Source organism: Euprymna scolopes, chromosome 29 (genome assembly GCF_053919585.1).
Source record: "Euprymna scolopes isolate OS-2025 chromosome 29, ASM5391958v1, whole genome shotgun sequence".
NCBI classification, from domain to species: Eukaryota; Metazoa; Mollusca; class Cephalopoda; order Sepiida; family Sepiolidae; genus Euprymna; species Euprymna scolopes.
The window spans coordinates 44817967-44962145 of NC_136510.1; the positions used below are offsets into that span (position 1 = coordinate 44817967).

The 144179-nt window shown below is 33.7% G+C and overlaps 2 protein-coding genes across 8 annotated transcripts in view; one reads left to right on the forward strand and one right to left on the reverse strand.

Annotated features, from left to right (window-relative positions):
- The first annotated feature begins 11738 nt into the window (after positions 1-11738).
- Positions 11739-109597, forward strand: LOC145252633 (protein HID1-like). 2 transcript variants are annotated; one of them, XM_080112357.1, is made up of 20 exons: positions 11755-11961; positions 47440-47653; positions 58535-58638; positions 61510-61554; positions 65627-65680; positions 67539-67707; positions 70774-70831; positions 74001-74229; positions 77398-77454; positions 80195-80335; positions 82004-82094; positions 83922-84073; positions 85422-85500; positions 87199-87260; positions 88423-88525; positions 90728-90952; positions 95922-96133; positions 102218-102256; positions 104385-104749; positions 109474-109597. In XM_080112357.1, the coding sequence occupies exons 1-20, from the start codon at positions 11896-11898 to the stop codon at positions 109535-109537; spliced, it is 2529 nt and encodes an 842-aa protein (XP_079968483.1). In that variant the 5' UTR covers positions 11755-11895; the 3' UTR covers positions 109538-109597. The 2 variants fall into 2 exon arrangements, with proteins under 2 accessions (XP_079968484.1, XP_079968483.1); XM_080112358.1 differs by lacking the exon at positions 102218-102256 and having other exon boundaries at positions 11739-11961.
- A 32067-nt stretch (positions 109598-141664) lies between these two features.
- LOC145252634 (ras-related protein Rab-37-like) overlaps positions 141665-144179 on the reverse strand; it is a 233562-nt gene continuing 231047 nt past the window's right edge. For 4 of the 6 annotated variants that reach the window (XM_080112360.1, XM_080112366.1, XM_080112365.1 and 1 more), the window contains one exon: positions 141795-143078. In XM_080112360.1, the coding sequence (XP_079968486.1) occupies positions 142976-143078 (103 nt within the window). In that variant the 3' untranslated portion in view covers positions 141795-142975. Of the gene's footprint in view, positions 143079-144179 lie in introns of all 6 variants that reach the window. The other 2 variants (XM_080112362.1, XM_080112363.1) reach the window with 1 other exon arrangement.

A 144179-nucleotide genomic window follows, 5' to 3' on the forward strand; every position in this document is an offset into this window, starting at 1 on the left:
CCAAACACCCGGGCAACGCCGGGCACCCAGGCTAGTATCAAATAAGAGAAAGGATCATCATCTTCCAAGGACAACTCCAACATCTTTAGTAAACTGTAAATCAATTTTATTCAAAGGGAACACTGAAATATAAAGAGAGTTGTTTGGGAGACTGACCTTTGTTGAAAGCAGAATATAGTATCCTTGAGATCCATTTTGTCTTGCCACTTCTGTTGAAGGATGGATACAGGTTATGACGTCTTGTTGTCATGACATCTTATCCGGAACTGTATCATCTTTGACATTAAGGTTTTTGAATGACTATTTTAAAGTTGAGTCCACACAGAAGTTTTCTTTCGCTAATGCAATTACAATGTGGAATTGAAAGACAAAATCTCATTGTAACATCTAAAACAACTTTATTGAATTGTCTTCGTTAACATGTAAATAAAAAGGAGAATGAAAGAGAAGGGCGTTATCATAGTAAATGAATACGTTCATGACTATGAATGAAGGCAAACAGTTAAAAAGTCCATGTGGTGTTAAATAAATAGGAAAAAAGAAAGAAGTCTATATATGAAGGGTAGGATTATTGTCCGTTTTGTAAAGAAAGGAAAATATTCCATACATGAGAATGTTTGTAACGTACACAGGTGTGGAATATATATGTGTGTAGGCATCTGTGTGTGCGTGTGTTAGATTATTTAGTGTGTTGGCCGTAGGCATGTTGGGATCTTGAGTCTTCTTGTCCAAGTTGAACCCATAAATCAAACGGCCCGAGAGGAGAGGAGGGAAGGGGTTGTTTGTGTCTCAAGAGAAAAGATTTTGTGGTCAGTCCAAGTGATGTGGATAAGTGGTTGATAGTGCCTCTCATGGCTAAGAAAGAAGAAGTGAACACTGTGTGATCCCTTTTATAATCTCTGGTTGTGTACCCAGCTTGCTTGAGAGATGACTTTTGATTGGACAATCCAGAAAGGAAGTTGAACCTGTAATTTAAATAAGTAAAAAAAAAAGAAAAGAAATTGACAGTGTTATATTTATGACATTTTATACTAGTTGTTGTATTTGTGTGTTATAAGGTATTGTAGCTCAATACTCGATAACGACTGTTGCAATAACAAAAATATAGCATATGGTAGCAAGGAAGACATACAGGTTATTAAATTAAACATTTATTGAAGAAACAAAATGAAAAAATCCTCTTGTTGATAAGAAAGTTTCAGAAAAGAAGAAATAGCAAAGTCTTGGACATCAAGGTCAGTTAGAATTAAATTAATTAGAATTGTCTCTTGTTGATAGAAAGTTTCCAAGAAGAAGAAACACCAAAGTTTAATCATCAAGGTTAGTTAGAATGAAATTAATTAAAATTTGTCTCTTGTTGATAAAAAAATTCCGAGAGGAAGAAAGAGCAAAGTTTTGTCATTAAGACGTTTTGTTGCCAACATTGAGTGAACTGCTTTTGCTGCTATGAGAAAGAGAGGGCGAAGACTTTCATGTTAGCTGTTGCTGCCACTGTCAGAGAAAGAAAGGGCGAAGACATTCATGTTAATTGCTGCTGTTGTTAAGAAAGAGAGTGTAATCCATGCGAGACGTTCAGACGACCTCTACCACCAACTGCTGGTGACAGCTGATGATGGAAACCTTTATATATCGTGCGCATGAACGTAGTTGAGAACTGAAGTTTGCACTACGATCAGAGGAGACATCTTGTCATCATTGTGTTTTAATGTCTCGATTATCCTTGTTGTCAGGGGATGCTCGCTTCTTCCGAGTCTGCATTTGTTTATTCCATTTAACTTGGTGTGACTTTAAATGAAGTTTAGTTTAAGTTTGTCACTTGTAGACTTTTTATATATATTTTATCATATATTTCCGTATCAGATCTTTCAATTTTTTTCTGACCTTCTCTTTCTTAGTGTAGCTATTTCCTTGGATAATGTGTTTTGCCCGATAATTCTTTGCTATAATGTATATGATAGTGGAATGATGGGTAAATAAGCATAGTTTCTGACAACTTAGCAGTCGATTGAATGTCAAAGTAAAACACAAGTCGGTGCCATTTTTACTTATATGTCACCGATGTGATATCAGTGGCTACTCTTGGTGTTTGGGTGTTTTTGCTCCTGCTGATGCAAATTGTGTTTTGTTTACATGTTGTTATAGGCTCGATGGAGATCTTGTATTTCATAATATAACAACGGCACTCTCAGGACACTCGCATTATTAGCACAATTTCTTCACTTCGATGTGTTCTCTTTGCTAAACACTTAATTCATTTTCGTTCATAATTTGTCCCTCTTATTACAGCCATTCCTCTCATATGTGTTGAATTGGTATGTGGGTGTGGGTGTGTTGGTGCTTGAATTATAACAGAGACGTTTACATGAACAAATTGATTTATTAATACATATATACATAAGGAAAAGATATACACATGTTGACTAACCCATGTCCGAGCGGGAAGTGAGAACCTCGTATATATTCATATGCCAGAGGCCACGACTCTTGCACGTATGAAAGTAGTTCTATGATATCACTACATCCCCCTTATCAGATAGATAAAAAAAGAACATTGTTCAAATGTTTATTATATACACCAGTACATATGTTAGTTATATCTTTTTGGTCTATGCATTCCACGGCCACATTTTGTGTTATATGTTGATTGTTTTGGTGCTAGTTGGTGTAAGCTATTGTTTGTGTTAGTGTGTTCACTTTGTGATGATGTGATGTGATCGTTGAAATGAACCTGTTCATGGGTAAATGTTCCAGTCGCCCCTTATTTGGACTCTGTTTCGTCTTTTTGAAGATCCATCTGGGAGTTGAAGGATGTATGATCTGGGTTCTTCACGTTTACTTAAAACTGTTGCTAGTTTCCATTTCCCTGTTTGATTATCTAGCATTCGAACATTTTGTCCAGGGACAAGTGCTGGTAAATCATGAGCTATTCTGTCATGATACATTTTCTGCATATCCTGTCTATGTTCTAGTTGTTCATGGATATGGTCAGGGTTGGGAAATCTGGGATTTGGAATTTTCGCAATTATGCATAATGCGGTTGTTTAAAAGTTCACCAGGGCTTGGTAACTTGTGACTGATTGGTGTTGTTCGTAGGCATAGCATTGCTAAATTAGGGTCTCTGCCTGCTTGCTTTGCCTTGATTAGTGTTCTTTTAAGTGTTTGGATTTGACAACAAAACCATTAGATTTGGGGAAATTTGGGGATGACGTTATGTGGTCAAATTGCCATTGTTGGGCAAATTCTCTGAATGCTTCACTGGAATATTGTGGTCCGTTGTCACTAATGACTCTGGTGGGAATACCATGCTCAGAGAAAATCTGTTTCATTGCTGAGATGACCATGTTGCTTGTAGTTAGGCTAGTCATTTTCCTTATAATTGGAAATTTGCTGTAGTAATCAGCAATTATTAGATATTCTTGATCATTACAGTGAAACAAGTCAGTTCCAACAACTTCCCATGCTCTGCTGGGGATGTCATGTGGTTGTAGAGTTTCCTTTGGTTGTGTTGGAAGATTTTCTTGACATATTGAACATTTCTTGATCAATGTTTTCGATATCAGAATTAATCTTCTCCCAGTATACAGCATCCCTGGCTTGAAGACGTGTCTTTTCAATACCTTGATGGCTGTAATGAAGCTGGTCTAAAATGATTTTCTGTTGGGTTTCTGGGATAATAATCCTTGACCCCTTCATGATGATACTATTGTTTATCTCTATATGACCAGTATGACCGTATTGCTGGCAGCATTTCCTTTATTGAATCTGGCCATCCTGTTGTTATGATTTCTTGCAGCTGATCAAGTACTGGATCAGCCTTTGTTTCCTTTTTTATCTCGTTCAGGCGCTCACTCCTGAATCTCACCAAATCGAATCGCACGTCTAAGTCAATTGTGTCTGTGTTTTCAGTGCTAGGGAGACGGCTCAGAGTATCAGCTAGAGTCATTTCCCGTCCTGGTATGTACTCTATTTGCATCTGATATCCCTGTAACTTGATCAGCATTCGCTGCAGTCTAGGAGGTGCACTAGTCAGTGGCTTCTGTAAAATCATGATGAGTGGCTTATGATCGGTGAGTACCTTAAATTTACGGCCATATAAGTATATGTGGAATCTTTGGACCCCAAATACAATTGCAAGAAGCTCTCTTTCTATGCATGCGTAACGCTTTTCAGTGTCTGTTAACGACTTGGATGCATATGCAATAGGTTTTTTGTTTTTCATTAATGCAGCTCCAAATCCTTTTAAACTTGCATCCGTTTGTAGTGTTGGTATTTCAGTTGTGTTAAAATATGTTAACGCAGAATTTTGGCTAATTTCTGTTTGGAGTTTTTCAAAACATTCCTTGTAGTGTTCTTCCCAAAGAAAGGGTGCATCCTTCTTTAATAGTCCTCTTAAAGTATGTGTCTTGTCAGCAAGGTTAGGAATAAATGGTGACAAGTATGTGATAAAGCTTAAGAATTCTTGTAGCTCTTTCTTACAGGTTGGGTATGGCATGTTTTTTTAGATCTTTGAGCTTTTCTGGATCCGGACTGACACCATTTTCATTATAGATAATCCCAAAGAAGGATATGCTTTTTGATTTGATTTCACATTTTGTAGAATTGAACACGAGACCATTTTTAGCAGCTACTTGCATGAGCTTTTGTAGAATCTGGTTGTGTTCTTCATCCGTTTTACTATAGACAACAACATCGTCAGCGATTCCCACTGCACCATCAACTTGTTCAAGTATCTGGTCCATCTTCATTTGGAAAATATCTTGTGATACACTCAATCCAAATGGTAGTCTCTGAAAACAGTACCTACCATAAGGAGATTGGAATGTTGTTAATGGTTGAGACTCACTATGCAGGTGTATCGACCAATAACCAGCTTTAGTGTCCAGTTTAGAAAATAACTTGGCACCTGCAAAATGATGTGTTAGCTCTTCCACTGTAAAAATGGCATGATGTGGTCTTTTGAGTGCTGTATTTATAAACATATTCTCAGGCTCCCATCTTTTTTATGTGAGTATGCTAAACTCGAAACCCAGTCTGTTGGCTTTGTCACCTTTCTGATAATATTGTTTTCGACCATGTTATCAAGTTCCTGCTTTATCTTGTCTTTTAGAGCAATTGGTGTTTTTCTAGGTGCATCGATGTGCGGTGATATGCTTTTGTTGAGTGATAGTCGCACAGACCCTGGCATGGAACCAATTTTATCAAACTGCATCAGGTCTTTTATTGTATTGACTGGTGTTGCAGCAGGAGGCTGGTGTCCATCCTCTTTCCTGATTGTGCAGTGAAGGGTGACTAATTTGAGCTGTTCTAGTAAGGGTAGTCCTAGAACTGCTGGCCCTTGTACGTCTACAATGTAAAAAACACTGTTGTGCCAGTCTGTTCCATTGTATTTGCATGGAATATTGATGCTACCATAGCATTTTATTGGAGTACCATTATTTGCTATTAGTTTGTTTTTCCTTGTTTTGTTTTCTATGTTTGGGAAACCATAGGCATCCAATTTCTCCGGGAACATTCTACGATATGTAGAGACTGGTAATGTGTTACCTTGGGCTCCTGTATCAATTTTCACCCTTAACCCGTGGACTCTGTTTCTGTTGGGTAATTTAATATTTACATAAACAAAAGCTTTGTCTCTCTGGTTGATAGAGAACGTTTGGATGCTGTTAAAAGTAAGGCTTTCAAGTTTCTATTCCTTGAGTATTGCATATTGCATCAGCTTGGATGGGCCGTCTTTTCTTGGACTGGTCTCTCCGATATTGTGGCTGATACTCCGGCTTTGACCTTTTGTAGTCTCTGCTTCGTGACTTCGATCTTTGCCGTGGTTTTGTTTTGCTTGATAAACAAACTGCTGCCTAGTGGTTATCTTTACCACATGTTTTGCATTTTGATCCATATGCTGGGCAAGCTTCACGACGAAGTTCATGGCTTCTACCACAATTAAAACAGTTATTAAATTTCTTAGAACTTTTTGATGTTCTTATCGTCTGGATAGTGGTGCTACTATTTCCGTTGCTATTTGACATACCCCTGAGTTGTGTTAGAAGCTTCATACATTTTTCCGATGCTAATAGCTTCTTCTAATGTTAGGGTATTGTCTTTTTCCAACAACTCCTTTTGGAAATCTACAATTGGAATGCTGGCGATAATAAGTTCTATTATGCGTTGTTGTTGATCAGATTCGCATAACAAACATTTTTGTGTGAGTCGTCTACATCTATTTACGAAATCATTCAACGATTCATCTTGTTTTTGTCTGTAGGACATTAATTTTAATCGATTCACTCTAAAATTCTCTTTTGGCTCGAGCTGTTCTATGAATCGATTAAATATAAATTCAGGAGAGTTTTTTTCTTCTTCCAATAATGTCCAGGTATTAAATCTTCTAAGCCCCTCATCCCCGATTTGCAATAAAATATAACTTATTTGTTGTTCTGTTTTTATTTTATTAAGAATAAAATACAGTTGCATTCGTTGTTTGAAAAGTTGGAAGGTTTCGGCCAGGTTTTCTGTTTGGCAGTTCATTGAGGGGATATCGTTTCGAGACATCGTAATATAGACAGTAAAAAAACAAAAAGAGATAGTAGCAGTAGCAACAAGTTTTTTTTATAAAAAATGGCGCCAAAAAATACGAGAAGTTACATGGAGTGTTAAAAGAAAAAAGTGAATCCAAATACCTGATAAATACTTGTATTCTGTGAAAAATGTGTTTTTTTTTTTAGTTTTTTGTTTTTTTCGGATTCCAGACGAGATATTTTCAATTGTTTTCAAAAGAATGTTTGTTTTCCGTTGTTATTTTTTTTTCCGTCACGTCTTGCTTTTTTTTTTTTTTTTTTTTTTTTTTTTAAAGTAATTTTTCTTTTTAACATCCCACCGCTGCTGCCATCATGTTGAATTGGTATGTGGGTGTGGTGTGTTGGTGCTTGAATTATAGCAGAGACGTTTATATGAACAAATGATTTATTAATACATATATACATAAGGAAAAGATATACACATGTTGACTAGCCCATGTCCGAGCGGGAAGTGAGTGTAGTACTTACCAACAAAACAAACGCCCACGTGTTTGTGCCTTGTATAGGCATGCGCGACAACAAAACTTGGGTTTTTATAAGCGGAAGTCTCGAGGTTGTCAGGAATCTACAGGCGCATGCGCAAGAGGAGGGATTGAGATAGTGGTATAAAAGGCAGGTCAAGTGAGAAGGTTGTGGTGGTTGTTGTCATTGGATGTTACAGTGACGCGTGCGTTAGCAGGTGATTAAGAGGCTGTTTTTTTTTGTGTGTCAAGTCACGCACCTCGGTGAAGATCATATAAGTCGTGCACCTCGGTGAAGGTGAAGGTCATAAACTATTTCGGCTATTTCGTTTTGTCTCTTTTCCTGGACAACTATGGCTGGGGCAAAGTTTGATTTAAAACTGATACCTGAATTCGACGGATCCACTTCTGTTTCGACTGGGTTGAAAGGGTTGAGCTGACCTGCAACCTCTGTGAAGTAAAGGGGGTGCATACCGTGATTCCCCTGAGATTGGCTGGCGCCCTAAGTGTATATCAGCAACTTAGTGCCATGGAGAAGGCTGATGTTACTTGTATAAAAAATGCTTTATACAAGGCATTTGCCATGGATCCCTGCATGGCCTACGAAACATTTGCCTCTAGGAAGCTCATGCCAGGAGAAACCGTGGACGTCTTCTTCGCGGAGCTGAAGAAACTTGCAGTTCTATTTGGCAATGGAGTGTCAGAGCAAACACTGGCGTATGCGTTTGTGGCCGGCCTTCCCACCCATGTTAAGCAACTGTTGAGGGCTTCCACCAGCTTATCTGTAACGCCCATGGAACATTTGTTAGAACGCGCTCGAGCCATTATCAGAGATGAGGAAGACCTGAGGGAACCGGTTGTAATGATGGCGCAGGCAGCCAAGACTAATGCTGAAAAGAGTCCCAGTTTGAGAGCCATGACCAATGGGAAATGTTTCTGCTGCGGCCAGCGAGGCCATTTCACAAGAAGTTGTACTAACAAGGGGCGGGGGCACCCGCGCTGTTTCCAATGTGGTAGTTATGGACATTTATCCCAAAATTGTGCGGGAAATGCATCAGGGGGCAGGACGTCAGCGCCACCCTGTTCCCCGAACAAGATTTGATTGAGGCGCAACCGATAATAAATGTGTACGTGGACCAAGTGCCTTGTTCAGCTCTTCTCGACTCCAGGTGCTTACACACCATCATGAGTGCCAAGTTGTGTCGAAACTGGACAAAGCAGAACATCAAAGTAACCACAATAGGTGGCAATACGCAAGCTTGCTGTGGAGCCGGAACTGTCAAAGTCCACACAGACTCTGGTGTGGCCGCAGACATTAATGTGCTGGTGATGCAAGGGGATTTGCTGGGATTCGATGTACTGTTGGAATATGATGCTATTAAGGCACTGGGGGGAGTGGTTATCGGAAGAGATGGGACTGTGCGATTTTTGGAAACGCCAGTGTGTGCTGCAGTTCACATTAATCGGCCTGATTTTAAGGTGGACTACGACCCTCACCAAAAAGCATGGACTGCATCGTGGAAGTGGACAGAAGGAAGTGCGCCAACCGAACTCAAGAATAGCATTGCAGAGTACTCGATACCCGACAAGGCCCATAATGAATACGAGAAGGAACTAAGAGGCCAACCCCGGAGTGCACTCTATGTGATCATCAGATCAGGGGGGAGTGTAGTACTTACCAACAAAACAAACGCCCACGTGTTTGTGCCTTGTATAGGCATGTGCGACAACAAAACTTGGGTTTTTATAAGCGGAAGTCTCGAGGTTGTCAGGAATCTACAGGCGCATGTGCAAGAGGAGGGATTGAGATAGTGGTATAAAAGGCAGGTCAAGTGAGAAGGTTGTGGTGGTTGTTGTCATTGGACGTTACAGTGACGAGTGCGTTAGCAGGTGATTAAGAGGCTGTTTTTTTTTGTGTGTCAAGTCACGCACCTCAGTGAAGATCATATAAGTCGTGCACCTCGATGAAGGTGAAGGTCATAGTGAGAACCTCGTATATATTTATACATCAGGGGCAACAACTCTTGCGCGTATGAAAGTAGTTCTATGATATTACTACAATATGTAAATAACATTTTTAAACCACATGCTCCTATGACCTTGGAAGATCATTTCACATCATACAGAACTAGTGCTTCATGCACTGCCAGACTTAGCTAGACTTTACTACATAGCCAGACTAAACTAGCCTTTGATAAACAGCCAAACACAGCTAACCCTAGATACATGGCTAGAGATAACTAGTTCTTTATATTCTTGTTGACTTTTAAACACAGAAATAAAATAAAAACGTCTGACTCTTAATTCAATCTTCTTCATAACGCAACATCAATAATTTTCAAAACATCTGACGACTCTTGAATTATTATTTTACATTCTCCATAACACGATGATGACAATTTTAAAACAGTCTGACTCTTGAATTGTTGAAATGATTATGCAAAACATGCCGCCATCAACATAGATCCGACTCTCGTCTCTTAATCAAAACTTCTTCTTAATATGACGATTCTAACTCTCAAATACTTGTGTGAGCCTTTTCTAGTCTCACACGAAAACACGTGTTCACATTTCAAGCTCTATTACTTGTCACATACATATGCGCACACAAACATACGCGCGCACGTCCACACACGTGCATATATTCACGTTCGCATACATACACTCACATTCACGTGTATATACACGCACGCTAACGTACACACATGTACTCACACACGCGCACACGTACGCACACATGGGCAACGTCACTTCCCCTTTCAAAGGAAATCCACACATGCGCAAAAGACCAGTGGAAACACCTATAAAAGCAAGAGCAATAAGCAGCTTCTCCCTTTTAGGACCAGCTTTCGAGCTGTACGGTCTACGGACTGCCAGCGTGCCTTTTCGGCATGCGCACCCACGCGCGTGCCTCACACCACTTGCTACTATGTGGAACAAAAAGCCAACAAACAGTACGTACACTTTATACGCTTTCTCTCTCCATGAACTGGATTGACTTTCTCACTCTATCTCCCCTTCGTTTTGGTCCATCAAAACAGACATGTGCGTGACGCTCTACTGAGCTTAACCCTCTCTTTCTACAGGCCGGCTTGCCACTTCGCGTTTCTCTATTGCATTCCCCTTTCCTTCCACGCGCGTAGTCGTCAACGGCCAAATGAACATGTGTACACCCAAGACTTTCATTTCTCAACAGAAAATAAATGACATGTTTATTTTATTCCAGCATTTGAGTTCTTTGTTTCCTTCATTCAATTCGTTTCATTATTTTTTCTTGTAGCGAGTTAGGGTATTTATATCCTGGTCCACAACAGTATCATATTAAGAAGTGAACAATCACATACGGTTCAAGAAGACAGCACTCCTCCACCCTGTTGCATCAAAGTTAGAGCCAATCTTTGTTTTCTGGTGCACATCCACTGCCATTACCTATTAGTCTCTTTTTACAAGGGTTGTTAGGACAACCTGACATAAGAATATTTTACCCTACAAATGCTGGAATAAAATAAACGACATGTTTATTTTATTCCAGCATTTGAGTTCTTTGTTCCTCTACTCCATTTCCTTTTCTTGCCACGCGCAACATACTCCAACTCTCAACATGCTCGCAACAATTTTACTTTTCTATCCGAAATAGCTTGTAATCTAAATAAATAAATAAAACAAAAAGAAATTGACTGCACTCCCATGACATTCGCGTTATTAGTTCGCAATCTTAACTTCGACGTATTCTCTTTGCTGTTTAACACTCAACCCACTCTCCTTCTGCATAATCCGTCCCCCTTAGTGCAGCCGCTTCTCTCATATCCAAATTATATTCTGAAACCACAGAACTACAACTTCACTTAATGCAAGTTATTGCTTGTATATACAAACAAAACAAACCTCTCATGGAACTGTAACATAGTGCGAACGGCTATATGCTGAGCTGTGAGCGAAATGACGTTGTGATACGGAAAAAGAAAACTATAAAAGGAGAGAGCATGTTTGAGAAGACGGTCACGTGAGGGACATCGCAGCGGTAATGAGAGAATGAGAAAATAAATGTTGTTGTACAACGACAAAAAAAAAAAAAGCAAGTTGAAGTTCTTTCCTATTCTTTGCCTGCATTGCGACTGAGGCTACAACGTGTTGGGTAACGTTATAGAACTGCTACACATCCAAAATAAAAAAATGAACAAAATAAAATCAAAAGAAGATTAGTCCAAGCTCTCAAGAGTAAACTGCTAACTGTTTTCCGGCTTGTTTAGAACCGAAAACAATCAGATCAATCTCTAAGTGAGAGTGGGACTTAAGTGGAAGCAAACTAACTTTGCAGACTCCTGTCTTGGCTAATTTGCTAAGTATATTTACCTGCCCCCCCCCCATTACAGTAAAGTAAGATATGAGATCAGTTTATCGTGAGGAACCTAGCTCTACCCAAAAGAAAGCACTCTGTATGAGAGCAAAAGTTAACATTCCCCAAAAGAAGCGCTTTAGGTCAGCGCAATCAACTAATCCGCCATCCACAGGAGGTAAGGCCTGGGACGATGGCATCTTCGGCGTGTCAGGTAAGTTTAATTTGCCAAATAAATGGGATAAAACAGAAAATAATAACAGAAATAAAGAAAGGCACGGTATTTTTTTTATTCTTTCGCTTTACGGTACAGGTTTCAATTGTGACCAATCAAAAAGCGTTTTAAATCATGTAAAATGAAAGCTGCCATTTGATTGGTTATTCCGTGTTCAGTCCCACACACGGAAGAAGAGATAAGCGCTGGCATCGTGCAGCCAACACGCATTAGAAGTGTCGCGCAGAAATATTACTCAGGAAAAGAAAAAAAGGAAAGGAAATACATATATGTATATGTATATATGCCATTATGGGGAACTCAGATACAAAGTTAAATTTCAGGAAAGCTGTTATTCAATTGACTACGAAAACTCAGGTAATATTGGCACAAGTTTTCATAAACTTAAAATACTAGGGTATACCTGTTTTTATTTTTATTATTTAGAGGTAATATCTCTTAATGGTTTCTTCTTCCTTTTTTATTTTCCTGATACGTGGGCAGTAAATAAATATTTTTATTGTTTTTTTTTTTTTTTTTTTTTTTTTAATATACTTGTCACAGGTGAACTTGTAAAAGCTGATTAATTCATTTAATAGTTTTTTTGTTTTATGTGTTGCTTTTATAAATTAGAGATCGCTATCAATACCTTATTTTCAATTTTCGAATTAGAATTTTCAAAACCTCCGAACAGTTTTTTGTAACGATAAATAATTAAAAATAAAACCAATAGTTGATATGACGTAAAATCTGACAAAAAATAAATTGATATCTATAGTTTAAATACCTTTTTCGTGTCTTATTCTTTTTTTACTAAGGTGTCCCACCTTCTTTTATTTTCACAATCTGACATTGTTGATCTTTTTGCTGTGTCTATCGGCAACAAATAGTTGGTGCTTATACAGATCGATCCCCATGGCTGCGCTTATTGTCTTGCAAAATCTGTGAATGAATTACAACAGCCCACAGGAGGCAACCACACAATATGAAACTCTAGTTCCTGGAAAAAAAAAAAACAAAAAACATTGCATTTTATTTATTTTTTTCACTGATATATTTACATTGTTGCTTTATGTACATTTTATATTATTATTATTATTATTATTATTATTAAAAAAATAAAATAAAATGCAATCATTTTTGTTCCCAACTATTGAAAGGTAAATTCCAATACTGATTTTGTAGACTAAGACTAAAATTCTACAACAAATCACGCCGAAAACCAACAAAACTATTTGCGTGATAGAAGAGAGAAAAAACAAACAAAAACAACAAAAAAAACAAAACAATTACGCCTACCTCAAATGCAACAATCCACACGCGCGCACACACACAAGGTAAATAAAACACAATACAATAATATACCTATTTACTTACCTCCCTACAAGGGCAGTTTTAATGTAGCCCCCCCCCCTCTCAACAAAAGTAAAGCAAAAAGAAAACAGAAAACTGGGATTGGGACAAAAATAAAAATTGCCTCACTCTATAAGGATTTCTTTGAGTTTTTCACTGACTGAGGACAGAAAAAAACATGTTTAGTGCTTGTACAAAGAAAGGCGATAGATCAAACAAGGGAGGTAAAATTGTTAGGTGAAAGTACAGAGTAGTTACAAAACATCCTTCCCTCCTCGTGTTAAGAATGGCTTTCTAACGTTATTTCAGCGCGGTTACAATAAGTGCATAAATACCAATTTACTACAAACAGTAAAAACTACTTTTAATTAAATCAATTAAAATTTGAATAATTTCCAGTTCTGTTTTCATAAATTTATATAAAAAATAGTTTGTTTTATAATCCAAAGAGATCTGAAAAAATGCTCAAAAGACAAATATATAACAAATAAACGTTACCAAAGGCAAGAAAATTTACTCTTCTACTTTGCTAGATAGGTTTGTAGTGTTTTTACTTAATGTACAATGTTTATTTGGCTCGGAAAATAACTAATGCCAACCCGTACGCGAGCACAAGGAAAAATGTCCGCAATGTATTTGTTACGCGGCCATTTTTTTCCACTTGTGCTCGCGTATGGGTTGACAGTAGTTGGCTTTCGAGCCAAATAAACATTGGGTACTCATGCACTTATTGATCCGTGCTAAAATAATAACGTTATTATTTAGAAAGCCATTCTTAACATGGGGACGGGAGGGTGTTATGTACATATTCTGTACTTTCACCTAACAATTGAATAAAAACAGGTATCGTAAAACTTTAATTAAACTTTAAAATACTATTAAAAAAAATAGCGCGGATCAATAAGTGCGCTAGCACCAAACATTGTAAGTAAAAACACTACAAACCTATCTAGCAAGGTAGAAGAGTAAATTTTCTTGCCTTTGGTAACATTTATTTGTTTATATATTTGATTTTTTTTTTTTTTTTTTTTTTTTAACACTTTTTCGAATCTGGATTGTAGAACAAACCCCCAAAATATTATTTTTTTTAATGGAGAAATGATTTAATGAAATAACGAACTAAAAGCAAAAATTGAAAATAATTTAAAACATGCTTTCTAAAATAAGCAATCTGAGTTTTGTCCCCTGTTTTTGCAATCGATCTGTCGCTTTTCTTTGTACAGCAACAGCAACACACCACAAATCGAAACAAAATACAAACAAAACGAAAACCGAGAACACTTCCTAGCCAAAAAGCTAACAAAATTAGTGTTATTGTTTTCCGTTTCAGGAATAGGGGTTTCATTTTGTGTAGTCGTCTCTAAGCGGTTGTAGTAACTGTTTTACTAGATTTTTCACGAGACAATATGGACAGCCATGGGGGTCGATCTACATAAGCACTAAATAGTTTTCGCTCTTTAAAAAAAAAAAAAAAAATATTGTTGACAATGTTCTCATTTTATTTGGATCACATAATCTAAACGAAACCAGAACAGTAAAGGAGTTATTATTTTTTAAAAATAAATTTCTGTTTATTTGGAAAGGAAATTGAATTTATGACGATCTCTCTAAAACAAATACATACAAACTGTGACCAAAATAAATAAAGGAGTACAACGTGTAAACCTCTAAAGGTAGGGACAGTATATTGATTTATAAAAATAAATATATGTGTGTGTGACTGCATAATGAATGAGGAAACAAATGTCGACACATGGCAAGTAATGAACGAACCACACAGAAATGTTTGTTTCATTCCAGCTAAGGAATTCGCCACAATAGCTGCGAAATTTGAAATTCCTTTTCTGTTATAAATAAATTTGACACTTCTGCATTTTAGCATCCCCAGGGGGGGGGGAGAAGCAGAATGTTTTGAACACCTTTGCGTCTTACTTTTTATTATTTTATTTATTTATTTTGGTCAATTGTGCTCCGTTACGCCAATTGAAGACACCTCAACATTTTTCGATAAATCAACGATTTCGAGTATGCTGAAGACGAATATCGCAGGGAAAATTAGCGCAGACAAATAGTTTTCGAGATATAAATATCTGCATTTTGCAATGTAAATCACTAGCGGCCATGTTTGAACAGGCGGCAAACCTCTTTTTTTTTTCTTTTTTTTTTCAGCGCAATTTCGAAAGCCGTTCTTAATATGGGGAGATTGAGGGTGTTTATTCCGAAAGCCGTTCATAACATGGGGAGGTTGGGAGTGTTTATTCCGAAAGGCATTTTCTTATTTTCAACATTCCCATGTTAAGAATGACTTCCGGAATAAACAGGTTGGACAACCAGTGCACATTGACCGAATTTTCTTGAATTTGAATTCTTGAAAGTAATATTTTTGATTGAATTAGAAATGACGTTGCATAAACATTTGCATTTCGTGGAATTAACTTCATAGTTCGTTTGCGCATGCTCACTGAACCATTTCAGTGGAACAACAAAGATGGCGGCCAATTCAAACTACTAGAAATTACATTGCATAATACAGATGTTATTTGTTTTTGTTTTTGCGATACGTTTTGAATAAATTAAATTATTTACAAAAGTGCATTTTTACCTAAATGCGAGTGGGGAACAATTTTCCCTTTAACCAATTTGGTACCCCCCCCTATAGGGAGCGGCAATCGGCATTTATATTGTATTTATCTTGCTAGATTCAGCCCTTCTGATAAGTTGTAGACAACGAAACACATGTCAGTGGATAATTATAGTTTATACAATTGCATAATACAGGTATTTATATCCCGAAAACTATTTGGACTTTATTACATAGATTCGAAAAAGTTGTAAAAAAACAAACAAATATATAACAAATAAATCTTATCAAATGCAATATAAGTTACTTTTCTACCTAACTGGGTACTTTTTTTTAGTGTTTTTATTTAATGTAACATGTTTATTCAGCTCGAAAACATAGTGTTTACCCATGTATTGGGAAATTTTAAATGGCGCCCGACTCTTCTCTTGAACACGGTAAGGTTTGGGAAAATGAGTTAAAAATAATAAACTGTACAAAATACTGTTAGAAATTCGCACAGTATGTTACCATGACATAGGCTGACATATATTCCGTGGGTTTCTAACAGTATTTTGTATAGTTTCTTATTTTTAACTCATTTTCCCTAACTTACCGTGTTCAAGAGAGAGTCGGGCACTATTTTAAATTTTCCAATACATCAGTAAACACTATGTTTTTCGAGCTGAATAAATATGTTACATTAAATAAAAATACTAAAAAAGTATCCAGTTAAGTAGAAAAGTAAGTTATCTTGCCTTTGATAACATTTATTTGTTGTATGTTTGTTTTTTTTACAACTTTTTCGAATCTGTGTATAGTAATATAAACCCACTATTTGTCTGTTCTAATTTTACCGTCGATATTTGTTTTCAGCATACCCGAAAACCTATAAAAGCCATCATTTTATTGAAAAACTGCCAGGCGTCTTTAGTTGGCGTAACGGAGCAGATTGACCTTTTTTTTTTTTTTTTTTTTTTTTTTAAACTCGCGTTACCCCTAACAAGGCATATCGTCACTTGGACGTAAGGGGCTACTATTTGGGACGATGCCTAGGAAAGATTAACAAGATGTTGGTTTACGTTACATTTAAACTTCTGCATATCAGTACAGTCAATGAAGCAGGTAGCAGGAAGGGAATTCCAAAGTCTATCTATTGGAGGGGTGAAACTATTAGTATACCACGATCAGCCGGCCACCGAGGTGTGACCGACAGACGTGTTATAGTAAATGTCTTAAAGCGGTCTCATGAAGACATGAAGATGGGCCAGTCATTAGGGTCTGAGTAACAAGAAGAAAATCATACCTGAGATGTTGGATCTGGGTGTGGCTGCTTTCTTTTCTCAAGATGATCTCTTCACCCTGGTGGCATTCTGGTGGGAATCTTCATCTCCCTGTCCTCAGGGCCGCCTTTCGACTTAAGACATTTATGAAGGAATTCATGGCAGACACAAGAAAAACGACACGCGACACAATTGTAATATACAAAGGTATAACTAACTATTTTATTTTACATTAGAGATACAATATATATTACAAAAAAAACAATTTACAATTAATTTTTACAATAGGCTTTTCGAAGCTAACTAACCTACCCTAACTAGTGTTGAGGGAGGGGGTGGCCCCCCCCCCTCATTTACGGAGAGACAGTCTATGCGTCCTCACATCATGGTGGTCGTGCAGGAAAGAGACAGAAAAATAGCAAGGGGATTATGGGAAAGGGTTTCTTTGTATCTCTACGCTCATGGACAATTTACCACCCGTCCATGCTGCAGAGTGTGTTAGAAACAGTGGCACAAGGAAATAGTGCCACATCCCTCCCTATGCTATCCGAAATTTATGAGTATTCATAAATTTCAGAAGTCCCTAATTTTCCGTGAATGGTGCGTCAACCGGCCGTCAGCAATCGATGTCCCCATGCTCTACGTTCCATCAGGAACTCAGTGAAGCAAGTTATTTTTTTCCACCAGGCTCCTGGTAGACTGGTATACTGCTTCAAATACCAGAGAGGGTAATCATCCTCGCCCTCCATCGAGGCAATGACCTCATGATTTCAGTTACTGGATTTACACTTTCTTAAGCAACCAGTATAATATTTTTTAACAAAGCCGGATTTTACGTGAGTTCATCACGCCGACCTATACGTATTTGACTAAGCCGGATTGTACGCGAGTTTATCACGCCGACCTATACGTATTTCACTAAGCCGGATTCTACGTGAGTTTATCACGCCGACCTATACGTATTTCACTAAGCCGGATTCTACGTGAGTTTATCACGCCGACCTATACATATTTCACTAAGCCGGATTCTACGTGAGTTTATCACGCCGACCTATACGTATTTCACTAAGCCGGATTCTACGTGAGTTTATCACGCCGACCTATACGTATTTCACTAAGCCGGATTCTACGTGAGTTTATCACGCCGACCTATACGTATTTCACTAAGCCGGATTGTACGTGAGTTTATCACGCCGACCTATACGTATTTCACTAAGCCGGATTGTACGTGAGTTTATCACGCCGACCTATACGTATTTCACTAAGCCGGATTCTACGTGAGTTTATCACGCCGACCTATACGTTTTTTAATTTAGTCTGCATAACATTATTTCCGTAACTGGATTTACGCTCCCTTCAGCAACCAGTATAATGTATTTTAACCAAGTCGGAGTTACGTGACCTCATCACGCCGTCCTATATGTATTCCAAGTTATTACTTCAGTTACTGGACTTACGCTCTCTTCAGCAACCAGTATAATGTATTTTAGATAAGTCGGGGTTACGTGACCTCATCACGCCGACCTATATGGATTTTAGTAAAACCTCGGTCTTCAGAGGATCTAATCCAATTAATTCTGTTAGAGCAAGGAGTCTGCCGCCGAGCGACCAATAAAAACCATCCACCACGGAATATTTATTAATAATATAAAGAATTAATTAAGAAGGGCACTCATCCTTCATGAGTTAGAATACTCAATTAGGGGGAAAAAAATTCCAAAAATAAACAATTCAGAAACCTGGTATACATTAAATCAATGAAATAGGGTGTTAACAATTTTTTTTTTCTTAAAAAGAAAACACTTTTAAAAAATCATTTCAGAGCACCTCGGTCACAATTAGAATTTGTTTACACAATGCAAACGCATTTCAGTTATTACATTCATAATTAACTTTTTCCCAAATTTCAGGGTACATTTAAAAAGTATATGTATTTTTTCAAAACTTGATTTACAAAAGATCATTAAAATTTAATTCCAAAATTTAAAAATTATTTCAAGTATTTTGGTTCATCGTTAAAATCAATTTATGTTAATTAACTTCTTTCCAAAGTAATTCATTTATTATTATAAAAACCAATCTTCTCAAAAGGTCATAAACTTCGAATAGACCCATTTTTCGTAATACAATTCAAAAATTATTCCAAACATTTGGTTCATTATTAAAATTAATCTTCCGAAAAGATCATAGACAATTCATTTTGAATCAATTCACCCTTCACAATGAGATTCAGAAACATCCCAAATTTTTTCATTTCGTAATTATTATTTTTAAAATTCAGTGTACATTTAAAGTTATTTAATTGATTCTTAAAAATCATTTCTTCTTTTAGGTCATTATCAAGGTCATTTCGAATTCAGAAACATTTCACGTTAATTAACTTTATTTTCCAAAGTAATTATTTTATCATTTAAAAGCAATTCTTTTCCTAAACTCACTCACAAGGATTATTTCGAATTAATAAACTCCCGCCACACCTGGGAGTCACATTAGTTAACGACCAGTTCTGTATAGTTAACAGCTCGAAAAAATTAAAGTTTCAATTAAAGAGAGATCTTTCTAGACTGAGGAAATCTTTTTTTTTCTTAATAATTAATTCAATTTTACGTATATACTCCTCAGTCAATATTTCAGGGACCCCTATCATACGGTCCAATTTCAAATAAACCTTAAATTAAAGAATTTGCTCGAATAATTCTTCCTTAAAATCATCTAGAGTTCAGGAAAATCTCTTTCGTTAGTCAAACAATATTTCCTTAGAAATTATTAAAAATTCAGAGAATATTCGAAATGTAATAGCGTAATTTTTTCTTTAAGAACAACTATGAACATTTCAGAGAACTCTTAAAAAATTAACGTAATCATGTAACAGTTGGCTTTTCCAAACACTCGAAGACTTCAAAAAAGTACTTTAAGTGCTGTTTGAATAATCGTCTCAGTTTTTATTTTTAATAAAAACCAATTGAAGACATCATTTAATGTAATTTAACGAAGCATAAATAATTTTGTTCTTTAAACTTGGTAGAAAAATTTAAAAAACTCCAAGTTAATTCGTTATTATATGCCCTCCTGCAATCAGCCATGGGGGTTTAGCTATACAATCATTAAAACGCAAGAGTAGAGAAAGAGAATGAGGGGAAAAAGAAGGGGATAGAGGCAGAGCGATGCCATTACACACCCCACCACCCTCATAACACCATTACGTAATAACAAAAAAAAAATCTTCGACGATTTTAAAAGTCACTCTCTCGTCCTCACAGGTAAGGGAATGAGAGAGAGATAGAGAGAGAGAGAGAGAGGCAGATAGCATTGTTCTACCATCCATTCCTCAACACCCTCGCAAACACCATGACGAGGTCATCTTCGCTTATCTTTCCAATGTGCGGCCATTGTTTTAAAAAATGAGTGACAGGTAGACATTAAACATTTCTACGAGTTTAAAACAAATAACTAAATAGAAAAACAATCTTATTTTGAACAATTTTGTAAAATACATTCTAACACAAAACTTTCATATTATCTAACCCCCATTTTTTTTTACCAGTAACATTTTTTTTTCTTTTTAAACAGACAAACATCAATAAAAGAAACATTATCAATTCAAAAAAAATGTCCCCTTATGTTTCAGCTTTAATGAACATGAAAAATAAACACATCAACTGTTCATGGAATAAAATGTAATGTAAAAGTTCTATTTTTTCAAATCTGAATCTAACACTTGCAAAGTCAAAAGAATGTTTTTAAAAAGTCCTATATTTTTATAAACCTGAAATAAAGATCAGATAAAAAATGTTAGGTATCCTTTATTTTCTTTCCTTTTTTTTTTTAAATTTATTTTTCGAGCTTCGTGTTTGAAGGATTTTTTTCTTTTTTTTTTCATGTAATAACAAGATGCATAGATATACACACATATCGATATATATCCGGAGAGAGACAGAAAGAGAGAAAGCGTGAGAGAGAAAGAGACATTGCATATTCTAGAGACACTTTTTTCTCGTCTCTGTTTTTTTTTTGTGTGTGTGGGACACATTTCTTACTTTTTTTTCGAAGGGTTACTTTCAATACTCTTTTTTTTTAAATCGATCCTTTGTAAACTGTTTTTTTTTTTTTTGTAGGTGCAAGACAATTTTTTGTTCAGGTTCTGAATTTTCTTTTTTGAGTGCGTTTTTTTTTTTTTTTTTGTGCGCGTGTGTACTGGTCTGCCATTTTTTTTTTTTTAAATTTTGCCAGAAATAATAGTTTTTTTTCCGTTTTAAGACCGTGGACCATTTTTTTTTATTCGATTCGTCTAGTGGTCGTTATTTTTGGTTGTGCCGTGGGTTTAAGGGTCGAAATTATTTCCATGCTGGGAAACAATATGTTCTGGTCATAGTGCATCATTTATACTGCGACACAGATGCGACGAGATCCGTCTGGTAATTAACCAGGGTCAATCCTGCGTCTTAAGGCAACCATTTATACCACTATCAGCCGGCCACCGAGGTGTGACCGACAGACGTGTTATAGTAAATGTCTTAAAGCGGTCTCATGAAGACATGAAGATGGGCCAGTCATTAGGGTCTGAGTAACAAGAAGAAAATCATACCTGAGATGTTGGATCTGGGTGTGGCTGCTTTCTTTTCTCAAGATGATCTCTTCACCCTGGTGGCATTCTGGTGGGAATCTTCATCTCCCTGTCCTCAGGGCCGCCTTTCGACTTAAGACATTTATGAAGGAATTCATGGCAGACACAAGAAAAACGACACGCGACACAATTGTAATATACAAAGGTATAACTAACTATTTTATTTTACATTAGAGATACAATATATATTACAAAAAAAACAATTTACAATTAATTTTTACAATAGGCTTTTCGAAGCTAACTAACCTACCCTAACTAGTGTTGAGGGAGGGGGTGGCCCCCCCCCCCTCATTTACGGAGAGACAGTCTATGCGTCCTCACATCATGGTGGTCGTGCAGGAAAGAGACAGAAAAATAGCAAGGGGATTATGGGAAAGGGTTTCTTTGTATCTCTACGCTCATGGACAATTTACCACCCGTCCATGCTGCAGAGTGTGTTAGAAACAGTGGCACAAGGAAATAGTGCCACATTAGAATAGAAAGCTTTCTGGCATTTAGTGGCCTCAACAGTAATGAGATTTTGTTGCTAAGCGGGTTTGTCGGGATATGTACGTCGAAGGGACACAAGTGCAACGAGTTCATCAGAGCACATTTTATTAAAATATTTATAAAACGGGCATAGAGATGCAACATTGCGGCGAGGGGACAGGGGTTGGAGCTTAGTTGACAAGTTGAAGTTTAGTTATGGCTTTAATTTATTTCAAAAGTTTGATTTAATTGTAGATATTTCTGCGGTTTACGAGTCCTGCTGAATTAATGTTATTATTTAGAAACCCACTCTTGGGGATGATGGCGTTTTGCTGTGAATGCTAAAATGCAGATGTGCCGTAAAATTTTCAGCTCTCTTCCACTGAACGTTACGTTACTACTGGTATTTGCGAGACTAGCGGGTAGACCCGAGGTTGAATGATAATCAACGAATTGTAGTCTACATTGCACTGTAGAGAACATACTGTTTTTATAAAATTATTTTTATATATAGTCTTGAATTAAAGTTTAAAATGCAGACGTTAAGTATCATGGTTCAATTTTGCTTTAAACAGAAACATGCGCCCCTGTCATATCAAAGAACTTACTGTTGTTTTTATATACCGGGCCTTTCGGCTTGTGTGGTAATAAAACTTCTCAAATGCACTTGTGATGTTAGGCTGTGTAAGATGTTAACTTTGGGCCAGATCGTCTGTTCCTTCTTTCATCGAACGTTTCAGTATCGATACTTATCGAAGACATTTCGATAAAAACCTCTTTAAGAACACTGCCAGATGCATAAAGTACATTTGTGTGAAATTTCATAAAAATCGGCTCAACCGTTTCGAAATCCATAGAGAACGAACTCCCACACACAAAGTAGATATAATGTGTGTGCATGTTTAAAAATTCAATTTAATCTTTCAGACTCGTCTTTGTCGGTGGTTTGACGAAGTTAGGTCGTAGCTGAAACATGCACACAAATGTACCTATTTACTATGCCTCCCCACGGGATAGAGTTAGACACCAGTCGTTTTTTAACGTGGAGAAAAGGTACAAAAATAAAAATTGTCTCAGTCGTGAAGGATTTCTCCTCCACTGAAAGAGAACAAGAAATAGAAATTCAGCGTCTGAAGTACAGATACTACACTTTGATCTTGACCAAATCTTGAATGTACCTATTTACTATGCCTCCCCACGGGACAGAGTTAGACACCAGGGTCGTTTTTTAACGTGGAGAAAAGGTACAAAAATAAAAATTGTCTCAGTCGTGAAGGATTTCTCCTCCACTGAAAGAGAACAAGAAATAGAAGTGCAGCGTCTGAAGTACAGATACTACACTTTGATCTTGACCAAATCTTGAATGTACCTATTTACTATGCCTCCCCACGGGACAGAGTTAGACACCAGGGTCGTTTTTTAACGTGGAGAAAAGGTACAAAAATAAAAATTGTCTCAGTCGTGAAGGATTTCTCCTCCACCGAAAGAGAACAAGAAAATGAAGTGCAGCATCCGAAGAACAGATACTACACTTTGATCTAAATCCTTATACATATGGCGATCAAGTCAGAAAACAGCGTGATGATTTTATCGGAAAGGCGAGATGTAGTTCAAAAATTGTATTTTTTTTTTAAAAGGATTGTGTCAACGTTAAAATCAATTTAGTATGAAATAGAAAAAAAAACTTTAGTAATTAAGTCGACATACTGACATATTTTGGTTGCGTGTTTTTTTTTATTTTTTGCTACTAAATATGACTTGATCAAAGTCTTAGGCTATTTTAATATGTAGTTACTTTAATAACACAATATACATGTAAAAATACGCTATAGTTCTGCGATTGAGTTATGTTTTAAAAATAAATATGTTTTAATTGTTCTTATCAGCCCTAAGTTATGATTCATTGAATAACTCGCCAATTTCTGTCTTAGGTTGATTCAATCATTCTTAATAGTTTTTACTTAATATCTCTGTAAGCATTTAGAGAAAGACCTGATTCTCTTTTTGTAAGCGTCGCTATCTAATTTACGTATCGGTCTGTACATACCACAAAGACGTATGTAAACTAGATAGTAAAGTATTTTTTTTTTTTTTTACTTTAAGACTAATAAATAATGCTTCAATATAATAAGGACTATATAGAGTTAAGCGATTTAGTTTAATGATGCAAGACTACCTTAAAAGATGTCATAGTTTATGAATTTTTGAATGAAAAGTAGAATAAATTGTAGTGTTGGTTGTGGACCAACGGTCACAAGTACGTATCGTTTCTTGTGTGTGCATGTAGTTTCAGTAGTTGTAAAAAATAAATAAATAAAAATAAAAGAAAAATCAATGCGGGCCAGTCTAGAATTTTAGAGTAGTTAACTATATTTTATCATTAACCCCAAGTCAGAGTGACAATGCCTTAAAACCACATGAAAGCGCATAAAAATATCTCACCAATAAAAAGCGCACAGAATTTATTTCCTACAGCAAAAAAAAAAAAAAAAAAAAAAAAAATGGTTAACTGCTTTAAATCGCTAGTATGGCCTGAAAATTCGGGATCATTTTACAGTAAATTTATATTCGAAACTGACTCTTTTCTCACTCTAAATTCTAAAAATAATTATTCTTCTTATTTTTTTCGTTAAGTTTTTTGAAATGTGTTCACACGTAAACGTCTAAGGAAAAAAGTAAAAATCTCTTTTTTTTTCTTTCTTAATTTAGGGGTGGGATATGGATCTACAATGATACCATATGCATTTCTTAGCAGTTGGAACCGATTATTAATAACGTTTATTGCGTTTTGTTTATTGTCGTTTTTACGTCGCAATTAAATATTTTATTTTTCTATAAAACTATTAATATTCATATTTAGAAAAGCGTGACCACTTGTTTCTCGCATCAACGTAACTTTGATAATTATACAATTAGCTATTATTTACTATTAATCGAATATTTATTGAAATAAAAAATGCAGTAGCGTAAAATGAAAGCAAGTTTTTTTAAAACCTCATTAAAATATTTAATTACAAAATTAAATCCATCAGAATGCATTGCAAGTCGGCCATTTAAATCTTTTATTAATAGTTAAACACGCACACACACCCCGAACGAATGAATTACTTTGTCTTTCCCCCCTTCGAAATTGAAAGGAAATTTGAAGCCTTTAAAGTTTCGAATAGAAAGATTTCTTAAATTCTCACGAGTGAACAACGTTTTGAAAGCTATTCAATAATTTCCCAAATCGAGATTAAGACATGACCATAACAGAACTTATCGTTTTATGACAATTAGGTGTAATAATAAAAAAAAAAAATTAATGACCAGAGAATACTGTAATAATTAAATTTTGCTTTCAGAATCTCATCTCGAATAAAATAAATTGGTAAAAAAACTCCAAAACAAACCAAAAATAATGAAACTAATAATTAGCACAATTAAAGAAAAATGAAACGAAAATGAAAGTAAAGACACCTGCTAGGTATATATATATATATATATATATATATATATATATATATATATATATATATATATATATATATATATATATATATATACACTTATGAAATATTCGATAATTAATAAAATTCATTTCTTTAATTTTCCATATTTCTGAAAATATGCACTATTTTAATTTCGTTTTTCTTTATGAAGTTGTGTGTGTATTGGTTATATATATATATATATATATATATATATATATATATATATATATATATATATATCGCTCAAAACTAGACAATACAGTACACAAAATGTGTTTATCTGGTATCAAATCGTAAAGTTTGTCTTTAAATTTATCTTTTCTTTTTCTTCTAATCATAAAACATCTGTTCAGCCAGCGTAGATTTCATGACAAGATGTAGATTAAAAAGAAAACACTAAAGAAATTTTTGTCTTTTTTCTTTACCTAAAGAACTAAGTTAAAATTTATAATTTAAAAATTAAAAAGCTGCTAAAAACCACACACACACACACACACACACACAAGATTAAATAAAAAATATTTTTATCATAAAAAAAAACAGAAACAGCTGACAAAATTTCGTGTTTCTCGCATATACATAACTTTGAATCAAAAAAAAAATATTAATCGAATATTTCTTGAATTCAAAAATATTAATCGAAAATTAATTGAATAAAATAAACGAAAACTTAAAGGAAAAAATCGTAAATATTTAATAAATAAAAATGTCAATATGTATTTCTCACAGTTACGTACATGTGAGAAGAGAAATACGCATTTTATTTGTTTGAGTTGTATCGTTGAACATGACTTACAAAGAACGGTTGTTTATATTAATCGAACTATGAGACAAAATCTCGTCTGTGCCTCACATATAACTTCGATAAATACGCATTGAATTAATTCTTTTATTTAACCATTAATGGAATATTGAAATGAAAACTAAAACAAAACTTAACAATATTTGAATTCATTTTTCTCTTAGCCAATATGTCACCATTCCGGCAACATTAGGTGAAAATAACTATATACAGGGTGTTTGGGATACATTTGTACAGTTTTATCAGGAAAAAAGAAGGCGCTTCTTGATATCTAAAAAAAATTGATTTCAAAGAAATTCAATAGGCAAGGAAAGTATACTATTGTCGAAGAGTTTTACTCAAAATAACCGCCATCGGTATATATTGAAAGCCTCAAGCAGGTTTTACACTTTTCTTCGGAAGATTCTCAAAAACCACTTTAATTCTGTCGATTAGTTGGTCTTTTGTACTACTGGCATGGCAGTTGGTATATTTCTTGACAGCACTCTATACATAATAATCTATTAAATTAAGATCAAGGAAGTTTGGAGGCCAAACAGTGGGATTCGTGTAGTGTAAAAATTGGCTGACTATTTGATTTTTTTCTTCGGGGTGTGGCAGGGTTTTATTACCTACCCTTGTTATCCAGGGTGTAAGTACAGTGGTTAACAATTACACATAGGCACCTGAATTCAACCTGAAACTGTTTGAAAAAAAAAAAAAAAAAAAAAAAAAAGACGGAGACATCACGTCACCCTCTGAGGACACACATCTGAAAACCATGACAGTTTAAGGAAATTAGTCTGCATGACTCTAGGAGAGTCTTTCGGATTGTATGCAAGCCATCTGTTATTCTTCGTGTTGTGCTTTTCATCTTGGCAAACGTTTTTTTTTTTTTTTTTTTTTTTTTTTTAAAATCGGAAAAGAACCAGATTGCTTGTGGCTCCGTAGGATGTTTCACTTTGCTCAGAAGTTTCTTTGCCTTTATCAGACGATTTTTGCAGGCCTTTTCTGTTAAAAGTTAATCTTTGCCATGCTTGTATGAGTAGTAGAAAAGGTCTTTATTTAGTGCAAGTTTCATGTAGAAGGTAGAGAGTGAAACATTTAATACATGAGACAAAGCCCAAATCCTGATACCAGAGTCCTCTAGCACTTTTTCTGCAGATTTTCGAGTAATTCTGCAGTGCAAAAGCAATCAGATCTTTTGTTATGTTGCTTTCTTTTAGCCACAACCCCGTAGTTTCCATTGCAATTCTCTAGTTCATGCCAGATTGTTTTTACAGTGTTCAGGAAGTATTAAGCAGTGACCATAATCTCTTGATTTTGATGGTCAGCACAAATCATCATGATACAAGTTAATCTCTCCCACAATTCACGTGGCTTTTAATCATCCATTCTTGCTATCATCCTGCATATGAAAAGGAGGGTTCAAACTTTAAAATTAAGCCAAGTTGGTATGAATAAATTTTTAAAAACTGGAAAAAAAATCAAATTTATCCCAGATACCCTGTGTGTATGTATGTATATATATATATATATATATATATATATATATATATCTTAGAATATCAGAAAAAATCGATACCGTCGGTTTCAAATCAACATAATAGACTAGTCTCTGGTCGCCTATGTTGAACTTTCTTCAGCCTCTGTTTATCAGAAGCTGAAGAGTCCTGCCATGGTCGTCTATGTCTGGTTAATAAATAGAGGCTGAAGAGTGTTCGTAATAAGCAACAAGAGACGTGTCCCTTTTTATGTTGGATTTCAAACGATGGTACTAATGTTTTTTTGATCTTCTGTAACACAAATAAAAAAAAAATATTACGTTCTTATATTTATATTTTCTTTACAATCGAGCATTTGCTGGGATTCTACATATATATATGTGTCTGTTTGCGGTTTCTACCAAACTTCTCTCTCAATTTTTGGTCTACGGACTTAAAACTTGATATATAGAGAATTTGGACCTGTGGAACAAATTCGATTTAGTCTTCAGCCAGTAAAAATAGTTGCTAAGGCATCAAAATTGAAAAAAGAAAATGGCACTTTGCAGGCATAAATCAATTTAATGTGCTCTTCTATGCATGCACAAATATACATTTATACACAAGTTCATTTTTAACAATTTCGTATCCGTCTGACGATATCTCAAATGGTAATGACTAAGGCTGAAGCACTAAATGTTTTGGTTTCGATTCTAGCTGATGGTACCTAAGTCATATTTTTTATTTTTTTAACTTTTGAAATCCCTATTATATATATTGGGTATAATATATAATCATTAGAGAATTGGCTTTATAATAATAAATACAAAATCTGCATAAATTAAATTATAATATTTAAGTGTATTTTATGACAATTACTACTACTATATATATATATATATATATATATTTTTAAATATAATTATCCACTGACACGTGTTTCGCAGTCTACGACTCATCGGAGTGGCTGATTATAGCCCGATTTGAAATTGGGACCTCATTATAAGAAGCCTCAACTTTTACGACTGTTTGGATATATCGCGATTTACATAGATGTTATTTTATTTGTTTTTGTTTTTGCGATACGTTTTGAATGAATTCAATTATTTATACGAAAGTACATTTTTACCTAAATGCAAGTTAGGAATAAGTTTCCCTTTGACCAATTTGGTACCCCCATATATCCATACAGTTGTAAGAGTTTAGGCTTCTTACCATGAGGTCCCAATTTTGAATCTCGCTAGATTCAGCCACTCTGGTGAGTCGTAGACGACGAAACACATGTCAGTAGATAATTATATTTTAAAAATAATATATATGCCACTTCCCATTTTGGGGGGTACCAAATTGGTCGAAGGAAAAATTATTCCCAACTCGCATTTAGGTAAGAATGCACTTTCGTATAAATAATTGAATTCATTCACAACATATCACAAAAACAAATAAAATAACATATATATATATATATATATATATATATATATATATATATATATATATATATATATATATATAAAATCAATAACACAAAAACGATTTTAATGTCTGGAAAAAAATATTATATAATTAAATTTTTTACTTCGCTTGATTTCTTTTTGCATAAAAATTAGTTTAGAACTTAAATTTCAATTTCAAAATTCAAATATTTCATTTTGAGACACAGCTCCACATGACCAAGGATTGATTAAAAATAAAAGTACATATATGATAAATATTTTAATCACTTGTGAAAAAGATATTTGCGTGGAAGTCTGTTTTGTACATCTAGTTTAAAAGAACAAAAATAAAATGTTTTAAAGATTATATTGCTGCAGTATATTCAGAGTTGAACGATATTCAAATTAAGTCCCCTGCATTATTACTTGCCAAAGAGAGAATGAGCTTTTCAATTTTAAAGTACAAAAAACATTGCATGCTCATAATATGCGGTTCAAAATTGAGGCTTTACCTCTTTTTAGGCTTTGAGCTGGGTAGGCGTGTTTCACTTAGCTTTACATTATTATTTGTTTGTTTTTTTACACCGCTAACACTGTTTCATCGTTTCTCTTCTGAGCAGTTAAAACACTTGAACACACCTTACTTTTATCGGTTCACCTGGCCTTAATGCAAATTACCTTCCAGACTTTCATGCACAGCACAGGCAATTCTTTGACGTTTAAATGGGAGGGAGTGGGTCGATCTGTGGTAACTTTAGTAGAAGCCATCTTTGTATACAGCCAAGAACCACACCGATATTTAATATGAATTGGGGTAAAAATCCATTGTTTTACTGAAGGAAGAAAATGAATGGAAATATATATATATATATATATATCTTATTAACTATTTTTTATTCAAAAATTTAATATATTAAAATATATCAACAGAAGGCAATGTATATATATATATATATATATATATATATATATATATATATATATGAGCAAACAGTTAATAAAACATGTTAAAAAACACTTTGAAAAAGAGTTAAAAACATATTTAATCTGAAAAGGAGACACTTGATAACACTTATCAAGTGTTTCCTTTTCAGATTAAATATGTTTTTAACTCTTTTTCAAAGTGTTTTTTTAACATGTTTTATTAACTGTTTGCTTGTATTATAAGCTCTATCTCCTATTTGGTTTTATCGAGCTTTTACATCTGGCTGAGATAACTTTATAAATATTAATTCTTTAATATTTATATTATACTTGAATTTTACCATCTTGGATCATTTTGGTAAATTTAATTGTAATTTTTATTTTATATATATATATATATATATATATATATATATATATATATATATATAAGAATAAACGAATGGCAATAATAAAGGGGTGTAAGATAAATAAGCTCTTTGTACCCAAGTATTTCAAAGCCTAATGCTTGTCATCAGAAGAGGAGAGAAGATGCTAGGTAACATATTAAAGATGTGACGTCTAGCAATAACTACATTACAAGCAAAATAAAGGAGTGTCTCCTTTTTAAAAAAGATTTCTAATTCTTTTTGGCTCTCCTTTATATATATATATATATATATATATATAAACAAGCATACATAATAAAATGAAATATTGAAATAATAGTCACCAGGTAACAAGTGCTACCTAAAGCAGTTTTATGAATGAGAAATATGCAAGTTTATAACAGAACATTTTATATAGGAAATAAAAAGATAAGTTATTATAAAAAAAAAAGTTATTATAATTTCAGTAAATGTTTATAGTAAAAATTTTCATTGTGTGCATATGAGCATTTGGCAGTATGGCATTGTGTATCTGTGTGTTACCTTTGTTCTTGTAGTATACAGATGTGCTTGACGGATGAAACTTGTATATGAGTTATTGGGTTCTTTCCCCTTGCTATCCCTGACACAAAGGCCGGGATGGGGTGTTGAATTCCATTCAACCAGCTGTTGAAGTCTGAATAGTTTCAGCTGCCATGCCTTTCTCCTCGTTTTATGGGAGTTCCCAACTTCACACTGGCTTGTTAGTTTTGCATGTATGTGTTAGTTTTTTTTAGTTTAGAAATATTTCCATTGGTTGAAAATTATGTAATTAAACATTTTCATGTTAAATGTTGTTAGCTTTGGGAAGTGAGGCAGAAAACAAAATTAAGCAATCATAACCATTTGCATTTTAATGTTTGTACGAATCATTTTGTGATTAAGTCAACACATGTCCATTACAAGTTTACCAGAACACAAGCATGGAATTTATTCGCATGGACTTCTGAACAGGGAGACAGTAGTCTAAGTTCTATTCTTCGTCTGCATGGTTTTTGGTTTGTGCTGCTCATGTTTATTTACCTGTACTTGTTTTTTTTTTTGTTTTTTGTTTTTATATATTCTGTTAATTGAAATAAGAAAAGCCAACAATTGTAGGATGCTGACTGGGTCCTCGATGTTGGCTATCAGAAAAACTCCTGTTAATCATGATGCTCAAATCTTTTTTTTTTTTTTTTTTTTTGTGTGTGAGTTCCATGGCTTTTATATTTGTTTGGTGTCTTTATTTTTATGGTTTGGTTGGAGTATGTAGCAACACCCAGCCCAGGCTTATTTTACCATTGATCTTGTTATAATGATAGTGTTACCTTGGTCGAGTCATTTAGTCTGATACTAAGGTTGATGGTTATCGATTGTATTTCTCCTCCTGTGAATACACAGGCAACCATCTAGTGCTTTTCTTTTTCTTTTCTGTTGAATAAATCTCCCATGAAGGCCATTTAAAATGATTTAAACTTGCTCAAAATTTCGGAATTTCCACACTTGTCATTTAAATTTCATTTAAATGAATGCTATAAACATTTCTTGTTAAGAGTTTCCTACTACTTTTGCACACAGTGACAAAATTACAAATACATATACAGAATGTTTGAAAGATTGATGGCATAATATTAGGATTATGTTCTATATGTGTAGAGGCACTTCTTTGTGTATGGTTTACTTGGCAATCTATTACTGAAAAGACGGAACCAAAAATGTTCAGGACTATCTTCTAACTGAGCGTAGACACTCAATAAACATCGTTTTTTCCCAATTGTTTCAATTTCTTCCATCAACCAAAAATAAACCGTCATTGATAGTACCATTTCTCTTGCTGTCTGGTACGTTCTGTTTAACTTGATTTTTCCTTTGACACCAAAACCAAGAGTATAGGCCATTTTTTTTTTTTTTTTTTTTTGATGTTTTCTTACCTGTTGATTGAAGCTCTTGTGCAGTTTTAGGAGATCCATCCTCCCAGGCTTTGACTTCTCCCTTTGAGAAGGGTTTAGTTTACTGAGGAATGCTGACGGGATTGCCCAACCTTTTTTTGCAGGCCAGCGTGCACTTACTCTAGGATGCTGGCTTTTCAAATTCCACTTTCTGTCACATTATTCTACCGTGAGACGGAGATAAATAAGTTCTGTCTTGCACGTGAATACCTCTTGCTTTTATCAGTTATTTTGATCGTTATGCAAATTACCTTCCAAACTTTAATGCACAGCATAGGCAATTCTTTGATGCTTATCTTGGAGGAAGTGATGTAGATTGGCATTGTCCATTACAATAGTTTGACCAGATCATTGTTTCAGAGATGAGGAGCAAGTATATTAAATGGTACTGGCATGAAAAAATTTCATGGATCATATTTTAATTTTTAAAGGGGGTCGCCACTTATCATTGCCTGAAAGGTTAATGAGGATTACAGTATAGGTATAATTTGATTATTTAAGGGGGACGGCTCAACAGAAACTTGTTCACATTTAACTTGAAGATGACCATGTTGTAGTAATAGCCAAAACGTAGGCCAATGGAACAGTTCCACCGGTAGGTAATTCTTAGAAAGAAGCTTTGTTCATGGACTCTGCGTTTAGATTTAGGTACAGACAGAGAATGGGGGAAATTGTTGATCGTGGTTATAGCTAGATAGGTGTTTTTTTGTTTTTTTGAAAGTATGACAAGGAGGGGTCATGGATTAAAGCTCAGACGAGCACTTGCCATGAAAATAATGATAGAAGAATAAATATTGTTAACCATTTTTCACTCCTGTTGATGAGGAAATAATGAGAAACCTGCGTGATTCTTCTCTCATTTCTGAATGCCACTTAATTTTTTCTCAGAACGATTCCGTACAATTAATACTTTTTAGTAATGCTACACAACACATGTATCTCTACTACTATATAAAAGGACATTTTTGTGCATGTGTACGTGCGAGTTCTTTATGGACTCCAAAACGGTTGAGTCGATATTTAGGGAATTTCATGTAAATGTATTTTAAGTATCTGGCAATGTTCTTAAAGAGGTTTTATATCAGAATGTCTTTGATAAGTATCTATAATTGATAATCAAAAAATCTGATGAAAGAAGGAACAGATGATTTTTTTTTTTTTAACCAAAGTTAGCACCTTATACAGTCCAACATCACAAGTGCATTTAAGAAATTTTATTACCACACAAGCATGTCATATAAAATCAGCAGCATGTTCTTTGATATGACAAAGGTGCATTCGAAATGAATGTTTGTGTTTAGAGTACAATTGAACCATGATATTTAGCTTTTGCATTTTAAACCTTAATTCAAGCCGTTAAATATAAAATAACTTTATAACGTCAACAGTAGGTTCTCTATAGTGCAATGTAAACTACAATATATTGTGGACTGACACTGCTAGGACGCATATGAAGCTTCCTCCTCATGCACTGCAATGGGTACCCAATTAGAGCAGTCAATCAATTGATTTGATTGAAAAATGAATGAAAAATTTTACTGATTTTGATAATAAAAATATGGGAATGTGAAACATACGTTGATCATCATTCAAGCCTGGACAACGTCAGGTCTGCCTGCTAGTCCAACGTAAATGTACAGTATTCTAAAAAAAAAAAAAAAAACTTATGCAAAATTATTACCACCATTGTATTCTTCATAAAATTTTACTTTTGAAAAACTGTATTTGATCTTTGTATAAGACTGTGTGTTCCATTGTATCATCCGGTAAATGATAATAGGAATCGATAATCAAATATTAGTAACTCCAGATAAAATTCCGAGATTCCTTTAAAAATGTAAAAATTTATTTGAATTTTCTATTAACGTATCGATTTCTTTTTTTTTTTTCTTTTTTTTTTTTTTAAATTTAAAGATGAGTGATAATTTGGATTATTCAGATCGCTCTTCTCATCTGACACTGTAACCTCCAACCTTCATCAGGTGTATTTTGTTGAACTTTGCAATCTGTATTTGGTATTGTTTTTGAATTCAATGATTGTTTTGATTTTAATATAACAAGTAGTGTTTCATCATAGTATCTCATTTCCTGTATCGTAAAACTACTTCTTTAGTAATCTGTACTCTACCTATTCCTTTTTTTTGTCAAGCAATCACGTTTCTATTTGCGTAAAACAACATAGACTTTTTCATAGTATACGAATTAAAAAATTAAAAACAAAAATATTGACTCTTAATCACAGTTCAATTCAGAAATTACTCATATATTAGTAACAGAATAGAAATGCTTTTTTGTTTTCATTTTAACGTTTGGCAATCTGTTCAAACCCAATGTGAGCATCACAAAATTGTGGTCATCATTCAAAGATATTTCAACCAAATTAAATCTAACATGTTCAGTTGAAAAAAAAAGGTCCTATTTTACTTAACTCCCCACGAAGGACAGAGTTAAACACAAGCTCAGTTTTTAATGTGGGGGATAATAGAGATACCTTGGATTAGAACAAAAATAAAAATATTGTCTCAGTTTGGGATGATTTATCTTTCACTGAGGACAGCATAGATACTGCACTTTGCTCCTTGCCAACATTTTCTGTCTATAAAAGAACTTCAATGAACAAAGTTTTTTTCCTAAAATATTTAACTTTGAAACCAAATATTGTGGGGCTGCTTCCCAACTGACTACAACATGTTTGTTTTCAAATCCAGTGTTAACAATACTTGAATTGTCCTGATAATCATATCTGCTCATTCCACCCTATTGTTTCCAATTCTCTTATGGTGTTCTTCATCGTCCAACTGACAGTTATTCTTAAATGCTAGAATCGAAACCAATACATTGAGCGCTCCAACCACATTCCCTACCGTTTGATCTAACCCGACAGATAAGAAAGATAAAAAAAACTATTTTTTTGTATACGTTATTTATCCATCCAAACAAAGATTTTACTTGTTTTAAACCATCCTTGGTGTTTGATTACTATTTCCTGTTGATTTCAGTGTGATGTAACCAGTAGTTTAAGAGTTTATCAGCTAAATATTTACACACAGACAGGCACACATGCATACATTTATTGTTTTATTTATATAGATTAGAGTTGTAGGATGTGCACCAAACAGTATTTTTGCTCCAAGCTACGTGCAGACGACAAACATGCACGTTAGTTATATTTTTTAACATGACTTGGTTTAAAATGCATAAAAATAATGTAACTTTTGAATTTTAATTTTCTTAGCCCATTAGTGCACAACCTCCTTCTTTGATAAGCTCCTAGGACTGACCGTCACTCCATGTTGCGTTCTCACCTATGAGCGATCAGTAAACCAATTAAATCGGTCTTTTTATACATACATGTGGCTGTTTATACGGGGACGAGGGTCTCTCTTTTTTATTTTTTTTATTTTTTTATTGTCGCTTGTTGTTTCATGATCTCTATTTTGTCTAGTGGTTGTCGATCACCTTGACTGTTTGACTTAAATGAACAAAACTTCTCATGCATAAAAACCTAAGGAGATGTTTGCTGAGCATTCTTCAAGGTTTTATTAGAGAGAATGTATTTATGGAGAGACTAATAACTAATAATTATTTCCTTTTTAATTTAGTTTGGAAACTTAAGAATGAGAGAAGTGGATGGATGGAGTGAACGGATTAAGAAACCTTTGTTTCTCTCGCTCAAAAGTGTGACCTCATTTTTCATATCGTGATCGTCCAACTTTTGTTTTGTTTATGGAGTTTGACTTCTTGCCCGCTTCAACTTCACGTCACCTGTCTCTAGGTACAATTCTGTTTGCAGCTAGGTTATCCTAACATGTACTAAAATTCACACTAGCTAACCTAAATTCACACCAGCTAACCTAATCAAAATTCACACCAGCTAACCTAATCGCGACTCACTTGCATAGGGTCTCTACTATGTAACATCCAAACATGAAATGGAAGACTTGCATCAAATCCATTGCTAATGTTGCTGGAAAAATGTTTGGATCATTCCAGCATTTCCAAAAGTACCATGCCCTTCTGCCGATATACGAGTCAGATCTGCCCTGAGATGGAGTACTGTTGTCATATTGGAGTAGGGCACTCAGAGTACTCTTTTCTGGCTTGACATTACAGAATCCACTTCGTAATCTACTGGGAGATGATCTCTTCTCTTCCTTACAGCTCCTTTCTCACAGAAGAGACGGTGCTAGTTTTTCTCTACTCTACCATTATTTTCATGGTAGGTACTCAACCAAGCCCCAATCTCTGGTTCCTCCCTGTAAAACATTTGCGACAAAACTCGTCTAGCTACAACTAGTATAAAGAATTTTCCTTTCTTCCTCTGTGTTCCTAAAATTGAACATGACTTTTATGAACAAAGTTTCTTCCCTGAGAATTTCTCATCTGTTACCACAGGGTTGCTTTCCACTGACTATAACATGGCCAAGTCCAATGGCAACAAATTCTTGCCAAGCTGTCTACATAACTTCACCCATCGTATCTAATCCTCTCAAGGTGTTTTCATTGTCAACTGACAATCTAATTAAGCCTTATCCTTGAGCGGCCTTTGGGCCTTGATAAGTGATGACTCACTTGTAAAATAAATTTTTATTTTACAATTTTATTTATTAGTAAGTTTTTCATAAATACAATATTAGACAAAATTATTTCCAAAAATTTACTTAATTTCATAATATTGTTAGAGCATTCATTTATACTATATATATACTAAGGACTACTTATCAAAAAAAAAAATTGACTTTTTAAAAATTTTGTTTAAGCTGGGGATGGGGCATCCTACTGGATGCAAGAAATTCACCCACTATCTCATATATATCAACCAAGAGATCTTTTTAAGATTTGTACCATCCCTCTAAGTGCAATTGTTTGAATCTCCTTGCACTTGGTTAACCGGGTATATTTGCCAGATGGCTTTTTGAAATTTTGCTCCTATAATTACTGGAATGATAGAGATCTTCCTAAGATTCCAATTTCTTTTCATGTCATACATAAGACTTTGGTATTTTCTTCCTTTTTTGATCATCTTTTCAGCTAAAGAATACAATCATTGTATAGAATATTTACACAATTATTAAAATATAATACATACATCAAATTCTGTCAAATATTTCATCTGATAGTTTCCAAAAATGTCCTCTTAATTCCTTGTTTTTGCATAATTTTTTAATTCATCCAATTCCATTTTTAAATTGCCTATGCTAATTACTGTTCTTAATCTGATTATTCTACTTGCAGGGCTACCTAGTGTCACCCAGTCCTAATTACCATAAATCTATCTATCTATAAAAGTGAACGTGTCTGTGTGTGTATCTGTGTACATTTCCCTACGCAATAACTCTGTCAATTTTCAGTCTACAGACTCGAAATTTGATATACAGGGTACTGAGATTTGGGAAAATCTATGTGATCGGTTTTTGGCCAGAAATTTGGCTATTAAGGGGTCAAATTTTAACAATTTGACCTTTGAGAAGTTTACCAAACTCCTCCGACAATTTTGGGTCTAAACACTTGAAATTTTAGATATCGGTTCCTTGGACATGGATCTAACTTAATAACTTGATCTGAGCCCAAAGCAATAAATGTTAAGGGGTAATAATAGGGGTCAAAGTTTTTAACATTTGGCTGTTTTTTCTTTTATTGCTCAGCACACACCTTCAAACACCCGGGCAACGCCGGACTGAAATGCTAGTATATCTATAAAAGTGAACGTGTCTGTGTCTGTGTACATTTCCTTATGCAATAACTCTGTCAATTTTTAGTCTACAGACTCGAAATTTGATATACAGTGTATGGAGATTTGGGAAAATCTATGTGATTGGTTTTCGGTTAAGGGATCAAAGTTCAACAATTTGACCTTTGAGAAGTCTACCAAACTCCTCCGACAATTTTGGGTCTAAACACTTGAAATTTTAGATATCGGTTTCTTGGACATGGATCTGACTTAATAACTTGATTTGAGCCCAAAACAAATGTTAAGGGGTCATAATAGGGGTCAAAGTTAAAAAAAAATTGACTGTTTTTTTGCTCAGCATACACCTCCAAACACCCGGGCAACGCCTGGCACCCATGCTAGTATATCTATAAAAGTGAAAGTGTCTGTCTGTGTACATTTCTCTACACAATAACTCTGTCAATTTTCAGTCTACAGACTCGAAATTTGATATACAGGGTACTGAGATTTGAGAAAATCTTTCTAATCCATTTTCGGCCAGAAATTTGGCTGTTAAAGGGTTAAACTTCAACGACTTGACCTTTAAGAACTCTACCAAACTCCTCTGCCAATCTTGGGTATAAACAATTGAAATTTTAGATATAGGTTTCTCGGACATGGATTTAACTTAATAACTTGATTTGAACCCAAAACAATAAACGTTAAGGGGTTACTTTTTTCGCCGATATTTTCGAAAGTCATCCCCTCGTTTCGATTTTCTAGCCTTAATTTAAACTTATGTCACTTTCGGTTTGGCGGTGGTCATAACAGCGAAGGTGTCAGGTTTTTTTCATGTTCTTTTCCTCCTTCGCGGTATGGGCCTGCCTTCCTACTACCACTTTTTTTTTTCCAACACACACCTCCAAACACTGGGGCAATGCTGGGCACCTATGCTAGTAAAAATGAAAGTAAAACTATACAATCTGCTTAATACTATAATTTGAAATGTTCATTTTGGAGCAAAATCAGAATAAAATACTTATGCCTTCCTCCCCCTTGGTGAGGTTTGAACTCAAATTTCTATCTGTAAATACGGTACACTAATTGATTGAACCTTCATGACAATTAAGGAATGGCAACACTACTTACAGGGCTCTATGGACAAATTTATCTTGACCTTTGACAACTAAATCTTTTCGTTTACTAGCCAAATAGAAAAGTTACTAGCCAAGCGCACATGATTTTTAGAATATGACATCTTTGTTCTATGACGAGTATGTATATCATAAAGATATTTTGTATTTTTTTTTAATAAGTGTAATTCTAAATATACACCGAATTTTATGTTGATATTTGAAGGTATAAACATTCAAATTTCCTCAGATGTTTTTTTCAACAACCTTTGCTCAAAAAAAAGTATTGTTTTTTTAAAACCTTTTATTATTTAAATAATTTGACTTTGCTCGTTTTATTTAAAAAAAAAAAAGTTGAAAAGATATTTTTCACTCATTATTGAGCTTTGCAAGAGTGTTGTTTAAAGAAATACAATCGCCAAAAGGTAAGTGTTGCATTTTTTCTAGTTGCCACTTTGAAAAATCATTCGCAAATGCAACTATTTCACTCGCAATGTAGAGCCCTGATTTACTACTGTTTGGGGCTAAAGTTCTTCCTTCCTACCCTTCTCGCCTTACCCCCCCCCCCTACACACACACTTTTCCCCATCTTTATCATTATAGTTGAATGTGGATCAGTTGGTGAATTGCAAAAAAAGTCTTAAGTTTGTCCCTGGTGTAATGTGTGACAGTGGGAGGGTAGAAAGTCCTGTCTTCCTTTATCACTAATCAAAAATAAAATATTAATCTATATTAAAATTGAAGATCAATATTTGCCTTATGTCTCACAGAAAAGATTTAATTATGTACCTTGTATTAAAAAGCTATTAAAGTCAAAAGTAGAGAGAAAGCGGACTAACTTTACTTTATATATAAAAAGATTAGTTAATAACGTCTTTAATGCTATGAGTTATTGCCATTGTACTTGTAGTAGTTAAATTTGTAAGGCCTCATAAATTACTATGAGATTTCATTTTATTTTCTGCTCAATTGAGTCAGTTTTGACTTTTTAATTGTAAAGATATGACTCTTCATTTTTATCTATCCCCATATTATTTATTTGCTACGACACTTAGCAAGTACTGCTGTAATAAAATAATCTACTTTACAAAATCTGAGTGCCTAAAATTTAAAAGAAGGAACAAGAGGTTTACTTTCATTGATAGATTTCTGTTTCTCTCTTCCAATGATAAGGCAGTTTTAGTTGTTTCCATAATTACAAAAAGCCAGACATCTGAATGTGAATTATATGGTCTCGGCAAACCGAGTTTAAATCTTACAAATTATGGTTATGTATGTAATACTAACTGAAGTATCTTTTTTTTTTTTTTTTTTTTTTCCCCCCTAAATAAGACACAGTGCCATTGGATGTAAGGAGCTACTATTTAGGACAAAATTTGTAGCATACTATGTAGGGAGTTGAGCATCAAAATGTCTGTTTACATTACACTAAACTTTTTGCATATCCGTACAGTCAGAAAAGCAGGGACCTGGAAGGGAATTCCAAAATCTAGCAGTTTGAAGGAAGAAACTATTTAAGTAGAAGGTTTTCTGGCATTTAGGGATCTCTACAGTGTAGAGGTGGGATTTTGCTGCTTGTCAGGTTAGTATTGAATATTTTTGTCGAGGGTGGAGTACAAAGGCTTGGAGTTCGTTGGAGCACTTTCCATTAAAATACTTGTAAAATAGACACAAGGATGCAACATTTTGTTGATGGGACAAAAGTTAGAGTTTACCTATTAGGTTGGTGGCTCTTTTTCGAACCCTGTCTAGGAGTGAGAGCCGACTAGCAGATCTCTAGATCTTCCGTTGTCTTTAAAATCTTTCTGAACTTTAAGCAAGGCTTTGGAAGTCTTTTAATCATTAGGAGTAGATTGAACATGTTTTACCTTTTTTACTTTTCTTTCTTATTTGTTTATTTAATGTACAATATGCACGTTTGCTCAATAAATCGTATCATATTATCCTCTATTTTCTTTGTGAGATCTACATATGAAAAGCTGTAAAGTTTCTCAAGCGGTTATACATGATGTTGCTTCTTATAATTGTGTCACATCATTAATATTTTTGAGAATGTCACATCATTAATATTTTTGAGAATGTCACATCACATAAGATTGAAAAGAAACAATTTTTTTTTTTTTTTTGTGAATTCTCTTAGTTTTTCTCAAAACATCTTCTGTATGATGCTTCACGAATAAAGACTTGAAAACACAAAAACAGATTTTTCATTACTTTTATTACGAGTATATCTCTAAGATTCATTTCTTTATGTACTGTGGATGCCCTGCAAACCTTTACCAATCTCTATTCTGACATTTTCCCTGATAGTATTTTTTTGCAATTATCTTTATTTCTACAAATTACCTTTTTAGAACGACAAATAACAACTGTTTACTTTTCAATTCAACTGGTCAGTCACAATTTGTCAAAATGCACTCAGCCTTGAATTCAAAAACATTATTTGAAAGGAATTTGGCAAAGAATTAAGACTTTCATTACATATTAATTGTGTATATCATACTTGTATCATTTCTTACCATGCAACACATGTCCTCAACTCTCACTGACTAGGTTTCACTTTCATACGTCATCACACTTCTTACACATGCCTGATAGACTATTTCTCTGGTTGACTCTGCTGGTTAGAAATAATAGAAGTTTCCTGAACTTTTTCTCCTAAGTTTTGTTATTACACTACCACCTGCTCAAGACTGTGCTTCAATGACATCACTAAAATAGCAAAATTTCTCTAGAACCTCATAACTAAATTTTCATATTGGAAAGAAACTTGGAAATTAACCTAGGAAAATGCAACACAATACATATTAGAAATAAGGAGTATTAAAGTTGAATTGCTCAATCAATAATGCTTCTGTTCAGAAACAATGGATACTCCCTGTAGTTGCATGTGGAATTGTGAAATAAGGGTTGCATAATAACCAACCACATCTCTCCTGAATTGGCACTACTTGAATCCATTCGCAAGAAGAAGCCCAGGACAACTGGAAACAATGCTGAGATAAGCAGAGAGCACATACAGCATCTGGAATTCTTAACTAGTCACCCATTTTAGTACTGACTAGGTTCAACATTGCTTAACTTTGGTGATCTAACCAGAACCAGTGTGTTATTGTGATTATGCCATATAAAGTTGAATATCTATACAATAATATATTAAGACAATTTCATATTCACGTGTACATTATCACCCTCTACCCCTTTTTGTCTGATCCCTGAAGATGCAATGCAAAAAAAAAAAATACTTAAAATTTTTTTTAACTTTTAAAATCGGTACTACATATTAGGTACAATATAATATTAAATAGAGCATTGGCTCTGTAATGATAAATAGGAAATCTGTATAAATTGAAATATATTTAAGCATATTTTAAAGCCACCACTAGTTCATTAATAAAAAAAAAAAAAGAAAATCCTTCACTGATTTATTATGCCGACAATTATTCTAAATGAAACACTTTTATGCGGTAATCTTGTAGAGTTTGAAGGTTCAATCCTCACTACAGGCGTGAAAGTGACACAGTGTTCAATGAGCTAGATTGGAGATGCGCCGCTGTACAACTCGTGCTCTCTACCAATTCACATTATGACAACAGGACCATTGCCAGCACCCTCAAAATGCATCAAGTGTATCTGGATGTGCTGAAGAGTGTGGTGATCGCCTAGTGCAATCAGGTGGCCGCTGGCAGACCTTGGGTGTGGCAGCAGGACTCTCTGCTGGCCCACAAGTTCAAAGAGACTCAGACTTGGCTTCAGAAGGAGTGCTACAACTTTGTACCCTTTTCTCATTGCCCCTCCCCCCTCCTTTGACCTGAACCCGCTGGACTACTTTGTCTGTTGGTCATACATCCAGAACATCACCAACATGACCTCCCACAACACCAAAACCAGCCTGATGACCACCATCCACTGAGTATTCATCAAGCTCCCGCTGGTGCTTGTAGAAAAGGTATGCTGCCAGTTCCAGACCAGTATCAAGGCAGTGATTGAGGCTGAAGGTGGCTACATTGAATAAATGTTAGCTCTACTACATAATCAAGTTACCTGAATTGATTTTTTTTTTTTTTCAATAAAAGTTTTAAAACAAAGCTGTAGTGGTGTTTTCGTGGCGGTCAGGGTGTTGATGATGGAAGCCTGGTTTTAGATGCATTAAAATACACCAGCCACCTTTTTCCCCAATTGCACCACATGCTCAAGGTCAGAAGAGAGAGAATCTTGGTCATTGCCGGTCTTTGAAGTGTTAGTTTGATTTTAAATCTTTCTTATCTGTCAATAGCTCAAACGGTAACGAACATGGTTGAAGCGATAAATGTTTTGGTTTTCATTCTAGCTGATGGCACCAAAGTCATATTCTTTTTGTAATCTTTTGAAATCAGTACTATATATTAAGTACTATATAATATTTAATAGAGAATTGGTTCTGTAATAATAAATACGAAATCTGCATAAATTAAAATATATTTAAGTGTATCTTACGATCTTAAGCCCCCCCCCCCCCCACCTCTGATAATTTTAAATAAGAGGGCAGAGAAATATTCTCTAGAGTTCTTTTAATCAATATGTCCGGTGGTAATCATTGGTAAAATTAATAATAAAAAAAATATTAGTTTTGTGCAAAAATGTTTTATATCATATATATATATATATATATATACACACACACACATAAAAAACGATATTATTTTTGCACCAACCTAATAACAAAGACTAGGAAATTAAATTGCAGATTGAATGGGGGGGTGGAATAAGAGTTTAAAATAAATATATCAATTTAGAAACATTTAAAAAAAGCTTTAGTTTAAAGAGAGAGAGGAAGTAACAAACTTTCTCCAAAAAGAATTGGTGATTTTACAAATGAGTCACTTAAAAAAAATCCTCCTTGTTAAGATAAAGGATCAGCCTAACATTGATGACTCCATTAGTTGCATGAAGAAAAGTCTTACATAAGTCTCAATCCTGCATGCTTCGTTATTTCCTCCTCATTCATTGTTCAGTTGCTTATGCTTTGGTTTCATCTTGCTTCAGTCAAGAGAGTGCTATTTTTCCATCAGCTGCAACCTTTTAGGTACCATCTATAATATAAATCTCACCTGTCTGTTTAAATGTATGTATGTATGTTTGTATGTCTGCCTAAAACTTTCGACAAAGGCGACGGATTTTTATGAGATCGGTATCATTTTGAAGCTCGACGTCTCGGTGGCAGTTTTCTACAAGGAGGGGGTCGATTTTTTTTTTTTTTTTTTTGCAAGCCATTTTTGCAAGTCATCATATCGGTTGGATTGACTTTGCCTAATAACATTCCGAACTTCCGATCGCGTCATGGAGTAGGGGTAAGACATCAGATTTTCTTTCACTTTCTTTTCTGCCTTCGCGTCACAGGTTCAAGCCTGCCTGCCTGCTACCACTTTTTTTGTTCAACACACGCACACACCTCCATATTGCTGGTATATCCATGTTTTATCATATATTACATTTCTTATATTGTGAAACATTTGTGGACACATCTCTTTGCAATAAACTTGTTGTTTTACTGTTTTATTCTTCCTGCCTTCAAAGTTCCTGGTTCTCGAAGCAACCATCTTCTGTTACATTCATTAGTTTCTTCTCAAAATTGACCAACATTTGGTGATCTTTATTAACATTATTCACAAAACAATTTACTTATTTTTTTTTTTTATATTACTAGCAGTTCAGCCCAGCTTTGCTCGGGCCCTATGTACTGTTCACAACTTGCCCTACATGTGAATACACTTTATGTAAGATTTCAAATGTTTAGATCAAAATTTGTCTTGAGTAATTTTGTAGAAACTGCAGAGGTCAATTTTTTTAAATTTTGACCCCCAGTTTGAAGCCTTAAGATTTATTATTTTGGTCTCAAATCGAAATACAAAGTTTTACCCATGTCCAAGTTACCTATATCTAAAATTTTATGTCTTTAGGAAGACTCAAAATTGGTGGAGGAATTTGGTAGAATCTGCAAAGGTCAACTCTTTCAACTTTGACTTTTTGGCAGCCAAATTTTTGCCCCAAAACTGATTAAAATGCTTGGCACATGTCTGAATACCCGTTATATGTAAATTTCAAATGTTTAGACCCAAAATTGGCTGAGTAGTTTGCTAGACACTGCAAAGGTAAAATCTTTTGAGAGGAGTTTGGTAGAGTCTGCAAACATCAACCCTTTCAACTTTGATCCCTCGGCAGCTCAAATTTTTGACCCAAACTGATTAAAAAGCTTGCTCTATATCTGAATACCTTTTATGTAAAATTTCAAATGTTTAGACTAGAAATTGACTGAGTAATTTGGTAGAGACTGCAGAGGTAAAATTTTTTAAAACTTTGACCGTAATTTTGACTCTTAACATTTATTGTTTTGGGCTCAAATCAAATTATAAAGTTTGATCCATGTCCAAGTAACCTACATTTAAAATTTCAAGCGTTTGGACCCAAAATTGGTGGAGGAGTTTGGTAGAGTTCTCAAAAGCCAAATCTTTGAACTTTGACCCCTTGACAGCCAAATTTCTGGCCAAAAACTGATTAAGAAAATTTCCCAAATCTCAGTACTCCTTATGTCAAATCTCGAGTTTCTAGACCGAAAATTGACAGTTATTTAGTAGGGAAATGTACATATACACACACACAGACATTTTCACTTTTATAGATATACTAGCAGTTCAGCCTGGCTTTGCTCAGCCCCTATATACTGTTCCTAACTTGCCCTAAGTGTGAATACACTTTATGTAAGATTTAAAATGTTTAGACAAATTTGTCTGAGTAATTTAGTAGAGACCGTAGAGGTAAATTTTTTTTAAACTTTGATCACATAACATTTATTTTTTGGGCTCAAATCAAATTATAAAGTTTGATCCATGTCCAAGTTACCTACATTTAAAATTTCAAGCGTTTGGACCCAAAATTGGCGGAGGAGTTTGGTAGAGTTTTCAAAGGTCAAATCATTGAACTTTGACCCCTTGACAGCCAAATTTCTGGCCGAAAACTGATTACTGAGATTTGGGAAATCTCAGTACCCCTTTATGTCAAATCTCGAGTCTCTAGATCAGAAATTGGCAGTTATTTGATAGAGAAATGTACACAGACACAGACAGACATTTTCACTTTTATAGATATATAGATAGGTAGATAGTTTTCTGTCTGTTTGTGTTCAACATTTTTTTAGAAACTATTAAGCGATCTGGCAGAAATTTTGTATAGACCTTTATTATGATGAGGTGCAGAGAACTAAGTATTATGATATCTGTTCAATGCACAGTAAGGGATTAATAAGGATTAGTATTTAATGCAAACACGAGCACAAATTTAGCCACATTCAATTATCAATTTGGCATCTATTCTAAGTCAACAGATTAAAAATTTAGTTACAATATATTTTTGTTTTAAAATTTACAAAGTGAAACAATAAAAATGTCGCCCTAAAGAAAACAGCACTACAGCTTTACTTTAAAACTTTTATTGTAAAAATCAATTCAGGTAACTTGATTATGTAGTAGAGCTGACATCTATCCAATGTAGCCACCTTCAGCCTCAATCACCACCTTGATACGGGTCCGGAACTAGGAGCATGCCTTTTATTTTACAAGCCCCAGTGGGAGCTCGGCGAATACTCGGCAGATGGGGCTGACCTTGGTATTGTAGGACATCATGTTGGTGATGTTTTCGACATATAACCAAACAAAATAGTCCAGCGGGTACAGGTTGGGGGAGGTAGTTAGAGAAGGATACAAAGTTGTAGCACTCCTTCTAAAGCCAAGGCTGGGTCTCTTTGGACTTGCGGGCCAACGCAGAGTCTTGCCGTATCCAGTGTCTACCAGTAGTCAACTAATTGCACCAGGCGATCATCACACTCTTTAGTACATCCAGGTACACTTTGGTGGTCTTTGCCAACTTCGAAGATATGAGGTGGCATTACGTGGCTCTCACTTGAAACCACATCAAAGACCATAACTGTGGCTGCAAACTTTGTTTTCATCACTCTGGGCATGTCCCTGTTATTCATGGCAATGCAGCGATGCATTTTGAGGGTGCTGGCAATGGTCCTGTAATCATAACTTGGGTCAATAGAGAGCATGAGTTGTACAGCAGCACATTTCCAATCTCACTTGTTGAACATTGTGTCACTTTCAGACATGATAGAAGGTTCCTATCTCTCTTGGGATTCGTACGCAACTGGCCAACTATTAGACAGTCTGCAACAAAAAAAGAAAACCGGTTTTCATCAAACAGAAATGGGATCATGTCGTCTTTTCTAAGGCAAAAATTTTTACTTTCCACCATGTACTTAAAAATTTTTTTTTTTTTAATTTCAAATTTAAAAATTATTATTTTTTCTCATTCCAGCCAATCGAAGCCAATGATGAAGCGTTTTGGGAACAGTTTTGGTCAGATAGCGTTACGTCGGTGCAAGATGTCTTCACGCTCATTCCAGCTGCTGAGATTCGTGCCCTTCGAGAAGAATCTCCGTCTAACTTAGCCACTCTTTGTTACAAAGCTGTGGAGAAGCTAGTTGTTGCAGCAGAAAGTGGATGTCCCTCACAGAGAGAGCAACAAACAGGTAACTGCAATCCCACATGGCACTGCACCAAACAGTTCTACATATACACTGGCATCTACTCATAACCACAAAGAAAAAAATTCACGTGTGTGTGTGTGTGTGTATATATATATATATATATATGTGTGTGTGTTGGGATGATTAATCGGAATCAGAAAAAACTTTTTTCCGATGCTAAAAGCAATTTTTTTAATTGATTTTTTTTCGTTTAATTTTGTTTAAAGCAAAATCTTCCACTGCTGGTAGTAATGATAAAATAATAAATATTAATTTGTTTTAAATTAACACTTAAACTGTATTTTTATGGCAATTGGGTATAAATAACAGCTCTATTGATAAATATGTAGAGATTTATAAAGGATCGAAATCAGTAATTTAGTAAGGAAGCAAGGGAAAATATTGAAATCGTCCCATCACTCTTATATATATATATATATATATAAATATATATATATATATACTAGCGGTGCCCGGCATTGCTCGGGTGTTTGTGTGTGTAAGGAAAAAAGAAAAAAGTGTTAGTAAATAGATAGGCTTGAACCCGAAGCCTTGAGGCGAAGTCGGGTAAAAAAAAGTGAAAGAAAACGTGACATGTTACTGCTACGCTAAGAGGGCAGAGGAAATGAGAATGGTTGAAATTAAATGCTTAAAAAACGCAGGTGCTTAGACAAACTTCTGCTTTTCTAGGTCCAACATCATGCCATGGAGAAATGAAATCATGCAGTTAATTCTGGCTTCAAGCCAGCTGCCTTATTTGTTTGTTTCCCCAAGATGTTTGAGAAAACCAGCTCCCCACAAAAAGGGGAGTGTCCAAATGAATAGCAATTGTCTGATATGAGGGGTTTCCCCCAGATTGATCAAAGCTGATTGCTTAATGGATGTGCCGGCACGAAAAGCCGTGAACACCGACTTCACTTTTGTAGTTTTGTTTTTATATACGAAAAATATGCGAGAGGAAGAATGGCGTGAATTTTGTAACATAAGTCGCTCAAATAAAAGATAGACATGACCTCCTTTTGTAAATTGGAGATATTATAATTTAGAGAATATATAAAAAGTTCTAAGAAATGGTGAGCCCCCCCCCCCCCCCCGAAAAAAGCCTTTGCCGGACATACAAAAAAGTGCACACATAAACACACATTTTCGCTTTTATATAATATATATATATATATATACAGGGTGATCCGAACGGAACTCCCTATTCTAAAATAATTACAATATATTTTTGAATCATAATTTCTCCAATTAATAAATATGAAAAGAAAGCATATTATATGGACTTTTATTTAAATTCAATATGACCACCATCGTTCACCACCAGCTTTTCAAGTTGACCATGAACCGCATCAACTGATTTCACAAGAAACTCTTGCGGGATGGAACTAATAACTTTACATATTCCCCCATCAAGATTAAAAACCATATTGAAGTTCAAAATATCAGTTAAATTTGAGCATATCAAATAATCAATGAAATTGTACTCCTTTAGGCCCAAACAGAAGAAACAGCAATCCGAGGTATGAATTGTTTATAGTAAAATCCAAAAAGTTAAATTTAATCAATTATGTTGTACTCTGAAAAGTCCAAATTGAAACGTATGCAAAACCTGTAACAATCAATAGAAGTTGTAAAATCTGTTCTCTCTATTTAATTCCTCCTTTCCCTGCTCCCATTTACACCGCCGCTTCATCGTTCACAAGGGACTAATATGAACGTACGCTGATTTTGGGTTTTGCAGTTGCATACAAAACCTGAATTGCTTCCTACTGCGGGAAACGCACCACGCCTAATTATACATTGCTTATTTACAATTTATTTCAAAACATTATTACACTAGGAAAAAAAAAAAAAAAAAAAACGATTCTCTCCTTTTCTTGGTGATTTCTTTTTTTTTTTTTTTTCATTGACATATGCTATATCATTTCCTTTTCCTTTAGTTTCGTTTCATTCAATGATTTCTTTTTCTGTTTCCGTTTTTCCGATTACAGAGTTAAATATTTATTTTCCGGTTATCGCATTACAAAATGTAAACTGTCAAATTTTCACGTAAGGCGATTACGACCAAATCAATCTCGATTAGTAACAAATCAATTTACGAGTACTTTAAAATATTTACCCACTCGGATCAAAAACTACTACATTTAAAAATGTAAACAATGTATTTCTAGATGCATCGCTAAAAACCTCAGTTCCGGTTTACTGCGTTTCGTATGCTTTCATTTCGTTTCTTTCATGGTCCCATTTTTCCAATTTCATTGCGATTGTAAACATTGTTACGATATAACTCAAAGCAATATGAATTTCGATACCGATGCTGTTTTTATCACAAACAAGGTGTTTCCTTTTTTGTCATATTTACTTCAATATCTTAGGACTTTACTGTACTAATTATCTTGGAATTATGCACAGAAAACTAATATTTATCTCTAAATGCATTTTTACATTGGGTTCATTTAATTTCAATATTTTACTGAATTGGTTAGCTCGCCGTGAAAAAATTTCTCGTAACTTTTTTCCTCATGTGTACAAACACTTTCTCCCCTTGGGGAAATTAAGTTTTGTCCTTAATCTTCAAATTCCTATTTCAGTCACCTAAATTACTTAGTGTGAAAGGAGCTTAGGAATTTCTGCATAGAATGATATGCCGGTACATTATTATATTACGGAAAATCATCGTTCACATTCCACAGGTTGACTTCTATAGGTTTCCGGGTATGCTGGCACAGTTACAAGTTGTCTATTCAGAAAGCTGCTCTTAACATGGGGAGGTTTGGGTGTCTATTTCGGGACCCGTTTATTTGGAAATTTTTCCATTTAATTGATAAGAACGGACCTGTTTTCCATCGAACCTTTTGGGTTATTACAAACAGAAAATCACATGACATATTCATCAGGGTTTAAACTGGGTGAGCGCCATTTGAATACCGAAACAAAACCAAAATATTTATCGTATAAAAATTTATCAAAATATAATTGGACAAACATTTAGCAAAAAATTTGCGTAAAAAAACTTATACTGTTGATACAACACTTTCGTCATGAAAGCAACATTGAATTTTTATAAATTAGTTTTTTTTTTTTTTTTCTTTTTTTTTTATTAACTTGGAAAGGTCAACAACAAATCAATTGAAATGATTGTTTTTTTCTTTTTATAACGGGGAAGTGGGTTGTTTTTAAAAAAATATTTTTTATTTTTGGTTTTAACTGCAATCGTTCTCCAGTTAATATTTTCTGTTATTTATTTCATGCTTCGGCCGTAACTTTTTTTTTTTTTACGTGTACAAACACTTTTTTTTTCCTTTGGGGAAATTCAATTTTGTCCTTAATCTTTAAATTCCCATGGAACATTTTGGGTTATTATAAACGGAAAATCACATGACCTATTCAGCCACCTAAATTACTTAATGTGACAGGAGTTTAGGAATTTATTGTCACACCTAAATATTACTTATAATTAAATATTATGAATTTTAATGAAACAATTCGGTAATGAAAGCAACATTTTTTCTTTTTTTTTTTTTTTTTTCGAACAAATTATTAATTGGAAACATTATTTTGAATTAAAGCAACTTTGAAAGGTCAACAACAAATTAATTCAAATGATTGTTTTTTTTCTTTTTTTAACGGGGAACTGGGTTGTTTTTTTATTTATTTATTTTTTTATTTATTTATTTTTTTTAACGGCAATCGTTCTACAGTTTACATTTTTGGTTATTTATTTCATGCTTCGGCCATAGTCTAACCAGGATTTGCACAGAAGGTGCGTTAAATAAAATGGCGTCTCCAATTTCGGCAATAAAGTGTACAAGCACTATTATTCTTTCGATTATATTCGTTGGGGAGGGGGCACAATTTAAAATAAAAAATTAAAACGGAACAAAATTGAAGTTTCCCTTCCATTTTTACAACAACCGAACAAATAAGGGGGATTGATTTACTAAGATTTTTATTAGAAGCTGGACATTTTTAAAATTATTTTATTGTTGAATTTTTCGCATTTTGGTTACATTTGTTAGTTGGCAATCGTTGATAGCCCACTACAAAAATAAGAATGGTACTCCTGCAGAATTTCACACCACCCCTTGATTCCATTTATGGTTAGGTTCGACCAGCAATCACCGGTCAATCGAGCGTTGTTTAAATGTTGAAACACTAAATTAACATTTTATTTATTTTTTTTTGCATAATTAATTAATTATTTAATTAATGATGGGAGTATTTTTTCTGTTTATTTTCTTAACACCTATGGACAAAAAAATAATTTTGTACATTCTCTTGAAAAAACAAAAAAAATTTTCTCTACTTTCACCTAATTATTTAGTGTTCATATAAAGCATTCATCTTTTCTTTTTATAATAAAAATTCCATTTTCAAAAAGGAACGTTTACTGCCAATTTTCTTCAAAAAAAAATAAGTGCAAGTTTTCATGAAAAAAAAACAAAAAAACCTCCCCCCTAACAATTTATGGTAAAAAAGGAATCTTTTTTTTGAGGAAACAAAATTGCAGAAAATATTAAAAGTAAATAAACAATACAAAATGTAATTTTTCTTGAGGAATGTGTTCCATGTTAACAAACTGAGCCACAGCAACGTGTGACCGGGTACAACTAGTTATATATATTTTCATTTTACTTCAGTTGAAGTCTTAAAAACTAAGAGGGCCCTAATGTACTGTTCATAACTTTATGTGCATATATATATATATATATATATATATTTTGAAAAGTTTGACTCCTGTCCAGATAATCTACATCTAAAATTTCAAGTGTTCAGACCCAAAATTGGCAGAGGAGTTTGGTAGAATCTGCAAACATCAACCCTTTCAACTTTGATCCCTCGGCAGCTCAAATTTTCGACCCAAAAACTGATTAAAAAGCTTACCCTATATCTGAATACACTTTATGTAAAATTTCAAATGTTTAGACCACAAATTGGCTGAGTAATTTGGTAGAGACTGCAGAGATCAAATTTTTTAAAACTTTGACCCCTTAACGTTTATTGTTTTGGGCTCAAATAAAGTTAAAAAGTTTGATCCATGTACATTTAAAATTTCAAGTTTTTAGACCCAAAATTGTCAGAGGAGTTTGGTAGAATTTTCAAAGGTCAAATCGTTGAACTTTGACACCTTGACTACCAAATTTCTGGCTGAAAACCAATTAAAAAGATTTTCCCAAATCTCAATATCCCTTATGTCAAATCTTGAGTCTTTAGAAATAGAAATGGTAGGGAAATGTACACACACACACACAGATAATTTCGCTTTTATAGATATACTAGCAGGGCTACCCGGCGTTGCCCGGGACCGTAACAACAATATAAAAACAAAAGCAGATATTGAACATATGTTTTATTCTTAGGGGAGAGGAATCTTTCAGGGTGAGTGAGAGAGAGAAAAGATAAAGAGTGTGAGAGAGAGGCAGAAGAGAAAGTTGTTCCATCCTCTTTCCCAAATTTGACTACTGTTCACGTTTGAACTCTCATCGTCGAGTTGATCCTCGAGTTGCCTATTGGCCTTGATAAGTGCTAATATAGAGAGAAGAGAAACAGGGGTAGAGAGAGAGAAGATAAAGAGTGTGAGAGAGAGGCAGAAGAGAAAGTTGTTCCATCCTCTTTCCCAAATTTGAATACTGTGCACGTTTGAACTCTTATCGTCGAGTTGATCCTCGAGTTGCCTATTGGCCTTGATAAGTGCTAATATAGAGAGAAGAGAAACAGGGTGAGAGAGAGAGAAGATAAAGAGTGTGAGAGAGAGGCAGAAGAGAAAGTTGTTCCATCCTCTTTCCCAAATTTGAATACTGTGCACGTTTGAACTCTCATCGTCGAGTCTATCCTCGAGTTGCCTATTGGCCTTGAAAAGTGCTAATATAGAGAGAAGAGAAACAGGGTGAGAGAGAGAGAAGATAAAGAGTGTGAGAGAGAGGCCGAAGAGAAAGTTGTTCCATCCTCTTTCCCAAATTTGAATACTGTGCACGTTTGAACTCTCATGGTCGAGTTTATCCTCGAGTTGCCTATTGGCTTTGAAAAGTGCTAATATAGAGAGAAGAGAAACAGGGTGAGAGAGAGAGAGAGAAGATAAAGAGTGTGAGAGAGAGGCAGAAGAGAAAGTTGTTCCATCCTCTTTCCCAAATTTGAATACTGTGCACGTTTGAACTCTCATGGTCGAGTTGATCCTCGAGTTGCCTATTGGCCTTGATAAGTGCTAATATAGAGAAAAGAGAAACAGGGTGAGAGAGAGAGTAGATAAAGAGGGTGAGAGAGAGAAAGAGAAGAGAAAGAGGTCTAGAGAGAGAAGAGAGTGAGAGAGAGAGAAATATGGTGAGTCGAGTTGATCCTCGAGTTGCCTATTTGCCTTGATAAGTGCTAATATAGAGAGAAGAGAAACAGGGAGAGAGAGAGAGAAGATAAAGAGTGTAAGAGAGAGGCAGAAGAGAAAGTTGTTCCATCCTCTTTTCCAAATTGTAATACTGTGCACGTTTGAACTCTCATCGTCGAGTCTATCGTCGATTTGCCTATTGGCCTTGATAAGTGCTAATATAGAGAGAAGAGAAACAGGATGAGAGAGAGAGCGAGAGAGAGAGAGAAGATAAAGAGTGTGAGAGAGAGGCAGAAGAGAAAGTTGTTCCATCCTCTTTCCCAAATTTCACTACTGTGCACGTTTGAACTCTCAATCTCGAGTTGCCTATTGGCCTTGATAAGTGCTATTATAGATAGAAGGGAAAGAGGGTGAGAGAGAGTAGATAAAGAGGGTGAGAGAGAGAAAGAGAAGAGAAAGGGGTCTAGAGTGAGAGAGAGAGAAATATTGTGAGTCGAGTTGATCCTCGAGTTGCCTATTTGCCTTGATAAGTGCTAATATAGAGAGAAGAGAAACAGGGTGAGAGAGAGAGAGAGAAGATAAAGAGTGTTAGAGAGAGGCAGAAGAGAAAGTTGTTCCATCCTCTTTTCCAAATTGTAATACTGTGCACGTTTGAACTCTCATCGTCGAGTCTATCCTCGATTTGCCTATTGGCCTTGATAAGTGCTAATATAGAGAGAAGAGAAACAGAGTGAGAGAGAGAGAGCGAGAGAGAGAGAGAAGATAAATAGTGTGAGAGAGAGGCAGAAGAGAAAGTTGTTCCATCCTCTTTCCCAAATTTCACTACTGTGCACGTTTGAACTCTCAATCTCGAGTTGCCTATTGGCCTTGATAAGTGCTAATATAGATAGAAGGGAAAGAGGGTGAGAGAGAGAGAGTAGATAAAGAGGGTGAGAGAGAGAAAGAGAAGAGAAAGAGGTCTAGAGAGAGAGAGAGAGAGAGAGAGAGAAGAGAGCGAGAGAGAGAGAAAGAGAAATATGGTGAGTCGAGTTGATCCTCGAGTTGCCTATTTGCCTTGATAAGTGCTAATATAGAGAGAAGAGAAACAGGGTGAGAGAGAGAGAAGATAAAGAGTGTTAGAGAGAGGCAGAAGAGAAAGTTGTTCCATCCTCTTTTCCAAATTGTAATACTGTGCACGTTTGAACTCTCATCGTCGAGTCTATCCTCGATTTGCCTATTGGCCTTGATAAGTGCTAATATAGAGAGAAGAGAAACAGAGAGAGAGAGAGAGAGCGAGAGAGAGAGAGAAGATAAATAGTGTGAGAGAGAGGCAGAAGAGAAAGTTGTTCCATCCTCTTTCCCAAATTTCACTACTGTGCACGTTTGAACTCTCAATCTCGAGTTGCCTATTGGCCTTGATAAGTGCTAATATAGATAGAAGGGAAAGAGGGTGAGAGAGAGAGAGTAGATAAAGAGGGTGAGAGAGAGAAAGAGAAGAGAAAGAGGTCTAGAGAGAGAGAGAGAGAGAGAAGAGAGTGAGAGAGAGAGAAATATGGTGATAGAGAGAGGAAAGGTGTAGAGATAGAAGAGAGTGAGAGAGAGAGAGAGAGAAAGACGGCGAGAGAGAGAGAGATAGAAAGACGGCGAGAGAGAGAGAGAGAAAGACGGTGAGAGAGAGAGAGAGAAAGACGGCGAGAGAGAGAGAGAGAGAATGTGTTCTTTGGAAAATGTGCACGCGACCTAATTTTCGTTTACATAAGCGGCCTGATACTGATACCCACCCCTCCCCCTTCAAGTTAACAGAGTTAGAATGTATAAACAAAATGGCTAAATCTTTTGGCTAAATCTTTGTTTACATGTTTTACAAAGAGCAAAGTCATCTTCGCCGGCAAAAAACTTCAAGCAAAAATAAAAACATTTTCCCTACGTCAATTTTCGTGTAATTTTGGGATTTTGATTTTTGGAGTGCGATAATTCCGTTGGTAATAACGGTTCGAGTCGAAAACTAATATTTAACTGTGTTATAGTATCAATTTCTCCTCCGAAGGCAGTTTTAACGTACCTCAGCCGCAGCCGACATTTTACTGAGCTGACGTCACGTCACGTGACACGTAATGAATAACGTTAAAATGACAGGTTTTTTGGGGGCCCCCCTGGGAGAAAAACGATAAGTTGACCCTTTTCTACTGGTCCGTTTGACGTGAAATTTCGATATTTGTCATCCGGGATATGGGGCTTCGATATGATACCAAATTTGTCAACTCTGGTTCCGTCTTTCAAAAGTTTTAGCGTTACAAACAAACATACATACACACAGACGTTTGGCTTTTATATATATAGAAGATAAATTGTGTGTATTTAGGTAAAATTTTTTCGTTGAAGCAAAAATTGTTAAAAATAAATCTTCTGTTTAATTACGCTTTCTTTTTTTTAAATTTTTCTAATGATTTTTTTGTGTTGCAATAAAAAGAAAATGATGCGTGTTTTATATAATTTTCGATTCCTCATCAGATTAAACAGCAAATAAATAAAAAAAGCTGGAGAAAAGAACAGAATTTAAAAATGTAGCTGACTTCACGTGCCTGTTTCAAAGCAACATTTTTAAATTCTCTGTTTTTTTTTTCCTCCAGCTTTTTTGTTCATTTGCTTTTTCACCTGATGATGATACAATGAAGAATCTAAAATGTTTGTGATACATGTGGAACATGCATTGTTTTTGATTTTAACAGAGATGATTAACAAAATAAACAACCAGAAGTTATCTTTTGAATTTCAACAAAATGAAACGGAAGTTATCATTTTGATTTTAAAACTTGTTTTAATATTACTACTGATAATAATATTAATAATATCGAAAACTATTGCATATATATTGCAAAATAGAAAAATCAAATTTAACTTTTAAAAAACTCACTATGTCTGTCTCCATTTTTTTCAAAGTGCATCTCCTCCAAGACACAAGGTTGCAGAGTGGCAGGTCAAATGATTGTATTTTTTGTGCACCATTCTTTTCTAGGTCTTTAGTTGGTAAAAATAGCTGCTAAGGTATCAAAGTTGACAAAGACTGGAACTTGGCAAGTGTAAATCGATAAACACATATGCAAATATATACATTTATACATTAAATCTGTTTATTTTTAACTATTTCTTATTCATCTGACGATGGCTCAAACAGTAACAACTAAGGCTGGAGTGTAGTTTGGTTTCAATTTATCGATAGAGAATTGACTCTATAACAATAAATATGAAATCTGCATAAATTAAAATATCATATTTAAATATATTTTCCAACCGGGCAACACCGGGTGGCCTGCTAGTTATAAATTAATCATACAGATTATTTTATTAGACATTGTTTAAAAAATAATTATACAAGTGAGGTATAGCCATGACTGTGTTTTGTAAGTTTTTCTATTAATATATGTAAAGTTTTTGAAAATATTTTGTTGCACCATTGAATTAAGTAAACCTAAGCTGTTTTGATATATAGTTAAGAAAAATGGAAAAAAACTTCTGCATTTATTCATGTATATAACTATATATTAATAGGATAGCGTGTGTGTTTATTTTGTGTGTCACGCTTACATCTGAGTGACTGTCGTTTAATTGTTATGGACTTCCAGTTCTTGTAATAAATAGTTTTACCAAGAATTCTTCATAAGTTTTAGTTTTGATTATAGCTGAAGGAACTCAAGTTATATATATATATATTTTTTTTTTTCATAAATTTTGGTTTCAGTTTCAATTCAAGCTGATGCACCAAAGTCATATGGATATATTTGCGATTTTTGAAATCACAACTTTATAATATATTAAAATGGAGAGAGCATTAACTCTATGATAAACTATATGAAACCTGCAAGAATTAAAATATATTTAAGCATCTTTATGACCAGGCTATGCTGGGCGTTCCTGCTAGCTTAGATAAATACTTTTACAATTTTAACAAAAAAGCTACAATAATATCAGAGCGTCTCCATTTACACTGAACATCTACAGAATGCCAACATCAATATATTACATATGAATGAGTTCCCTGTGAAATTTCTACAGATCCTGTTAGTATATATATATAATTATAAAACTCTGTGGACCGTTCTTCCTTGCTTGGTTAAATCTTGTCTTCAACAATCGGGCAATACTATTTTTTAAAAAAGGGATAACAGATGAATGTATGGGTGTAGTTCAGAGGCTAAGGAATGTGGATGGAGAGTTGTATGATTTTGATTCTAGCTGACGGCACCCAAGTTATATATTTTTTTAGTTTTGATCTCACTACTATATATTCGGTTCAATATAATGATCGATAGAGAATTGTCTCTAAAATAATGAATACGTAATCTGCATGAATTAAAATATCATATTTAAGCATATCTTACGACCGGGCAACACCAAACGGCTTGCTAACTAACACACACACACACACACACACACACATTATTTTGTTGTGTAAGTATTGATTGCAGTCTTTGGTTGTCTCAAAACCGTTTACACTATCTAAATCCCTGATTTTTGACTTTTCACAAATTTATATTTTGTACAAGTTTCGTTTTTCTTCAAAGCAAAATTCTTTTTGTTTCTATTTATAGTTTTAAATTGTGTACGGTTACTGTCAAGAATTCTACCATATATTTTTGAAGATCCGGACTGGAGAGGATTCTTCTGGTCTACACTACCAGGACAAGCAGATGAAGTAAGTCATGTTTAATTTTATAAATATCTCCTTATGTAGTGCTCACTTTGAATGTAGAAGATTTTTATGTTCTCTGCTCTCTCCACTGTGATTTTTGCGAGTTTGGAAATTCCATGAATAGCTGAGTATAGTATATATTATAAACACTATTCAAATCGATTCACAAAATTTTTTGGGGACAAAAAGCAACACTCATGATTCAATTGCCATGTAAGGAAAAGTAGGACAGATTGAAATTAGCATAAATCTTTTGTGTAAATTTCTACACCTGCACCTGTCCAATTTTGCCTTGAATTGCTGGATTGTTGGTGCATTTACTACATATGGAAATTTATTTAAAAATCCAGGTATCCTGATTAAGAAAGTGTCTCTCCTCTAGTTCACTTGAAATTTGTGGTTGAACAGTTTTTGGTAATGCTTGCGCAGACCTCTTTCTGGTGCAGTAGTGAATAGCAGGTTCTGGGGGAAATCATAATAGCGATTGAGATTTATAGGCATAAATGTCAGTGCTCAAGGCAGAAAAGATGAACTTTCTTGAGTCATCCTGCATCAGTTGAGTTGCAAGTTGTTGAACTCTTTCCAGGTTCTTGATATTATGTGTTAGATATGGAGCGGAGACCTGAACACTAGCAGTACTTGATGTGCCATGACTCGTTAGGTCACAACTCCTACTACATTGATTGCATTTGAAAATTTATAAAGTAGGAACTTTTTGGATTTAACTGGGTCGTCTTTTTTATTTTTATATATATATCTAATTGGGTCGTCTTTTTTTATTTCTATATAATTGAGTCGTCTTTTTTTATTTCTATATATCTAACTGGGCCGTCTTTTTTTTATTTTTATATTAACTGGGTCATCTTTTTTTTTTTATTTTTACAGATCTAACTGGGTCATCTATATTATTTTTTTTTAGACCTAACTGGGTTTCCCCTTTTACTTATCTTTATTTTAGATTTGAGTTATCCTTTTTTTATTTATTTTTATTTTTTTTAGATCTAACAGAATCATCCTTTTTTATTTTTTGATCTAATTGGATTGTTTTAATTTATTTATTGAAAATCTAACTGGCTTGTACTTTACCCTTTTTTTTTTTTTTTAAATATCAGGGGAGTTTTTCTATCTATGAAATCATTAGTACAGACTACAGTTTTAATAACTGTATCCTTATTTTACAAAAAGGCCTATTTAGGTCAAACATGAGTAATTTTGCCTCAACAATAGAGCATGTATGTTTATAAGACAGAAAAAAGAGAAAAAATGGTTTGATCCAGCTGGAATAAAGTATAAGCAATTAACTTCATTATTAATCCCACCTCCGAACGCTCTTAATTATTTGAGCCCCTTCCTCTCACTCTATATTCGTAGAACAAAAAAAAGAATGTGGTAAGTCTTTAAATATAGAACATGTTTCTATTGGCCCTTTTATTTATTTAGTTAAACACACACACACATGTGTGTGTGTATGTATGTATGTATATAATATATATATATTACTAGCATTTCAGCCCGGCATTGCCCGGGTGTTTGGAGGTGTATGTTGAGCAAAAAAAAAAAAACAGTCAATTTTTTTTTAACTTTCACCCCTATTATGACCCCTTAACATAAATTTTAAGGGGTTATAATAGGGTCAAAGTTAAAAAAATTGACAGCTTTTTTTTTTTTTTTTTTTTTTTGCTCAGCATAACACCTCCAAACACCCTGACAATGCCGGGCTGAAATGCTAGTGTATATATATGTATATGTCCTAGCAGAACATGTATACTGCCATTGTTAGATAGAAAAATGATATAAACCATAACAGATTTGCCTCCTTGTAAACAGAATAAACTAGGATTATTTGGCACATTACTGTAACTTAGTCATGGAAAATACTGATAGTGGATAAACTGCTAGAAACTTTTAAATATATGTATATAGATATTTAGTAAAAACTTAAAAGCTGAAATAAATAAATGGTTTGTTAGGTATCTATTAATCTGAGCATGTAACTTTAAAAAAGGAAATGAAAAAAAGTTATGGGCAGAATTGTTGTATCAGAGCACCCAAAAACAAATGTAAATATGATTAAAAACTTCCACACAAATATAAAAAAAAGCGTGCTAATTATGTAAAAATAAATAAATAAAAATAAGAGTAAAAATAGGAATTTAATTTATTTTCTTATGAAAAATAAGGAATGAGTAAAAAAAAAAAAATGGTCATGAGTTTACTTTTGCACTGTATTGTTTAGTTTGTTTCAATTTATTAAAGAAATATTTATATTTTTGTATTGTATAAACCAATGCTAGCAATTTCTGATGAGAGCACGGCCCATATTTTGCATAAATACCAATTTAATGAATATTGATGTACAAAAGTATTAATTAAGATGATCAAAATAAGAAATTCGACCCTTTAATTTAGTGGTTCATCAACCATGTAAAAATACTTTTTTTTTTTTTTTTTTTTTTTGTGGATTCGACAGGGAGTCAATATTTTAAAATATATAGTCAATTAAATTATTTTAATAAATTCTTAGCAGTCAAAAAGAAAAATAAATCTTATTTGTTAGTTTTTTTTTTTTTTCCCAATTTAAAATTTTTCACTCATTTTTGCCTATGATCATTAGTGTTTCATGCTTTTTGCAATCATCAGTGCAGGAAGTGACAATTGCCATTGGTCAAAGGATTCAAACTCCTCAATTAAAAGCCACCTTTGGCTCTGCTAGCGGGGACCTAAATTCCTACGCCACCATTAACTGCTGCAGAATAAAGAGAAATTTTAACATTAATAGAGCTTAACATTAATTCAGACGATCTATAGTGATCTCAGAAATTCCAAATTTCTAAAAAAATTTTCATTACTTTCCTTTTTTTCTTTCTTTTTCAGAATGAAAGTCCACCATTGGCACAGTCCCTTCTAAACGCTATTTGTGTAAGTTATTTCTTCATCTTGTGTTGTTCTAATCATTTTTGATTGATTCTAGGTTCATTGTTTAGAATTAATCAATCCGTCTACGTATGTTTATTCTTATCCAGAATACAATTATTTTTAATTCTCACATGGTTACAAAATATAAGTGTCAAGGTTTCGACTTCAAATTGAAAACTGGTGCTACCAGATCAGGCTGTCTGAAGATATTGGCTTCCTGAGATGATGCTTTTGTTTTTCTACCTCCATTTTGCAAAACTAAATTATGTTCTGCAAAACCAAAAACAACAACCCACCTTTTCCTTCTTTTCCTTCTTCCCATTTTACCTTTCTCTTTCTCTTTCTCTCTCCCCTGCTTCCTGACTGGTTTCCTAACTTCAAATGTACCAAGCATTAATACAAAAAGGGTTGATATGCCATAAAACAAAACAACCAAACCAAACTCTACAAATAAATATTTGAGGATATAAAGAACTTGGAGCATAAAAACTGTTTCCAAAATAACTGGATTCGGCATAAAGAAAACAATACTATATCTTTATTTTAAAATTTCTATTGAAAAATATCACTTCAGGTAACTTGATTATGTAGTAGGACTGACATCTATTTAGTGTAGCTGCCTTCAGCCTCAATCACCACCTCAATATGGGTCTGGAACTGGGAGCATGCCTTTTCCACAAGTGCTGGCGGGAGCTCGGCGAATACTCGGTGGATGGAGGCAATCAGGCTGGTTTTGGTGTTGTGGGAGGTCATGTTTGTGATGTTCTCAACATATGACCAAACGTAAGTCCAGTGGCTTCAGGTTGGGGGAGGAGGAGGCCAGTGAGAGAAAGGTACAAAGTCATAGCACTCCTTCTGAAGCCAAGCCTTGGTCTCTTTGGACTTGTGGGTTGTTGCCGAGTTCTGCTGTCATACCCAGAGTCTGCCAATGGCCACCTGATAGCACTAGGGGATCAGCACACTTCAACACATTCAGGTACACTTTCAACTGTTGACTTTCAAGCCCACTTCGAAAATGTGAGCTGGTTTGATGTGGCCCTCAGTTGAAACCACACTTAAAGATCATAACCGTGGCTGGAAACTGTTTTCATCACCCTGTGCACGTCCTGGTTATTCGTGGCAATCCAACGATGCATTTTGAGAGTGCTGGCAATCGTCCTGCTGTTATAACTTGGATCGGGTTAGGGTATGAATTGTACAGCAGTGCATCGCCTATCTCACTCGTTGAACATTGTGTTACTTTCAAACATGATAGAAGGCTCCTATCACTTTTGGGATTTGTACATAACTGGCCAGCTAGTAGATGGTCAACAACAAAAAAAGAAAACCGATTTTCATCAAACAGAAATGGAATCTTGTCATCTTTTCTAGGGTGACAATTTTATCGTTCCACCCTGTAAGTTCTTTTTCATTCATTCATACATATTAGTGATGAGATGATTCCAAAACTTTTCCTAATTCTGATACAATTACTGATTCTCTTCTAAATTTCCAATTCCGATTCTTTTTAAATTTCTAAATGTTTGCTTATAGATTTGTTACTTTTTTTTTTTTTTTTCATAAGTACTGTAAAAAACTCGTATAAATGTCCGCATATATTTTTGCAAACGTAAAAATATAAACTTGGGAGGGGACCGAGCATATATTTAACGAGATGATATTTCTAAATATTTTTAGCAAATGTTTTCTTTGTAATTGATTGAAATTAGTGAGGCAACTAAAGGTTTATTTCTCTTTCAAAACAAGACAGTTTTTTGACTAAATGATATTTGAATTTTTTCATAAACGATTGAAAATAGCTGATGATTAATATGCAAAATATAGAAGCAGAATAGTTAACAAAGCCCCTTCTCATGTTAATAATGAATTTCTAAATAATATCTATTTAGAAAACCCTTCTAAATGAGAAGGGTGAGGTGGGTGTGCTTTATTAACTATTCTGTACCTTCCCTTGGTCAGTATGGCAAAAGTGAATCTATTATCAGACAAGTGAAGCCTGCATGGTACCCTGTGAGTGCACAGTGAACGAGGCATAAAAAATAATGACTAAGTTCAGCATGCCCCCCCCCCACCTATTTAGCCCCCCAAAAGTCCCCAGGGGACGTCAAATCCTGGTGAAAATGAACAAACGGTGCAGTTTTAGGCCTTAACATATGTAAGTTTGAGTTCAGCACCATGCATAACTGCTAATAAATAAAGATACACAGAAGATTTTGGACAAATCTGGTAAAATAGTCCCAAAATGGAGTGTTTTTATTAGCTCTAAAAGAGTCCCCGGGGCACGCCGAAGAGTTATCACAAAGTATAGACAAACAAAATTATATAAAAATCAATTGGTTACAACTTTTCAAAAAGTTTTATAAAAATCCAAGGCATTAATTTTTTTTTTTTTTTTTAATAAGCACAAAAGTGTCAATTTTAGCCATTTTTACCCGAAAGGCATTCTTAGCGGATCAACCGGAGTTTTCCCGAAAAATCCGTTCTGTTACTTTTTTACTCATATCATGTTTAATGTTTGTGCAAATTTTGAAAAATTTCCAAGGCGTAGTTATTGAGAAAAGTGTGGACGGATGAACAGACAAGGGTTAATTTACAGGTCCACTCTTCTTTTGCTGGGAGACCAATTTATTTTCATGGCCCCAAATAACTCAAAGGCCCTCCTTGAGAATAAAAAACAGAATATTTCTTATCAATTCTTTTTTTTTTTTTTTAATGATCCCTATAAACATTTAACATAGTTAAAAATGTTTCTCTCTTTCCTTTTTCTTTTTCTCTGCCTTTTCTGTTTTCGTTTTCCATCATCTGTGGGTGCATATTATTCTGTCTACATTGTCACACATTCTTTTGTATTAATTTCATGCATTCTTTTTCATTCGTTTATTTTTTGCTCATTCATTCATTTTCTTGAGTCTGCTCTTGAGGAAAAATGAACTCTAAAACTTCTTGGTCTTTCTTTCTTCTCAAATCTTTCTTGAAGTTCATATATTAGATCAATTGCTCTTTCTGCTCCTTGTAAAGTCAGTTCTCTCTATCGCTCTAAACACTTTTTCACACCTGATATTATTCTTTATCTCTACAAATCTATTATCTGACCATGTACAGAGTATTGTCATATGTGGGCTGGTGAATCCCCATCTCCTTTGTCGGTTCTTGATAAAGTGTAGAAACCTATCTCTAATTTAATTGAATCCACCCTTTCTTTCTCTCTACAACCTCTCTCTCTCTCTTACTGACGTGATTTTGTTAGCCTCAATCTCTTCTAAAATATTATGGCATGTATTCTTTCAGAATTGTCTGATCTATTTCCTGTTTAACTTAGTCTGGTTGTCTCCATCAATTTGCTGTTTTGATACCTCATTATAATACAGCTTTTTATTCCAGCAGCTTCTTTTTGGAACTCTCTTTCTGCTGACTCACCTATAGCTTTGATCTTTTTAAGACTAAAGCCAATAAACAACTATCTTTGTGATGATCAGGTTTCATTCTTAACACCTTTTGTTACATGACTTGATGTCTTGTGAGTGATTGCCATTAAAAAAATAAAGTTGGGGAAAATAACACTTACAAGCAAGCCACCATTGCACTTTCATTTCTTCTTTGAAACTCGTTTTGACATGTTGTACCGACCCAGTATTGACCAGAGGCTTCTTTACTTTCATCCTTTAGTTTCATTTTTTTTTTGTTTTGTTTCTAAATGAAATAATTTTTTTTTTTTTTTAAACTCTTGAACTTATAAATAATAGAAAAAGAATAAGAGATATCAAATCAGCAAATAGATCAATAAGGAGGGAGTACAGATTGGTTCACTAATGAAGTTAGAGGGGAAACTAGCTATGTAATGTCAACCTTGTGTACAAATAAAAGTAAGCTGACTTAATATTAATATAACTCAAAATAATATTTAAAAACAATTTTCTTTTTAGTTTAGATTATTAAATTTTTAATTTTAAAGAGTCAATTGCTTGATTAATTTTTATACTTAAATTTTTTATTGAAAAATATTAAAATATTATTTTTTTCTTTTATTTGATTATTAAAATTTTTTTTATTTAAATTATTTAATTTTTATTTTCAGGATTTATTGTTCTGTCCAGATTTTACTGTTGCCTCCGCTAGAAAGACTGGACCAGTGAGTTTATTTTCATTCCTTCTCTTAACAGTTGATATTTTTTATCATTTTGGCCATTTTTAACAACTTTACATTAACATGATTCAATACCTAGATCTCTTCCCTGTTTTTTGACCTTGTAGGCATGTCTGTTGTGGTAGATTGCACATTCAACATCATAAATTAATGAAAATTGATACAGAGTTTATTTATTTCCAATCATAGACTTTATTTAAAACGTATAAAAAATATTTATACAATTTTTTTTTTTTTTTTATACAGACAGTACTTGGTGGTGGAAAATGGATAAGATCATATGTGTTGCTTACGTGTGGGTTGGTCTATCTCTACAATCATGTATGGACTGAGATTAGCATTTTGTTAAATGTGGTTACAGAGTTAATTCAGGGATTGTAGAGTTCATTTGTTCGTGATTTTACAAAGTTTAGCTTACCTCTGTAAGGCTGTATCAGTATACAGCAGTTCGTTTCATTATCGAGTTGGTCTTGCATGTGTAAACCAAACTTGGAATGTGTGGGGCACGTCCATCACTGTTGTGTGCCACAGGGAAAAGAGAGAGGGAGACAGAAGAGGCAGTTGATATCGCCACCTATATACTGAAACATGCAATTGCTGGAAATAAAAGGCGATAACTGTATATGTATCAAACTGAAAGTGTAGTGCGTTGTGTCTGTGTGTGCACTGTATGCGAAATAAGGCTGGATAGTAGTTTTGACAACATGTCTTTACATATCCACATGTGGAAATCATAAAGATGCTCAGGGTTGGTGAGATAAGTATTTGTCAAATCATTTGTTTGATATTGGAGCTACAAAGGGAAGCAAAGCATTCAAAGTTTGACCGATCTCTGATGGAGGGTATTCCATAGTTTGCACAAGCTTGGAAAGTCCTTGAGTTTTGACTTTTGCTTTGAAAAGGTCTTATTTCTACTATTACCTTGAAAAATCCTTGAAAAGATGGAAAATGTTTTGAAAATTGTATTCTTTATGTTCAATAAAAATTTATGTTGCAATATTAAAATCGAGGTAAATACTGTTAAATTATTTTATAAGTATTAACAAAAATACCATTAAACTAATTTTTGAATAATGAAAATAAAATCAAAGTACATAGTTCTGAAATTACATTGTATTATTGTGGATACGAAAGTTGCGTCCCTTTATCACAAAACTACCTGATATTTTCCATATAAGCTTTGTGATAAAGGGACTTAACTCTTGTATCCGCAGTACCAGAAATCAAAAATTTTAAAGTAAAACGAACATGGTGTAGACCAATCTACAGTGGGGAAAAATAACATTTAATCGCACTTGGTTGGTTCCCTAAGTAGGTTAGGGAATGTAAATATGATTGTTGACAAGCATATTGTTGTCTATGTAAATGAAAATGATGTTTCTTAAGTTTTTTTTGTTTATTATATCATTGTTTATATATCAAATTTTGTTTTGAAAACTTGAATTTTGTCTAGAGAAGGCGTTGAAAAACTTTGAAAAGTCTTGAAAAGTTCTTTTAAATGGACATTGAAAATCTGTATGAACCCTGGTATTCACTTGGTTGCACGTCTGTGAATGATTTCTTGGACGTCAGTGTTTTGAACAAGCTAGGAATTTGACATTGATGATGGAATGCAAATTCTAAATGTGGTAGCAGTATAGCTCAGTTTAGCTCATATATAGCACAGTATACCTCAGTTTCAAATAGATGACTGGAAAAATGGCTAACAAAGGTTTTGTAGAACACTCCTCCTACTTAATAGTTTTAGAGATGTGCTTCATTCAACTATAGTTACTTAGGAAAAAAAAAAAAAAAAATAGTAAATTTTTATTTCATTTTTTATTTTTCATTTTCTTTCTTGCAGGACAATCCAGAAGACATGCATAGCATTGACAGCTGTGAATATATTTGGGAACGTGGGGTGGGCTTTGCTCATTCCCCACCGCACAATACTGTACATGATTTAAGTCGTACTGAATTACTCAAACTGCTCCTCACCTGCTTCTCTGAAACAATGTACTTGCCGCCAGTCGGTGAGTACTCTTGCTCAAGTCTTTATTTGTTTTTCTTCTATGAGAGTTGCGTTTTTATTATTTAAATCTGGCTGATTAAAGGCTTTATAAAGCACAACCAGTGGCTGCTATTGATTAAATAACCTGAAAAAAGTTGATATGCTATAAAACAAAACAACCAAACCAAACACCATAAAAAAATATTTGATGATATAAAGAACTTGAAGCATAAAAACTTTTACCAAAATGATTAGATTCGGCATTAGATAACCTGAAAAGGGTTTATATGCCATAAAAAACTTAACCAAATCCTAACCAAGGGTTGTATTTGGCTATTTATCTGGACTATATATCGATCCTTTGCTTCTAAGTTCTAAGATGCAACTGATTATATTATCTCCTTTCCAAATATCCATCTCTATTTAATCACCTGACTATATTGACCAATTTGCTACCTGCTCTTGTGTATTGGAGTTTACTTACCCTGGGGTCAAGACTTGTCAATCACACTCATTAGTCTTCTGTACTTACTGTCTCTTGGATGCATATATTTTGCTGAATCATGCAAACCTTGGACAGCTAGCATAAACTCTTATTGGCAGTCAAAACTCCAAGGCAGGGTATGTTTTTGACACCTATTTGATACCATTGATCATCGACAAAGGTAAAACTGAAAAAAACGTGTATATACAAAATGAAAATAAAGATGAGGAGTTTACAAAGACCTAAAAAGGCTGTAGACTATACAGTTTACAAAGACCTAAAAAAAAAAAAATAATAATTATGCTCTGTAATAGCCCAAGTTATGACAGGTTGAATAGCGTTTTACAAATAATACTAGCACTATTCTTAGAGAGGTAATGCTCAAAATGTTCGGCTACTTAGAGATAGAAAAATGCATTATGATGATCATGAAAAAGGCAGCTAAATGGACCAGTGAGTTGTGGACAATCGCTAGGAGTCTCTGACGGTGATGAGTCTGAAGGAATTCCCTAAGAAAAAAGAGCTGGCAAAGGGAAATCAATATTAGAGGATCTGTTCTATATGAGACAACATCCCCTCCAAAAGCATTTTTCTTACTTAATACATTACTTCTGATAACTTTGGATTAACTCTAATGAAACCTATGCCAATGATTCTTTGTACTATTATTCTTCTTTAACAGAATATGTGGAAATTCCATGGAATGGGAAATATATTTAATCAACAAATATGTTTTGATAAAACTTATATTTTTCTGGATAGCGCAAAAAAAAAAATCTTGTTTTGGGGATATAAATGCATAGCAAATATGAGTTTATTTAAATTCCTATGAAAATAGTGTCATTGTATTTTAAATATGGAACTAATTCGAATGAGATAAATTAGTAAGTACTAATAAATACTCAGAAAGTAATATTGTGCAACATAGTTCAATGCAAATAATAAATTCATATTGTAAGAAGCAATCTTTAATTTACTCCTTCAGTCCAGCATCTCTTGAAAAACAATTTTTTTTTTGTTTCTTTCAAATGTTCCCTTTTTTTTTTTTTACATAATGTTTTGCTGATTTTCTTCCGTGAAGAACCACTGCACATAGAAATTACTATAAGTTCCTTTCTCACGCCAATACAATAATGATTATATATTATTATAAGGATATTCGAAAAAGAGGTTACATCAAAGAAAGGTCACTCTCATATTCTTGTCCAGAGTTGCCAGATTGGCCTTTTCTAATGGCAAATTTGGCCTTTTTCAAAGCAGTTTAGCCTTCTAAAATTGTATTTGGCCTTTTTCAAAATGTAATGTACGGACTAAGAAAGGAACAAGCAGAATATGATATAGATACTGCATTGTTTGGATTACTATTCTCATTTTGATTGTAGACAGATTGTTCTTGTTTTGTCAGCCATGACTTGGTAGAATTTTTGTTTTCCCTCTTATGATTGAAGAATTTGGTTCAAAATTCCATAAGACCACACAAATGACACTAAGGCCAATGCTGATCATCAAGCTCCAAATTTGGATGAAGACAATGAGCCAATAATTACAGCCTTTTCAACAAACATATGATGATGCATGTCCACATTATTACATTGTCATATACCTAATATTGATCTTTTATAAATAAACTAGTGAGGGTACCCAGCGTTGCCGGGTGTGGAGAGGTGGTGTAGTAAGAAACCCCAAGGGTGGGGAGGTGTTTAAAAAAAAAAAAAAAAAAAAAATGTGGTAGTAAATAAATAATTACCCCCCCCCCTCCTTTCGAGCTATGTAATGATATGATGGGACCTCTTTATTGAACTATTGTCACTTGCTTTCATTCATTTCTTAGGAATGACAATTTCATTTTATCCTCATTCATAATTTCTTTGCTGTTTCCGACTTCTGTTGCTCAGTGAGTTCTGTAATCTCATGATTATCAATTTCTGCAGTTTCAGTCTTTCTTGTGCCTCATTTCTACATGCGAGTTTTCACTAATTTCTTAATCTATTTTTACGTCACTTACCTTTCTTTTTTTTATTCATATTTTTAGTTCATTTAAAAATATTTGTGGGTCAGTATTTATATTGATTTAAAATTATTTCTGTGAATTCATTATTAAATTTTGAAATCTTAGCACCTGTATTTCTATTAAAAAAAAAAATTGGTTCTTGTTCAGAGAATTTCCCCTGATATTAAAAAAACAAAAAGGAAAAAAAATCTGTATGACATACATACCCATTACGAAATGAAAATATATTCCAAAAATCATGCAAATTGATCAAGTAGTTTTATTTAAAAAAAAAAAATCAAATTTTATTAGTATCGGAGGAGTGACCGCTCAGCATTTTGAAAAGAAATCTAAAAAAAAAACAAAACATTAATAGCTTAAAATGATTTTCTTTATAAAAATAAAAGTATTTAATCAATTTACGTGATTTTCGGAATATAATATTTGTTTTATCACTGTAACATACATGATACAGATTTTTCTTTAATATAGGAGGAATTGTGGACAAGAACTCAGAATTAAAGTTATTTTTTTTAACATGGTGTATTCATATGTATGTATATATATATATGTATATTTATTTTTTTTATTTTTATTTATTTTTATTTTTTTAGCTGATGCTCATACCCAACCAAATCAGTGGATACAGTATTTCACATCCACAGAAAATCAGTAAGTCAAAGCAAGATATATTGGTGGGTATGTCTACTGGTATGAATATTAATTAAAATGCATTTGTTCATATGGATCTGTTGTGATGTTATAAACTGGATATGCTTTTCGCAAAGGTCATGAAGAGGTTACAAGGTTGACCCTGCTTGGAAATCTTGATTTATGAAAAAGGAAGTGATGAGAAGTCAGAAATAATGTTGGCTATACAATTGAGTGTGGTTGTTGCCAGTCTGTTGTGGAAGCTTGGGTCGACAAGACCGGTTTTTAGGCAATCCAACAAAATAAGTAAGCGATATGATGAAATAAGTAATTAGTCTTTTTTCTCTTACTCTTCTCCCCCTTGACTTTGCAGCTGACTGGACGATCATGTTATTCCTAAGATGAACAAATCATGCATCTTCTGAAAGATCCTGCATTGAATTAATTGAATAATTATAATTAATTCGAAAAGTACACTACAGCTAACAATTTAATTTTGTCCGCAAAGAATAGCAGCACACACATACTAACCAGTGAGAAGAGAATGTATGGTTTTGAGTTGACTGAAGAATTTGTTGACTTTACCTTTTTAAGTAAATGACTATATGAGGATCAATACAGAAGCAATTCCTTTGAGCTATATAATAAAAAAAATCATGGGAGCATTCTATCGCTCCAAAAAGTATCTTGCTCCTGACACAATCCTTTACTTGTACAATAGTGAAAAATACATCCTAAGATGGAGCACTGTTGCCACATCTGGGGAGGAGCTCCTAAGAGTACCTTTTCTTTTTTTTTTTTTGCCTTGACACAAAACGTCTCTGAAATCTAACGGGTGAGTACTTTTTCGCCTCCCTCTTTCTTCTTTTTCACAGAAGAGATATTGCAAGTGTATCTCTGCGCTATTGATACTTTTACGGTAGTTGCTCGGCTGAGCTTCAATCTATGCCTCCCCCTTTCCCATAAAACGTTCACAACGAATACTTGTCTAGCTACAACAACTATCAATAATTTCCCTTGTTCACTCTGTGCCTAAAACTAAACAAAAATTCTATAAGCAGGGTTTCTTTTCTAGAATTGTCTGTTGAACACAATACTGTGGGACTGCTTCCCAGATCACTATAACATGAGTGTTTTCAAGTATATAAATAAGTTCTTGTTGAGCTGTCTTCTTAAATAATTAAGCCCTACACAAGTTTCACAATTACTGATCATGTCCCTCTACCTACATTTATTAACCTTTATCCTGGAGTGGCTTTCAAGCCTTGAAAGGTGATGACCCCCAAGCTAAAAAAAAAAAAAAAAAAAACTTATTTAGCTATTGTCACTACCAAATGTGACCTTTTTCTTAAATAATAATAGTTTTATCCTTTTAAAGTGGGCTCTAGTCTGTTTGATGAATAAATATTATCTCCCTTGTCACAAGACATATTTAGGCAAAATTAGGTTATAGTCAGCTAAGATACTTCCTATCTATGGCCTAATGGTACTAGAAATGGTGACATGGCAAATCAGTTCCTTTGATTGTTCCTCTCACACCTATATCTTCCCTGTGCATCTACTATTTTTTTTTATGTTTTTCCAATATTTCTTTTTTTATTTAATAATCATTGAAAAGTTTTTTTTTTGTGGTCTTATTTTAATTAAGAATTATGGAAATTGGTTTTATATTTTTAAGAAAAATTGAAAACATTTTTTCCGCTTTTTTTTTTTTTTTTTTTTAAAGAATTATTGAAAATACTTAAAAAAAATTTTAAGTAATAAACTATTTAATAAAGACTAATTTTTATCAGTATAATTTTAATTTTTATTATATACTTTTCTAATGTCCTTTTCTTATATTTTATTTCAATAAATCACTTCACAATAGAAATACTGAAGAACAACAAAAATGAAGGAACTGATTCACCTTGTCACTGCTTCTGGTAGTGCTACACCATATGTTAGGAAGTACGTTAGCCGACTATAACCCAGGATTATTTATCATTCATATTAATTTCTTCAGTGGTAAAATTGTTAAATAAATTTTTTTATATATAATATCTAATGTATCTACCATAGTTACTTATAATCTTAGTACTTTTGGATCCATCTTCAGTAGTGATTATCCAGTAAAGAACATGGTGCTAAGATATTTATGCCCCCCCCCCCACCTGAAGTACTGGAATATTAAGTTAATATGTCAAATACATTGGTCAGTTCTTACTTGAAACAAGGAATTCACAAGAAAATTATCAAGAATCCAAACAAAAATATGCAGATGTAAATTAACTGTTATATTTAATGAAATAGGTTTAAAAGAAAAAATGTTGCCTGTGTGTGTGTGTGTGTGTGTGTGTGTGTGTGCATGCATGAATGTTTCGTCTTCTTCTGGATGAATATAAATACATAAATGAAAATAAAGACGAAATGCTGATGGACATATAACTTGGTTTGTTTCCTTATCTCTATATATATATGTGTGTGTGTGTGTGTGTGTATTACAGAATATCAGGATAACATTAGTACTGTTGGTTTCAAATCCAAACAAAGGTACCTATAGTCGGTTACCTATGTTGGTCTCTCTTCTCAGCCTCAGTTTTTATCTGTCCCCCTGGAAATATATATAAATAAAATCTTAAGTAAGTTTTTTTTTTTTTAAAAATCATATGACTCATAACAGTTTCCATTCATTTTCACCAGTTTTCATTCTCTTTACCCCCCCCCCCGAAAAAAACAAAACAAAAAAACAACAAACTTTGAAACTGTTTAGTTTTCCAGGGAAAATATTAACTGTTTCTGATAAGTTGTTTGGTGTTTGTACACCATTCAATGAAACACGTGTAAGACAAAATAAAATATTATGAAAACAAAAATATATTTTTCTAAACTACTTATATATCTTGTGATGTTAACATCTAAGATGAGAAGAGTAATGCGAATAAAACAAATTATCAATCCTCATCTTGAAAATTCTGAAAAATAAAAATCAAAACATTGGTAATTAAAGAAAAGAAGCTTAGTTTTTTAGGTGCTAAGCATGACAGACGAACTATGAACCAACAAACTGACAAACAAAGCTTCTCAGTGATACAAGAACCCGAGAAAAACAACAAAAACAAAATTTGTATAAATTTGTATTCATCTCTGGTTTCTCTTTCTTTATTTGTGTAATTTTTTCATTTTTTTTTTTTTTTTAAATTTGAAACAGCCACGCCTTGCCTCTCTTTACATCTATGTTGAATGTTGTCTGTGCGTACGATCCAGTTGGTTATGGCGTCCCGTATAATCACCTGATGTTTACTGACTCTCGAGAACCTCTTGTAGAAATGGCTCTGCAAGTCCTGTGTGTCACTTTGGAAAATGATTCAAACAACACTCAGAATATTTCTGTCGATGGCACCACTGCAGGCGGAACAGCCATGGATCAAACTAGTGACGTACGTATCTTCTTAGTAATAACACTTTTATTAACAGATTAACTTTTATTAACAGATTAACTTTTATTAACAGATTAACTTTTATTAACAGATCACAGAAATTAATTGAATGTAACAAGTTTTCATTTCATCAACTTTTATATTACTTTTAATTAAATACTAGCAGGGTGACCCAACGTTGCCCGGGATTGAATGATGATCAACGAATGTTTCACACTTCCATAATGTTATTGTCATCGAAATCGGTGAAATTCCTCATTAAAGTTTAAAATGCAAAAGTCAAATATTATGCTTCAACTGTGTTCTAAACGAAAATGTTCATTTTGTATGTGTTTCTCTCATATCAAAGAACCTACTGCTGGTTTTATACGTCGGGCCTTTCGGCTTGTGTGGTAATAAAACTTCTCAAATGCACTGTGTAAGGTATTAACTTTGGCCAATATCGCTTGTTCTTTCTTTTATTAGATCATTTTGATTATCAATCATTGTTCCTTCTTGAAGACATTACGATTTAGGCTCTGAAGACCTATTTAAGAACACTACCAGATACATAAATTACCTTCGTGTGAAATTTCATTAAAATCAGCTCAGCTGCTTAGCCCACACACACACACACACACACACAGTTCCTTTTATATAATAGTAGAAATAACAGAATAATTTATGGTTAGCAGAGCATTACCGCTAACTATTTATTTCTTTCCCATGGTGGGATGATGTGACACAAGGGTTAGGAAGTTAGATTTGAAGACCCAGCACCCTAGAGGAATATCACTGCAAAAAATTCCTAGGCATGTCTGTCTGCCTTCCTAGTTAGGGAACACCTCAGGGGATTAGCAATAAACTAACTCCTCCTCAAAGGAAGAAGGCAAAGCCTGGGAGGGTATCTGGCATGTATACGCAGTGTGATGTAAGGAAGTGAAACCTGGCTAGTGAGAGTTGAGGACCTGTGTTGAGAGAAATCCTGAGAATGATATGATAGATATGTAATGTGGATATTGAAGATAGAATTAGTTATGATGACCTCAGAGTGAGATTATATTTGGACACTATAGGAAAATATATGCAGAACAAGAAACGTTAATAGTATGATATAACTACATTTAAAAAATTGATAAGAGAGATATAGAACAGTTAAGGTAGCAAGTTCAGTCCACAAGGAAAAGTCAAGGAAAACTTGCAAGAAAAAAGGGATAAATAGAAACCTGGTGAGAGATAGGTTAGTTTGGAAGTCAATTTCGTAAAATCATTCAACACATGCCGGCATATAAAATGGGTGTTTACATGAATATGATGATGATATATTTTAAATTATTCTCTCTTTCCATATTCTTCATCTATATATCTCGTTCTTCTGTCTAGATGTATGCAACTATATCGATTAGCCAATCAAAATGCTTGGAATATAAATGCTGGTGAATTGACAAAAACTTGTTTTACTTTGTTTCCTGTTCTTCATGAGTAGTGGTTTTAGAAGATAATTTTTCCAAAGGGAAAAACGCCTCTCTCTAAAATATCACTAAGCAAAATAAAAATGTAGATCTGAATAAAGTATGTAATCAATGAAATCAACTGGAAATGAAATTTTCATGGATGGTGACAAATATTTTTTTTTTTTTTTATAGATGCAAGATAGCTATGCATTAATCGCCAAATTAATAAAATTATAAGACAACTTATGACAATAGATCGAACTAATCACCATCAAAAGCTGCGAGAAAGATCAGAATGAGACTGACAAGGGTGGAATTGTTAAGTTATAAAGTTGTGCAACTCTAACACTACATGCATGATAGTTCATTTTTTTTTTTTTTTTTTTTTTTTACATAGGTATAAGCACTTATCGAGGCCCAGAGACCACTCGAGGATAAGGGTTAAGAGTGTACAGTAGTCAATTGGACAATATAGTAATCATTATTAATGGAAATTCAGTAAATTTGTTAACTTAAGTGGAACGGCTCATCAAGAACTTGTTTACGTTGGACTTGAAGACAACCATATTGTAGTCAGCTGAGGGACTCCAACATTAATACTGTGAGCTTCTGATTTTGCCCATCAACTACTACTCTTCTGAACCTATCAGAGAGAAATGATTTGATAATTGAGAAGACATTTCCAGCTATACCATAGCTGGAGATCTTGTGAAGTAAACCTTTTTGCCATACCCTATCAAAGGCCTTTGATATGTCAAGAGCAATTGTCCTAGAAAGGTTGCCTCCATCGAGAGATTCGCTAATCCTATAACTGCTGTAGATCTAGCAGAACAGAAACCATATTGCGTGTCTCTAAGAAGGTTATTTCTGCTGAGATGGTTGATTACTTCTGTATTTAACACAGATTCCAGCAACTTACTCATGACACACAGGAGACTTATTGGCCTGTACTGAGAGGGGGATGAGCGATCACCAGAATTCTTAAATACAGGGCATACTAATGAGATTTTCTGGGGTGATGGGAAGCAATTCTCCTTAAGACAGCGTTTAAACAGTTTTGTAAGTATGGGTGTTAGTTCTGGTTGAAGTTCATGGAAGGAAGGATCAAAAAAGAATATTTCCAGTAGTCATTAACAAAAATAATTAATAGACAAAGTCAAAACATTTTTATGAGAAAACCAATGATAAATGCGTTTAACGGGAAAATATTAAGTTCTATAAAGTGTAAAGGAATGTTAAGTCTTTAAAAAACTTTAAAAAAAGTTTTTGTTTGCATAAAGATACTTGTCATATATCAATTACTAGAATATATACCCACTGTTTCCCGCTGAAGTAAAAAAAAAAAACGGAAAGATACCGAGACCCGTGCATGTGAGTATTATGTTTTTTCTAAACAATTCACTTCTTGTAAGTAAAAAAGAAAAATACTAACATAAGGAAGTGTCATGTTTCATGACCGCGCATGTGCAGTCATGAAACAGTTAGCAAAGAGATAAAAATCTGATGACCCCCAATTACCAATTTTTCAATTTTGACCCCTTAACAGCTCATTTTTCCGGATAAAAATGAATTAAAGTTTGCCACTTGTTTGAATATTATATATACCAAAGTTGAAGTCTGTAGACAAAAACATCTGTTGAGTATATAGGTTGAGAAGTGTCCTCACACACACATTCTCACTTTTATAGAGATATAGATTAATGAATTAAAAATGTCTTTTTTTTTTTTTATTTAGGCTGGTGGACCTGATAATTTATTTGTCAATTATTTATCCCGGATACATAGAGAAGAAGTAAGTATATTTGCATTCATTCATTTCTTTGTGATGATTGGAGGGAGGGGGCTATCACATACCTGCACAATCATCACTTACTTGATGATGAGAATGGTTTGTAATCTGCACAATCTATTTTTTAAAAAAATTTTGGTTAGATTTTTTTTTTTTTTTCTTATTTTTTTTTTTTTTATTTATTGTTTAATGCAGGGACCTTTCATACCCCAAATGTTCAGTGATTCAGAAGAATATGTGACTTGAAGTCCACAGCAAACAATGTCAGCAAAAAAACTCCATAAATATGTCATAAAGTAATATATTTTTGTAATAGTGAAAAGAAATTCAAAACAATGGAAAAATGACATTTTATTTATTACTGGTCATGGTGGTGACCCAACCATGCCTGGTTGTAAAATACACTTAAATGTATTTTAATTCATACAGATTTCGTATTTATTACTACAGAGTCAATTCTCTATTGAATATTATATTGTACTTAATATATAATACTGATTTTAAAAGTAAAAAAAAAAAAAAAAAATGGCGTGGGTGCCATTGGCTAAAATCGAAACCAAAGCATTTAACTCTCCAGCTGCGTTCACTCATTTAGCACTCAACCACATTCCTTACCGTTTGAACTAACACAACAGACAGATAAGAAGTTTTAAAATTAAACCACTTTTAGTAACGATTAGTTTTACGTATGTGCAAACTGATATAAATAGGTCATTTTATATGACCTTAACCTTGAAAAGTTCTGTAATCGTAAAAATTTTGGCAGAATTTCAAAATCTGATTTTTCTGAATTTGATGTATGGATCAGATGCTCTTCGATAACATTATCAACCATGCAAAATTTCAACCTGATCAGATAAATTGTTTTTTTTTTTTTAGTTTTAAATATTTCCATGGCAGAACTTACGTTCTTGTTAAAGTTCTATCATTTCTGCTAGTTACATGATAACCCAAATTAAATGCCAACCACCCAAAGATTGTGGCATATTCATGGCTGAAACTTAATGAACAAGTTGAGAATAGATTGAGATGTATTCATACCAAATATGTTTGAATTGTAAAAAGGATTGTGAATTTTATTAATGATTTATTAGGTGGCATTTTGGGGGGAGAATGAAGATCACTTTATATCTTTTATTTATTTATTTATTTATTTTTTCATGTTCCATATGGTTGTAGTTATTTTTTGATATGCTTTTTATGGAAGTTTTGTTTTTTGATTCTTTAATAGTTTGTCAAGAATTTTACTTTGCAGTTTGTCCCCCCCCCTTTTTTTTATTTAATTTTTTTTTTTATTATTTCACAAGTCCAGAATTTAAGCATTTTGAACCTGAAAAAAAATGTGTTTCAATATTAGTTGAGATTGACTGAATTAAATTTTAAAAATGGTTCATTTTTGTTTTGTATTTAAATCATGTGGTCTACCATTATCATTCTAATTGTTATTTTCATATTTTGGTTGATGTAACCTCAGACTTTCTTCATGTTTTTGTGGTTGTGAATCTTTGCATCAGACTTTGGGAACTTATGCAGAATTTTGAACCAAATCTGTTATTTAATCCACAGAGGGTAAATTGTTCTATCGGCCATGACCATGTAAAAATGTTAATTATGATATTTTTAGTTATTGTAGGATTGAATCTTTAATTTCCGGAAAACTTATGTTGAACCAATTGTTAATCAATGTCTTTATCCATTGTGCCATGCGTCTGTTTTCGAAAAGATGAACTTGAAGAACGTTAGAAGTTACATTGGCTGAAATGTAAAAATAACAAATAAATGATACTACATTAATTTACAGCAAAAGATTTATAAAAATTAAAACCACAAAAAAAAAAAATTGTACTTTTGTATTAGATTTTTGCCATACAATATAAAGTTTATTATTTAATTTTATTAATTTAAAAAATTATTTTTTAACCTCATTTACTTTGAGAGTGTTCTCTTAACGTTTTGAAAATTCAAAACAATGTTTTAATTGACGTTTTTAAGGTGCATCTTTTTGAACTTGGGGAATCTATACAGAACCTTTTATTTAATCTAATCTTGATAGAAGTGTTATTAACACTTCTACCCAGTCACGGTTGATGAAAGGAGAATAATTAAATAAAGGCTTCAGTTCCAAATTTCTTGATTTTAAAAAGATGCAACTGCAAAAGGACAGATTACATTAGACAAAAATTAACAACCAAAATGTGGAAAGTTGTCTGAATAATCTAAATCATTAATGTACATCTGAAAAAACTCCTAGCCATAATTTCAGCACTTCTACACTATTGGAATTTTGGAAATCGTAATACTGAATTTCACATGGAAACAATTGTATCTATGTATTCCTCGTATTTTTAAGATGATTATGTCCAAAAATTACGAAAATCGATAAGGTAAAAAATTATTTATTAAAGAAAATAAAAATAGAATTTGAAAATGATCATAAGACACAGGAGAGTTCAAAAGGGAGGTAATTTTAAGTTTCGAATTAAACAAGATGGCGGCAATTTTTCACCTGCTAACACTATTAAAGTTTTTTTTTTTTTTTAAATTCAGTAATATTCACTGCATAATTTGGAAGCTACTATTGTAATTTATTAGAATTGACAAAAAACCCGATTGAAACCATTGTTTTTATCTGAAAACTCCATTTATCAACTACAAAATCTTGTCCCAATTCTGTAGAAGTGCCATAATTTTTATTTTTGTTTTCTTTAAAAAAATTTTTATATAATTTGTTTTTCTTTCCCAGGATTTTTCTTTTATTTTAAAAGGACTAACGCGGCTCCTGAACAATCCTCTTATGCAGACTTATCTCCCAGGTTCTTGTAAAAAAGTTCAATTTCATCAAGAGATGTTGGTTTTATTTTGGAAAATGTGTGATATTAACAAGGTAAATCTTCAAACAAATTTACTTACGTTATGCAAGTCACCAAGCAAGTCAAGTCTATTCTGTGACTTGACTCTTGACTGATGACTGATAGTGATGGTAATGACCGTTTAATAGTTATTCTGCAGTCATCATTTCTTACCATGCTTTTCTTGACATTTCTCTGTGAACCGGACCTGATATTTTAACTGTTCTACATCTATTAACTAAGGATGAAAGAATCGATAAGAGTTTTTGAGTCAGTAGATGTTGAACAGTTAAGTTATCAGATCCAGTTCACAGGGGAAAGCTAGGGAAAACATGAGAGGATGTGATAAAAATGGACAAGGGAAAAAAAAGGGATAAATAAAAAACCTGGTCGGAGATAGGTTAGTTTGTATTTCTTCAACGCGTCGAATACATGCCAGCGTTTAAAACAGATGTTAAATCGAATATGATGATTTTCAATATGATACCATCTTGGATTTGAAACGCACTTGTGGTTATCCTGAAAAGAACGGCTTCAAAGAAACAATATTATTTTCGTTCATTTGTTTATTAAAGTTCTCTGGAAAACAAAACCAATGAACCTCTTTGGTTTCAAGCAATTTAGACATCTTAACTGAAACCAAAGAGGAAAGAAAGAGAACACTATGGAAAACAGACGTCGCTTTTACTTTTATTTAGGTCTGGCAGTATCTTCTATCGACTAGGTCTTGTAAAGGGCAGATAACCTAACATGCCTCTCCAATTACAGTATTCAACACTTGTATAGGTGTGTGTATTGTCAATTTCACTAATATGAAACAGATGAATCCAGCACTTTTCCTCACTAAATAGTAATTAAAGTACTAAGTAAATAATAAGGCGGACTAGACTCTACAGCCTTAACAGGGATAACTAATCTAGAAGGAAATCTGAAGCATTTTGTCTATTGATGTTGCACTATTTAGAAAATAACAAAGAATCTCTCCCCCCCCCCTCCTCAAAAAAAGACATATTATTTTTAACAAAAACCCAATTTAATTTTTCTTTGTAGTTTTTATTCTTGAGAAAGCTGAAGTGTTTCTATTTTACCTCAAATGTTTTGCTTTCAGTCTTAACAGTCGAAATTTCAAATGATCTTGTGAAACTACTGATATTTATGCTTTATTCAAGTCATCTTATAGTAATTATATAATAAATATAACTAATTGAGCACTCTAGTTTTTTTTTCTCTAAAAACCATGGTTTTTGGCTACAACTATTGCCAATGAATTCTCTTTCTCCATCTGTGTACCTAGAACTAAGCCGAACTTTCATGAGCAAAGTTTTTTTCCTTAGAACTGCCATCTGTGAAACATTACCATGGGGCTGCTTCCTATCTGACTATCAAATTGCCATTTTCAAATCCAATGTAAATAAATTATTGTTGAGCCGTCCTCCTTAGTAGTCACTTCCTGACCAATACAATCATTGTTACTAATTCACCTCAATTAAACCTGTTGAACTCAATAACCCTTATCCTTAAGTGGCCTGTGGGTCTTGATAATGGGGATTTATTTGTGAGAAAAATGAATGTATGTGTAACCTCCATGTATGTTCTTTAAATTTTTTGAGAATTGGATAACAAAAATATTAAAAAATATTCTTGCCAAGTAAATGAAATATATAAAAAAAACCCTGTTTGCATATTTTTTTTTTTTTTTGCAGAAATTTATGTTTTACGTGTTGAAAAGCAGTGATGTGCTGGACGTACTTGTGCCAATTCTTTATTTCCTTAATGATGCCCGAGCTGATCAATGTAAGTATTTGAGTGTGGATAATGTCCTCTTTACATTAGAAGGTTGAATCCTATTCTACTGAATTAGTATCATTTATAGTGACCCACTTCTCCCCAACAACTGATTTCGAATCAAAACATGAAAATTATTAGGATAATGTTTATCTTAAAGAGGCCTTTTTAGATGTGATTGGTCTAGCTTGGTCTAGATTGGTTTTTGCCAACATCAGTAATAACGTTTGCTCATAATATCCGCAGTAGTAGTAGTAGTCTAGGTTTCTTTTCTGACAACATGTGAGATAAACAAGACCCATCAAAAAAAACACTGGCATCCAAAACAAAACTGACTCTTGAACAAAAAAATTTTTTTTTTTTTTTTGGTAGACATTTTGGACTCCCAACAATGCTTACTTTGCATAATCACCCCGATCTCTTACAGGAAGGATCATGTGAAGGTTGTCAACATCCCTAAGTGAAAGTATTTCTGTAGAAGAAACTGATGGACAGATGAATGGATAAACGGACAGTTGTTCCTCACTGAGGACAAATCGAGTCGGTCAATGGCTTAGTCTCAATAGATCGCAGTGTGATAGCTGCTCTACTAAGTACAACACCCAGAGCCTGAAGTCAAGTGGTCTACGAGTGATCCCTTGTCTCATGCTTGAGTTTGAAATAGGACAGCAACATCCCGCCGGTCGTACATGTCAAGTCAGTCGGTCCGTTCACGCATGCCACCGCATAAGCGGCAATGATGATGGCAACCCGACAACAGCTCGAAGACCGCTGATGAAACCACCACCATCGCCACCATAAGCAATGATATTTATTATGGCAGACTCCAGCAGAATGGAGAGAGCCCCCTTTTGTAATATCATGACTGAACTGGTTGTGGTTCTAGATTAGAGGCTTTCAGCCGTTATCGCGTGGTGGCAGCATGGCACTGCCGTTCGTTGCTCTGATTTTGTGGTTCCTCTCGTAATGGCCGGGATAGCCTGGCTATGGATGACATTGCACACATCAGTAGGATAAAACTGTCTTATGACGTTTGAGCACAGTTTATATTCCCTGTCAATGGGTGGACAATCCAACGCTTGGTAAATTCTGCTTTGCAATCATAGGAATAACCGACATTAAAGGCTCAAACAGCAATGTTAAACTTGATACAGTTCATCTCAGTCCATGTCATTAACCACTTAGCCGTCGTTATGTTGCTGATGTTGTTGTATCAAATACAAACTAAAATACACTTTCTCAAGATTTTATACATAAATATGATTTTGAAAATTAAAATTTTCAACAAATTTGGGAATATTTTAAGTGGAATGATCTCGAAAGCAAATGTGGTATTGTGGTGACTGAGATGATTCTAGTTAAGAATAAGGTAGATATTTATATCGCTTTACACTAGGGATGACTAATGGCTCGCTCTTTTCCCCACACTTTTGATGACCTTGTGCCTAATTTGTTTAAAATGTAAATTTTTTTTTAATGTTTTTGGCAAATAAAAATTTGAAAGTGTAATATCTGTTTGATCCAAAGACCGTATAATAATATTATGGGGTCTAAGTTTGCACTAGATGTCTATAGAAAAAGTATGCAAAATTAAAGGATACAACTGAGATGTTTCCACAGATCCTACTTGTAACGGAGAGGGGAATCATGAAAGCAAACACAACTAAAAATCCATGTTCATTTACAAGGAAAGAAATGAATAGATGGAAACCAAAGAACAAGAAACCTAAAGGGGGGGGGTATAATTTAAAAAGTATAACACAAAACCATACACATATACAAATTTAAATGTTTCTATCAAAAACAATTTTTTATTTATTTATTTTTTTTTTTCAGCTCGTGTTGGTCTAATGCACATTGGAGTATTTATTTTACTTCTCCTCAGTGGAGAGCGCAATTTTGGAGTTCGCTTGAACAAACCTTACTCTGTGCGAGTGCCTATGGACATTCCAGTTTTTACAGGCACCCACGCTGATTTCCTCATCATTGTAAGTTCTATATTTAATTTGTTTCCGGAATAATCACTTTTCCTCTCTCCTTGTAGGAGATATTTTCAAAGATATTTTCATACATAGGTTTAGTTGAATAGAAATGGATAAATTTAGCTAAGTAGAATATTCTTATTCTTGTTATTAATCTTATTCAATGTTTTTTTTTTTCCTTTGCATTTTTCTTTATTGCTTTGAACCAATATGATTATTTGGTAGTTATGCACTTTTGCCACCATGCTGAAATAATAACGTTATTATTTTGAAAGCTATTCTTGAAATGGGAGAGGGGAGGGTGTTTTGTAACTATTCTATACTTCCACCTAACAATTTAATAAAAAGAAATGATATTGTGAAGTTTGAATTTAACCTGAAAAAACTATTTTAAAATAGCACGGTGGCAAAAGTGCACAAGCACAGATTATTTTAATTAAATCAATTAAATCAAGGTCTCTTACAAACAGTAACAACTAAAAGCTGTATTTGATGTTGCAAAATGATTGTAAGATGATAAAAATAAAAGGATTCACAAAAATAAAAGTTATAATTTTGAACTGCCATATTTTTTCTTGATCATTGGAATGCAACCAAACAATACATGTGCTCTGAAGATGAAAACAATTTCATTGAGCTTGTTATTTGAAACAATTTAGATGAAATAATAAGGGACATATACCATAAAAAAATGTTTTCTATAAACCTAGAAATATATATATGTGTGTGTGTGTGTGTGTGTGTGTAATTAAAATTGGTACAAACTGAATCTTGTGGAGTTTGTAGTGCCCGATATGAGACAAAACAAAGAAAAGAAAATAATGGCTACTGCTTCTAATTAGTTGCTGGCGATTTTCTGAAGTAACAAGATTTCTTGTCACCTCATATGCAAATTAGTTTCAATAAAAAATCAGATTTTCAGTGACTGAGTTGATTCAGATTTTGGAGTAGCAAGCTTTGACAGCAGTGTACCCAATTTAACCCCCAAATTGGTAGTTGAAAGTACAGAATATTTAACAAATTATTATTTATCCACTAATATATATATATATATAATATATATATATATATATTGTGTGTGTCTTTGTAATTAAAATAAAAATATTATACAGTTAGTGCTTGTAAACATTGGCTACACAAGAAGTTTGTGTGCAAGAACTGAAAGCCAATAGAGAGTTAGAAAAAGTATGTTTAGATTACGAGACTATTGAGGTTTTTTAGCCGTTTGAAGGATTGGTATTTAACTAGTCTTGAAAATTTTATTTTTATTGGATATGAAAACTGAATAAGTTAAAAGTAATTTTTTATTTTTATTTACTTATTTGTTTGATTGATTTATTTATTTTGCTTTCAGGTTTTCCACAAAATTATCACAACTGGACATCAACGTCTACAGCCATTGTTTGATTGTCTTCTGACGATTATTGTTAATGGTGAGTTATTTCCCTTGAATTCAGGTCTGTTTGTAAGCAGTTATTTTACCATGTTTTTTGTTACAGAATTTTTTTTTCGCTGTATTTTAAAAAAAAATTCTTACATGAAATCTAAATTTTGACTTGATATAGAAATACAGGAAGGAGTAATTCATTAAAGATTTAAAAATTATTTTTGTTAAAAATTAAAAACATTATCCATTCAGATGGTGAATCAGTTGGATGTCATTTTATAAAATGAGTTAAAAGTCTGATATCATTTTAAACACAACTCCTTGGAGTTAAAGAATAAGGAGTAAAAACTTTTGCAGGAATCGATTAGTTTTTAATTGTTTTTACAGAATTTTTTTTTTTTTTGTGAGCACTCACGCTTTTCTCTGAAATGCTGTGTGTGTCTCCTGTCCGCACATGATCTAGGGGAACAAAATAATCCTAGAAAAGAAGTGAAGCTTTTAGATGCTTTATTTTCTCTTAATTTATGAAATTTGGGTAAAATGTATAAGTTGTTTGTCTTCTTAAGAACCACCTTTTACATATTTGATTCTGTCGATGTTAATTACCAGTTATGAGCAAGGTTTCTTTCTTAAAATTACTTGTCTTTTGAATACAGTACTGTTGGGCTGCTTCTCAGCTGTCTACAACATTGCTGTTTTTAAGTCCAATGCAAACAAATTCTTGTTGAGCCGTCTTCTTGAATAATCAATTTCTGACTAGTTTCAACTATTGTTACTAATCCACTCAATGTTTTACTGTTCACCAGATGAACTCCTTAAGCCTTATCCTTGAGTGGCCTTTGGGTTTTGATAAGCAGTGACTTGTTAGTAAAAAAAAAAAAGTATGCTGCAGCAATCCACATGAAAAACTGATGGACTAGAGTCAAATATTAATTTTGTAGGAAGAAAACTATCGATGATAAAAGCAAAAAGAGATTGACTTTACTTTATATATTAGAAAGAAAATAAAAATTTATTGAAATTTGTATAACTTTGTTTTATTTACATTCCCTCTCGTGTGTGTGTGTGTGTGTGTGTGTGTGTGTGTGTGTGTGTGTGTGTGTGTGTGTGTGTGTGTGTTTGTAAAAGCTATAACTCTTATTCCTTTAAAGTTTAGTTCGTAGTGTTTGGATTCTTCAGACTGTTGTTCTTATTTGAGTGTTATTTTCACATTTTTTGCAGACTTATCAGGATCTGTGACCTAGTGCATAATGTACTTGATAAATTCAGTTGTAATTTACACTCTTCTGGAGGTGGAAGGTTCAATCTTCAGCGCAGGTGACACTCGAAATACAATTACAAATTACTAAGGACTTCTACCTAGTAATAACTGACGGAATGAGGTCATACTACCCCCGTGGATTAAACAAAGAGTTTGTTTGAAATTTTGTGCAGATTCCTGAGTTCGGCAGAAAGATTTCAGAGTTTGACAAGAGACACCTGAAGAAGGTCACAGGTTACATTGATGGAAATGTAAAAATAACTTTCAAGATGAGAACAGTAGTCTGAAGAATCCAAATAATGAATTATTAGTCTTTATCTCAAAAATACACAAACATAAATAAATTTACGAGAAATTCTTGTTAAAATTTATTGTTTATACTTTAATAGTTTATATTTTAATGGTTTACACTTTAATTTTTAATAACCTATTTTTATCTAATATTTATTGGCTTGCATTTAGGATTTTCGTTTCTCATTGCAGTGTCTCCCTACCTGAAAACATTGTCGATGGTTGCAAGTACAAAACTCTTGCATCTTTTACAGGTATGCTTTTTTTTTTCCAAGTACTTTGATTTCTTTCTCCTCCCTTCATTTTTTTGATTAATTGATTCAACTTAGTTTCTTACACTGAAGTAGCCAAATGTGTTAGGAAAATAGATTTGAGTTTTTTCATCAAACATCAGCTGACTTTTTGCTGCCTGTAGTTGTCAAAAAGTGAGATTTGCAGTTGAAAATTGACAGGAAGGAGTTCCTTGATCATTTTAAGCAAGTGTAGCAGCAAGTCATGGGAACGTATACCAGAAAGAACTATTGGAAATAAGTCATACATCATCCACTATGACTATGCAATCCCTACAGCTACACATTTAAAAACAGGACAGTAAAATCTTACAATGATATGGGACAATAGGAAAAAACTAGCGACTCTAGTTGAAGTCGGTATCCCTAATGATACTGGCTTAAACAGAGCTGAGAGAGAAAGATAACAAAATATCAAGATCTTATGTACGACATGAAAAGAAAAACTGGAATCTTAAGATCTCCATTCTAGTAATCATAGGAGCAGCTCAATGCCTGAAAAAAAATTTCAAAAACTACCTGGCGAATATACCAAGTGAACCAAGTGCAAGAGAGATGCAAACAATTGTACTTAAAAGGATGGTTATAATTTTAAAAAGATCTCTGAATTAGTTTCTGAAAAAAAAGTGGGTGAATGTTTGAGATCTGGTAGGTTACCTCATCCCCAGTAAAAATAAAAGGTAAGAAAATCGGGGTAAAAAAAACTAAAAAAAAAAAAACAATGAAACAGTCATATGATAGGAATGTTTTGAAAATCACTAATGAATGCAAATTTAATTGATAGAGCTAAATGCAAGGTGAACCAAAAGTAGGTGAACAATGTTGTAAACCTTCTTACATGTGGAAGTGGTACTCTTGTCATAATAGAGGCCAACTGAGGTCAGCCATCCAGCCTCAATAAAAATTATCCTGGCTACCTATTTTCACAATATTCAGCAAATAAAACAAATATAATTAAACATTTGTATCCGAATCTTTGGAATCTCTTATGATGTTTTACTCCATAAGAGTGCCACTTCCACAGGTTAGAAGATTTATAACATTGCCCATCTACTTTTGGCTCACCCTGTATATATATATTTTCATTTTCTTTTTTTAAATAATTTCTAAAAACTTTTTCTTCCAGGCTTTCAGTACTCCATGGTTTCTGTATGCGAGTCCAACAAATCATCATTTAGTTTTTTTCCTTCTTGAAGTTTTTAACAACATTATTCAATACCAATTTGATGGTAAGTTGTTGCGTTCTTTTTTCTTCTGTTGGCCACATTTCATTGACTAATTACTTTGCATAGAAAAAAAAAATATTATATTGCCCACTCCTGCTCCCAGCCCTAAACCTCATTACCATTTTTATTTTAATCTTTTAATTTCAATATTTGATTTTTTTTTAAAGTTATAAATCATTGCAATATTTTTTTGGCATAAGAAACTGGGTATGATCACAAGATTTAGACGATTATATTTATAGCCAGGGGTGATAAGACCAAACCAATCAGGTACTAGAATCATTGTAGAAAATGAATCTCTTTGAATTTTTCAGTCGTACCTAACTTGGTTGATGCTACTAATTTTGCTTGGGACAACTACATTTAATATTTACAATTTGCTAATTTTTTTTTCTACATTCTGGGATGGTTTTTTTATTACAAGAATGACTATCTACTAGAGAAACAAGCCGAGTATGCAAGGTCCCCTTCCATGAGTGAAAAATTTACTGTCACCATGACTAATGTTTGTGCAAAATTTTAAAAAATCCAAGGCCTAGTTATTAAGAAAAGTGCAAACAAACAGATGAAAGGACGAACAGGAGTGAATTACTCGGTTCAATCCCTCCTTTGCTGGGAGCCCAACAAAATGAAGTAAAATGCTGTCTTTACTGTTTATGGATGTCCAGTGTAAATGCAGACCCCCATAATATTATTTCAAAACCTTCTAATACAAAATTAATGCCATGTGTGTGTGGAAAGCATCTTGGTATAAAGCTTTTTGTATTGCATCCTAAGATAGTGAAAAAAAAAAAGACACCATATTTATGTTATAAATTTTATTTTTTCCAGACAGCTCTTATTTTAATTCCTCATCTTATTTTATTTCTTAACAAATTAGATACCATTTAGTAGTCCCCTTCCCCATATAATAGATATGCAGTATTAAGCATGATAAAAGCACTTGATATTAAGTTTTATTTGACAAAAAATAGCCATGTAAAAAGAAATCTTACATGCACATGCAGTCTGCATGTTTGTCCACAGTCACTTAAAACTTGGCTCTGCTAGTTAGCATCATGACCTCTTTTGGACATGTTGCTCTAGATATGTCATGTTAGGACTGATAATAAATTTATAACTTAAAATATTGCAGTATTAAGAACATTTTAAAATTCAATTTATAGCATCAATTATATTAAAATTATTATTAAAATTCAATTATAGCATCAATTCTTAATACTGCAATATTTTAAGTTATGAATTTATTATATTTTTTACTAAAATATCTTGTCCTTTTCTTTTCCAGTTTAAACAACTAGTCCTTTACTTTTCCATGTTTAAGCTTAACCATATTACTTTTCATGCTCGCATTTTTCTGTTGTAATTCATGATTTTTCCAGGCTTCCAATAAATTCACTTGTTCTTTGTTTAATTTTAGTCTTATGTGTTTATGGGGGCAAAAAAATATGTAATAACAATGTACGGTACTCGTCTGTTTTCAATAAAATTCCCCCAATTATCTCCCTTTTATTCTGTTTTATTTTTTACTTCTCTTTTAGCGGCAGCAGTTAATATTTGCAACAGTAGTTGCTATGGAAACCAATCATAAAGGGTGGCTCACCTCCTTTCATATTTTTTACAATTTTGAACACCAAAAAATTCATCATAACTTTCGTTATGACTGAATGAAAATTGAATTTTTGTCACAATATAGCTGAGAAGTTGATCTATAAACTGTAATAATTGTTTGAAATTTAGTTGAATAATGAATGAGCGATGAAGCTTTAAAGCAGTTCTAAATGACTAAAACTTCCACTTAACTATATATCCAAACACGGTAGTGTTTGAATGATATATATATATATATATATATATATATATGTGTGTGTGTGTGTGATTAGTTATCATTCCCAAATCAGAAGATGTATTTAATTCACACTTATAAGTTTTTATTAATTTTTTTTTTATGAAGTATGTCTTAAAAGGTTTTTCATTGAATAGCAGAAGATCACTTAACCACTTTTTGAGACAAAAAACTGTTGGAGAGTTTTTATTTTTTATTTCTATATTGAATGAAAAAGGATTTGAAGAAGAAAAACTGTAGATAAAAAGAAATGGAGATATTTAAAGTTTACAAAAACATGAATAAAAAAATGTGTATTTGTGTAACCCCACAACCTGATAATTACTTCTAAATAATTCTTTGTCTTTCTGTCTTTTTAGGTAATTCTAATCTTGTATATACCATCATCCGAAAACGAAATGTATTCCACCAATTGGCTAATCTTCCGACGGACTATTCTGCCATTTCCAGGGCATTAAGCAAAAGAGGCAAGAAATTGAACCACCCTCCCAGTGAATCAAAAGAACCAGAGACAATGGAAGGTGCCACACCAGCTACAGAAGCTGAGCCAGGTACCCTGAAGGTTACCCTTGCAGCCACACCTCGTAAGTTCATCGTTTGGAATGCACTTCTCCGTCGTCCCTTGTTTTATTGTAGCACTGATACCTGGTGAGTTGTTCACCTTAATCAGATTAAGCCAGCTTCCTCCAAAGGTGGAAGTTTGTAGGGAATATTATTTGTGGAAAGTAGAAAGTAGACCTTTTAGCAACTTTTTAACTCTTGCTTTCTTTATCCTCTAGTCCTCACATTCCATGAACAATGTTTCTGACAAAGAGAGAAGAATTGCTGTTTTCTGGGTCAGAATCTATCCATATAACACTTATTGTTAGCTAGGTTTTGACCTTGAAGTGTTATTTTTTTTTTTTTATATTAGCATCTTACATCAAGTGGCTTCATGCCTCATCTGGAGCGATTTCCATAAAAAAATTCACAAGCAGTTCCCAATTGCATGTTTATTTTGGTTAGGGGAGTTTTTTTTTTCTTTTGCTGCTGTAACTATCTTTTCACATACAGTGCTTGATATTCCCCAATGGTCACTCATCTGATGTTGACTAGGCTAAGCATTGCTTAACTTTTGTGATCTTAGGATAACCAGTGTCTCAACATAATTATGCCATACTGTAACACTACAATGGATCAATTTGTTGATCCAAGCAGATTATCGCAAACATAGCTGGAGTTGTGTTGTTTTGATAACACATAGCAGTCATTCGTTCTATCTCCTTTTCTTTTTTCATTGTTAACAGCCATCATATGTCTGTTCTGATGTGCGTCAATGTGATTCTAATCTTGTGTATACCATTATCTGAAAACGAAACTTATTCCACCAATTGGTTAACCTTCCAAACAACTTTTGTTACTGAAATTGACTCTCAGTGGTAGTCAACACTGCCAACAAGAGCCCTCTCTCTCTCTCTCTCTCTCTCTCTCTCTCTCTCCTGTTACTATTTTTAACCATGGTTCTAGTCTGCATCAATATCGGAAACAAAGCTCCCTCACAACCAGAAAATATTTCTTTTTATACCTTCTCGGTCATTGGTGACAAATGGGAATCTCTGCTTGGGGTAGTCTTGTTTTGGCTGATGACACATGCATTATGTCATTTAATCATAGTTTTGCTGGTGTTTGCAGTGCGAGATAACCATGATTACAAATGCACACATGCAAATAAGGCTTCATATAATCAATGCTTTTAAGAAGCTCAGCAATGACAAGTGCAGATCGTGTCACACAGAAATAATGTCAGCTACTTAAGGTTCTGCTGGAGGATGGCTACAATTCAATGCAACACGTAAATATCTCCATTGGACCATCTGTAAAAAGTTAAATATCGAATGTAGCATCACGTCCTGGGAAGAGGGATGCCCTTTTCTCTTCCCTTCAACCTCTTTCCCACACAAGAGATGTTGCGAGCCTGTCTCTGCTTCATCATTATTTTCATGGCAAATGCTCGTCTGAGCTCACCAAATTTTCACAAAAAACACCCATCTAGCCAAAACCACTATCAATAATTTGCCCACACTCTTTATCTGTGCCTAAACCTAAATGTAGATTCCATGAACAAAGCTTCTTTCTTAGAACGGCACACCTGTGGAACTCTCTTCCGTTTGCCTGCTTTCCAGTTGACTACAATCTAATTATCGTCAAGTCCAACGTAAACAAGTTCTTGATGAACCACCCCCTAAGTAATCCAATTTACTAAATTTCTACTGCTTATGATTACTATGCTATAATTACATTGACTAATGTATACCCATTAACTCTTATCCTCGAGTGGCCTCCGAGCCTTGATAAGTGGTGATTCCTGTGTAAAAAAAAAAAAAGTTTGAAATATGTTCTACACCATCCACTATGACTATGCAATTCCTACAGCTATGTACCCAGAAAAATGGAGCTATAAAATCTGACATAGTGATATAGGACAAAGAGAAAGTAGCAACCCTAATTGTAGTCAGTGTGTTAAATGTGCAGATGTAGAATGTGTACATACCTGCTTGCCTTGGCCAGCGGATGATGCCTTAGACGCTGGTCTCCATCTCATGGGGAGTGGTCACTGCAGCCGATAAACAACAAAATGGACTTGAAGCTTCAATCTTTTATTTCAAGGCAAGCCTATCATATCGAACCCTGATTGTCGGAGACCCGAGATTTCCTGTCTGCATTCTCTGCTGCACAAAACCAACTCTCAGCCCATGTGGTCGTCAACCGGAAGCCTACGACCACAATTCCTGTGTCACCCCTAATTTCTGGTGCATTCTCTCTAGGTTGATACCTGTCAAACCTAACCTTTTGTGACCCTGCCAACTCACAGATGGGAAATGAAATATACTTACATAACTTTCTATTTCTAAAACTACCTATACAGCAAGTAAGCTAGGATTCCCAATACTACAAGTGTACCTAATGATGCTGGTTTAGACAGAGCTGAGAGGGAGAAGATAATGAAATACCAAGGTCTTATACATGTCATAAAAAGAAATTGGAATCTTAGGAAGATCTCCATAATTCCAGTAATTATAGGAACAACTGGACTCATAAATTGGGAGAGAAGTTGCAATTATTTTTTTCAATTTGTTACGCCACCTTAAAAAATAATTGCAACTTCTCTCCCAATTTTCAGATTTTGCAATCATGCATTTATTTTCTTTTAAAGTTAATAAATACTTTTTCTTCTGATGAGGCGGAATAAATTCAAGAATTGACTTACTAATTGCATGAATGATTTTGCGCTACGAAACCGGTGCTGTCAAGAATTGTGCATGTCAACGTACTTAAAGAAATAAACGGTAAGATGGTCAACATCTTGAAATTTGGAATATAGACTTTTGTTATTTGTTATATGCTCTGTAGTTACATTGAGCTTTATAAATTGAAGGATTGGTATAAATGAAAGGTGAAATATTATTGAATAAACATATTTCTGCATAAATATACCGACTGAAGTGATATTAAAACTAATCCTAACTTGTATAAGAGTCAGATACATCCTAAGATCGAATCTTGCAGCCACGATTGGGGAGGTACTGCTTGGAGCACTCTTCCCTGTCCCGACAGAGTACAAAATATACTTCACAATCTAGTGGAAGATGATCCCTACAACCCCTTTCTCACTGAAGAGGTGTTGATGGCTTTTCTTTAGCCTATCTTTATTTTTACTTGCAGGACCCGTGGTAATTCCACAGAATGCGAAATATATTTTATCAACAATTCTATTTTGGTAAAGCTGATATTTTTCTGGACAGTGCAAAAAATTTGAAGAAGAATCAATAACGCACAGCAAATATGAGTTTATTAACATTTCTATTAAGATACTGTCCAATGTATTTTAAATATAGAACTGACCCAAATGAGATAAATTAATAAGTACTAATAAATACTCAGAAAGTAATATTGTGCTACATAGTTCAATCAAATAATAAAATCACTTTGTAAGAGATGATCTTTAATTTACTCCTTCAGTCCAGCACATCTTGACAGAAAATATTCTTTTATTTTTGCTCTGTTTCTTTGGAATGTTCCCTTTTTTATGTAACATTTCTTTCTTTGAAGAATTGCTGCATGTCAAAATTACTATGAGTTCCTTCCTCACACTATTACAACAATGATCTTATATCATTATCATGATATGCCAAAACGAGGCTACATAAAGAGGAGGTTGCTCTCATATTTTTGTTTAGGGTTGCTAGATTGACCTTTATAAAGCTAAATTTCGTGAATTAGCCTTTTTTGAAGTAGTTTGGAAGGAACAAGCAGAATATTATATGCAAATGTAAGATACTTAACTGAGCTTCATTTTCTGTCCTCCCTCTCTTCCTGTAAAACCTTCACATTAATAAATTATCTTGCTACCAACACTGCAAAGAACTCTACTTTCTTCCTCTGTGTACCTAAAATCAACTGGAACTTCCATGAACAGTGTTTCTTTGGCAAGAACTTTTCACCTGTGAAATTCATTATCATGAGACTGCTTCCTTACACAGTACAACATGGTAGTTTTCAAGCCCTATGTCAACAAAGATATCATCAAATATAAACAAATGACAAATATCAAACAAGCGTAGCTACAGCAAGACAACCAGATAGTTCTTTCTTACACCGAGAAGTACATTTTAACATTGGACAATGAAAAAAAGTAAAAACGTTTTACTTTGACAAGAAAACCATTCTCAATCCTTTCACTGTACTAAGAATCTTATTAACTTTTATTCCCAGGTGGTTTTTGGCCTTGAAAAGTGATGAACTATTAGTATAAATACAAAACAAAGGTTTTTGATAGGATATGACATAAATGTCTACTTCAGAAGATCTCCTGCTGGAAATTTTCTCTTACCTATTAAATCCTTTTTCAATAATAGGTTTATAAGAGTAGTCGTCGATGGGCAAACTCAGAAGTTCATAGTATTAATGTTGGCATCCATCAGGGTTTCATCTTGGACCCAACTCTCTTCCTGCTCTTCATCAATGTTCTCCCAAATCACATTTTTAGAACATTTGTATTGTATACATCTATGCAGACGATACTACCATCTATGACAACTCTTCAAAGGTCGGTATTGACCAAGTTCTTTCTGACTCTCTCTCTTTACTCTTGCAATGTGGAAAATCTACTACTGTGTGTATGTGGTGCAATGGAGAAAAAGGTGGCTGGTTAATTTTAATGCATCTAAAACCAAGCGTCTCGATTTCCATCACCAATGCTCTGATCCCTACCTGACCCCAATTTAAATGAATGGCTTTCACAAGAAAAATTTTAATTTTCAAAAGCTCAAAAACAGATTTTATTTTAACAAACACATTGTTATGGCTTTCTATATGAAAAAGAACTACCCAAGAAAGATCTGTTGAATCATCTAAATTAGTCGTTTGCAATCCTTTAATAGTACTGTTCCATCATCAAACTGACAATCTTATTAACCGTTATTCTCGAGTGGTTTTTGGCCTTGATAAGTGGCGAACTATTAGTATAAAAGCGAAACAATGATTATCTCCTTTTGCTTCTTTTTTCTTTTTCAGGTATTGACAACATGACAGAGAAATCGGCCCCTGATGAGGGTCACCAGCAACCAACACTGAAAGAGCTGGCAAGTTCTGCTGGAACGCACAATGTCCAACCGACAAATGAAATACAGGATCCGGATGAGGAAGAGGAGGAGGAAGAAGAGGAGGAGGAAGATGAGTCTGAGAGAATGTCCGACCGACCCCCACTCAGTAAAGCTCACAGTTTGGTAAGAAAGAATACAAATTGATTACCCTCTCCCAGGCTTTTATCTCTCTTTTTCCTTTTTTTTTATATTGCTTGGATTGTGTTGCACACCAAAATAGGAATATTTTTGCTGCTTATATGGTATTGGTCAGAGGTAAGAATTACATTTCAATTAAAAAAAAGAAAAGAAATAAGTATCCTCACTAAAAATCAGAAAAAAATGATAAAAACTTTTATTAAAAATAAAAATTGGTTTTATATTTTTTTCGATCCATTTATAATATAAATTTCACCTGTCTGTTTTAATATATGTATGTTTGTATGTTTGCCTAAAACTTTCAACAGACGCGACAGATTTTCACGAGATTGGTATTGTTTTGAAGCTCGACCCTTCAGACGACAAATATCGAAAAATTGGCTAAAAACATTAATTCCTTCACCCTCAACTAGGCACTTTTCTACAAGGAGGGTCCTTTTTTTTTTCCGATATTTTCAAAAGTCATCCCCCTCTTTTTGTTTGACTAGCCTTAATTTAAACATTTGTCACTTCTGGTTTGATGATGGGTGCAACAGCAAAGACGTCACATTTTTTTTTTTTTTTCACATTCTTTTCTTCCTTCACGGTATGGGTTCGAGCCTGCCTGCCTACAACCACTTTTTTTTTTTTTTTTTTTTTTTTTTTGCTCAACACGCACCTCCAAACACCCGGGTATGTCATTGATAAGAACAGACTGCATTACCTGCCCTGTTTTTCAAGTAATCTTCAATAATACATAATACAATAAAACTGCAATTTACAATAAAATTGATTTTTACTTGTAATTAATCTTTTAATCATTTTTTTTTTTTCTAATTTTCGGTGAGGATACTTATTTCTGCATGATACATAAATATATCAAAATGTTTTTACTTGAAAGGCAATTTTCATTTGTGATTATTACTATAGAACCATCTATTTACTTCAAACAGATGCATATAAAAGAGGATGCAAACAACATTTGTTCACAAGATTATTATCTTGGAAAAAATAATACAGTAATTTCATTTTTTGAAATTTAGTCATCGAACTTTGAATTTATGTTAACTATTCTGCACTTTCAACAATTTCTGGGGTTAAATTAAACACTGCTGTCAAAGCTCTCTACTCCAAACTCTGAATCAACTCAGCTTTTGACAAAGAGGTGTTTTATTCAAATTGTCAACATCTCATTTGCATACGATCAACAAAAATTTGCACTAGTATGCACGATCGTTGAGGATAAAATCAACTGGGTGTTACCATTGAGTTTTTTTTTTTTTTATTCAGCACGCACACACATGGGCGTTTTTGAGGCAAGTAATTTTCACATTTATTACAGTTTTCGCTACAGTTACATCGAGCCCTTTTTTTGCACAACTTGAGTGCAAGGACAGATCTCTGATTAGATGAATCTGTAATGTAAAATTTGACCAAATGAAAAACATCATGTCAAAGGATTTGCAAAAAGCATTACATCTGCCGAGGTTATTCCTCAGGATGAATCAATTAAAAAAGGGTTGCTATTTTTCTTTCTTGGGTTTTCAGTCAAGATGAAAGTGTAGTATTTGTTCTGATGCTGCACTTCATTTTTTTAATCATTAATGGAGAATTCTTTCATGACAGATACATTTTTTTTTTTTTTTTGTTACTAACCAAAGTTCCCCTTTTTGGGGAGCTGGTTCCCCCTCCCCACATTAAAAACCGGCCTTATGTCTAACTCTGCCCTCGTGGGGAGGCAAGTGAACAAAAAAAAAAAATTATACTGATCATGTGGAATGTTCACCCTTCTCGATAAATTCTTGCGGAAGCATGGATGTCTTGAATCACAAGAAGGTTGGCTGACCATGAAAAACTTGGATGTTAAGTAATTAGATGAGACTGCACAGAGTGGAATTTGGAGATAATTGATCTGCTGAATCATGAAAACTGAAGAGTGATCTTGCGCAATATCAGAAAACATCTGACCTCAGAACAAGGGAAAAGTGATGTTAAATGAACAGAAGAAGAAAGACTTGTTTTGTCAATTTCACTCAATGAATCTGCCTTTAGTTTTGATGAAAAGCTCAATACCGCCTTGGAACCGACCAAATGTTTCTCGACTTTTGCTGATACTGGCCCTTTAGGTCATCCTTCATTTTTTGCAGTTGAAACTGTTGGTTTCCACCATGCCCCACACAAGTCAAGAGAGTTGCAGTTAGGCAAGTTAGAAGGCCGGATGTTGAGGGAGATGTGGTCAACAATGTTTGCTGACGGCATTACCTATTTTTTTCTGGCTGGAATGACTGGTCACTGAGTCTTGTTGCCATATGTATGGCTACTTGGTCGACACCCTTTTTCTTGCCTTACTTTCCATATTTGCTGGTATTGCATTGCACCCCCAAATATATAATTTTCATATGTAAAACTGATTCATATATAAAGTAATGATATTATTTAAAACAAATTTGGACTAAATGGATTTAAAGCACCCCAAAACAAAGCATATGTGAAAATCTCTGCAATTAACTGTCTTTTTTCTTAAAATAAATACATAAAGCAAACAACACAAAATAGATTTTTTCTTCTTTATCATCTTCTCTTTCTTTCCATACTTCTTCTACAATGGCAGTCAACAAAAAAAAATGAATGACATGCAAAAATCTGCCTGATTCAGAAACCAAGACTCACTACACTCAGAAATTCACCATATTTTATATCCTCCAAGGCCTACGCCTATGCAAATGAGTATGTGCCTCGCTTTCGGTCCAGTTGCACATGCATAGTGCCATTTATGTGTCCACAGTCATGATGTTTGCCTCGTCATGCATTATCTACCGTCTGATATTTTGTTCCAGTTACTGCCTCACCTTGATCAACAAACCTATTTCATCTGCTTTTGTGAACAACTTCCTGTTGTCTTTCTATTAACTTTGCTTCCTTTTGTTCTGCTGATCAACTCTTTGTATTTCACTTACTAACACTTTTCGGGGATAGAGGAAACGTTGATGGTATCACAAATTCAATGTGTGTGCGTGAGTAACTGGAATTAAAATCAACTTCTGTTAACCTGAATCTGTACTTTTCATATGTCCTTTGTTTTTGGGGTGTCTGAAATCAACTAACTTTCTCAATTATTGATTGGCAACTCTGCCATCATTGTATTTGATTTAATGTCTGTTTTACATGCTGGCATTCGTTGACCAATTTATAGAAATTGACTTCCAAACTAACTTATCTCTGACCAGGTCTTTATTTATTCCTCTTTCTCTAAAATACATCCTTCTCACTTCCTCCCATGTTTTCTTTGACCTTCCCCTGTGAACTGACCTTGCTATTGCAACTGTTCTACATCTACTAACCCAAGAACCCTCATCCATCATTTCAACGTGACCATACCATCAAGAACTCCTCTTCTACTTGCACATCTCTCTATATTGTCCTTATTTATCAGGTTTAAATATTTCTTCACATTACACATCTATCATATCATTCTCGTATCATTTCTTTCCATGAAAAGTCCTAAAACATATGACAACTATAGTGCCTGGTGATTATTGTCAGGTTAAATTAATAAATCCGCAACAAAATTCTCGATTAAAACCACTGAGTACATCATAGAATGGTTATATAACGTGGTTCGAATAGCAACTTGTGTTCAATTGATTGTATACAATGTTTTTTGTTTTTTTTTTTGCATTGAAGAACCCCAAAATAATTGATATGCAATAAAACAGAAAATATATAAGTTATGTCATTTTCTCTTCATGCAATGCATATCTTCAACCCTCACGCTGTCTGAAAACACTGGCTTCCTGACCGAAAATGCACCAAACTGGTGTTATTTTTTCCCTTTTCTTTTGCAAAACTTAATCATCTTCTGCAAAAACAAAAACAGCAATTTTTCAAGTAAGAAACAAAAGCAACAATTTTCCTCTACAAAACAACCAAACCAACCTCCATGAATACATATTTGAAAATATAAAGAATTTGAAGCATAAAAACTTTCCAAAATTACTGGATTATAAATAACCTGAAAAAGGTTTATATGTCATAAAACAACAAAACAAAACCTTGTAAAAACTTTTTTCCAAAATGACTGCATTCAGCATTAAATAACCCTCAAAATTACTTGCTATACGTTAAAACAACCAAGCTCGATTTAGATTTCAGAGCTGATCTCAATCAAATGAAATTTGTATTAATTAAAAATTAAGCCTAAAATTTCCTTTTGAAAAATTCTGTTGTAATCAATATTTAAACATCTTTTTTTTTCAATATGGAAATTGGCAAGCTTTTACACTTATGGAAGTCTTATTTCAAACTTATACATGATACATACAAAAATTCTATTTCAAACTCAAGAAACCCTCAAAAATACTATTTTAAAAATATTTGCATTACCTTCACTCATTTCCCCTTACACATACATTAGTATTGATCAGCAATCTCTGGTATATTTATTTTTTGGTGTAGGTGAGGAAGTAATATACTAATTTTATCCTACTATGTTTTAATATCTTATGATGGTTTTGGGGTTTGATGTTTTGAGAAAGTCTGTATGAATTTAAATGAATGCATAGTTTTGTGTTGATTTTATCAAGTCAAAATTAAACTATTTGATATATAAACATCAATTTAATAATCAAATTTAATTGGAATTAAATTTATAATTGAAATGAATGTTTTTCTTCTATAATCCAAATTTGAATTAATAAATTAAAATGAATATTTATTTTTATTCTATAATTAAAATTATAATTGAAATCAAATATATAAGTAAATTAATATCTTAATTTTTATCATACATTTGATTTCAATTCTCATTATAAAAATGAATAAAAATTGAAATAAAAAAAAAAAATCAATATTTTTCATTCTGTAATCCAAATTGAAATTATAGTATATAATTAAAATGAATATTTTATAATCACAGTTATGAATGGAATTAAGTATATAATTAAATTGATATCTTCCTTGTGTAATCGAAATTGAAATCAAATGTATATAATAAAAATGAATATTTATTTTCATTCTACAATAAATAAGTTTGTCTACTAACATTGCATATTCTTAATACTAGCATAGGAACCCAGTATTGTCTGGAAGTATTAGCAAAAGTAGGGACAAGGGAAATCACTTGGACAATATATCTTTGATTTCTGGGAAATGTTTTAAGCACATTAGTTTTCAAAAATCAAACCCATAGATATTGAACACCCCCCTACTTCTTCCTGAATAGAGAACCTGAAATTTTCAGATTGTTAGCTATGATGATCATCAAGGGACCTTGTGGCGGGCATTAAACAGGAACCCACTGGCAAAATCATTTGACAGCAACTGGATGACGATCAGAAGTTAGGACATGCATGATATCAACACCCCTCTCCACTCTTTTCACAATGCAGATATTGTTGATTTGTAGATATGAGTTTGGAAACTCATGCTTGTATGGATAGGTGTTTTTTTATGTATGTGTTGTGGCATCGGTAGTATAATGAAGAACGTTTTTGGAAAAGTGGCTTCAGGTAATCGGATATAATTTTTATAGGGACTGTGAAATAGCTCAAACATCTAACTCCCACTTCTGAAATCCACCTGGACTTAGGGTTAGTTGATGGGAAAAGAGAAGTTTTTTTTGTTTTTTTTTATCAGCGGGGTACTGCTGCCACCCAGTGAAAAGATTAAGGAAATATGTATTTTATTATTTTATTTTATTTATTTATTTTTTTTTAGGTGGAGGCACCCTGGGCTTAGTGTTAGTGATAGGATTTAAGAATTTTTTTTTTTTTTTTTTTTTTTTTTTAAATAACAACAAAAAAATGCTGGTGATATGCCCTTAAATGCTATCCTGTTATATAATGGCCTTGAAGTGGTTGATCATTTTACATTAAATTTATATGTGAAACTGATCTTCCACTGTAGATTTTAAAACGGGAACTCCTGGATAATGCCGGGTATGCAAAGCTAGTAACTGAATAAAATTAGTACTGAATGGTTTCAAATGTCTTTGGAAATTCAGTTAATTTACTAACATATTACTAAAAACAATATTCTACTAATAAAGAAATAAAGAAAGCAACAAAAAAAATAAAACTTAATTTTTTACAGGGAAGGATTTTTTCTTGGCTATCTAAAACCAGTTTATACGTAAGTTAAATGAATATTGTATTTTTATTTTCTTGATTTTGCTAATCTAAAAAGAAAAAATGTTAATAAGGAGACTCTCTAGTTCAAAACACAGCGATATATAGAGATGGGGAACAAAACAAACAAGCAAGGGACAATACGAAATCAAGTTATGATTTAAAAACAAATATTTATTTACATCAAATAAACAAACATGCAAAGAAAAAGAAAGATAAGCTATTGTTATTGGAAAGGGAATCTGGCTGCTACTACTACTTTAACAATGAACAAAGGTAACATTGAATTATTAAGACAGTCTATGAAAAAAAATGAGGTTTGCTTCTCTTGAACTGCTCACTTCTGAAAGTTGTTGTGGACCGGTAAGAGTTAGAAAGAAAGATACAACTTGATATTTAGTGACAACACAATATGTTGAAAATTAAATAAAACAAATAGTGATTATATGTCAGTCAAGTGTGCATAACTTGTCCATAACACTGATATATATATTCTCCCAGTCTTTATATTAAGTGGAAGGCTTCATTGTTATCTGTAAGGGGGCCACCACAACACCCCCATCCCAAACCTTAACTCTGCAGGGGTCTAAATACAGTAGAACCCTGGGATACAGTAGTCCTAGGATATGTTTTTTTCAGGTTACAATATGGAATACAATGTTTTTCCGGACCCTGGTTATGGTATTTACCGACTTTAAGGTGTTATTTATATTGTTATTTGATTATATACACGTGTATTATATACTATACTGTATTTTGTTACTAATTTTTAATATGTACTGTATAAAATTTTGCTTATGGTGATTTCATTTTATGATCCCAACCTTGGAACGGATTAATGCTGTATCCCGGGGTTCTACTGTATCATTTTCTCTCAGCATTGATCATTTTCATTTTCTTTTGGAGTATCACAGTTTTGGGGCTGATTGGGACATCTCTAGATCAAAAGTAATATAAATGGTGTCCATTACTATATTTTCCTGTCGGTGCCATCAGACAACCGTTTCCTGGTTTGATTAAAATGTCTCTTTTGCAAGAATTGAGGTTCTCAGATTATGTAGACCATATCTCCAATCCTGTAAGGTCTGTGTCTATTTAGTAATATCATCTATTAATTTCTGAATGACATCTTTGATGGTCACCTAATTACGAAACGAAAGATGGGTAAGGACTGTTTTCTGCTTCTTTTTCTTCAGCTCCCCCTTTCTTTTTCATCAGCTACAACCTTTTTTTTCCCCTTTTTCATCAGCTGCAACCTTTTTTTCCTTCCCTTTCTTTTTCATCAGCTGCAACCTTTTTTTCCCCTCCCTTTCTTTTTCATCAGCTGCAACCAACCTTGTGTTAGAGATTGCAGCTAATTCTCTATTTCCTCGCTTTTGTCAGGGCCATATGTTTGTGTTGTGCCAGTCACCTGACTGATTTCATAGGTGTTTTTAACAGGGGGGGGGGGAATTGAACTTGCTGCGACAGGTGACAAGTACTTTTAATTAAGGTCACGTGTCATTTCGAGGCAGAAATAGGATGAGTGTGTTCACAGGAACTAGCATATGCTGTTTCCTCAGCTCATGAAGTTTTTCTTTTTCCTTCCTCACAGATTATCTGGTTAAAAAAGATAAAATATGACAAACTGATCTCTGCTCATACAATGAATAAAAATATTTAGGTTTTAAAATCCTATCTTGCTTATTTCTTATGACAATGTCTAATATCTATTGTTAAAATTTCACAAAAATCAGTATCTGAAATTAAAAAAAAACGGTTTCCACCTTTTTACTACCTTTGCATGAAACTATATTAAAGTAAATATATCCCACATTATGACAAGCAGCTGTGTACTAAAATTCATAATTATTCGTGAGTTTAGGAGTGTATTGTGTATCTTGTACATACAAAAACACATACACAAACCTAACTTTGTTGTAATTTTTTACAACATTGATTAGCGATAACTATATTACTAGAATTAATTAGCTCCTCTGAGTCTTGGAGAGTTGCCTCCCATTGCATACATATTAATTTCCTCCTCCACATATGCATTATCGACCTATTTATAGTGACATAAAAATCTCTCTCTCTTTTAAGTAATTGATGTCTGTTATTGTTTCCTTCTATAATCCACCGTATGTTTTCAGCCGGTATCAACCAATGACCCAATGGGTTCCCCTGATGTGAACACAGTTCGGGCCCCCATGATGCGAACGGGTTCTCTAGCCGCTGGTTCCAACTGGGTAGCCAACCCCGACTGGGTGATGACCTGGAAACAAAAGTTACCCCTGCAGACTATCATGCGCATGCTCCAGGTGCTCGTGCCCCAGGTGGAGAAGATCTGTATTGACAAGGGGCTGACCGATGAGAGTGAGATCCTCAAATTCCTACAACATGGAACCTTGGTCGGATTGCTTCCGGTACCGCACCCGATTCTCATTCGAAAGTATCAAGCCAACAGTGGCACCACTATGTGGTTCCGGACATACCTCTGGGGTGTTATATATCTCAGGTAAGCAATTTTTATTTATTTTTTTGCCTTATCATCATCATCATAATATTCAGTAGAATGTCTGCTTTATATCTTAGTATATGTTAAACAGCATATAGTAACAATACCAGACACCATAACATTTAGTGCTGGACAAAGCACACACTGCTACTTAATTTGACACTCATAGTCTTTAAATCAGTAATAAGTACATTTCTCCTACCTCCATCAAAATAAAACTTATAGAAGTGGATTGACAATAAAATTTATTTTAAAATGGTATTTTAATATTTTTGTTGTGATTTGTATATTCAAAGAAATCGCTATTTAAATCCGACTATTAACGACGAAACCTGTCAGCATGACATGCCTGCTGGCGGTCGGGGTGTGTTCACATAAATACTCAAAGCAGAAGTTGTACCCATCGATGACGTTTCTAGTTGTTTTAGCTAATAAGAGAAAAGAATTGTCTTTGCTATGGAATTTAAACACAACACTTACGTCTTCCAAGTAAAAAGTTAAAATATCTCAAAGTTGATGCTTTGTAGTACAAAGATAGAAACTGTGTTCAAACACTATTTAATAGCAAATATATTAATTTCTTTTGTCCTAAAATTTGAAAAGAATCCGATAAAAACTTTCTATGCATGAGTCTATAGAAGTAGTGATGGAACCTGAGAATTTTTGTGTGCCGAGAAAAAAAAAATCTGTAAATAAAATATTCATCAACTTATGAACATAAAGTATTCATTTTATTTTTGTTATCTATAATATAAAAGTGAAAATGTGTGTTAGTGTGTGCACATTTTTGTGTATGTCCGGCAAAGGCTTTTGGAGGGAGGGGGAGGGGCGCTCAGGAGAGGGGGGGGGTCACTTATTCTTACAATTTTTTATATACTACCTAGATTATAATATCTCTGATTCACGAAAGGAGGTCGCGTCTATCTTTATTTGAAAGACTTTTACATGCTATTTTCATAGTATTTCCTAGTCTCCACGTGTTTCTTTGGCTTGTCCATAGAAGAAAGTGAACCTGGAGCAAACAGCTCTTCCTGGCGCCCGTGCCAGGGACGTCCAGAAAGCAGTGAGCTTTGATCAATGCGGGCAAAACCCGTCATATCAGATAATTGCTATTCAGTTGGACACTCCCCTTTTTATGGGGAGCTGGAAACGTCCGAAAGCAATCAGATTTGATCAATGGGGAAATTTTCCTTATATCAGACAATTGCTATTCAATTTGGACAATCCCCTTTTTAGGGGAAGCTGGTTCCCTTCCTCCCCCAACATCTTTGGAAAATAAAAATAAAAAAAGCGTTCTCGCAGTAAATGAAATACTACCCCGCAGTCAAAGTTGACCTCATTAAGTCATTAAAACGTGCACCTGCCAATTCTAAATAGTTAAATAAATTCAAACGTGTTTCCGTTAGTATTTTGCGGTGGCCCAATGGTTAACGTCGCACATTTTTTTTTTTTTTTTTTTCACACTTTAATTTCTAACTTTGCCTCCAAGGTTTTTACACCCCCCCCCCGAATTTTGATTTACTCCAAACCACACACACCTCCAAACACCCGGGCAATGCTAGGTACCCCCCGCTAGTCTATTATAAAAATGTGTGTATGTTTGTTTGTGTGTATGTTTGTGTGTCTGCTAAAAACTTTTGACAGACACAAAAATTCACAAACTTGGTCTCATACGAAAGCCCCACCTTCCGGACGACAAATATCGAAAAATTGGCCCAAAGTGACCATCAGAAGTGCGTCAACTGATCGATTTTCTGCAGGGGGAAGGCCCAAAAAAGTGCATTTTAATGCTAAACATTACATATTTTTAAATCGATTTATAACTGCCTCAAAAAATACGGTCGCCAAGTCTTCTACATAAAGTATACACGCGGCCATTTATTTTGGGTCAACTTGTATTTAAAACCCACTGTCACGTGATCTTGACGTCAGCAACCTCTAATGGCAGTCTTAATTTACAATTTAAAAATGTTATCGGTAAAAAAAAAATTAATTAAAGCTAAACTATGAACTTCTACGCTATGGCAACGTTACCAAAGTTATTACCACATTCAAAATAGTTAGACACGATAGTTAAACGAAAAATAATAAGCCAAACATGTGAAGTAAAAAAAAAAAAAATACGCTTACAAAAAATATTAACGAACAAAGTTTTAAAAAAAAAAAAACAGCCAGACGCCATTTTCCAGTCTTTAGAGTAAGGCAGACGAAGTGAGAGAGAGAGATGTCTAGACAGATTCGACAGGGGGGGGAGGGTCAACAACGCATGCGTCAGATGACGTCATGACGTCGTGACCTGATTTACTTTAAATAGTTGATAAACCGAACAAACTTTATATACGCCGCTTTAGCGTAGGTAGTTAGGGGTTGGTTCATTATCTAAATGTTTTGGGTTCGAATCGTGGTGTGAGATGTCTTTTTTTTTTATTATTTTTTTTTACATTTAAATATTGAACCCTGTATTATTTAAGCCATTTTTCACGTAACGTTCGTTCGTTTTTCTGTTTTAATTTGGGCACGTGTGTTTGTTTGTCCACAAAAGGCTTTTTTCGCAGGGCTTGACAAAGAACTTTTTTGGAGAAGTTTCCTTATAATCCCTATATTATAATATCTCTGATTCGAAAACAGACGTTGTCTCTATCTTTATTTTGATTGAGTTTTAAAAAATTCCCTGGTTTCCAGTGTTTGTTTGTCTTTCTCGTATAAATAAAGCGAAACTGATCGAAGCGAAAATGTCTGCCTGGCCGAGACGTCTTGAAGGCAATCAGCTTTGATCAATGTGAGGGAAACCCTTCATATCAGTCAATTGCTATTTATTTGAGAATTCCCCTCTTTTCGGGGAAGCTGGTTTTCCCCAACATTGTGGAGAAACAAATACGGCAGAAAGCTGAAAGCTTAACAGGCCTACAGCCAGATGTTCATTTCTGCCCCTGCGTGATTCTCATTTATTTCTTTTTCATCGCTAAATTTGAACACTTTCCACTTGCGCTCGCATCATGGCGGAGCAGTAAACTCTCAGGTTTTCTTTCACTTTCTTTTTTGCGTTCACGTCACGGGTTCGAGCCTGCCTGCCTACCACCAGTTTTTTTTAACCACTGCTAGTTATTTAGAAAACATAAGTTTTAAATTATGGAAAGGAAAGAATATTTAAAAAAAATTCTTTGATAATGAATGACCGACAATGACCATGCTTTTAAATGAGTTAAAACACACAAACCACTTAACCAGTTAAGTAAAAGAATAAGTTTTATTGTTTGTTTTTACAATCCACGGAGGTATGAAAAAATGGTCAAAAAAACAAATATATGAAAAATAAATGTTACCAAAGGCAAATTACTCTTCTACCTACCTTGATAAACTTTTGGTGTTGTAAATGTTTATTCTATTAAAAAAACGTGGTGTCAAGCGTTACATGAGAATAAGAAAAAATGGCCATGATGTATCTTGAAGTCTCAACAATGACTTAAAAATAATACAAAATAGTGGCAGACACTCACCCAATAATTGTCACGGTAACTTGAAGCCATTAAAAATGGAATTTAATTATCCTAATTAGTTTAATGAACTTGAAAACATAATTGTAATCTGTACACAATTCCCTTTCATTTGATATGCTACAGGCCATATTTTGTTCATAATTTCTTGGAATCGTGTTGTCGTGGCCATCTCAGATTTTTCACGGTGTAATAATGACAAATAATAAAAGTCCATCCGAATAACATGATGATAAAGCCTTACCTCCCATTTCTTTATGATGCTTTTACTTAAAGCTGTTAAAATGAAACTTAATTATCCTAATTAGTTTAATGTACTTGAAAACATAATTGTAATCTGTACAAAATTTCTTTTCATTTGATATGCTACAAGCCATATTTTGTTAATAATTTCTTTGAATCATGTCATGGTGGCATCTCTGATTTCCCGGTCGCCATCTCTGATTTCCCGGTCGATACAGACTGGTTGTGGAAATATATATTCTCTCTCACAGTCTAAAAATTATATTGATTATTGCTCGGTAGGTAAGCTTGTTGTGATGACATCCTTAGTGAGTATAAATTCCTACTAGTGAGGCATCAACTTGGGTTATAACTGGTCGCGATGATCACATCCCTTGTTTGAGACGAAAAAATGTTTTTTCAATTATATCATTCTTTGTGTATATCCATCCTTTTTGTTTAGAAGCTCAATGTATGTTAAATATAACAACTGCACATATATAATAGAATAACTGTATAGTTACATTCCAAGATTCAAATATTTGTTTTTTATGCAAAACAGCTCCTTTTTTTTTTTTTTTTTTTTTTAGAAAAAATTTGGAACATTTATTAAATTATATAAAATTATTGTTTTTATTAGTGATACTAGCAACATTGGCACAATGTTTTTGAATTCAAATTCACTTTCCTAAGAAGTTGATAGCTATTGTAATTGCTAGGATAAGTTCAGGAAACTGACATTACTAACTAACAAAGCATTACCATGTGTATGGAAGTGAAACCTGGTTAGTGAGGATTGAAGACATGTATTGCATGGAGAGAAATGATATGAGAAATGTATAGATTAGTTTAGAAGACAATTTCTAAAAGCAATCCATTGGATGCCAGCATGTAAAGAGAACCTTAAACTAAATATAATGATGACGTGTGTGTAGAATTTGTATATTTTGCTATAAATATGGCATTTATATTGTTTTTTTCTTTTTTTTTTTTTTTTTTTTTAACTAGAAATGTTGATCCACCAATCTGGTACGACACAGATGTGAAACTGTTTGAAATTCAGCGAGTGTAAATATGTGACTGCTGATAGGAAAAAAAAAAAAAAAATTTAAAAAGGGAAAAAGAAAAGAAATCCTATCCCACCATGATGAAGAGTGGACCTTGACCTGAACATAATTTTAAACTATGGACAAGAAAACTTTCTGCTTCTCAACTTGACCATCTCTACTCCTTTCAGTCCCTTTTCTCTCTCTCTTCCTCTTGGCCCCTTTTCTCTCTTTCTCTCTCTCTCTCTCTTCCTCTTGGCCCCTTTTCTCTCTCTCTCTCTCTCTCTTCCTCTAGGCCCCTTTTTTCTCTCTCTCTCTTCCTCTAGGCCCCTTTTTTCTCTCTCTCTCTTCCTCTAGGCCCCTTTTTTCTCTCTCTCTCTCTTCCTCTAGGCCCCTTTTTTTCTCTCTCTCTCTTCCTCTAGGCCCCTTTTTTTCTCTCTCTCTTCCTCTAGGCCCCTTTTTTTCTCTCTCTCTTCCTCTAGGCCCCTTTTCTCTCTCTCTCTCTCTCTTCCTCTAGGCCCCTTTTCTCTCTCTCTCTCTCTCTTCCTCTTGGCTCCTTTTCTCTCTCTCTCTCTCTCTCTCTTCCTCTTGGCTCCTTTTCTCTCTCTCTCTCTTCCTCTTGGCTCCTTTTCTCTCTCTCTCTCTCTCTCTTCCTCTTGGCTCCTTTTCTCTCTCTCTCTCTTCCTCTTGGCTCCTTTTCTCTCTCTCTCTCTTCCTCTTGGCTCCTTTTCTCTCTCCCTCCCTCTCCCACCCTTTTCTTTCTTTCTTTCCGCCCCTCTCTGGCTCATTTTGTTTCTCTCTCTCTCTCTCTCTCTCTCTCTCTCTCTCTCTCTCTCTCTCTCTCTCTCTCTCTGGACACTTTTGTTTCTCCCTCTCTGGCCTGTTTGTCTTTCTCTTTCTGGCTCGTTTTGTCTCTCCCCTTCTGGCCCCTTTTGTCTCTTGATCTCTTTACCTCTGCCTGTCTGTCTGTCTCTATCCTTTTCTTTCCATATATCCTACAACAACTGAAAAATGGGCAGTTTTCATATACTTTTTTCTTCCTTTAAATATATTTTTTTCTCATTTGGGGTAATTGTCTCGGCCGTCACCATTAGCAACTGCTTGAAAAATATTTCATTTTGATGTATAATATTTTTTAAATGTCTTCCTTTTCTAAGGATGTAGAGGACATTTTGATTTACAATTTAAAACTTTTTTTGTTGTGATTCATCAATAACTAATTTCTTTTATTTATTTAAAAAATATCTTATGAATGCGATTTCATTTTTAGTAAATTGCCTCTTTAGAAGATCTTCATCCAACCGACATTCAACCAAGGAATAAGTTTATAATGAAACTGAACATAATAATAATATAATATAATAATAATATTAATAAATAGGCATCTATTTATACTAGCTGTGTTTACCCAATATAATCCGAGAATCGTTAGTATCATTTGAGTTTAAATTTTTAAATAAAAAAACTATAATAATCTCTAAATCACAGAGATGAAGAAAAAAAAAAGAACAAAGATCAAAATGTAAGGAAGATAACTCGCATTTTTTTTTACCTTAAAGTGCAAATAAGTATTATGTCCGTTACATTTTAAGCTTTCAAGGCTATTATTTAAAATTGTTTCCATTCTAATAATCTTATTTGCCGGAAGGATTTATTTTATGTAGTGAAATGGCAACAGACAAAAGTTGTGAATCTTTTCAGATTCACACCACATAAATATTTTTTAAGAATACCGCTTAGATTAATTAATTTGCATATTGACTTGCAAAAGGACATTTCATAAATTAACTATATTGTTTTGGAAGTTGGTGATTGTTTTGATATTAACAAAATACTCACACTTCTTTTATACGTAGGTGGTTTTATTTCATCGAGAAATACATTTTTTTTACACACTTGTTATGTAAGTTATAAACAAAGTCTGTTCCCCCTCCTCCCCCCACACACACACACACAAAAAGACAAATCCACACACATACATGGAAAAAAAGTCAACCACCATTCTTTTGTTGATTAAAAGTGGAGCTTCACACTATTGACACTCACACACACACACACAAGCCAAGCCAATAAGTTCATATCATCCCCTCTTTATCCATTTCATTTTAGTAAAAAGATTCTCTCTAGTTTGTCAATTTAGTTCTAGTGGTTTCTTTAATTTTCATGGACAACAAAGGGACATGGATCCCGCTAGTCAAATATAAAATTATATTAGAAATTGTTCCTCAGTGTAGAAGCTTTGTGTAATTTGAAATTACATTGTGTAAATTTGAAAGTTTAGATGCAGATTTAAAAAAAAAAAATTTTTTAATGTAAAGTCAACTAAATTTCGCAATATACGTCTTCATTGGAAATAAAAATATTTTCTTTTTTTTTTTTGCGTAGCATGTTGTCACTAGAAAAACTGGTGATAGGCAAAATTGTCCGCTCTTTTTGCCTTCCTGTTTCTGCTGTCCATTTTGCTAGACAATTAAATATCGTCAAGCAGACAAGAAAGTCGGTGGAGGGAAGAGGCATTCACATTATCTGAAATTAACATAATCATTAATTGGAAGGGACCATATCTTGCTTGTCACTGTCGTGTCTGCAGCGCAGAAACAGGAAGTCAAAAAGAGCAGACAATCTTGACTATTACCAAAAATCCTGTATGATGTTTCAACAGTATTTTTTTTTTTTTATGTCTTAATCAAGAGGTTTGGATTCTAAACTTACAAATTGCACAATGCTGCTACACTGAGGAAATTTTTTTTAGTTCATATGCATATGCAAACACAAACCTCTTAACTAAACCATTTTAAAAAAGAAATCTACATTATTTTAGATTCTAATCTTATAAATTTCAAATTTTATATTCAGTAAAATCCATTTGTAAAATATTTGGTGATAAACAAATTCTTCCGGTTTGCAAAAGTTGTTATCAGTAAACCTTTTTTTTTAAATTTTTTTTTTAAACGAAAATGTGGCCAAGTGAATCTCAAGATTTTGAAGGGGTCATCCGTGAAATTTTAATGTTATAGAATGCGTGTTGAAAGAAGATCATATGAGATTATTTCCAATAAAATCAATTCCAACTTTATTAAAAATTTTAGCATTCTTGGACCCATCAGCCATTTATTTTATTTATTTAAAAAAAAAAAAAAAAAAAAAATTAAAAATAAGTATCATCAATAAAAATTAGGAAAAATTATCCAGTAGAATTATAATTAAAGCTAAAAATCGTTTTTTGCATTCTTACTGATCTGCCATCCATTATTACTTGATTAAATGAGAGACCGACTTATCTCCCCTTGATTTACAGGATCTTTTTATTTCCTCCTCTTAATGACAGGTCAGCAAAATAAGATTTTTTTAATTAAAACTCTACTCGATAATTGTTCCTAATTTTTGTAGAGGAAACTTATTTTTGCTTGTTATGTGAGTATATAAAAAGTTTTTACTTAGAATGCAGTTTTTATCTGTGACCCATACTGTATAAGCACCAAAAATGTATTTCCTCATGTTTTGTTTCTACCAATTGTTTAAAACCATTCCAAAGATGCTAAATGGCAGAACATGTCAGAGAAATAAATTTGAAATATTTGTTGTCTGCATTTTGGAAGAGGGGGAGGAATTAATGTTCTTTATTTATTTATTTATTTTCTAAACTCCATTTCAGCCAATATGCCTCGCACCAACCGTCTTCAGGTGTACTATTCATCCTTAATGAATAGCGCCGAAGAAGACTGGGATGGTTGGAAATTATATATTATGGCATTAGGAAGACAGAACAGAAATACTCTATCACAATCAAAAGATTTTTAAATTCTGATGATTGTAATAAAATGGTTGAAACATGTTCATATTTAATTTTAAGCATTAAATAATTTATGGTTATTATGATTTTGATTGCATTTTATTATATTTATTCGCTGATTGAGAGCTGTAATCTCTTGAGTGAGAGTGGGAGGTGAGATTTAAAGTAATGGTGAGGCAGAGAGAGTTGTGATTTAGAGGAAGAATGACTTTAAATGTAAAAACTGTCAAACAGATAGACATTGAGTAAGGAGGTGTTGATAAGTAGAGAGAGAGGAGGGGGGGAATTGATGAATAAAGAGTGAGAGATGCCGAGGAGTAGGAAAATTTAAAAAAAAAAAAAAAAAAAAAAAAAGGGCACATTTTCATTTCTGTCATAAAATTAATGTGTTTATCATTCGCTCAAAATTTTTATTTAAAAGAATAAAATTCACTTTTTTTTTTTAAATTCATTTTGGAGCCTACAGTGTTTTGTTATTGTTTTTAATCTCAAAATATTTTGAGATTATTTTGGTATTTGTTTTGTTAAATTTATTTCTATGAGACGTAATTTTTTCTTGTGAAGGAGGGGGGCTTTTATTCCTCTGGCATCGTTCTTAAAAAATAATTTTTACGCAATGGAATGGTGATGACACTTGCATAAAAAAGTATTTATGGAAATTATTTTTAATATTTATTATCTTTGTTTTTTTTTGTTTTTTTTTTCATTTCTTTTTTTTTCTTTATTTATTTCTTTCCTTTGTTTTTTGTTTTTTTTCTTTTTTTATTAAAAAAAAAGGAAAAGTTTTCAACCCCAAAATATTGGTCATATTGATTATAAAAGATTTGATAATTATAATAAAAAAAATATGCAGGGTAAAAAAATAAAAAATAAAAAAATTCAATTATGTATAAAAAAAAAAAATCTAAAAACAAATGGCTGTTATGTGTTCTCTTCTCCAGGGCCATTAATATCAGTTATAGATTGAAAAAAAAAGGTAAAAAAAAAAAAAAAAAAGAAAATTATTGAATAAAATTGGGTATAAGTGAATATATCAAAGTATTGAAAGTCCTTACATAAATTGAACTCTGTTATACGAAAAACCAGAAGAGTTCCATAAAAAAATGCTTTTAATAAAATGCTCTGTTGTAACATGTTTGAATAATAAAAAAAGGGCAAAATGCACTCTTGTCACATAGTATTCATAAAGTTCAGCTGAAGTTTGAAAATTCAACAACTCGCATTGTACAAACATTTTTTTTTTTAATGGAAATCACTCCAGACAAAGCATAAAGCCACTTGATATAAGGAGCTAAAAAATACCATTTTAAGATTAAAAAAAAAAACAATGATTAGCTGAAAAGATTCTGACCTAGAAAAAAAGCAATTTTCCCTATTTTGTCAGAAACATGGCTCATGGAATATGAGAACTAAAGGACAAAATAAGGGAAACAAGGCTTACAAGATTGCCAATAGTAAACCCAAGGTTCACTTTCTACTCTTTTTAAAAGTATTTGAATTAGTCAAAGTTTTTAAAAGTTTTGTTTTAATTTCCTCATCAATAATTTTAACTTAAAGAACCTAATTTCAATTTAGGTTCTTCAAGATGACCATTGACATTTTTTGTTGAATGTTCAACGTTTTGTTTGTCAATGAACAAATTAGATATAAAGATGCAGAACTTATAAAATATTACCAATAGTAATAATAATATTCAGCGTAATTACTCTGATCTCATCGGCTCATTGTAATCAAATGCAGCCAAAGTTTAGATTAAAAAAGCTCTAAAAATATATGTTGACATTTTTTCACATTTTGTATGACAGCTCATCAGTGTGACTAGACAGGAAACTGCTTTAAGCTGCGATTGAAAATGGACTGTCACATTGACAGTCGAGAATTCTAACCATTCAATCATCAGGCAGACATGTTGAGTAATACTATAAATATTTGTGATGAGGATTTTTATTGCAGATTAATGAGTTAGTCAATTTTATGTTATGAATATATAATTATATATAATTCCAAGTTAATATTTTCAAGAGGTAAAGTAACCAATGAAATTTTAACAAGGTCAATACAAGAGTGCTCAATACCGAAGTAAGGCAAGATATACTTTTTATTTGTTTTACATAAGCATTAATATGTCGCTACGCATTCATGAGCATGTTTTGGTCAGCCAGCTACTCGTAACTAGAGACCTCCCTAGGCAATGTTGCTTATACAAAAGTTTAGTCCATAAAATCATTTTCACGGACTAAACTTTTGCATAAGCAATATTGCCTGAAGAGGTCTCTAGTTACGAGTAGCTGGCTGACCGAAACATGCTCATGAATGCGTAGTGACATATAATAAAAAGAAAAAAAAAAAAAAAATATATATATATATATATATATATGCTCATATATTTGGTATACATTGGAATTCAGTTGGTTAAGCATAATTTGAACTCTTAAATTTTAAAAGGACTATGAGTGTATGTATGCAGGATATGAAAAAGTTTGGAAACAAATCCAACAAAACGTAGAAGAATTTAAAAAAAAAAAAAAAAAAAAGTGGATAGATCAACAATACAATCAAATGAATTAATACATTGCAAGTTTTTATATTTGTCTCTATTGTCAAAAAAATTTCTCGGAAGAAATAAAAAATTTTTGGTAATAAAAACAGGATATTAATAATCTTGCAGTGTGATTATGTTGCTTATTCATCCGCATTTTCATTATGACACAAAAAAAGCAAATACAAAAGCGATTCACTTTTGTGGATAACTTTATTTTGAAATAATTACATTTTTTGTTGGGTTATTACTTCGTCTACTATTTTATCTACGAAAAAAAAAAACCCAAAAAACAAAACAAAAGGGAAAACAAACACAAGAAGAAATCTTCAGAATGAGGGATTTAACAGTTTTGTTCAGGTCAACGTTTCCATCATTTTGAACAGTAAATGTACACTTGTTTTATACAGTTATTGCTTATTATAAGTACTATTATGTATTTTCTTCATCTAAAGACATATATTGATCCAAACAAAACTGGTAAATATTTTTGTGTTTAATTATTTTTCCTTTTGTCATTTTCATACGTCCTATCTCCATGGCATTTCATTTTATAATATATTGTATATTTTATCTCTCTCATATATATATATATATATATATATATATATATATGTATATGGGTTGATTTAGATTTGTTATGCCTCTAAAAGTGAATTATAAAAATAATCTGTTATTGGACATTTTGGAAAAGGTGAAAAATAAAAACAAAACAAAACAAAAAAAAAAACGTAGACATTCCTGAAAATCATTATTTATTATCTAAAGAAGAAGAATCCTGGACTTCATAAAGGTGCGCATTTCATTCTGGAATTCTCTGTGAATTTCCGATGTTCTTGAAACTTTCTGCTGATTCTCTTCTATTATTAAAATCATTTCTGAAAAATTCCTGATTCCTGTCTTTATTTGAACAACAAAAAATGTTGGTGCAACTTGGTGTGTCGTCTGACCCAATTGTGTATTTTTGAACAAAAACATTTCAGAGAAAAAAATTATTGGTTACTTGTGTGTAATTTTTACATTTTTTATTTATTTATTTTTTTTTTTTATTACATTTTCACCCCAAATAAGGCACATTGCCACTTTGGTGTAGGGGGCTACTATCAGGGGCAACAACTACTGGGGCACTATGTTGGGATTTGGGCAGCAAGATGTCGGTTCACGTTACACTTGAACTTCTGCATGTCAGTACAGTTGGGGAAGCAGGGACCTGGGGAAGAAACTACTGAAGTAGAAAGATCTTTTACATCTAGGGATCTCTACTGTGTGGGTGTGGGATTTAGCTGCCTATCGGGTTTGTCGAGGGTGTCTGTCGTGGGGGCACAAGTGTCTGCAGTTCGTCAGAGCATTCACCATTAAAATACTTGTAGAACAGGCAGAGAGATGCAATGTTTCATTGATGGAACGTCGATATTAGTATAAATTACAAAAAGTGGTCCAGTAGAAGATGTGCTAAAGCTGATTTTTGGAACAAAGCGTGCAGTCTATCTATAAAAAGCAAGATGGCCGACCTGAAAGATAATGTCATGGGATTCTGCACAAAGCAACTTAAGCAGTAGAATGCAGATAACTGCATTCTACTGTTTAAGTTTTGATCTAGCTAAAGGACCAAGGACAAGTCAGTCTCTCCTGTTAAATTGTCTCCCTTTGTTTCCAAATAAAAGTTCTGTTCTTTTTAGTTTTTTTTCTTCTTTTTTTTAAGTGATCTCCCTTGCTTGTTGTTGTAGTAGGTTCCTTTGACTGAAAAACCAAGATGGAAGTTTAGTTAAGACCAAGTGTCTGGGAACAGAATATTGAGGAGTAAACCCTTCTCCAAATTAAAAAAAAACAAAACCCTCACATGGTGAGGAAACATTAATAAAGATGGTAGCTGATGTAAGAAAAGTGCAAATAATAATGTTCAGACTCGCTATTGACAATGTAAAAGTTGCATAAGAGATTTATTTTTGTTTAGATGTACGCATTATATCTCGTGCTATGTCAAGTTGTAGTTTGGTCGGTGTATTGATACACAGGTGATTAGCACATCACTGACTTGCATACTAGAAACCTATTGATTTCCATGCATTAGATTTGCACGGGAGATTTTGTCCTGTCTTGTGCTAGGAGCATGTAAGTAAAATGTTGAACTTCAAGATGTCACATTCTGTTTGTGACAAAAAGTGGTCAACGTATCAATATTTTGTTCAAGTGTTCTGTTCGAATAAAAGTCGATTCATTCTGTAGTAGAGGAGTTTGATGTTATTCATGGAAGATGGTGCCCCCCACTTTTTTTTTTTGTTTGTTGTTCAATCTTCTATTTCAATTGTCAGGTGTGACCAGATACAAGTAACCCTACAAAGTTACATTTTTCATCTTGACTTTCTTACAAACAAATGTTTGTTCGTCTGAACGACAAACACTATCTGATCATCTTCGCGATGATGGTGACGCATGCTGGTTGTTTGTTTAAAATGAAACTGATTTGCACAGAGCTGAAAGATAGTGTCATCACTCTCTCGTCCCAACCAGCCTGATCCAGCAGCATGGCATGATCAAGACAGCTGGAGGCCAGGTGGCATGAAAGACCTGCTAGAAGTGTTTACATCCTGCATCTGGTATTCCCAAATGGTTACCCATCTAGTACTCAGATACGTTGCTAAAATTAAGCAAAATATTTAAGTATTAGATGGGTGATCATACAAGATTGTTGCATAAGTGTCTTACATACCAACCACATAATCTCTCGATCAAAAAAACCTAAAAGTTTGCCAGTTCATCACACTATATGAGGTACATTAAAACGTGACAAAAGGCCATTAAAATGGAACATTCAATTGGATCCCAACATGGGTAACACAGAACAGAGTTAAGTATAAAATTTTGCACTGATATCCTCTGAGATAATTCCTTAATTTTTTCTCTCTTTTTTTAAATGTTTATCCTCCTGGATAAACTGCTGCAGAAGCATGACTCTACTAAATTGTAGGAAATTTGGCAAGCCAAGGAAAACTTGGAAGCAAGTGATTGAACAAGACCACACAGTGGAATTTGGAGACTGCTAATCTGTTGAATCATGAGAAACAAAAAATGAGCTTGCATAAGTAGCAGAAAACGTGTTAGCCTTGAACAAGAGAAAAGTAACATGAAATGAATCAAAGAAGAAACTACTGACACAATCAGCAAACATCAATCGTTATTGATGTTAGTGAGTTTTAAAAAAAAATTTTTTTTTATAATAATGCATAAACAGCTGAGGAAGAATAATAAATTTGCATAATTTTTTTTTTAATTAACATAGTTATCATTGCTCCCAAATCATGCCGGGTAATAAAAAAAAAAAAAAAAAAAAAAAAAAAAAAAGCAAAACAAAAACCTTAAAACTTCTCTATTTTTCTCATTACATCTTCAGTCCGGTTACTATTTGCACCCTCCCTGACCTCTTTAGCAGCAACTGATTCAATATAATAGAAAGAAAGGCAAAAAAGAAAAACAAAGTATGTGGCAAAGAAGCAAGATCGTTTCTGCTTCCTGAGATGTCTGACGTCGAAGTGACTGGATGTCTATTTTCAAATCTCCCATCACCCTATAGGGTGGAGGTTGGAAGGTGAAGATGCAGTTCAAGCTGAATTTGCTGACTGAAACCAAATCCCAGAGCAAAATAATGGGGGCATTTGTTGTCCTTTTTAATTACTTCCACTATTATAACCACAAAAAAAACCCAAAAAACAAAAAGGAAATGAACATCTCGAAGATTGCTGCTGTTCTGGCCTGATGATGCTACAATAAAAACAACATAAGACAAATTGTTGGTATGACTCAGTTGAGCTCTGTGATACCATCAGCAAAAAAAAAAGATCCCCAAGTATTGTCCATTGATAATTGTCTGATCATATCAGTCCCCAGAGATTATCTTCTTTTTCTAATGTAAAGTTGTTGAATTTTTAACTCTCTCTAAACTGATCCAAGCTGTCAAATGCCGCAAAACTATAGTAACCTAAATGGACTACTCGATATATCAACCTTGACCGGAAATCCTAAATGCCTGATCTTTGTCCCAGAGTGCAGCTGACTACCTTTTTTTTTTTTTTTTTTTTTTTTTTTTTTTTTTTTTTTTTAAAATCTTGTTCTCCTGTTGTACCTTTTTAAAAAATTTAATAACTTTTCATTTTGTGAATCATTTCCTAATATTTCTTCAGGGTCTTGGCTCGGGGGTTGGCCAGTCCATAGGATCACTACTTAATGAGTCAACCATTTATTTATCAAAGAGAAAGACAAACAGTTGGTTTCTGTCAACAAAAAAATTAAAGGCCATCTGATGGAGATCCACGAACTCACAAACACAAGTTATTTAGTATGGCAAAGTTACGAGTGGATGCCTCACACTCTAATCTTTATTAATAAAACTATGCGGCATCACGTGTGTACCTGTGTTTCTCACATCCATGTAACTTTGATAATTACACAATGCAATTATTTCTTTTATCTACTATTTATCGAATAAAAAAATAAATATAAATAAAAAATTTTGATTGCATAAGATAAAATGAAATTTGTAAAAATCCTATTAATAGTCACTCTCTTCTCACATTTGTAATAGAAAAATGACCCCCCCCCAAAAAAAAAAGGGATGACAAAAGAAATAATTATCATAGGAGATAAAAAAAATTATCCAATTGTGAATATTAAATGTTCTTGTTCCAAACTAAAGTTGGGAGTTTTCAGTCAGAGAAGCTTTGAAATGTAAAGAATGTGGTTCAGGTGGAAAAAAAAAAAAAATGGTAATATTAATTCAGTCAGCATCATCATTGGTTTGTCAAGATGAAAAGTTATGATTGAAAAATTCAAAGCGATTCAGTATACTTTATGCATTGATTCTGGTACTTGATTGGTTTGTTTTTATAACCCCTGGCTATAAATGTAATCGTCCAAATCTTTCTCATCATACCCAGTAAATTATGCTGGTGGTCTTCTCCCCCACAATTTTAGTTGCTTGGGAGCTTTGGGTAGTAATACCAGCTAAGGATTTATTCTCCACAATCAGCCCATCAGTCTAATGTATTCATCCTGAGTACTACCCTCCCAACTTTTGGGTGGATTAAGCTTATTGCTTACTGCCTGAGGCACTCTGACTGGGAAATGCTGACAGGACTGCCCAGGCAATTTTTGTTAGGCCAAAGTGTTCCTCCTTTAGGCGTGTTGGCTTGATTTTCGCCACATTTGAACCTTGTGTTACATCTTCCTGCAATATTATGCTAAAAATATTGCAATAAACAGTGAAACAAAAAATGAAAGTAAAAAGATTCCCGGGTAATGTTGGGTTGGTAGAACTAATCCATTATATTTTCAAATAATTTTTTAGATATTCAATCTATATATATATATATATATATATATATATATATATATATATTTTTTAAATCGTATTTCTCCTGTTTGAAATCTAAATAACTTCATGAAAAATTAAATTTTTTTTTAAAGGTGGTGCAAATGCAATTTGGTTGAAAACACCATTTTATATGAGATGACAGTAAATAGATCAAATGATAAGAAATCTCCATTCGATCCAGAGAGTGTTTTCACCTGGAAGTCCGAAAAAAATACTTCATTCATTATACAGTATTTTGCTTATAGCTCACCAATAATATACACAGGCAACATAAGTTAGAACATATATATTGAAGACATTGCTAAAGCTGCTGTAAAGAAATTAGGGTCCCTCTATCATGCTTTAAAATTACTCGCATCTGAGAGTATAACTCAGCATAAAGCCACCATTTGTCCATCCATAGAGTACTGTTACACCATCCGGATGGAACATCTATCACTAGTCTCTCCTTTTAGACATGTTTAAAAAAAGAATCTCAAATCTAATAGGTCCCACACTATCAGCTAAGCTTCAACTTCTGTCTCATCCCCACAATGTGGCATGCCTGTGCCCTTGTTTTACAAGTACTTTAATGGAATATGTTCTGATGAACTCATAGTACTTGTGCCTCCTCGACGTACATACTTTTTTTTCATCCTTGAGGTCCAGAGATGCTGGGAAAACTTCTACTTTAATAAACTTCTCTGTTTCTTGCTTCTCTTACTCAGTCGGCATGCAGAAGTAATTTAAACACCTCACTACTAAATTCGCCATAATTCCCTGTTAAACATGATCTCAAATGGTAGCCCCTAATCTCCAAGTGGTAATGTGCCTTGGTTGGTTGGTTGTTGGTTGATAAATAATGATAAAACAGAGACAGGCTCGCAAGATTTCTTCTGTGTGAAAGAGGTTGTAGGGAAGAGAAAAGGGCATCTTTGTTAGCCTTAATGACTGTCGGTTTCTATGATGGTTAAACTTGCCAGCAGTGTAATCGAAGTATGACCTTGGCTCATCAGCAGTCTGCACAATCTTTCCAAATTCCCAGAGTCTGGTTCTTTTGTCCTGAACATGAATCCGCTGACCGGTATGTAACTGTGTGTGTTGATAGCTATTCTTTCGGTCATATTATTTTTTGTTTCTTCTTTGCTCTACCTTTGTTTGTTCATCCTCTAGTTGTCGTTTCGATACTACTGGACCTCATTGGTCTTCCATTCAGTAACTCTACTGGGGATTTGATTTGAGCTGATAGCAGTGTGACTCCATAAGCCATCATTGCTAGGTGGCTATCTGTGTTTGTCTCTCGCACTTTCAACAACAACTTTTTCATATACCCACCATGCCCTCTGCGAATTCATTTGACTGGAGATGATGTGAAGATGAAGTAGTGTGCCTGAAGTTGTAAGAATTGCCAAAATCTGCAAACTCTGTACTGGAATAGTGTCCCATTGTTGCCGTATACTAACTCTGGAACACCTCTTTCTTCGAACAGGAGTTTTATTTGTTGAATTACTGCCTTGGTGTGGTCGAGTGGAGATGCCATATGAAGAGGCTGCGACTGTAATGGTCCCCCACTAGTAAGAATTCTTTATTTTCCATGGTAAAGATGTCTGTACTGAGATACTGCCATGGGTAAGAAGGGATCTCATGCTGGTGTAGTGCTTCTGATGAGATGCTAGGTTGGTACTCCTGGCTTGTGGAACAGTCTCTTATTACTTCTACTATGTCCTTGTTGATACTGACCCAGAAAACTGCTCTTCGGGCCAGTAAACGTGTTTTCTTTATCCCCTGGTGAGATGAATGTAGTTGTAGGATATCCAGTCGGAATAAGACAGGTATAATAGTTTTATTGTTTTTAAGGAGTATCCTATCCTGGAGCTCAATTTAGTGCCTATAGTTCCAGAAAGCTTGTACATTGGATCGATTTGCTGGCCATCCAGACATAACGGTGTTGGTGAGCTCTTTTAGTACTGGGTCTTTGGCTGTTTCTATCTTGATATCTCGTAGGCGAGTTAGAGATGCATTGAGGTGTGCGTTAAGTAGGTGTATGTTGGTGTTTACATCCCTGATCGGTTTCCCAGGATTTGGTGATACCCTGGACATGCAGTCAGCTATTAGGATGGATTTTTCTGAATTGTATTTGACTGTGAAGTCATAGCCTTGGATTTTGAGTAACATTCTTGCTAACCTTGGTGATGCATTAGCAAGATTCTTTAAGGCTATTGATTCTAACGGTTTGTGATCTGTTATTATTGTCACTGCTAACCCCATACATAGTGATGGAATTTTTCCAATTTAAAAACCACTGCTAGCATTTTGCATTGGAGTATCTTGTCTCTGGCCCTGACAGGGTTTTGCTTGCTAGACTAACTTGCATTCCATTTTGGATGAGGGCTGCGCCTAATCTAGCTAATGATGCATCTACTTGCATATTGATCGGAGCTTTTGAGTCAAAATATTTAAGCACAATTACTTTTCCTATTTCCTCTTTTACACTGTTCAATGCCATCTGTTTCTGTTCTGTTCCGATGAACTGAATTTTTGTTGACAGAAGGTCTTGGAACGGCTTGGTCAGCATTGTCAGTTGTGGTGAAAATTTGTTTAAGTAATTTGCTAGCCCAAGAAAGCTTGTTAGTTGTTTTTCGGTTTTTGGTGGTTTCATCTGAACAATCGCCTCTATCTTCTTTGGGTCTGGTTTCACTCCATCCCTTGATATGACATTACCAAAAAAAAAGAGATTTCTTGTGTGCAGACAACTAATTTGTCTGGGTTGAACTTGCAGTTCTTAGACCAAGCTCTTTCTAAGAGTTCCTTGAGTGCTTTGTCATGATCAGTGCCATCCTCCTCAAATCTAACAATAATAGTGTCATCCGATATTGAGAGGACATTCTTGATGTCTCCAAAGGCATCAAACATACCTTGCTGAAGTTCATCTTGCATACTCTTGATCCCCATTGGGAAGCGTTTAAACACACAGCATCCTTCAGGGGTGATGAATGTAGTTAGTTTTCTTTATTTTTTTATCCACTTTCATATTCCAGTAGCCAGATTTCATATCGACTATTGAGAACGATTTTGCTCCATGAAGTCTAGAGATGATTTAATACAACTTGTTTTTGAGTTTCTGTGTAGCGTCCCCACGTGTGTAGGCTGATGACTCGATTGTTTTTGTTTCTTTTCTTCTCTTTTTATTTCTCAGTTTGTTTTGAATTTCTACTATAACCATAGATTATTTTTTAATTTCTACTATAACCATAAATGCCTGTAAATTGTTTTGGAACCACTTCTAACACCATGTTGTGACGAGGATGCGAGAAGACTAAAGTGAAACATGTTTTATTCATTGAGTCTACAAACCGGAACTACTTGATGGTGAGCCCAAAACCAGAAGAAGGGATATGGGAGAGGAGTGGGAGTAGAACTGGATGGGGCTGTTATTACTGATACTACAACAGTATGTCCCTTGTTTGGGGTATAAAAAAAATACCTCCATATGAGAACATGTCACTCATATATTGCCGATACAAAGGCAACAAAGACTGGGGGGGGGGGGGCTTAAGACAAAGAAAGGGGAAACGGCAATTCAATCACCCAGAACATATCTAGTATTTATCTCAATCAATTTTAGCATGATCTATAATAATGCTTTTCTTTTTATTTTGAAGGTATACATTTTATTGCTTGAAAACTTGGTTTGGAATTGTTTTAAATTGTATTTGCATGTACTTTTTTTGACGGCGATATAACATTTATTGTAAATTTTAATTATAATAAATAGAACTAAGTTTTCTGTCATATTTTTTTAACCTTAGTAAAACAGTGGTGATTGGTATGAACTGATGTGTCATTATTTTGTCTTAAGGTGAGACCAAAACCTCAACAAAACAAATAAAAAAAAGTACACTAAAAACCTAGAACACTAATAACCAGGACACTAATGACCGTGCACTTAAAAAATATATATTCTTTGTTTTCTTACCATAAAAATAATTCTCCAAATCAATAAAATGAATTCCACTTTTTGATCAGACCATGTATGTAGTATGGTTGTCATATTTGGGCTGCTGAATCTTTGTCTCCTTTAAGGCTTCTTGATGAAGTATGTATCTGTAATTTAATTGGCTCTTTCAACTCTGCACCCTCTCACAGTCTCACTCTTCTTTTTTAAATATAATTATAGAATGTGTTCTTCAAATTTGTCTGATTTATACCTTGCTTCGTTTGTTCCAACTCGTTGGTCTAATGGTCTTCAATGTTTTGATGCTTAATTGTAATACAACTTCCTATTCCAGTAGCTTCTTTCCAATAACTGCAGGTTTGTGGAATTCTCTTCCTGCTGTTTTCCTCCTACCTATAACCTTGGTCTTTTCAAAACTTAACTCTTTCCTGTCTGTTCAATGATCATCTTTTGTTCTTGTTGGCTTCTTACATCAAGTGGCTTCAGACCTTGTTAAGTGATTTCCACTAAATATGTACATATACTTATTTTAGATTCTACTGTTTTAGTTGACAGGATGACATAACCCCTTTTTAAAATGTTATGATACTGTAACCATGTGCTGTGCAGTACATGATTTGCTAGTGCACGTGTATGGCGACTGTTGCAGTGACAGAGGAAAAGAGGAGAAGAGGGGGTAGAGAACTGAAATATTTCTGACCAGAGCCAGACCACCTAAGAGATATTTTGTTTTGTTTAAAAAAACTAAGTGCCTCATTTGAGGGAAGGGTTCTTCTGTGATTGGCTTTGTAAGATGACCAGTTGCATGTAATCTTTAGTGAATGTCTCCTCTGGGCGGCTGAAAAATGACTACCAACAAAAGGCCAAAACTTGTCAAGGATAAAGAAATCACAAGAGAATAGAAAGAGAGGCATTTATGGCCTGCACGCACACTGGAAGAGGAGGAGGAAGAGTGGGAGTTGAACATTTGAGGGACCGTTGATTTTTTGGAGTCCCTCCAAGGCAGTTGAACATCAGTGGTCCTCAAAAGTAGACGGTTGGTTGCGTTGAGTTGGACTAGTGTTTTTCTGATGACCAGAATAGAAAGGAAAGCATCTCATTTCTGCAAATTTCCCATTCGACTTGGGTGAAATAAGTGCCATTTATTATTCGTTTATAAATTGGACTTGTGCATTCTTTTGTTTTGGATGGGGAATTTTCATTGCAACACTGATTGAAGAATCACAACGAAAGAGACAATCATGGACAGGTGAGTACAAACGTGCATCTTCATATTTGAAAGGGAGAGAATTTGAATGCCTACTAGACACCATCCTCAAGTGTAATCAGTGGCATAGTTAGAGGGGGGCTGGAGGGGGCAGTTTGTCCCGGGCAAAAGCAAAAGAGAGGTGACACAATGTTAACCCAACAAAATTTTTCAGCCAGGCTAAGGTGTGAAAATAGTCTGAAAATAGGATTTATTTATCATATATTATGTAAAGTTTTTAAGGTTTTAATCTTTTCGAAAATATTAGAAACTTTTACATTTTTTTAAATTAGTAACTGAAGAATATTTTTGTCGATGTTTATTGAAAACTCTAAACTGTATTTTTTGTAGTTTTTAATAGTACATTTGAAATCATTTGATGACAGTCATTTCATTTTAACTGTGAAAAATAATTGGAAAAAGGATTAAGTGGTTTTATATATATAAGTGTCATATCTAAGGGGGGGGGGCGGTCTGGATGACAGCACAAGAGGGGTGACACAATGTCAGTGGGGGTGACATTTGAGCAGACTGCCCGGGTGATGTCAACTCTAGCTATGCCACTAAGTGTATTTCGTATTTCTTATGTCAAGTGATGTTACCTCAAATAAGAACACTAACCGGGATACTCCACCAGACTAGATGAATTCTTGTCCTGGAATCCATAAAATCAAGAGACCAGAAGAAGGATATACTATAGCATGTTTAAATGACAAATTATGGAAAGGGAAATTATGTTCTTAACTTCTTTACAAACTCAGTGTTTGAAAAGTAAAGGAGAACTTTAATGGAATATTCGAATATCTACATATCTCATATAAAGATCAAGTGTTAGCCCCAGGAATTGAGGCCCCTTGATTTCTGAGAACTTTGACTGCAATAAAATGAAACAAAAGTGAAAAGGTGATAACATACTGTTCTGGGGTAACTGACACCCCTATTCCTGTCTTCACATGGACTCTCCTATCGCTGTGAAAGGCAGCCATTTTGGACTCTCTAATCAGAGATTCCATGCCAGCCTAATCGTTGACATGACTTTACTGACTCTCCTGTTGGATATTGTGAACCCCTAAAATAAGGCCACAACATCTGGCGACGTAGGAATGAAAAAACCTCACAAGGACCCTTTCCTTTGGACTAATAATCAAAAACGTCTATTTTCCTATTTTTCTGACTCAACTTTAAATTTTTCTACCAGCTTTGAAAAGTTCAACAAGTTTACTTCTGTTTTTCAACAACAAGAAAAAAAAAAAAGAAAGTTATCGCCAAACCAAAACTGTGAGTAGAAAAAAATATATATTGCTGTCCTAATCAATTTCTTGTTTTAAAACGAAATAGATTACATTCTATGCTGGAAAAAAAAAAGTTATTGGTGAACTTGAATTTACGCTTTTATATTTTTGAACACACGTGTGGTTAGCTGGCAAGCAACCATTTTTTTTTTCTCTGTTACGGTGAATGAGAAAAATAAAAACAGAAACAGAAAAGTCAGTAAACCGACTCTACATAGGACACTTGCATCTAACCCACAATTATTTATTGAAACAAGTTCTACCAACGTGCCAATGTGGATATGTACTGACCATAAAAGCATATTCGAGGATTGTAAAAATACAACTCTATAAAAGGAAAATATTTCAGCAACAACAACAACAAAAGGAAATTAGAAAAATACTGAAAGTCAAAACTAAACAAGTTTATGGACTTCAAAAAAAAAAAAAAAAAAAAAAAAACGGTAACTTTAAAAGATTTTTTTTTTTCTCTCTCTGATATTTCTTAAATACTTTTGATGTTGGCAAAATTCTCTGACTTCAACAAATAGTACAGTAATTCACTATTTTTTTTTTTTTCTTTTCATGGAAATTAAACAAAGACTTTTTAAGTGTCTTATTACATTTTCTGCTAAGATACAACACAGCACTTTTTTTTTCTTTTCCTTCTGTCCCTCCTCATGTGTGAATATTTATTTCATATATCATCTTCATAAAATTGTTTTTTTCTGGGTGAAATTTCTCAGACCTAGAAATTCGGAGACTAGTTATTTTTCAACATGGAAGAACTTTCAAAACAAATAGCTGCTATGATACGGTTGCAGCAAACTCAGTTCTCCGAAATACAAAAGCAAAGAGAAGAAGAAAGAAAGCAAATGGAGGAGGAAAAACGACAAAGAGAAGCAGAAAGGTTCGAAGAAAGAGAAGAAAGAAAACGAAGAGAAGAAGAAAGAGAAGAAGAAAGAAAACAATTTAATGCCCAAATACTTGAAATGCAAGAACAAGCAAAGAGAAAGTTGGAAATATTATCTAAGGTTATATCTAAAAAAGACAGTAGAGAGTCAGACAAGGACGTTTTTTCCCAAACTGCAATCTGGTCAGCGTTGGAAACTTTTCAGTACCGGCCTGATGAAGAATTAACTTTTGAAGCCTATTTCCGCAGATTCGGCGACGTGTTCAGAATTGATTGTAAAACTTGGAGCGAGCAGATGAAGGTTCGTCTCTTACTACAAAAATTGGGAGCCATGGAACATAGTAAGTTCGTGGACTATATACTGCCAAAACAGACGAACGAATTGTCATTTGACGAGGCTGTAAAATCCTTAATGGAGTTATACTGCCCAAAAACTAGTTTATTCCATAAGAGATGGAAATGTATAAACCTGACTCGCAAAGAAGACCAAGATTCCACAACATTTGCGTCAGTCGTGAACAGGTATTGTGATAATTTTAGATTATCTTCGTTAACAGCCGACAATTTCAAGGTCTTGATTTTTATTCAAGGTTTAGTCTCAACCAAGGACGCTGAAATCAGACGCAGGGCATTGAACACACTCGAAAAGGAACCGGACATTACCCTTCAAAAATTGGCTGAGGAATGCCAAAGAATTATTTCTGAGAAACAGGACTCCAGAAATATAGAAGAGGCAAATGTATCATACATCAAGAAAGTGCAAAATAAAAAACTGTTCTTCCCAAAAAGTCAAGTGAAAACCAAACGCAATACTCAGGAAACATACAAAAATAAGCCTGATTTACCACGTTACCCATGCCGAGGATGTGGAGAACTCCACTGGCAGAAAGATTGTCCTTACCGGTCCCATAAATGCGATCTATGCAGACGCAATGGCCACAAAGCCTCGCATTGCAGAGTAAAAGGACCTCGCAAGAGTTACGTCAAAACAACGAGAATTCTAGGGAAAGATGAAAATGTACGGAAGTATGTAATAGTCAAAATCAGGTACAAAAATGTAAAGCTTCAACTTGACAGTGGCTCAGATTTGTCTATAATAAACTATAATACTTGGTGTAAAATTGGCAAACCAAAAATGAGACAAACCAACAGAGTGGCTCACTCGGTAATGGGAGAATGCATTAGGTTTGAAGGCGAAGTCACTACAAATGTAACATTGAAGGGCAAAACTTTAACACTAAAAATGTTTGTGTTAAAGAAATCAAATAATCTTTTCGGGACAGGCTGGATTCAACAATTTGAACTCTGGGACTCGCCCATGAGCGATTTTTGTCAGAAAATAGACAGCCCTACAGCCGAAGCAAAAAAACTTAAGGAAGACTTGATGGAGTCATTTCCTAATGTTTTTTCGGGCAAATTAGGCTGCTGCACAAAAATGAAGGCGAAGTTCGAATTAAAAGATAACATCACCCTGGTTTTTAAAAAGAAACGCAGCATACCATTTGCCTCCATACAAAAAATTGACGAGGAGCTAGATAGACTTGTCAAGGCAGGAATACTGACCCAAGTCGACTACAGTGAGTGGGCTTCCCCCACTGTATACATAAAGAAAAAATCAATGGATATTAGGGTTGAATGCAGCACTAAAGGATCACCACTACCCGCTACCTAGCCCCAAGGAAGTATTTATGAAACTCAATGGAGGAAAAATTTTCTCAAAACTAGATTTAAGCGAAGCATACCTACAAATTCCCATGGAAGAAGAAAGCTCCAGACTCTTGTGTATTACCACCCACAGGGGACTGTTCAAGTTTAATAGGTTAGCTTTCGGGATCAAGGTCGCCCCGGCTATCTTTCAGCAAATAATCGACACTATGTTGAGCGGCTTTGATTTTTCTATAGGATACCTAGATGACATTCTAGTAAAAAGTGAATCTATAGAAGAACATAAAAGACATGTTTTTCGGGTATTTGAAAAAATAAGTGAGTATGGCTTCACACTGAAAGACACCAAATGCGAATTTTTCCTCAACCAAATTAAATACCTTGGCCAGATAATAGACAAGAACGGTAGACGGCCCGATCCTGAAAGGTCCACAGCGATAAGAAATATGCCTGAGCCACATGACTTAACAACTTTGCAAAGTTTCTTAGGCTTAGCCAACTATTATCAAGCTTTTATTCCAAACCTGCATACTTTACGTGCATCCCTAAACGAGCTACTTAGGAAGGACAAAGTTTGGGATTGGACCACAGAATGCCAGACTGCATTCGAAAAGCTAAAAAACGTGCTCACATCAGAACTGTTCCTGACCCATTATAATCCGAAACTGGACATAATCGTCACTAGTGACGCTAGCGCATATGGAATCAGCACATGCATCCTACATAAAATGCCTGATGGTTCAACGAAACCGATAGCACATGCGTCTAGAACCCTACTACCGGCGGAAAAGAATTATCCCCAAATAGAGAAAGAATCTCTAAGTATTATTTTTGCTGTGACTAAATTCAATAGATTTTTACATGGAAGACATTTTAAGCTTCAAACGGACCATAAGCTGCTCATCGCTATCTTTGGTTCAAGAAAAGGATTACCTACATATATGGCAAACAGACTGCAAAGATGGGGAACAATCCTACTCAATTACGACTTCGAAATGGAGTTTCTACCATCAAAGAAGTTAGGACATGCTGACGGCCTATCCCGGTTAATACCAAAAACTGGAGAACCACTTGAGGATTCTGTTATCGCATCACTTCAATCAGAGAAGGACTACAGTTTGATTCTATGTAACACAGTGAAAGAACTTCCGGTTACCCTAGACGACATAAGAAAAGAAGCCGAGAGTGACGATTTTATAAAAGAAACCAAAGCAAAACTGGAATCGGATGAACAAGTAGCAGAAGCTTTCTCAGTGTGCGACCAGGTTCTACTATACAGAGATAGAGTAGTTATTCCAGCGACCCTACATAAAAAAATCCTCAAGGATTTTCACACAGGACACCCTGGCGCCACCAGAATGAAGAGCCTCATGCGTTCATACATGTACTGGAAAAGCATGGACAAGGACATTGAAGAAAAAGTGAAATCATGCAGAGGATGTGCTCTAGCTGCGAAAGCACCACCTATTCAATTCAGCCCATGGCCCAAAGCCGACTATCCATGGTCACGAATACATGTGGACTATGCAGGACCACTTGATGGACACTACTACCTTATAATAGTGGACAGTTTTTCCAAGTGGCCCGAAGTCTTTAGATGTAAGAGCCCAACTACGGACTTCACCATAAAAACTCTTCATGAGTTATTTGCACGATTCGGAGTGGTCGACTGTTTAGTGTCAGATAACGGCACTCAGTTTACGTCCGGGGACTTTAAAGAGTTCATTAGAGACTTCCAAGTGGACCACATTACAACTCCAACATACCACCCCAGGTCAAACGGCCAGGCGGAAAGATTTGTGGACACACTGAAGAGAGCTTTGAAGAAGGCTAAGGACACGGCATCCGAAAAAGCCCTACAACAATTTCTTCAGGTGTACCGCATAACGCCCAACGAAAACACACCATCCCAGATGTCTCCAGCGGAAGTAATGTTTGCAAGGAAAATACGGCTAGTTTTTGATAAGTTATTACCAAAGCAGGTAAAACACACCAAGCTGACGATACCCAAGAAGAACTACATGCCGGGAAAAAATATATTTTTCCAAATGCATAAAGATAATAGTACCTTCTGGGAGCGGGGAACGATCATTAACAGGATCGGTCGTATGGTCTATATGGTGGAAGGACCACACTCCACACATAAAAAACACTTAAACCAAATTCGCAAACGCACTTCAGACGAGCCAAGTGAAATTCCATCTGAAGAGACGATGGACCTCCTATATGAGGCATTTGATCTGGAACCTCCTCAAACCAGTACGGAAATACGTCGTTCCACTAGGAAAAGGAAGCTGACGGACCCCTTGGAAGTCAACCCTTAGAGAAAAAATTATATTTCAGGGAAATAAATCTTCGGAGGGGGGTGTTCTGGGGGTAACTGACACCCCTATTCCTGTCTTCACATGGACTCTCCCATCGCTGTGAAAGGCAGCCATTTTGGACTCTCTAATCAGAGATTCCATGCCAGCCTAATCGTTGACATGACTTTACCGACTCTCCTGTTGGATATTGTGAACCCCTAAAATAAGGCCACAACACATACATACAAACATGAAATGTTTTACTATATTATAATTCAAACACGGTAGTGTTTGAATATATGATTAAGCGGCAGTTTTAGTCATTTAGAACTGCTCACTCATTTTTCGACTAAATTTCAAACAGTTATTAGAGTTTATAGATCACCTTATCAGCTATATTGTGAAAAAAATATTTTTCAATTTTCGTTCAGTAAAACAAAAGGCATGATGAATTTTCTGCTGTTCCAAATCTTAAATAAAATATAAAGAGGTCAGCAACGTTTTTTCTGACTGGTTTCCATAGCAACCATGTCGCTTCAGTGACTACTGTTGCTACTAATTCACTAATGAAAGGATGAAAAGGAGATAATGGGGGGGATTTTATTGAAAGCAAACGAGTGCCATACATTGTTATTACATATGTGTTTATGGGGGCAAAAAATTAAGACTGAAATTAAACAAAGAATAAGTGAATTTACTGGAAGCCTGGAAAAATCATGGATTATAATAGAAAAATGCGAGCATGAAAAGTAATATGGTTAAGCTTCAACATAGAAAAGTAAAGGACTCGTTGTTAAAACTGGAAAAGAAAAGGACAAGATATTCTAGTAAAAAATATAAATTTATAACATAAAATATTGCAGCATTAAGATTTTTAAAAATTCAATTTACAACATTATATAATCAATTCTTTTCTATGATAATTATTAATAGGTTCATCACTTTTAACTGAGAAAAACCCACAAGGTTGTGGAAATACTCTGTCTACACAAGATGGTGCTTCAAACTGTGGTTTCTGATATTTTCAAAAGATGTTCTCGCCGTGCTCTATGTAGTACAGGTAGAGCCTTGCTTCTGTAAGCTTTGTCACATATCAATTCTAACTTGAATGGGATTAAAAAGTGCCAGGTAAAAGATTAACTCGATGAATTAAAATTAAATCAATCGCAAAATTCACTGAAGAGGAATAATAACAATAACACTGATATAATTTTTAAAATGATAAAAAAAAATATTTTGAAATTATTTTTAATCAGATAATATTATAATGGCAATCAAACCAAACAAAAAAGGAATCAGCAGAACCAAATATATATAATGTTCAAATGTATTGATAGAATGAACTGAAAACTAATTTTTTTTTTTCAAAAGTACTCAATACGAAGTAGAGATTTATAAATATGCTTTATATAGACATTTAAAATGGTCTGCACGAATCATGTTTTAGTGTTAGCATGCACTACCTCAACAGGATCATAAACTTATACCGAAATCCTTAAATGGATTTCAGTATGAACTTTTAGTACTGTTGAGATGAAACACGAATTGGTTTGTGCAAACTATTTTAAATATATATATAAAGTGTGTGCTTTATATATATATATATATAATATATATATATATATAAAGCACATATATATTTTTGATATATCACTTTATTCTTCAGTGGAAAGAGACACACATTTATGCTTATCCTTAAAAAATTTCAGTTTATTGACTACATAAGCAAACAATTGCTTTCTAGAAAAAAACAAAAACAAAAAAAAAGTTTCCTAATCATGAATATATGGAAGAAAATTATCCTTAAGCGAAGGCGACATTTTGTTACTTTTTTTTTTTTTGTTTTAGTATATTTTTAGCACTGATGAGTGCTTCTCCTAAAGTAAAAATAAAACCACATATACCGAGAACTGTATAAATATTACGTGCTGAAACAATTGTATATATTGTCAATAAACTGTACTTCTTGGGACGAACATAAAGGAGTGCATGTTCCCAGTGATGAATAAAACGGTATAATATTAAAAAGTATTTATAGCTCTAGTATTGCACTGTAGAGCTATTTAAATGAACTTATATATATAAGAAAATATATATATTTAAATGAACTTATATATATAAGAAAATATATATATTTAAATGAACTTATATATATAAGAAAATATATATATTTAAATGAACTTATATATATATAAGAAAATGTTAAAGAATCAAAACAATTGCAATATTCAAAAGAGATTACATTACACAAAATTTACTAATAAATAAGATGTTATGAATCCTCAGAATATATTAAATACTGCAAATAAAATTAAGCTCAATGGTTAACACGTTTGTTAAGAGCTTTAGTTCAGTACTGATTATATATATATATATATATATATATATATATATATATATATATATATATATATAAATAAATGGAGGATATTACCAAAATTTTATCGTAGTAAATTTGGTAAATTGCATCTCTTAAATCCTAATAAAAAAATGAAGAGCAGTTATAACAATATTAGTTTTGAAACTTTAATAGTTTTGATGCAACCATTATATATATATATATATATATATATATATATATATATATATATATATATATATTCATCATTCTTAACTGAAAAATGCACTTTGTAACATATATCCATCAACTTAAGGTTGAAGGAATAGTCTCCTTACCTACACAAAGACGATTGCTGCATAGTAATAACTATGACTTCTCATATTTTCAGGTGATGTTTAGACTCTTGATGATGCCTCCGTTTAGTCTCAAAAGACAAAGGATACTCCCTGTAGGGGCAGCTGTGCATGTAATTATATGGCAAGGGTTGCGCAATCTGCAACCACACCTCTCCTGAATCGGCACTGCTTGAGTCCAGTGGCTAGGAGAAGTCCAGACTGATTGGAAACCATGTCGAGATATACAAAGAGCACATACAGCACTTGGAAGTGACAAATGGTCACCCATCTGGTACTGGCCAGGCTCATCGTTGCTTAACTTCAGTGATCTGACGGGAACTGGTGTCAAACGTGATTATGCCGTGTATTGTTTAGACTGTGCTCTGTGAATAAGATAGAATGAACTTAAAACCAATATTTTTTTTTTCAAACATGCGTAATACAAAGTAGAGCTTTATATATATTTTTTAAATGCTCTACGCAAATCAATTCATGTTTCGAAGCTACCATACACTATGGTGGAAGGATCTTGTCAGTGTAAGCTTTGGTACAGAGCACAGTCTAAATATCACCAGAAAATATTAGAAACCATAGTTATTAATATACGGCAACTGTCCTTTTGTAGGCAGGAAGAGTATTCTATTCCCTCTACCTTGAATTGATAGGTACATGCTAAAAGTGTACTGCAGCTAAAAACGATGATATTATATATATATATATATATATATATATATATATATATATATATATATGGTATAAAGAAAAAAAAATGGAGAAATAGAAAAACTTATATCCTGCCAACTATGAAAAGTGTTTTTCTTTCCAAAATCCTTGGACCTTTGCGAGCACATTTCAAATTTGAATTTAAACATATAACGAGCTTTTCTCAACAGAATTTTTTCTTTAAATGTCCTACATATTACAGCTCTTTTTAAAAAATAAATTTTTGAAATTTGCTTTTGATGAAGTTCTAAAAGGAATAAAATATGTAGGCAGTCAATAAGCTTTTCTTTTCAATTTATAAAATAGAGCAAAATCAACAGGATAAGTGTTAATAAATAAGTTTTTTGGTAGACATTAATTACGATAAGTACACATTATTACAGACACACTCAAAACAATTTTTGTAAACATTTCTCATAAAATAAAACAAAACAGAACAAAAAAGAAATAACAAAGGGAGATAACTCCACTGTTCCTAACAATGTAAATGCCTTAAAAAAAAAAAAAGAGAGAAAGAGAGACGAGAAAAATGACTTCAACGTAAATGTAAATTTGACAAAAATATTTTTAAATTCTATCAGAATTTCGGAATAGGAGGAGTGGGAGGGTGAGGTGTGAGATTTGTAAGAATGATAAAATCGGTTGGAATTGAAATTCCGTTGGGTTTAAAGGGACAAGTTGCACTAATCATTTGAAAAAGAAAGAAAAAAAAAAAGGAAAGAAAAAAAAAAAACACAGGAATTCTTGATCACTCTTAGATGAAGTAAAGTAACAAACGATTTTTCTTAAAAAAAATAAATAAATAAATAAAAATAAAAACTGTCGTAGAGGAATAATTTGGGAATGCTAAGCACTGTTTGTATCATGCCGGAATGTAAAAATTTCCGGGTTGGTATCTGGATCGCGTAAAATCCAGTGGGAGAGATGCAGATGCACCCTCAGTCTTCATTCAGACATGCAATCACATGCATCTAGAAGAAAAAATTTGATGTAAAACTGGAGGTCTACTGTCTCCTCTGTCTTGTGGCAGTCATTGCACCGACTGAGATTAGCAGTTGTACCAAAAAGTGTGGATGGTTTTACACAATGCCTTCACCACTATAAGCAAATTATCTGTGTGAATTTCCAAACAACTTAGTTGTTGTGGCGAAATCGATGAGAGTATCCATCATATATATACATGTGTGTGTGTATGTGTGTGTGTATATGCTTGTGTATGTGAAAGATTGTTTTAAGGAAAAAAAATATATCTAGCGGACATGTGTCATTAGAGATAGGAATATGGTAAGAAACAAAGAACAGACAAAATAGAACAAAAAAAGATCCTTGCCCAGAATTTCCTTATATTAAAAAGCAAAAATAAAGAAAAATCTGTATGATATACTTGTGACGAAATGAAAATATCACATTCCAAAAATTATGTAAACTGATCGGGTAGTTTCATTTTCATAAAGAAAATAATGTTTTAAGCGATTAATGGAAATTCATAGGCATTACAACATACATCTTGTAAATTTGAATTATGTTAAATTATCTCCCTTTGTATTTTTTAGATTGTTTTCAAAATGGCAGACAAGACGGCTGCTCTTCAGATACTCATAAAATTTGATATTCTTATTTAAAAATCCAACAAGTTAATCTATTTATGTGATTTTTGGAATATGATATCTTTGTTTCGTTACATCATCATAAACCACAAACAATTAACACAAGAATATGCCTAATTTGATTCTATATTTTGTTTCGATTCTATGACAAAGTTTTGTAACTGAAACAAATTATTCAATCAATTGGGGCATAATTTTGTATTAATTTTTTTCTGTTTTGTTTTAGTCCATTCTTTGTATTTTATTTACCCACTCTTCTGGAAAGTTGGCACAAAGTCAAATGTGGTTTTAAAAAGCCAGCACACTAGAATCAACGAACTATGATTTACAAAAAAAAAAAAAAAAAAAAAATGCCTGAACAGCCCCATAGACATTCTCTGTTAAGGGTACCCCAGATAATTAGGAATAAACTAAACCCTTCTCAAAGAGAAGGTAAAGCCTGGGAAGGTGGACCTCCAGAGACTGAACAGAACCATATCTCTGACAGCAAGAAAGTCAGTTTTGGACTGATTGTCAAGAACGTATCCCTAACTATATCAAACACCTACTCAAGCTGTGTCACGAAAGTTTGTCATGTATATATTAATTTATTCTTATCTATGCACTAGCAGTGTCAGAAATTTCGTGAAAATAGTGAATAATTCCACCCCATCTTTCCAAGCTTATAACTCCTCGAAAAATGTAATTCAAGCCCTAATTTTTTTTTTCAATTAAAGGAGTAAGGACCAAGGTTTTATTTAAAAAAAAAACAAAACAAAACAATGTGTTTTTTTTTTTTTAAAAAGGTTTTAAACTTCGGACTTTACAGGTAAATTTCTAAAAAACTGATTTTTTTTTTTGTTTTAAATTTGAATATATTATTTATTGACCTTTTCTCTTCAATTTGTGATATATAAACCTATTAAACATAAATTAATTATTTACTTTTTAATAGACATTTCAAAATGGGGGGGGCGTGAAAATGGGGGGGGCGTGAAAATGGGGGGGCGTGAATTTAAAAAAAACGTTTGTCTAAAATATTATATTCGGTTTATTGGAAAGAACATAAAATTTCACATTGACCCTGAAAATATCGTAAAAATAGAATCAATAGAAAAATTTTGATAGATTTTTAAAATTTAAAAATTTAAAAATATTGAGTTTAAAAATTGAAAAATATTGAGTTCGGAAAATTCATTACTGTTTTAAAAAAAAAATAAAAATATTTTTATTACTTTTAAAACAACTGTAATAGTTTATTTTGGAAGTATAATCCATAAAGAAAATAAATAACCCACTTTTAACAGAGAAATTACGAGATTTTTATATTGTATTCGCAGTTTCGTGTTAGGGGTGTCAAAAATTCCTACAAAAATTCTGATACTGCTATCTATGCACACATACACATCTACATGGACTATATATATATATTTGTATCATTGTAATTTCCTAAATGTAAATCCACCGAAACTTCAGTGTTTATCCAAAGGTGCTCAATTACTAGCAGAGCACAATTATAGTGTATTTATTTATATAAACATTATTGGCTATATATGTGTATACATGTTTCTGCTGTGATTTCTTTAGAAACAGCAATTAGAAGATCCAACTTGATGATGCTACATTTCTAAAGAAATTGCAACTGTAACATGTATGCACATATGTAGTCAATAATGTTTGCATATATATATATATATATATATATATATATATATATATATAAACGAAAATCTATGACACATAAATATATCTGCAAAACAAATTATATTAAAGCAACAAACAAAAATGGAAAACTTTTAGAGTTTGAAGCATTGTGTTCCATATAGAACATTGTATTTTACATAAAAAGGTAGTTGTTTTTATACTTTGGCTAAGGACCGATAAAATAGCTATGTGTGAAATATTCAGATATCCACACAGATCTGTGAAGATGGCAACAGTTTTTGGCATTCTTATAGTCCAAGTATACATTTTGAGGGACTTTTGACAAGAACAAAACGAGCTAGTCAATATAATTTTTCCACGTTAGGCCTTTTTCTTACAATTATATATATATATATATATATATATATTCTTAGGTTTATGAAAAAGTAGGTACTCTTGAGGTATATATTCCATAAATTATATTTAGGTATATTTCCACCCTCAGAGCATGTATATCAGTAGCTTTTTTTTTTTTTGGCATTTGGAATGAAAATTATACATGAAAGGAGTTGTGTTTGAAGGCTATTACAATGCAGCTTGGGGTTTCCCACTATGGACACTGCTTCAAGCAAACTACAGCATCTTCCTCTCATGTACACACATATATATTGCTGGATGAACGTTGGCTATCGTCCCTTTAGTCTTGATTAGATGTTTAAATTTTCTATTTGGTGTCTAATGAAGAGACTGAATTGCAAAATTTGCATTGTCTCAGAAACGGTCGGACACAGATTGGTTGTCGTTAAATTCTTGAAGCCTACATAAATGATTTTTTTACAAGTCATATTACCTCATACATACATATATGTATAATATGTAATAAAATATAAAATAAATATTCTATATTAAATCTCATCATGATAGAAAATGCCAATATTGTAAATGAAGCATTAATAAAGAAATTTTGAAATGATTAAAACAAAATTGGAAAATTTACAAAATTTATTGTATTATCAAGTGTTCAAACAAGGAAAATACAAGACTGACTCTTAATACAGATTTTAAAAGAAAAGTTCTTAAAATCCATGGATTAAGAGTCTATCTTTTATTTTCTTTGCTTCAACACCTTATGATTTAATGAATTCTGTAAATTTTCCAATTTTTATTTTGCCATTTCTTATATATATATATATATATATATATATAAAGAAATAAAAATTACAATAAGTTTACCAAGGTAATCAAAATGGTAAACTTAAAATATACTATAAATATTAAAGAGTTAATATTTACAAGTAAAGTAATCTCAACCAGATGTAAAAGCTCAATAAAACCGAAAAGGAAATAGAGCTTATAATATTTTTTTAACCAAGTAAGATCTGTGACTTACTTGTGGTTTCATTAAATACTTTTACATGCAAAATCCGATCCCGCATTTTGCTAATTCCTGCCCTCTGATGAGAAGGAGAGTATTTCTTCGAAACTCCGCGGATTAAGGACTATCCACTTATCTTGTGCTTCCTTTTTAAAATTAAATATGTTTTTAACTCTTTTTCAAGATGTTTTTTTAACAGGTTTTATTAATCATTTGTTCACACATATATATATATATATATATATATACACCTATGTAAGGTTAGTGAGAGAGAACCCCTAAGAGATTATTGATTAAGAAAATTTCAAAATAAAAGCATAATATTTCTTAATATATGTTATAGAAAATCAAGAAAACATTGGTACTGTCAATTTCAAATGCAAACCAAGAGTACTTATAGTTGGTCGCCTACGTCGAACGTAGAAAGTCTGTTTATTTTGTTGGTCGCCTATGTCGAACTCTTCTCTGTTTATATCTGCCTACTTGGATGTCTCACATGTTGTGTGAAACTGTAATATTGCAGTCTTCACTCTTATTTTCATTTATTCAAAATAAATTAATTAATATAAAGAGATTGCAAAAATGAAAATAAAATCGAGAACTATAATATCAGTTTCCGACATAGGCAACCAGATATTGGTTCTTATTGTTTGTACCTATTTACTATGCCTCCCCACGGGACAGAGTTAGACACCAGGGTCGTTTTTTAACGTGGAGAAAAGGTACAAAAATAAAAATTGTCTCAGTCGTGAAGGATTTCTCCTCCACCGAAAGAGAACAAGAAATGGAAGTGCAGCATCTGAAGAACAGATACTACACTTTGATCTTGACCAATTGTTTGTATTTGAAAATGATGGTACTGATCTACTGATGTTTATGTGATCTTTTGTAACACATATATAAACAAATTGTGTGTGTATATATATATATATATATATATATATTAGCCCATTTTACTCCCTAAAACAGTTTAGTTTTACTTTGGAACAATTTTGGATACAAGATAAATAACAATAAATGTCAATTTTTCCTGTGAAAAAAAAAAAACGAAAAGAAAAAAAGAAAAATCATATCAAACCGAACAGGAAAAAAAAAAAAAAAGGCAAAAAAAAAAAAATTTCTTTTTTTTTTTGTTTTTAAAGAGAAAGAAAAAAAAGGGGGGGGGGGAGAATAAAGACTCAAGGAAGAAAATATCATTTTTTTTATTTTTTCATTTTTTAGGGGGGAGGGTGTCATATTTTTTAAAATTTTCTCTTTTTTAAATGAAGGAAAAGAAAATAAGATTAAAAGAAAAATACAAAATGAAAAAAAAAAAAACTAGATAAGGAAAAGGGGACCAGAGAAAGTAAATAAAAGAAATGAAAGACCCCAATAAAAAGAAAATGAAAACAGAAAGATCTCAAGAAGCAAAAAACAAATAAATAAAAGAAAAAATAAATAACGAAAAGCTAAAAAAGAAAAGCCCCCCCCCCCAAAAAAATAAATAAAAGAAAGAACGTCATTTCTTTTGTAGATTCTGATTTCTTCTTTTCCACCAAGACACAAAAATAAAAAGGAAGAAAATAATGGCCACATTGGAATATATGATATTTTTTTAAAGGGAAAGTTTATCTAAACCCAAAATGTTTTTTTATTCATTTTTTTTTGTTCTGAATTTTTGAGATGAAGATTGTCATTTGGATTATTCGAACTACTGTTCTCATCATGAATGTTATTTTCACAATGTTTTGGTCGATGTAACCTCAGACTTTCTTCAGGTATATCTTGTCAAACTTGGCAATCATTCTGTCAAACTACTAAAAATTATCTGTAAGGATCCATGACACAGTGGATAGAGTACATTGTAAAATTCAGTTATAAGTTACACTCTTCTGGAGGTTGACAGTTCAATCCTTAGTAAGGGTGACACCTAAAATACAATTGCGAATTACTTACGACTTCTACTAGGTCATGGTTGACAGAAATAGAGCATGCTATCCCTATGGATTAAATAAAGGATTCCATTTGAAATTCCATGCAGATTCTAAAGTTCGACAAGATACCTCTGAAGAAGGTCAGGGGTCATATTGACTGAAACGTTTTGAAAAATAACACTCAAGATGAGAACAGTAGTCTGAAGAATCCAAATATTCTTTTTTTCTTTTAGTCCCTGGTTGCATATGTCGCAACCAGGAGTGCAACAGCAGCAGCACATGCAACAGTGGAGGTGGCATCCCCATCCAGAGAGGAGGAGGGATTGAGATAACAATCATTCTTGGAGAGAAGGAGAAAAAAAAGAATATAACAGGGTATGTGAAGATGAAAATAATCGCTTCAAAAGGGTCAAGAAGCCTGACCCCATGACAAAACGCTGTTTTACCAGGGAGGTAAAGGGAGGGAAGGAAGGATATATCTGGGGAGGGGAGGGGGGTTAAAGGCAGCGCTTGACTCAACAGCAACCGCCCACTTTGATTGTGTTCTCCTGCTGCACATACTCAGCGACGTTGAAGGCTGGTTCGTCGGGTTTTCTGTCTCTTTTCATCTTCAGATCTCTGGAAAAGACAAAAAAAAAAAATAGAAAAATTATATTAATATAACAAAGTCAAATGCTGCATTTAAAATAGAAAATTCCATGTGTAAACATGCGTTGAGCTGTATACTTTGGTGATGCACACGAATGGCAGACGTTGCAGGAGATAGATGCTTGGCCAAAGAGAAATAACAAAGGGAGTTAACTCCACTGTTCCTAACAACATGAACGCCTTTAAGAAAGATCTGAGCTCCAATCCCTCGTCCCCCCTCACCAATCTTTCATGAGAAACACCCGTCTGGCTGAAACTACTGTCAATAATTTTCCCTACTCTTTATCTGTGCCTAAATCCAAATGTAGATTCCATGAGCAAAGCTTCTTTCTTAGAACTGCATGCCAGTGGAACTCTCTGCCGCTTGCCTGTTTCCCACCTGACTACAACTTGGACGTCTTCAAGTCCAACATAAACAAAATCCTGACAAACCACCCCCTTAAGTAAGACACTCTATCAAAACCCCTAATACTAATGATTACTATAATACTATCTCATTGATTACTGTACACGCAATAACCCTTATCCCTGAGTGGCCTTCGGGCCTTGATAAGTGGTGACCCCCATGTAAAAAAAATAAAAAAACTTCAATGTAAATTTAAATTTGACAGAATGCAAGGATTCTTGATTACTCTTTGATGAAATCAAGTACAAAAGGATTTTTTCTCTTCAAACTATCAGAGGAGGCATAAACGAATATATATATATATTGTTGTGTCGGTTAAGGAACAAGTGTATTAACAATAATGTACAAAGATAGGAAAGCGTGTATATCTGCTGGGCACTCGGCTAACAGTTGAAGTGCAGTCGCATCTCTCTTACCAGTGTTGGAATTACTAAGGCTATTTATAGTGCTAATCGGTGTAAATTCCTCTGTTCACAGAAGGCTGGTATAACATATATATATATATATATATGCATAAGTTGAGTTTTTCACACTCTAACATTGATATTAAAAGTATACTTTTTCTATTTAAAAATTATTAAAATGAACTTCTTTATATACTCAGTTAAGAATTGATTATATAATGTTATAAATTGAATTAAAAAAACAAATTTTAATGCTGCAAT

What these genes read in the sequence shown, in the direction of transcription:
- LOC145252633 (XM_080112357.1), top strand. Translation starts at nt 11,896, where the DNA reads ATGGGGAACTCAGATACAAAGTTAAATTTCAGGAAAGCTGTTATTCAA. An exon ending in TACCCTTGCAGCCACACCTC is followed by an intron (nt 90,953 to 95,921) that starts GTAAGTTCATCG and finishes TTTCTTTTTCAG; the next exon opens with GTATTGACAACATGACAGAG. An exon ending in TATCTAAAACCAGTTTATAC is followed by an intron (nt 102,257 to 104,384) that starts GTAAGTTAAATG and finishes GTATGTTTTCAG; the next exon opens with CCGGTATCAACCAATGACCC.